Genomic DNA, 131,926 nt, shown 5'->3' with positions numbered 1-131,926 from the left:
TCAACCCGTCGTCATAAGCAGATTTGGAAGCCTTTCGCTTTACGAATCGTCAAGTCGTGGCTCCGTTCAGTCTGTGGGTAGTAGCGGCCGCTTGTCTCGTCTGCTGGTGATTTTCAGCCCCGTCGTGTGGGAGTTAGTCAGTCGGCGGTTTTAGACGGTTGCCAGGTAAAAGGTCCCAAAGTTACCAGGCGGACCAGAATGGTTTGGGAAGGCCTTGGTGCGGTGTGCTCCGGGGGCCGTGGTTTTCACTGCAACAGAGTCGGTCCGGGTGAACGCATTCGGTCCCCGAGGACTTCCGGCGTTTCTCTCGTTGGGGTTGTGTGGAATCGAATTAATAGCTACACTACACTAATCTTTCGCAGACGGGTTGGAAACGAAGGAAGAAAATAATGTAATGTTGCAAAACCCACAAGGTTTAGTGATAAAAACAAAGACCTCTTAAGCTGGGTGACAGCAGCAGGCTGGTTTGGTAACGTTTTAATGGCGCGAAAACTTTAGCCAAAACAAAGAATTTAGAAGAGATGTTGCAAAACTTAAAATAAAATCAAAATACAATTCTGAAAATCGAGTAAGGACCTGCCTATTACAACCTGGTGAAAGGCTCTTCATAAACACTAGGCTGATGAGGAGGAGTTTGGCATGTCTCTCCTGCTCAAAATGGCAGTGGAGGCGGAGTTTTCTGTTACCCCTTTCCTTTACTGGCTGTTGATAATTCCTAACTAGTGAAGGTAATTTCACTACGCAAAGTCACATATCTTCACACGTCACTATGTTCAAACCGATTAATGATTTCAAAACAAACTCTTGTGGCAATGTTTACATTCAATGAAATAAAATAAAATGAAAACAAATGATTCAAACATCGTCTTTCAAAACCCTTCTCTTAGTAACATAACATACGTTACAAATTAACTATTATTACTACTAAAATCATCATCTTTAATCTGAATATATCACACAATAGGCATTATAATCTGATGATCGCTGTTTCCCCTGTTGGCCACTAAATAGCAACATGAGAAATGTATTCATTTTAAATTAGGTTGTGTATCTTCGCCAATTTACATCATACAGAGATGGGAGTTGGATCCTCCATCGAAACATCTGCAGAAATAATGTGACTTCAATTACTGATGAATTTGACATTGGTTCATATTGATTCAGGCTTAACACAAAGGAGAAATCTCAGATGAAAGCTATTTAGGTGAGTCTTGCACTTTACGGCCTGGTCTAGAAGACCTGGGGTTCTCCATGGGGGTTTGGACTACACAAAATAATACTCGGTGAAAAGAGAGAGGGAAAGAGAGGAGGGAGTTGCTTCAATCTGGGCCTGAGATAATTAAAAGAGCCATTTGGCTCCTCTAATGCCTTTCCTCATTCGGTCTACTGGGGTGAATGTCCACGTCCGTGTCTGGGAAGCGTCCCAATTGGCATTTCCATTGTTTGTGAATGCAGATAAGAGTTAGTAGCTCCTGTGATCTCATCAAGGTTCGTACCACCTGCTGTAAATCTCTGAGAAGAGCGTTGATGCAGACATTCCGGCTGTGAATACATTTCCCACTTTTGATGTCTGATGTATCTAAGTTGTGTAATGTACATTAAGTTGCAAAGGTGCATGTCAAATATTGACATGAGGGCTGTTCTAGTTGACCAAAAGATGGTCACGATCATTAAGTGTCTTAATTTCAGTTCTTGAAGAAGTACTAGAACATGGTTGTTGTTTTTGCTGTGAACTGAAAAAAATACTGTTCTCGAATGAAACACATCGATCCCGCTCATAATATTGATAAAATCTGCATGACAGATGCTAAGTGTAGCTGAGCATCCCTTACTGGTTGGAATCAGAACACAGCGTACACAGAGGATGCCAACATAAAGAAGTACTTTTAGTGGTTCTCTACCTTGCAAAATAAAAACCACATTCACTATCACTATCTCTTTTTGGGTGAATTGTTAGTATTGTATGAATGAGAGTTTTCAACTCTCATTCATGGGATATGGTAATGTACAGCTGAGTCAACTACTTGCTGTTGTACCGGAAAAAGATTTGCTCTCCCATTTTCCATGACATACCAGAGGGTGAAATTACTCTTTAAAAAAACATGGGCTTCTAAAAAGATGTTCATGGTATGTGTCATAGCTACATTATAAAATTGTTATCTGTGAAGTCTGTACAGTGTGCTTAGTGAACAAACAAAACTGAGATGCATTGACCAAAAAAGGAACCTCAGTGTTACAGTGCTACATACATTTGGAAGCATTTTTTCCACAATGACCCTTCTGAACATTATTTGTTGAGAAAGATGTCTTGAAAGAAAGCATGATTGACAGCATGATACATGATTTGAAGACCTCAGAATCACATCCTCTTCAGAGGCCTCCGTGAAGCCCTGACATCACAACACCTCTGGAGTAAGTTTTCTTTCTTCTGTGTCCTTAGTCAGTTTGCACAGCTTCTTCCTGCAACACCTGGAGGAAAGAACAGGACTTTTCATACCTCAGGTACAAAAGCTCTCAAGTTAATAATTTGAGCTGTTGTTGCAGTTGGTGATAAAGATAGGTGATGGAGTAACTTTCAAGCATCAACATTGTAAATATTTAATAGGATGGAATCAGTCAATGCAAGAAAACAAAGTGTGAATTAATGCCCTCTGTCAGTCAATATGGAAAATATAAACATTTACAAATACATTTTAAAACACCTTCCTTATTCAGAATAAACCTTCTTATGCCTGTTTTATTCTCTTGTATGAAGACCAGGGGAGCCCATTATGTCGATCGCGATCTACCGGTAGATCGCAGAGCGGGTAGATTGAGCAACATTCAAAAAATATATATATATTTTTTAACCGATCTGACCAAAATATTGAATGAGTTTAATATAGAGCTGCAAGGAAAAGACAAAACCATGGTCAACATGATCAGTTCAGTTAATGCTTTCAAACAAAAAATGCAACTTCTCTCCTCAAAGCTGCAGCGCAATGATTTGGGGAACTTTCAAAACATTGCATCAGAACAGGAGACCCACGGTAAGACTTTACTTAACTCGAGCCAATCCCTTAATTTATGTGCGACCCATTTAGGGAAGATATTGAGGTTGATTCACCCGCATCAAAAATTGCAACACTTTCACCTGAACTCTCCTGCAATGAAGGATGAGATGTTGACACTACAGGCCTGAAGTCCAGGGCTCATGGACAGTTTTGGAACTTAGTCACAGAGGAAAGGTACCTTAACGGGAGGAATGTGCTACCTCCTTGACTGCATTATTCGGCTCTACTTATTTATGCGAGTCAGCCTTTTCCCATGTGAAGATTATAAAGTCCAAATACCGTTCCACCATGATGGATGATCATTGGGGATCCTGCTTGAGGCTGGCTACCAGCAGCTACTGTCTCAACTATGCAACCCTGGCTGACTTCATTCAGCGCAAGTCATCAGAGTAAGGTAGTGACCATACATGTATTTTATTGTATTGTGCCGTAAGGGTTCATGCAGTGATGCAAGGTACACCAATATATTGTATATATAAGGTATACTCAGTGTATATGTATATATGTATATGTATATGTATATATATAAATATACATGTGTGTATATATATATATGTGTGTGTGTGTGTGTGTATATATATATATATATATATATATATGTGTGTGTGTGTGTGTGTGTGTGTATATGTATGTATATATATATATATATATGTGTGTGTGTGTGTGTGTGTGTATATAAATAAATATATTTCGCTTTTTTTAATGCAGATAGATCATTTTGACCTGGTCTTTTTAAAAGTAGCTCGCAAGCTGAAAAAGTGTGGGAACCCTGATGTAGACTATAGCAAAGTTTCGAAAACTGTTTGGCCAACATGATCAGCTAAACGACCCACGTTGCGAGAAATCACCAATATTTACACGCAATTGAGAGGTGTAAAACAGTATCCTTACACAATGCAATAAAAATATCAATTACATTTTAATTGAAAATAGTTTTTTATAAAAAAGTATTTAAAGTATTTAATTCAAAACTATATTTATTAAGTTATCCTGATAATATTCCATAATATGTAATTATAATATCCATGTTAGGTAATTATAATATACATAGAGTATATATGAGATTGATATAAGACATTATATATTTGTATTAATTATATATATATATGATATTATATATATATGTGTTTTTTTTACATTGACACACACTAATATTGAAATGACGTCGCCAACACACTTATATTGTAAATTAATTCAATATTTCATGTTAATATTTTTTGCCATTTGCCTCAATTACCACAATTTCCTCACCAAATCCCATAGTACAGGCCTGGCCAACCCGCGGCTCGCGAGCCTCATGCGGCTCTTTGGCTGGTTTCATGCGGCTCTTAAGGGGCTTTCACATGACAGCGTCAAAAACTCAGAAAAAAAAAAGCGCAGCCATTCATTCCCTATTATGATTATAAAATCGCTATGATGTATCACTCGTTTTCCACCGCCGATCACTTCATTTACTCAAAGCGAACAGCAGCAGGAGTCATGTCCCATTAACGCCTGTTTTATTAGTCCTAATGCCGCGTTTAAACCAAAAGCGCCGGGGCGGCGCGCCTCCATACAAAGTCAACGTATAGACGCGTTCCAGTCGCCTGGAACGCGTCTAACGCGGCATTAGGACTAATAAAACACCAAATAAGATTCGAAAAGCTTTGGAAGTTTATTTTCAACACTATTGACATGGTTAGTAGTCAACATATAAGATGGATCGGCCGGTGAATTGCGTTGCGTATCGGACATCTCCGATGGAGAACTGTGAAGGCTGGAGGGGGTGTGTGTGTGTGTGTGTGTGTGTGTGTGTGTGTGTGTGTGTGTGTGTGTGTGTGTGTGTGTGTGTGTGTGTGTGTGTGTGTGTGTGTGTGTGTGTGTGTGTGTGTGTGTGTGTCGCGACTCGCGAGCTGCAGGAGGAGGACCGACTGAAAGCTGCTTTAAGGAAAGGGACCATTGAGTTCTGGAAAAGTGTGCCATTGGAAAAATACCCCAATGTCAAACGGGCTGCGCTTAAGATACTGTCAATGTTTGGGTCAACATACGTCTGCGAGTCTGTGTTTTCTACCCAAAAACATGTGAAACCAAAGCATCGATCTGTTCTGACTGACACCCATGTGAAAGAATTGCTTCGAGTGGCAACAACGGAATACAAGCCAGATTTGAAGAGGATTGTTCAAGACAAGGAATGCCAGAAGTCCCACTAAGCAACATGCATAGTAAGAGGAAAACGCTATTGTTAATTATTATATTTTTGTTTGTGGACTGAGAGGTATACCGCGGAAACGCAGTACTTTCATTTAGGAGTCCTGGCTCAATGGTAGCGGCTTTGAACTCGAGCTCCGATAGCGGGTTCGATCCTCGTAACCACACATTTTCAAAAATGTGGCCAGGGCTCCGGAACACCTAGTCCCAGGTATATGTGGATGGCCAAAGCATCGGATCGTGTATGGTAGGCAAGAGCCAAAACCGATTCTTAAAGGTTAGGGTTTAAGGGACACTATTGAATAAATTGACCCAACATGAAAAAAATACATCCTTATCATTAAACCCGAAGTCCAATTCCCCCCTCTATGAATAAATAAACAACAGTACTTTTTGAACTGAGAGTTTGTGTGTGTGAGACAGTGCACACAATGTTAATTGTTGAAAATAACTGGCCTGTGGTCTTAGTACTCCATCCATCCATCTATCTTCAACCGATTATCCTTAGTCGGGTCGCGGGGGCTAGGAGTCAATTTCTGTCATTATCATGTTATGTGACATTTACAATGAATCTGGCTGAGCAGAGGTCTGTGTGTGTGTGTGTGTGTGTGAGGAAGGGATGGGGTGATGTTCATGTGTGCCCATGTGTATGATGTGGCTCTTAGCAGTAACACAGTAAAAAAAGTGGCTCTTAGTCTCTGACTGGTTGGCCACCCCTGCCATAGTACATAAGTGTAAAAAGACTGGGATCACACTTAAAGACCGGTCGTTTCTCGTGTTGTTGTTCTTGAGGTCGTTTGACCAGGTACTTTGATTCAGCTGTTCAGTGCAATTAAACCCGGCTCTCCAGGCGTTGTGACAGAGAAAGTTCAGCCTCACCCTGGAAACCTCTGCATGTGAGAAATGGTGTCTGGCAGAGGCATTCCATAGCTCTCAGGAAGCAGGAGGCTAATCAGCCCCGACAGGGTGGTAATAGTCCCGATCAAGATGTAGGGGAGCATTACCGAGTAGCTTCCTGTAGAGGAGAGACACTAGAATCTGATGCAACGAGAACAAAAAAAACCCCGGAAAAAGCCAGTTGCATAGCCGTTTAGATGGCTGTTCTGTAGATCATCAAACCTAGCTATTCCACTTAGAGCAAGGATGCACCACAAGACTTTAAAAAGACATTTGTCATGTACACACAGTAGGATTTAACAGGATCACAGGGGATCACATACTGTAGGAGCGAAGACTTAAAACTTCAGGTAATATAAAACTATCCTGATATTCTCAAAGCTTTTTTGACCTCCTCAAATCAAACAACTGCCGATGACGAAAATCCTAGTCAAAGTCTTTTGGTGTATGCTTGTCATTACATGCACAAATTTTATGATAGACTTCAATGATACATTATTAACAGTAATTTGAGAGCTTATGTGATTTATAAAAATAGTTTCAAAATACAAACTCCATTTCATTTAACGTTAAATTATATTTATTTATATAATTATTATTATTATTGTCAATAATAATAATACACAGTATTAGTCACTGAGGTTGTACTTAGTGTGTTCAAAGTTGTACTTAAGATGTGCTGAAATACGTTTAAAAATAGGTTTTTTTTGACAACCATAATACCACACTTTTACAAAGTATAGAAAATGTAGCTTAAGTTAGATTGATATTTAAATAAACTTGTGTATATATATATATATATATATATATATACCTATACTACACTTACAGCATATAAAGTAAGTACCAAAACAATATACTTCAAGTAGACTCAAGAAAAAGTACAAATTGATAAAGATATACTTTTAACATTAATGAAAAATAATATTATCATTATTATTATTATTATTATTATTATTATTATTATTATTATATCATCTAGCTAGTTGACAGGTGTTCCTCACTCAGGTAGATGAAGTATGGGGCGGAAATACTGCCCACCCTGGCGGCCATGGAGCAGGCTCCCAAGGCTGTGTTCCTCAGCACCGTGGGGTACAGTTCTGCTGAGTAGGCGTAGACGATGGAGAACGCCGCCGTCACCCCAAACTTCCCCACCATCTCCAGGGCAATGGCCACGGAGGTCATGTCTAGTAATAATACAAGAAATTATTTTAAGTGATTGATAAAACGCAATGCACCATGGTCAGAAATGTATGAAGAAATTCCAGTTAGTTTTGATATATACTATGATAAACATTATAATATAATACTGAAATATAATATATAATGGACAATGCATAAACAAAAGGAGTATATGCAAAGGAATGTTTCAAGAAATGACTTAACAGTGTAGTGCCTCAGATAGCGCAAACTCTGGATATTATAATGTAATGTTACACTTTATAAAATGCCAAAACAAACAATAGAATGCAGTAAAATGTTGCTGAAAGAATACAAAAATTGCATTCCTGGTATTCTGTCAGTTATGATTCTGATATTTCATCTGTAATAGCGATGGGATGGACTTACCCCCATTTCACACCAAGAATGTCACGTCAGCGCCGCGTTGACGCTTCAGTTACACTGCCGTGTTAATCAATGTTTCAATTCACAGCTGGGGTCAAGGAGCTGGAATGTCATTCCCCATAGAGGTCCATTCAAAAGATGTACGGTATTTAGTGAAAATATTTACATCAGCTGTCACATCAGCATGGATAATATGCATGCATGCATATTATCCATGCTGATGTGACAGTCCTAACGTGGATTCCTGAGTGGTGAACACGAGGGGGGATGGCCTCCTTGCTGCTTGCTGAGTCACTATGTATGGGCTCTAGTCACTGACTTTGTAGTCCAGAAATCTGTCAATTTATTTATAAGGTACTGTTAAGCTATTAATACGTATTTACAAATGAACAAGAATATACCCAAATGCATGTTTTTCTGAATTTAATAATTGAACCACAAATAATTGAAAAAAACACTTTACAATTACAATTACATTACATTACATTACAATAACAGCTCAATAAATATAATGTACATATATGCATTGTGAAAATCACCGTGCATCCTCAACGCTGGCGCTCGTGGCTTCTCCTTCAGAGCCGACGGAGAAGAAGAATCAGCACCACCTTCCTCCTGCCGATGCTAAAAAACGCAATGTATTTTTGCATTATTACTGTACTCATTCCAGCAATAAAACACGTTTTATTCAAGCCAGAACCTGGCATGTGAAATATAAAAAAATGAAAGCTAAACTTACAAACTAAGCCAAATGCGTTAATAAACACACAGACTCTAAATGTGAATTAAATGAAAAGTAAAAGTCAAGATTCACTTACCCATTGAAAGTTTCATAACATGTAACTTGAACGATAAAAAGTCACGAGAGTACTGATCCTTTGGCTCTGCGTATCACGTCGGTGATGGAGTCGGTGTGAATTGACGAATCAAAGCGCCCCGTGATGCGCCACTAACGTGGCGCTCTTGGTGTGAAATGGGCGTCAGACTCACAGTCAAAATTATTCTCAATACATTTTCGTGAAAACATTCAGAACTTTTACTTGCAATGGTCAGACCTGGTGGTATGTACTGTATGAAGAGCAGCACCACTCCACCCAGAAAGAATGTGGAAGAGAGACAGAAGCGGCGGGGCAGGCAGCGAAACATTAGCCAGGCCGTTGTGTATGCTGGCATCTCGATGGCAGCGGACAGGAAGCAGTTAAAGAAGACGCTTCCATGAAGGTTGGAGGTGTTCAGGGACAGGGCAAAGTAGCTGATGTTCAGGATGGTCCTGGGGAGTCAGAATCAGAATCAGTCCTCAAAATCAGAATCAGAATCTCATTTAATGGACAAACATAAGAATGTGTTAAACCCTACTCTCGTCTGCGAAAGACAAAATGAACCGTGCTTGGGAGAAGAGGGGTTGGAGGTTTGGTTTTTAACCGTTTTGATTGGGTGATGTTGTGAATCTAATTGGATGTTATAAATGTTTGAAATCTGTAAAAATAAAAAAAAGTATAGATACAGATAGACAGACTAGATTGACTAGGTTGACTAGGTTTGCTTAAAATTGAAATTATGGTCCAACTGGTTATAAAGAGCAGTAAAATGTTGAAAAAATACCTTAAAGCTTTATTCTGGACTCATCGAACTCATCAAAACAGACAGTGTTCAGACTGAAAACAACGTTTGGCATCAGGCTCCAAGTGGCATACTGTGCAGTTATGCACCATCCTGACCTTAGTGGTGGGACTCTGTCCGTCTGACAGATCCTTGTTTGTTAGTTAAATGGCCTGGAAGAGGCTGGAAAATATTCATGTGGCTTTTGGAATGGAAAAGTGTGGGTGTGTGTGTGTCTGCGTGTGTGTGCGCGTGCGTGTGTGTGAACTCACCAGACCAGCCACAGTGTGAGGGAGAGCCCGCGGATGTTTCTGGTTCGAAGCAGATCGCAAATGCTTTGATTCGGTCTCTTCGTGGACTTGAGGTCGACCTACACGCAGTGGAACACTTGTCACAACAAACAAGCGACTAAACTTAGTGAGCGCACACAGAGCCAGAACAGGTTCGCTGTTTTTTGACCCCTCAGTCCTCATCAAAATATTGGTTCCCATCATTTATGACTGTTCATAGCAACAACCTCGCTGAACACATTACTGTTGAGAAACGTACCACTCTGCTGCAGCTTCAGTGTACTTCAATGTAGTTCAGTGGGGTGAAGTTTAGTGTAAATACCGTATCCTCAAAACATGTGAGCTCAGGTCATACACAATTAGGGGAATAGTCCAACCAAATCCATTGGCTTGACAAATGAGCACACACATGCACTGTATGATTGTATGAATGTTTTTGAGGGAAAGTATTGATATTTGATTTGAAATGTAGTGGAGCAAAAGACGAAAGTCTCTTAAATTGTGTATAGTATACTGTATATAAGAGAGAGAGCAAGAGAAAGACGGCTACAGCTAAGTCATGAGCAGCTCTAGAAATTAATGACAAGTCCCAAATCCCTCAGACATTCCTCCTCATGGGGTTCCTAGCAGGAGTTTACGCCAGCAAGGTCAGACTGAACCTTGGCTCGGTCCCGCTGTCGCTGTCCGGACCAGTGTGCATTCAGATGTAAAGGCTTCCACCCCGCAGTGAACCCTGGGAGGTCCTGCTTCCTCTTTGTTCTGACTTTGTCACGCTGTGTATTATACATCGAGACTAAAGCATAAAATCTGCACCCACTTTTGACTCGAGTGTCGCAAATCGGAATCTGGCTGATCCAGTGGGGGGGTGGAACTAGGCCTGTCACGATAACTACTTTGGTGGACGATATACTGTCCCAGAAATAATTGAGATGAACGTTATTATTGTCATTTTAAGACCATTATTTGCCACTGATATAATGATAATATAATAGCATAATAATGCAAGTACACCCTTTCAAATAGCAATGAACTTTTAATATTTAAGAATATTCAGAAATTGTAATGTTATAAACCTATTAAAATAACTTAAATAAATAAAACATAAATTAAATGAAAGCGCAAAACCAAAACAATAAAACACATTATCTTCACCTGGTTCACTGTCGCTGTGTGCGCACGTGTGTGTGTGTGTGTGTGTGTGTGTGTGTGTGTGTGTGTGTGTGTGTGTGTGTGTGTGTGTGTGTGTGTGTGTGTGTGTATGGGAGCTGCCTGAGCCCCGCCACAGCGAGAGCAAAACGTGTCTCAGCCCAGTTTTTTAGTCGGCTCAGTTACTTTTATTTGTAAAATGGTTTCCACAACGCAAATAATACATTATCTATTTGTGGCTTTAGAAATGCATTTATGTCAGATTTTCTTTTAACCTAGATACATATTTGTAGATTGTAGTATTTTTTTTATCTTTCCACATTTGTATATGTATTTATTGCATTAGATGTATTTGTGAATTGTGACACATAATTCCTTCCATAAGGTGTTTTTATTAACTTTGAACACTTCGGCTACATAACATCATTTAGCTGGCACTTTTGTTCAAAGCCATCTCCAAATATATTTTTCCATAAGTTCAAATAAGTAGAGTAATTATGGATATAAAAAGCAGAGACATTTTAAGAGCATCAGAAAGCAGCAAAATGTTTTTATCGTCAATTCCCATGTAACTGGAAGGCAGCATCCGTAGGGGTAACAGTGGCAGAGAGTCCTGAGAGATAAAACTCAGCCAGGGACTATGATCGTGGTCACTGTGAAAACTCCAAAAGACAAGGAGGAGATCGCAATTTCGGAGCATTCTCACCGAGGTACTGTTTAGGTTTTGTCACGTTGATACTTGGAATAGCAGCATCGCTCCCCGGCACTGTGAAAAAACACTAGGCGCTGCCCCCAAGTCTTATAATTGTAGGGAAAACCCTGCTGTTTATTCTGGTATCATGTTGGCTTAAATGTTGGTGACATTCTTATGTAAACAAACACGCATGAAAACACAACGAGCAATTATCAAGATCAGAAATATATATGGTACGATAAGTCGACATAGTAATTATCGCGACCGGCCTAGGGGGAAATTGCAGCAGACTTTAAAGTCACACCCTATTACTTATTTTAAATGACTCATTGTCAGTGGGAAATTGATGTTTACCTTTCGAAACATTAAAAGGAAGAAGCACAGAAAAGTCCATTTAAATTTTCCCCAAGATTAAAATCCATCCGAATTCAAACCAACTGAACCAAATGAACGAAGAGTCAGAATATCATACACAATACATTGTCGTAACTCTTTTCACTGTCGAATCTCAAAAAAGAGTTGAACCTTTCATCACTACGAATAGTCGTCAGTTTCAGAATGAAACTTGTTCTGCTGGAGCTTCAATTCTGACTGGAACTGACGAATTAGATGAATTAGTGCAGCCTTGCACTTTTGATCTTGCAACACAAGAGCTAATTTCAATTCTTTCTTTTTTTATGTGGAATCTGAAACATTCTCGCGGCACACCTGGACAACACTGAAAAACACAGCTCCAATTCATCTGTTCACAGCTTTGAATGTGAAACTAGTACAGTACTGGTCCTGTACTGTATGAAACTAGACCGAGTAGGACATGAAGCTGAAAATCATGTCTGGGCTTTTGACGGTGCCGCATGGAGCTATCTCACCTGTGACGCAGTAAAGATGACCCGCGGAGCCTCCACCTTGTTCTTCCTGGCAGCTTGTCTCAGTATGGCCTCCGCCTCCTCCACTCTGCCCTGAGAGAGGAGCCACCGAGGAGACTCAGGGATGAACCTGGTGGAGACCAGAGATAGGGCAACGGGTTCATGTTGATGCAGCTGAAGGCAGAAAACATCAGATGGTAAACCACGACGCGCCTCAGGAAAAAGTATTTGAACATTTTGCCATTTTTAACAAACTCCAATAGAGAGAACTAGGAGGTATCTGCACACCTGTCTAGCCTTTCAGCAGGTCCTGTGGATTAAAAAAAGGAAAAAAAGAAGAAAAAAGGAACAAAATGGAAGAACTCCACACGACACTGCTTCAAAAACGCCATGTTAGCATTTGGGTCCCGATGGGGCCTTTGTCAGAACCTATGTTCTGATGTCAAACTAACCAAACAAATGAACTAAACAAACTATAAAAACCTCCCACTCCACTCCCTCATTGACACACACACACAGCCAAACATAAAGATATACAGTAAACTACACACACACACACACACACACACACACACACACACACACAATCAGACCAGAGAACCTCGTGCACACCTACCACCAGAAGGGCAAAAATAAGACGCAGGGTGCGGTGAGGAAGAGCAGCAGCATCCTCCAGTCTCTGATGAAGTAGGCGGCCAGCGGCAGGAGCATGAAGCCCAAGCCAAAGAACACACAGATGCCAATGGTGGAGAACACGGTCCGCACAGGTGGGATGAATGTCTCCATTCCTTAAAAAAATGAGAACCAATACGGGGGGAGTCTCAAAACAGTGCGTGTTAAATGGCCATCAGTCACAGACGGCATTGGCTCAGAGTGGACGAACCCCATGCATAGGATAAATCAGGGAGTTAACGGGCGAGATATTGGCTTTATTGGCTCCAAATATGCAAATAAAACTTACCGAGCACAAACGCAGCCATGTAATTTGAGATATTACCCATCCCCACGATAAAGAACATGGTGCAGAACACGGGCCAGGAAGGAGAAAATATCTGGAGGAAGGAGAACACCGTCTGCACGGCCAGGGTGGCGAACAGCACAATCTTCCTTCCGAACCTGATAAACACAAGGAAACAAAAATAACAAAAACATGCGAAGAAGACAGTATGTTATTTTGTCTTGCGTGTCTATAACATGTATTACCATAACTGCTATGCCATAAATTGTGTGACTTTCATTTTGAAATTCCACTTTGGAATATTCTGAAACCTTCGCTGTCCTGAGGTGGTTTGGAAATGTGGAGTTTCCCTTTAAATCCACTCTATATATGGAAATATATTCATTATATGATGATTTAAGATTTTTGATTATTTATAATTTTTTGGGAAATGCATGGGTGGTGAGGTTAGGGGCTTTCTGGGAGTTTTTCCTTGCCCGGATGGGTTTACTTGATGACGGTGTCGATTTCTATGTGAAATGTGGGCTTGTGACGCTGTTTGAGACTGTACTGTGATTAAGGGGTAAATAAAGTGATCGAAGGTGATATACTATCAATCTTAAGTTAGATTTGCCTATGGAAACATGGTTCTCTTCTTTAAAACCAGAGGGTTTTTTTCACATGTTTTTAAACTTTTTAGAATTCATTTTACATTCCATGTCTGACGTTCCTAATAACCTTCCAGTGTTGATTCCAGGTTTACTCTCTGTATTTTACTCTGCTTTTACTTTGGAGAGAAACTTTGTTATCATAATGCATGTTAGATATGCGCATGACAAAATTCGGAGAAAGTACCGAGAAGAACCAAGCACTGGGTAAAGAAAATGTGACTTTGCTTCCCTTGCTTAAAAGATGGAAAAAGCGTTTTCTGATCCTGAAGATCCTAAAGACCCACATTTCTGATGTTATTTTACTTTGTACTTTGCATTTGGAAATTTAGTACATCCCAGTTTTAGGTGCATTGTTACTTAAATTGTATATTAATGTTTTAATTTGAGGGAATGCACTCACCGGTCTGCAAGCTGTCCTGAAATTAGGGATCCTGCTAGAATCCCCAAGAAAAAGAATGAGGAGGTCAGCGGGTTCTTCCATTTATCATCACACACCAGGTCCCACTGAAAGCACACAGAACACATGCCCACTTGTGTAACTGGTGATTCCTATGTCAGACTGCAAGATCATTGGATTGGGATCATTGGGCCAACCTACACCCTAATTTTGAAGGTTTTTTTTAGGTTTCCTCATCTTAAAGTGTGCATCTTTAAAATCAGTGAAAAATCACTTAGAGTATAAATACCATGATTACCATTTTTTCACTTGTAAAAGTGAATGTGTAGTGGGTTGAGATAAGAAATTATAGGCAAAAGTTGTCGTAAATGTATCAAATGGAAATATTTAGTGGTGAATAAATCTTATGGTTATTTTGAATAATATTGTAATTGCTATGTGTGTTCAGTTGTAATGGTGATAAACATGCTTTTCCCCTGGATGGGTCTGTTGGGGAATGTGGAGGGATTCGATTGGGTGGGTCTTGAGGGATCCTGTAGGGCAGGGGTGCCCAACACGTTGATCGCAATCGACCAGTAGATCGCAAAGATAGTGCGGGTAGATCGCGCGCCATTCAAAAACTTTTTCTATTCTATGTCCAGTAATTCCACAGATGGGGCGATATAAGTGGGAAATAAACCCGACCATCGCCAACAGAATGTCCTCTAGTGAAGGTGTTGTGCTAGCACTGTGTCTAGCGCTAGTGAGGTTCCCAACCATCGGCCCACGGACCAGGTCGGGCCGCAGGGCATTTCCCACGGTGCTGTTAGAACGCGGGCAGGTATTTTTTCAGGGGTGATCTGCAATCTGCTCTGCAGAGGAGCAGCAGGAGAAAACGGAGTAAATTAATTACATCTAGAGTTTTTGTTTGGAGAAAATATTGCTCTGAACGGAGCTGCAGAACCGTGCGTAACTGTTTCTCACAATTTTTGTGATCCGGATTTTTTGGACGGGCCTTTATTATGACTCAAGATTTCAATTTGTCACATACATATGTATACATACTTTCATACATATATGCGGTGAAATTTCATAATTTCTTGATGACGTAGATCAGTAATACTTGGCATGTAACCTCCCCTAACACTATATAAAGACCAGGTCGGAATTGGAACATCAGTGGTGAAATAAGCTAACAGCCCAGAGTTTGGGATAAAACGCTGTTTTGAGAATAAACACCTGGAGTAAAATGCGTCATCAGGGAGATTGTGAACTCACAATCTCGGCAGGAACAAAATATAACCCTCCCGTTGGTTTGACCGCACAAAGTTTGGTAACGTTAGCGTTAGCTGCATGCTAGCAGGCCGCGGAGCCACAACCTGGCCTGTTTAAGTCCGACATATTTAAATCCCTCCGGTCATAATGTCTGGTGAAAATAATTCCCTCCAAGCACTATCTTAATAAGTGCTAAGCAATAAAATGATAACGACAATTATAACGATATTTTTTTCCTCAATGTTGAAATAAAATAGTCTTGATCATTTCAATAAAGTCTTCCGCAGATCTGTTGATAGGCAGGTGGCAACGGAAAGCCAATCAGTTTGGACGATCTCAAGCTGACCTTTCACCTCTAGCCAATTATGTTTGTCAATATAGAAAGAAGCCCCGACCTCTCCCTCGTGTGTATTGCGTTTGTGAACGCACCAGCAGCAGATACAGAGTGGCGGCAGTGTCCAGAATGAGCAACTTGGGGGAGAAGTAGCAAGATGATGTATCGTTGACAACAGGGACACATACCTCCATAGTTTGGCTTTTTTGGGGGGGATATTTAAGTTCCCACACGAAGCAGATAGTAAATATTCATTGTGTAAAATATGTCGAGGGGATGTGCCGACGAAGACGGACAACACCACAAACTTTGTTATTTATTTAGATTTAGGCCGACTTGCCATATTTTGTTTTTGATTTAATCTCCATTTTATTGAAGTGAAATGTTAATTAAAGCAGCTGTACTCGTTACTTCTTGTTCACTTCTTACTCACATTACGACTGGCCTACATGTAACTTTTGTTTGTTTACAAATTGTTTTTATTCAGTTCCTTCATCATTATCCTTCATCACCCCAACCTGCTGTACCCAGCTTGGCCCCTTTGTCTTGCCAATCGGTACAAGTCCTTTTCTCCTTCCTTACTGTCCAACCTCTCATACAACTCGTCGTTTGTCTTTTCCTTTGCCACTTCCTTTGCCTTGCGCTGCTTCAGCCTGTAGTCCTGTCTACTTTCTTCATCTCTCTGACTATTCCCTTTCTTCTTCGCCAACCTCTTCTGCTCTGATCCACCACCCTCTGTCCTTCCACATTCCTCTCCTTGACACCATACCCACCCATCACCTTCTCGTCACCTATGTCTCTGATCCCTATCGCCAACATGCCCTTTGAGATCTGCTCCAACGACCACTCTCTTTTCCTTGGGGACGCTCTCCACCACTGCATCCAACTCTCTAAAAAAATTCTTCTTTCTCTTCCATCTCACAGCCATCTTGGGCAGCATATGCACTGACCACATTCATTGTCACCCCACCAATTTCCAGCTTCATGCTCATCACTCTGTCCGACACTCTCGTCACCTCCAAAACACTCTTGACATATTCTTCCTTCAAGACTATCCCTACCCCATTTCTCCTGCCATCCACTCCATGGTGGAACAGTTTGTACCCGGCTCAGATACTCCTGGCCTTACTCCCCTTCCACCTGGTCTCTTGTACACATAGTACATCTACCTTCCTTCTCTCCATCATGTCAGCCAGCTCTATCTCTTTACCCTTCATAGTGCCAACGTTCAAAGTTCCTACTCTCAACTGTACTCAACTCAAGGATGACTAAGTTAAGGTTTAAAAAAAGAAATGAATTACCGAATTAATAATAGCTAATTAATGAATATAGCTAATTGATGGCAGTTAACGCTAACATGGTGTTGTTGCCGTTGGCAGCACAGGTGCAGATGACTGACAGGAGAGAGCGCAAGCGTGTGTCCGTGCATGTGCGTGTGTGAGAGAAAAACAGAGAAGCAGACAAGTTTGGTGCTGTTAAGGAAATGGAATGTGAGGTTTTGAGAATAAGATTGAACAAGTTGTGTATGTACAAATACAATTAATTATTTAGCTTTTATTCATAATTGGTTTAGTAAAATGTTAAATGCATAAAAATAGTTTTAAATCTTTTTTTTTTTTTTTAGGAATAACAATATCTATAGAGAAATTTAAAGGCAAGGTTATTCTGATGAATGTATCGTTTAAAGGGGACCTATTGTGCTTTTCCTTATTATCTGTCATATATATAATGTTACAATGTTGGATGTGCATATTAGACGTGGCCAACGTTTCAATAAGGTAAACTAATGACAAAGTAATTGCTATGAACAAAACGCTCAGGCTTTCCAAAGGTTTTTTTCTACTCTCTGTACGAGCTGATGTCGGCTCATCATAGATTCCTTTATATGGTCATCTGCCCCATCGCATTCGCTGTGCATTTCTACAAACAAAACCAATAAACATAGTGTCTTTTTTTATTGTAGATGTATTTATGTATTTATTTTATTTTCGAATGTTTAGATGATCCAAAAAAATCCCAGCGTGCGCGAGTCCTGACGCCTCACGGTGCGGTGTCTGTGTCTCCCACAAGCTGGAAGCACAGCAACAAAAGTCTGAACGAACCTTTAAACGAGGCCTTGTAGATCTAATATGAGTGAAGATTCAGCAACTGGATTGCTTATTTCTCACCTAAAAAATTTTCAGACACAGATTTTGATGGACTGCTAAGGTGAAATCAGTGAAAATGACAGAGTAACTACAACTTAACCCCGAAGCCATGCTCAAACACCATTGGCTCACAGACCTCAGGGCCTCTGGAGGGGGGCTGCTCCCACAAAAAAACAGCCCATTGTGGAACAAGTGGATTATAGAGGTATGTTAGAATGGCTAGAATGCATAATATGGTATTTTCAGCAAAAAACTTCAAAAACATGTTTTAACCAAAGCACCACATAAGACATCTCCAAAGAATATTTAAAAAAGCAAAGTAAGCAAAATGTATTTGTCATATCTGGTACTGATATAACATATTAAGTTGACCCAATGACAACATTTTTTGGGGTGTCGAAGTCATTTACACAAATATAGACTTCAAGATCAAGTCCATGTTTTTTATTTTTTTTGCTTTGGCCTGCCTTTGGCATATATAAATATGAATCCCAATTTTCTTAAAGTAAAGTAACAAGACTGTGTTAGAAATGTAGTAGACTAAAAGTATAGATATTTGCTTTGAAATGTAGGGGAGCAAAAGTCCCCAGAAATAAGTAAGTATGCCTTTAGAAGTATCTGTTACTTCAAAATTTTACATAGGTAGAGTAACAAAGTACTTGTGGGCCCACTTTGGTACTGCCAACACTGTAAGAAATATCAATTTTTCTTTTTTTACACATTTAAGAAATAATTTATTACACATTTAAGAAAACTTTTTTTAAAGGACCAGTGCGTAAAATGAAGTGGCATCTAGCAGAACCGACTTGGCATGAATTGAATTGCATATTCGTGAGTACGTTTTAATAACTGTTCAATGAAAATACGAATCGTGTTTTTCACTCCCCGAAAATGAGCCCTTTATATCTACATAGGGAGCGGGTCTCCTTCTATGGAGGCCACCATGTTGCAGCGCCATGTTTCTACAGTAGGCCAGCACCTCTGGAACGTTACCGGGTCGTCTATCCGGCCTTGGCCTTCGGACTCTGCAAACGGATAATATGGTATGTAACCTGCTAACGCTTTCTGGCTATCAGACTAAACTCCTAAAGTAAAATTGCTTCTTGGAGGGAGGGATGAGGGGAGGTGGGGGTATTCTGTCTGTTGCATCCGCCACCTCACCACTAGATGACGCCAATTCTACACACTGCACCTTTATGTTGATTTATGGACATCACAAGAAGGAACATACAAATGACAAATAGAACCAATGATTTGCAGTTGGATTAAACTTTTTTTTTTAAATTTTTATTATTAAAAATAAATGACGTTTGTTTTTAATTACCTAATGAAATGCATTATAGGCGACCCGATCCACAGTTATTAACAACAATAAGCACACTCCATCCCCCCCATACACACCTCCGACACTATGGTGGAGATGTAGGTGCTGTGGTCGTACTCCCAGCCGTCCAAACAGCCCTCTGTCTGCACCTGGGACAGGTTCACGTCCACCCCAGGGACCAAGCCTCGGTCCGAGAAACTTTTCATGGCCTCCAGGGAGTACCTGGAGCACTCGCTGGGAACCAGGACAACCGGGTCACCCCCGCCCCCGCCCCGCTGGAGCAGCAGCGGGATGCTGAGGTTCCGCCACGCCGCGCTCAGGTTCGCCTCGGCCGGGACGAGGCAGCGGTGCGGCGGCGTGTCCCCCAGGAACACTATGGACAGTCCGGAGAAGCCGTTGGGGACGGTGGTGAGACAGAGTAGCAGGAACACGGTCCTCTGGAAGGGCCCCCAGTGTCCCAGAAAGGACACCGACTCCTCGTAGTCCGCCATGTTCAAAACACTAGTCGTAGCACCGCCACCACCGACCACGAAGAAGTTCCGCTACACCCGTTAATTTAACGGACAAACCCGGCGGTGGGAGCTCGGTGCGCGCCCCCGACGGGAGCTGGGGACCGGGAGCGCGCAGCCAGCAGTCACAGCAGTCAGATCATTTGTTCTCTCACACACACACACACACACACACACACACACACACACACACACACACACACACACACACACACACACACACACATACACACACACACACACACACACACACACACACACACACACACACATACACACACACACACACACACACACACACACACACACACACACACACACACAACTTGTGCAATAATCTACAACACTGGTGTTATACTGGTGTGAGTTGGAAACATATATGACATTTATTTTTAACCTATAGACCATAACAATAATTTATCATGTGCATAGTATCTCAGTTGTTTGTTTAGCACTTTGTGTTTACCACTTCTGCCATTATACTCCAGCCAAATTCAACAATGTTTTGACCTATGATTGGTATGTGTGCACATATATCACTTCAATTAATCAACATAATTAGACCTTATAACTTCCAGAATACTATATTTTTACATTATCTTTGGTATAAAAACCTTAAACAATGTAATACTACATTTTCCACATTTTTCTTCATAGTGTTGATTAAGGAATAACTATCTCAGCCCTTACAAAAATTCACTATGGTTTACTACGGTTTACTATGGTTTTTATATTGTATCTTTTTAGGCTCATTGTTAATCTACTGTATGTCTATATGCCCATATTTTTATATCGGTTGTTAATATTCAGAATTGAACATTAAAAAATCTGGTGAAAATGGATTCCTTAACCTTATCGGATGTTGGAAAACAGTGTTTTGATAGTAATGTATGGTTAATGCCTTAGATTATATATCCTGTATTCACAATGTAAAATCTACACACAAAGACACACGCACACAAGCATACATGCACACACTCACACACACACACACACACACACACACACACACACACACACACACACACACACACATTATGTATATATATTTAAATGAGATTGATACTGTAAATAGTTAATGAGGCAAGGCAACATCTGCATCCACTGATCACATTATTTAGTGATGAGTAGGCCTTCAACATTTCAACCACACAATGGGAACATTGACATTAGTGCCATTTGCACCATCGTGTGACAATCCTCTCATTGGTTTTTTTTCTTTAATGGCAGTACACATCACAGAGTACAAAGAAAGTAATTGACATTATCAGAACGTTCTATGGCTGTGTCTTGTATGTCATTTAAAAAAAACATACATGTTATATTGTTATCATGCAGTATATACAGAAGATGCTCATTCGAAAATGTAAACACCATCACATTTTTTTCCCCCATATGTTTTTAGGTTTATTGTATGTATTGTATGTATGTTTAATGCCAAGCTTTTCATATTTTTCCAAATTTCTGATTACTTTATTGCCTCTTGTTTTGATGTGTGCTCCTGTAACACTGCAATGTATTCATGAATCTATCTATCAATCTATCTATCTATCTATCTATCTATCTATCTATCTATCTATCTATCTATCTATCTATCTATCTATCTATCTATCTATCTATCTATCTATCTATCTATCTATCTATCTATCTTTTTATAAATAGAGATTTAGTCTGTGTTCAGTGACGAACGAATATTCAAAAGTGCTTGTTGATCATACTGTGTGAGCAACAGTGCAGCATGTAAAAAAATGTGGAGATTGGACAATGAGGGTCAAAGTGTAATATCCGATGTGATGGTCATCCTGAATACATTGAAATTTCTACTTCAGATGACAAAAATGTTCTGTTTTTTATCTTTCATGGATAAGGCATCATGCATCTGTTAAAAACAGGCCTTGACAACTTCATTCAACAATAACATCATAATAAGAATTGAATCTATCTATCTATCTATCTATCTATCTGTGAGGAAAAAGCTTTGTCCTCCTTAAATGCTCTGTTTTAATTTTAGTTTTCAGTTTTGTATTGTAATGACTTGCTTGCCAGTAACATCATCAATTGGACAATCACAAATGTATTAAATACATTCAATGCATTGTGCCTCCTGTGTACTTTCACATGAACGTGAAACGGCCTCTGAAGTGCCCTGGAGTGTGGATCGACCGCCTAAGAATTGAAAAGTCCAAAATCTAGTCTTAATGCCACTAAGCCACTTTCAGAGTACAGGCACGTGCAATTCTTGGCAGTATTTGGAAGTAAGGAATGTTGCCGAGACAAAACAAGCTGCAGGAATAAATAAAACTACTACTGGGGGTGGGGGATCCTGGGGTGGAGGTGATGGTTGAGCAATTTTTAAAGCATTTGATTTCCTTGTCATCAACTCCTGGAAGCTTTGATCAGAACAATGAATGGAGGGTTTCTCTCTTTACTCATTTCTGATTAATGGCTCCTCTCTCTCTCGCTCTCTCTCTCTCTCTCTCTCTCTCTCTCTCTCTCTCTCTCTCTCTCTCTCTCTCTCTCTCTCTCTCTCTCTCTCTCTCTCTCTCTCTCTCTCTCGCCCCCCATGAACGCGATGATCTTAAGCAGGTCTTAAGCTCTCTGAAGCGGTTCTGAAACAGTTCTTTCCGGGGTGGGACTCTCGACAGCGGTGCAGCTGTGCCCTGGGGATCGGCAGGGGGCTTGATACGGGTTCGTCTTTCAGCTGGAGTGGGACACACACACACACAACCTTACAGAAGGCCCCACTCTGGTTACCCCAAGGAAGGCATAACTACAAGTCCCTCCACTGCATATGCTGGAAACACTCAGCGCAGCACACACCAAATCCGATACCTTGGAAGGTGTCTGCCACCTCCAACAAGAGCTGTACTGTATATCTAGAGAATGGGAGACTACGACGAGGACACCGCTTTTTTGGGACAGAGTGGCCCGTACTTCTGGACGACATTCTTCCTGCTAAGCACCGTTTACGTGTCCATGGGCTTCACTGGGCTCTACATTGTCTTCGTCGGGGCGGTCCCGCAGCACCACTGTCTGATTCCACAGGTGAACCTGAGCGAGGAGTGGAGCCGGGCCATCATCCCCATGGAGGTGCTGGACGGCAGAGAGCAGCTGAGCAGGTGTAGCAGGTACAGGCTGGACGTGGTGAGAAACCTGTCCGCCCTGGGATACGCTCCAGGCAGGGACGTCAACCTCACCCAGGTGGGACGGGAGGGCTGCCTGGACGGATGGAGCTACAGCCAGGAAACCTACCAGTCCACCATCGTCACTGAGGTCAGTGTGGGAGTGGGCAGTGGGAGTGTGTATGACGCGGGATTATCGGGGTCGAATACACATACTGTACGCTTAGAAGTAATATTTGCTGTGTGTGTGTGTGTGTGTGTGTGTGGGACAGGGAAAGCAAAAGACAGACTAGAGACAGAGATGAAGGGAGGGAGACAGAGGGACAAAGAGAGAGAGAGAGTGAGATGGAGGGAGGGAGGCAGAGATAGGAACAGAGTGAGAGACAGAAGGACAACAAGAGAGAGAGAGATGGAGGGAGGGAGACAGAGGGACAAAGAGAGAGAGGGAGAGTTAGATGGAGGGAGGGAGAGAGAGACAGAGAGAGAGAGACAGGAACAGAGCGAGAGACAGAAGGACAACAAGAGAGAGAGAGAGAGATGGAGGGAGGGGGAGAGAGGGACAGAGAGACAGAAGGAGAGAAATATTTTAGACATTGCATCTGTACTAAATTATGCATGTGTGTCTGTGTGTGTGTGTGTGTGTGTGTGTGTGTGTGTGTGTGTGTGTGTGTGTGTGTGTGTGTGTGTGTGTGTGTGTGTGTGTGTGTGTGTGTGTGTGTGTGTGTGTGTGTGTGTGTGTGTGCATGTGCGTGTGTCTGTGTGTGTGTGTGTGTTTTGATCATGTATAGTATGTACTGTCACTCATTTACTTGATCCTTTTCTATTTTGAGATACAAATAAAGACATATCGGTATTTATATATACAATGTGTACTGTATATATACTGTGTATCGTTTGATAAGTTATCTCTTGTCATCTTTATGCATATATTAACAATGACATCCTCCTTTTCCTCCAGTGGGACCTGGTTTGTGACAATGGGTGGAAGGTCCCGTTTGCATCTTCAACCCTCTTTGTGGGCTACCTGATCGGCTCTCTGGTCTCGGGCCAGCTTTCCGACAGGTATCTCAACATTTATAAAGTACAGTATTTACGTATATTCAGCTGAATTTGAACCTTGGAGTTTGTTTTAGAAAAGGTTAAACTCGTAAAATATTGAATCAGTAAATACAGAAAAAAGTATGTATATCTAGGGAGTTCGAATGATCTTTGATGATGAAGGGCTCCATCTACTGTTAAATGATTGCTCTTGTAGATCAGGAGACGCAGGGATTCATCCTAAAAAGTTTGAAGATGAAATAAAAAATACAAAAATATGTATTTTATATGATGCCTTCTAGCTTTTCACTGGACACATTTTAAAGAAAGATTTAAAGATTATCCACCTGGCTTGACATTTTTTTCTAGTCAGATAAGAGATACTATGGGGTATTATAAAAAACAGTATTCTCCAACTTTTTTGTACAAAATAAGATGTAAAGTAAACAGCAAACATGAAACATACTGTATACAGCAACATAGCAAAATGTATATATATATACACACTGTATATAATGCTCATGCTCCTTGTTTCTAATTGGGGGTATGCAATGTAATGCAATAATGCATGGCGAAGTGTCCTGATATAAGAAAACAACGGATGAGTTAATTCCACCCTTTTAGATTCTGATAACGAGTTTTCCGTTCAGGACCTTGCTCGGATCACACTCCCGCATGTATCTTGTAACACTTGCTTTTTCTTTTTCTTTTTCCAATGTAGGTTTGGGAGAAAAATTGTGCTTTTTGTCTCCCTGGGGACCCAGTTCATCTTTGTTTTCCTCCAGTCCTTCTCTCGTTCTTGGATAATGTTCTGCTTCACCTTTATGTTTATTGGAGCCTCCCAGATAGCCTTGTATATATCTGCATTTGTACTTGGTAAGATTATGATCATTTATATTATAAATTATGGAATGCATTTGATATAATGTTACGTGATGTAATGATATTATGGTATATTATATTATACTACTATTTTATTGCTCTATTATCATATCATTATACTATGTTATACTACCATATATTATACCTTTGTCAATATAATACCACCCTACATTATAAATCACTATCAAAAGTATATGCTTTACTTTACTATATTTACTATACTTTATCCTCTAACTGTAGATAGCATAGTGCATCTCCATGTTAACTCTGAGGATAGATGTGGATGTATATTATTTTCATAATATACAAATTTCATCTCCATCTAACTTCTTATTCCTTTTTTGCCCTGTTTTTCGCTGCTGTGACCATGTGGATTAAGTGTTATCTAATCGTATCTTATCTTACCCCGTGCCATAAACTATAAACCTACCTCAGTTTTCCCACCAACCAATGATATGATATGATAAATATGAGTTCCTAACATTGGTTTGTCTCATGTCAACAGGAACTGAGGTGCTGAGCAAGTCGATGCGTGTGATCTTCACAACGCTCGGGGCCTTCCTCTTCTACTGCATCGGCTACATGATCCTGCCCTGGATCGCCTTCGCCATCCGGGAGTGGAGGACCCTGCTGGCCGTCATCTCCTCCTTCATCATGGTCTACATCCCGCTGTGGTGGTACGTGCCTTCTCTACCTCATTGATTCAATCCCTCCAAGACGAATGAACTGTTACTTAAAGCGATCATATAGAGCTCAGCTCAAAAGCTGGCAAATTTTGACATTATTCATTATTGCTAATTTAATGTTTTATAATGTTTGATGGGGTGTGTCAAGCATAACAGAAAGATAGGGATATTGTTTTTTTAATCCATTCTCTGAGAATAAAACATGTTATTGATTGTTATTTACTGCTAATTATTAGCTTATTAATTTAACCCAGAGTACATTTTTTTGTATGGCGGGCATTTTAGAATAAATTGGACCACACTGTCATGTAAAAAAAATAAAAGGCTTTTATGCATAATTTTTATATTATTTTATCACCATTTGCAGTAACACGTGCTTGTCTCCACCAGGTTCATCCCTGAGTCTCCTCGGTGGCTCCTCTCTCAGGGCAGAGTGGAGGAGGCAGAGGCCATACTGAGACAAGCTGCCAGGAAGAACAAGGTGGAGGCTCCGCTGGTCATCTTTAACGAGGCTGGGGTGAGTGGGGCTCATATATATATACGATTATTAGTTGATGCTCTACACATCTTTTGTAAATTCTGGATATTCAAACCATGGTGTTATGTTCTACATTTTTGTTCCAATAAAATCATTGAAGCAAACAGTGAATAACATTAACCTCTTGAGATAAATCCCATTGAAAACAGTACTAAAATAAATAAATAAATAAATAAATATCTATATATATATATATATATATATATATATATATATATATATATAAATATAAATATAAATATAATATAATATAATATATTATAATATAAGATAGAATATAAATAATCTTTGGTGAACATGTTATGACAAATACGGTATTCACAATAATATCCAGGGTTCCAGCCCGCAGGACAGGGATTTTTATTATTATTTATCTCCTAGGCATTTTGTCGGCTTAAAGTGCCTGGCGCACAGCAACCACCGAACCCGCGGACATGAATGAAGCATCGTTGTATTTGAGGCAGTCCAGACATTTTCTGGTTCAAGTTTGATCCACATCAATCGATATTTGAAGCAAGAATTAGTGTAAAAACGTTTCTCTCAACGACCCAAAGCCAACGTACCGGAAGTAGCCGAATGAGTTGGCAGAGCGGGGCGCTTTGTGACATCATCATCCAATTTGTATATGAAGAAGAATCGTTAATTGTCACACAGAACACCACACTACAACACATGCTTGCACACACACACGCACGCACACACGCACACACGCTTTTGGATGGTGGCCGGTGAAATGAGGCCTCTGCATTTAACCCATCCTGGCTTGTCCTTCCTCCGGGGGCACAGCCAGGAGCAGTGGGCAGCATTCGTGGACGCGTTCGGGGACCTGGTGATGAGTGTCCATCGCTGGTCAGATGATGATGTGTGCATGTTTTTGGGGGGGGGGTTCGGGACTGACGTTAAGTGGAGGAAACCCATGTGAGCACGGGGAGAACACGCAAACTCCACACAGAAAGGCTCCTATTGGGAGACAACCCACCCGGAGCACAGTGCCAACAGCGGCCCCAGGCGGGAATCAAACCCAGGACCTTCTTGCTGTGAGGCAACAGTGCAATGCACTGCACCACTGTGCCACAAAACGATAACGCACGGCAGAAGTGGGAAAGATGTCGTGGTGGGGTTTCACCTGGGCTTCCAGAGCTGCTATGCGGCTGTTGCCCGAGCCGGGGGGATCGAGACCGCTGCTAACATATATGCAGGGCATGGCTCTGGGGGGGCTTTGGCATGGTGTAAGGTGCACAGTGCGCTGCGATCTCTAGACTCCATTAATGTGTATTGGTTGCTTCGCACGGGATCTGCGCCGGGTCGAGACAAGAGACAGCAGGAACTGATGCTGCCTTCCATGTGAAGTCTGGAAATTTATTTGATCTGATGCTGTGTTCCATGGGAATTCGGCTTGATAGGAAGTAATGCTGCGTTTCATGGGAACTCGGAAAACCGTAGCCGTGACTAACGTGACTAACCTAGACCCTGTGCATTTCTACCTGCAGCTATATTTCTTGTCTTGTTTTCATTGGAGTTTAGTTGGAAGCTGGGCAGCCGCTAAAGAAATACACTATTCTTGATGTACTGAAATCCAGAAAATTAAGATGCATCACCCTATTGAGTCTGCTTTTATGGTAAGTCACCTTTTTTTTTTTTTTTTTAAACAGAGCCATTATTTTTGCCGGGATCTTGTGATAAAAGAACAAAAAAAATCCTAGGCATTAATGAACAAATTATATTAAAATATGTAAAATTGTCACAGGTTAATTGTGAAAATTATGTTTTCTCATGATCCCGCTTAATGTATTTTTTATTGTTTTTATTTTTCATTATTCCAGGATGTCCATCAATATTGGGTATTTTGGAATATCTCTGAATACATCCAACCTGAGTGGAAACCCATTCATGAATTGCTTTTTGATGGCCTGCAGCGAGGTCCCTGCACATATTGTGTCAACTTTGCTTCTAAAAAAATGCCCCAGAAGAATTCTTCTCTCATCTTTCCTCGTAACTGGTGGAGGATTTCTTCTGCTGATCCAATTCATACCTGAGAGTAAGATTCCCTTTGTGTTGTCTAAAATGTTTATGGAAAAGGTTGGCTATTTTTTCAACCTAGGCCTTATTTAAATGTTGGCTCCCATTGTTTATAGTTGTTCAGAGCACAACCTTGCTTGACCATTGAGAAACATACCACTCTGCTGCAGCATGTTTTGAATAGCCCTGATTTCATGGCGGAAAAGTCCTGGATACCTGTAACGTTCTACAGATTGAATTGACGGTCAGCTTCTCACTGACCGAAACTAACGCAGAGCTTTTCCTCCGCAGCCCTGCATTACGTCACTCTGGCTATGGTGATGATCGGGAAGTTTGGCTTCACCATGGCATTTGGCGTCGTTTACATCTACACAGCTGAGATTTACCCCACAGTGCTCAGGAATGTGGGCATTGGAATGTGCTCCTCGGCCGCACGCATCGGCAGCATTACAGCCCCTTACGTGATATATTTAGGTAAGTAAAGATCCTGATATCCCAAGCCCTAATTTAATGGACTTGTTTTTATTCACACTGGTTTCCATCATCATAATATCTCAATGTCTCGCCTTTAACTCAGGATATTTTCCGATTTTGTGATCGCAGGTACTTTAAATAAGTTTCTTCCCTACATCCTCATGGGAAGCATCACCGTGGGCTCCTCTGTGGTTAACCTCTTCCTCCCCGAGACGCTCAACAAACACCTCCCGGAAACAGTGGAGGAGATGCAGGAATGTCAAGGGTGAGTCCATCACAAAGCACATTTTAACGGACTCATTGCACTTTTAGCCGCAATAACAGAATTAACCAAATATTTTAGAAATGTTAGTTGATATTTGGTTGTATAGGCTTTTAGATCAGAGATCCATCTTATCTGCAAAAAAGGTAATATTTTTAACATTTGACTCATTTGGGAGGAAGATACTTCACTTTATGTGAACTTAAGTTTGGAAGTCAGATAAGGCTTTATTAATCCCTATGGGAAAACTCAGGTCACAGCAGCATACAACAACACAAGTACGCAGCTAAGTACACATAAATAAATAAGTGTTTATGTGTACTGTTACTGAATAGAATTTAGCCATTGCCCAAATGCTTATTTTCCATTAATTCTGTGATGTTTTCCTTTCAACAGGCTGTGCACAGGGAAGCAAAACCGGCACAATATCTTGGAAAAGAAGGGAGACACAACTCAGCTGTACTATACAGAGTGAAAATGCTCACACACACACACACACACACACACACACACACACACACACACACACACACACACACACACACACACATGCGCACACACACGCGCACAAACACGCGCACACACAGGCGCACACACACACGCGCACACACACGCACACACTTTGTCCCTCTGTCTCCCTCCCTCCATCTCTCTCTCTCTTGTTGCCCTTCTGGCTCTCATTCTGTTCCTGTCCCTCTCCCTCCCTCCATCTCACTCTCTCTCTCTCTTTGTCCCTCTGTCTCCCTCCCTTCATCTCTGTTTCTAGTCTGTCTCTTGCTTTCTCTGCCCCCTCCATCTCTCTCTCTCTCTTTCTCACACACACACACACACACACACACACACACACACACACACACACACACACTGCTGAGCAAACCTGACCCTATTTCACCTCAACTCCAAGGAGACAGAGAAAAGTTCTGATCGGGCAAAACTGTAATCTGGATTCCGGTGCAATAAATGAAAGATTACAGAATAAAACTGTTTTGCGTGTGAAGGTGTCGGACTGATTGCTCATCTGTATCATGTGTTTTGAAGTTTTGGACGTGTTTTGTATTCCAGACACTGCTAAAAATTGTGCCTGTGAGATGAGATCTCCTTCCTGTTCTTGATGTGAGCAGCATGACAATACGACATGGGACACCTTGTGTGGATGTTAGTACATTGTAAGTAATGTTGACTTGAAGCTCATGTCACGTTTGTTAAATAAAACAAATTATTTTATGTAAACACAACGTGTCTTTATTACATTCCATCAACAACCGGCTATCGTAGACTGTAAATTTTATTAATCGGCAGTTTTAAGGGGCGATGCATGTTTATCACTTCCATCCTCCATATCTTCCATAAAAAAAATCTACTCATGATGGCGTATATAAGATAACCTATTGCAAACCCTCCTCTGTCAGCAAGTTAATTTATCTTAAACTCAACAATCCATTGACGTCTTCTTCTGTTTATCATCTAAATTTCAACTGATAATATGTAAAGATTTAATTTGTTACTTTTAATGAAAAGGACTGAGTACAGATTTAGTTTGTTTGGAGGCCTGAAGCCTGGTTTATGATACACGTCAAGGTCTCTTTCAGAGCTACGCAGTCATGGGTGACCGTAAGTCAGAGATTGGTTGAACTGTCCAACTTTCTGTCGGGAGGAGGGTTCGAAACAGAAAAGAAAATGGAGCGGATAGAAGTGGATTTATATTTGCATAGCCATATTTTGGCCTTCTAAAGTTATTTAAATAATGTTTGGGGGTTTTCTGTACATTGTGGTTCACTTAATGTGACACTGCCCCCAAGTGGACCCATAACATACAAAAATAAAATAAAAATATAATAAAATAAAAAATAATAATATTAATTATAAATAAAAAAATTATACACAGAATCGTACAAGTATAAAAGCAAACAGCCAAGCCAAGGTTTACGAACAACACCCGCGCATATTCGCTCTTCTCTGTGCAGACAGAGAAGCGGAATCCAGCCTTTAAAAAACATGAATGGCATAATGGCCATTTATCATTTAAAAAAAAGGCGAAGATCGTGTCCTCGGTCACCGTAGCATATCCCACCGAGAGATGGTCTGACAGTTGACTGATGATTTTAGATTTTTTGAAATCAAAATATTAGCTACCCAACCATACCATTTCAGACGTGATCTTAGATCTGGCGCTCCCACGGGCCACCTGCATGACTGGAGTGAGGTGCGTTTAATGCCAAGGTCACACTGCTTTCGTGACAGAAACTTACTGAGAGTCTGAGTGTCAGGCTCTTGTAGAGCTGCCTTGAGTTCATTCTTTGCACCACCAAAGTTAGTGCCTTGGTCACGCTGGATTTGAAGGACTGCTGCTTAAAAAGCAATGAAGCATCGCAGGACGTTGATGAAGGCGTCAGTGGACATATCCTCGAGCATCTCCATATGGATGGACCGTGAGCAAAAACAGGTAAAGAGCAGGCCATATCTTTATGCTGTTTCCTTCCTACAAAAGGACTGAAGCAGTCCATACTGCAGTAGGTGAAGGGTGGGGTGGGCCCTTATTCTACAGGTCATTCTTTGTCCCTCTTGAGGTCTCTTGAGTCTACGACAAGTCACACACTGGCGGTTTGTGGTGAAGCATTTTCCCTGATGCTTTGTCTCTTTATGGTTGTGAGTTATTATCAACTTCTTTACATAATGCTCTTTGGGGTGACGATCGGGTGCTTGAATGAGTCAGCAAGGGACAAATGGCAGTCTTCCTCCCATCTTGAGGATACCGTCTGTGTCTAGAAAAACATCAAGGTGGTGCAGTTTGTTGCAACGTGGTAGTCGACTTCCTTTGTTTAACAGCTTGATTTCTTTCACATCCGCTTGACGCAGATATTGGATTATGACACATTCAGCACTTTCCTGTTCACTGACTGTAGAAAGAGCATGTGATTGGATTTTTAGTCCATCGCATCCTTGGCGGCTTGGGACCATGATGAGAACTTGGACAGGTGTTTGGCAAGACTCATTGGTTCTGTGGTCTTTGTTTGCAGTGTTTGATTTCTGGATCTCCTATGGATAGATCCGGTACTACATCCTTTGGTGCCGGTATTTCCTTTTCCCAGAGGTACATGGGATCAGTGAACCAGTTGGATGTAAGCAGGTCATTTACAGATTTTTTCCTAGGCTGTGCCATCCACTATATTGTCATCTTCGGGGACATAAAGCCATTGCTGGGGCTTGTGCTATAGCGGATCTTTTGGTGCTATGGGGGATCTTCTAGTCCTGGTTGGCAACAAAGTTGTTAAAGCACTGTGCATTGATATTAATGTAGACTAAGTCTACCTTTGAGTCTGTCCGGAAGTACTCTTTCCCATCAGCATAACCAAGCTCTCCTCTGAACCTTTTGCTGAGTGGCCTGTAACCACTGCTGTGGTTAATTCAAGCCTTGGTATTGTAGACAATTTTGTGGGAGAAACACAGGCCGTACCTAACACTAGACAACAGTGAATCTCTCCTCTTTGGTTCCTGACTCTCACATAAGAGCATTGACTCGTGTTGATGCAACTGTGTTTCTAAAAAAAATGGCAGGTATGTAACATCAAGCTATGTTTATCTTCTCTAGGTTGGCAAATTTGTGTCACCAGCTCTGACCCTTAATTAAATAAATGGTAAGAAAGAGTTATAATGGTTGAAAACTACTTTAAGCGTCTGCTAAATGACTAAATTAAGACACAAACCGCATGCTGATATTAGTGTATTACAATAAATAATTACAACAGGTAGAAATACATGATAAACACAAAAAATGTTCAACACGGCTATCGCTTCTCAAGGGCTAAACCATAATTGGGTTATTTACAGACTCAGATTTGTCTACTTGGGATATTCTCAGATGCCTCTCTCTTATCAGATCTATATCCAGTGCCAGTATCAGTAACAGTTAAAAGAAACACCTTGAAAATGATTAACTCTCAATTCAGGTCTGCCCAAATCCATTTACAATGTCCATGAAACTCTGCAGTGTCCTTAAGCCTGGTTAATAGTCACCTAGTCTTGTTTAGTGTACATGCCACAAACAACGTCATTGCGGCGCTCGAGACCTCAGCGCACAGGGATTTTGTGCGCACCTCCCAATTTTTGGAACGCTGCGCTGTGCACTTCAGGTAATTCAAGATGGACATGTCCGAAGGAAGATTATGCAAAGAGGTCCACAGGTACAATCTGTACGATCCATCCATGCGTGACCACAAAAATATTCAGATGGCATTGAATTCATGGAAGGAGATAGCACTGCCTCTGTCCAAATATTTGGACTATTTAAATACCTCAGGACTTCTTTGTAATGTTTACACCGACAATTTACACTGACTATATATTAAAAAATCCTGCACTGAATAGATACTGTATACAGATAACACTTTCCATTTTAATTTTACTTCTCTTTTCTAGTTATTGAGATCCTTCCCTCAGGATTTCTTTGTAATGTTTACAGCAGTTCTTTTAGGTTCCCCTGGTGGTTTGTGCACAGCGCCCCTGTCTTTCAGTAGAATATCCCCATGGGATGTACACGGAAATGCGCAACTACTGTATGCTCTTGCTCTTTGGTGTTATGTCTTTCTATCACCTCCTCTCATGCCTGACGCTGATCAGTGCATTATTTTCTCTAGGGTGAAGCCTTGACCCGGACTTCTGAACGACTATGAAATTGAGGAACTATGATGACATCCCTCATTCCTGGGACCTGGGGACCCTTTCAGTGCCATGTTTTCTTAGCCCGAGTGCTACTTTCCACCGGGAGCTACAGTGTCAGCGATCTGTGGCAAAATCAATCATACCATACCCGGTGTAGCCAAGCGCAGATCCTGCTCCAGACTGGCCAGGGTAAAGGAATATTCAGACAGTAGTGCCATTCCTAACATGGACCTCAATGTCAACGAGATTCCTCTGGTGGTCTGTGAGGATGGCATCACAGAGATCTACAGCTCCACAAGGTCCCCAAGGTAAGAACCGTGTCTCGATTTGGAGGTGGATTCAAACGCGGAACCTTTGTAGAAATTAAAGAAAATTACTTTATCTTACTTTACAAATTTGACACTATATCACACTTGTCCTCGATGATCTACAGAAGCCCTGAAGGGTGATGTGAGAAAAAAAATTAAAAATTCTTGGGTTCTGCCAGATTGGGGCGCTGGCACTTCATAATGAATGGGAAAGAAGTACTCCTTTTAAATACCCTGACTCCAGTAAATATGAAAGGACCACATTGGCATTTGTAATTGAGTAGAAGTGTATATGTATACAATAAATGTACACAAAGTGTCAAAGTTAAAAGTACTCCTCATATCCAGTGCCCTGTTTTTTATGTTTTAAATGTTTTTGTCTTTCACTGCACTATACTGTACAGCCACAAGACCCAGTACATGAAAACCACTGAAAAGTGAAGTGAATAACATTGCTCATCTCGTTACAATGGCAATTGTCAAGGGGTAGATATATTAGGCAGCAAGTGAACAGTCAGTTCTTGAGGTTGATGTGTTGGAAGCAGGAAAAATTAGCAAGCGTAAGGATCTGAGTGACTTTGACAAGCATCAAATTGTGATGGCTAGAGGACTGGGTCAGAGTATCTCCAAAACGGCTGGTCTTGTCGGTTGTTACCAGTATGTATTGGTTAGTACCTACGAAAAGTGGTCCCAGGAAGGACAGGGTCATGGGCGCCCAAGGCTCACTGATGCATGTGTGGAGCGAAGGCTAGCCCATTTGGTACAATCCCACAGAAGCACAAATTGCTGAAAAAGTTAATGCTGGCAGGCGGCAGTTTGGCTTCCTTTCCCGCAGCCACCCAGCTGCCCCGAGTTGGCCGAAATAGCGCCCGCGTGGCGCTGATTGGTCCGACTTGGGGCAGGGAGCTTTCTTAATGTTTTCTGTCTTGCAGAGGGGATCAGCGCACAGGCTCATCAGCTGACCAGGAGCCAGATCGGAAACGCAATTTCTCCTGCACCCTAACTAATTATTCTTTATCATTACTCCTGTTGGCCAGCGAGCCTTTTTGTTCCCTTTTATAATAATATTAAACTCTCGCACTGAACAGGGACACAGGATGGGCGTTGTGCCGAGTGAACCACTGCTGGCACGGCTGGCCCCCTGGCCAGCTGCCGCTAACCGGGAACCAGCCAAAGGACCAGATCCACTTCCGACCCCAGGACCCACACTGGATTTGCCAGGTCCCCAGCCCATCCCGATGTCCTGGAGGGGAACGTCTGGAGTCCCGCTGCGTCCGACCCCAGGACCCGCGCTGAAGACCCCCCTTTTCTTTCCCGCACGGTATCTCTCCTGGCCTGGGGGATGGTGGATGCTGGGACGCTGTCTCCCCTTCCCATGCTGTTTCCTCTCCGTCCCCCATCAGCTCCCAGGGCGGTGCTGGCACGGGAAGGCTGGGAGCTGCGCAAATGTCTGGGCAGGGGTGCGGGCACTGCGGGCTGCCCGGCCTCAGATAGCTGATTTTGGGCATGGATTGGCCAAGGATTGACACGTTGATGAGAGAGCCTTGGGGAGTGCGGTCATGGTCAGTAGGGAGATGTGAGTGTTGCGTGGCGCGCGGTGATGTGGAGAGATCATTGTCCCCAATCTTCCCCTTGACCCTCCTTATCGACGATTTTCCACTGGAGCAGTCGGGGGACGATACCCTACGTGGGGCCTTTGAGGGGGTAGTCAAAATTGATGGAATGTTGATGCCCCCAGACGCTGCACTCACTCACCCGTAATTTCAAGGATTAGGGACAGGTTATATCGAGTGGACCATGACACTTCGATGGCCGGGCACCGAGGTCACAATAAAACATGACGGCGGATAATGGCCTGCTTTTATTGGCAGGGCATTTGGGCAGATGTTGGTTAATGGTGCGCTGCGTGTCCTGAGTGCCTGTTAGTCAACCTTCCGACTCAGTATGGACCTCATCGGTTCGTTAGACCGCAGTGCTAGTGGGAAGCATTTTGTGTTAGTCCTAGTGGATTAAGCAACCCGGTACCCAGAGACGGTGCCATTGCGCAGTATTATGGTCAAAAAAGTGGCACTTTTTCAGATCATCTCCCGAGTCTATATTCCGAAGAAAATCCTGACCGACCAGGGTACTTCCTTCATGTCACATACACTTCAGGAACTTTACGAGTTTCTGGGTATCCGCTCAGTTTGAACCAGTGTTTACCATCCCCAGACCGACGGTCTGGTGGAGTGCTTTAATAAAACGCTGAAAAACATGATTTGGAAGTTCATTCACGACGATAGCCGTAATTGGGGCAAGTTGTTGGACTCCCTGTTGTTTAGGGAGCGGGAGGTTCCCAGGCCTCAATGGGACTTTTTCCCTTTGAGCTCCTCTTTGGCAGGAGACCCTGGGGGGTGCTAGAATTAATTAAAGAAAACTGGAAGGAAGGTCCTAGCACCAGTAAGAATGAGACACAGTATGTTATGGACCCGAGAGCAAAGTTAAACACACAGATTCGGCCATTATAATTGGAGAATTTGCTGCGGACTCAGGAACGTCAGTGCCTCTTATAAGTCAGGGGCGCTTGGCTCGGACAATTTGCACCGGCAGACAAGTTGTTTATAAACTCTATTTAATAAACTCTCCTCCCATCAGACAGAGAAGAATCTACTTAGAACAAAACACAAATTCTATGAGCATGGAGACAGAGCAGGTAGATTACTGGCACATCAACTCTGACAAACATCCAGTAACTCCCAAATTACAGAGATAAATACTGACCCCTACACAACCACATGCGACCCTGGACTTATTAACAATCAATTTTAGAAATACTACTCAGACTTATATCTTTCTGACATCGAAACAAATAGATGTTCAATACAATGTTTCTTAGATGCACTACATATCCCCACTCTCAATTCAAACGCCCGGATAATTCACTTACCGCCAGTGAGATACAAGCCGCTATTCACTCCATGCAGAGCAGAAAGGCCACGGGACCAGATAGGTTTCCGAATGAGTATTACAAGGCATTTTCTTCTAAACTAATACCCATTCTTAAAGCAATGTATGACAAAACACTGGAAAGTGGTAGTCTACTGCCAACCCTCATGCACGCAACTATATCGGTATTGTTAAAAAAGGATAAAAACCCACTTACTTCAAAATACCGCCAAGAATTGCACGTGCCTGTACTCTGAATTTGGCTTAGTGGCATTAAGACTAAATTTTGGACTCATTCAATTCTTAAGCAGTCGATCCACACACCAGTGGATTTCAGAGGCGTTTCACGTTTTTGTGAAAATACACAGGAGGCACAAATGCATTGAATGTTTTTAATACATTTGTCCAATTGATGATGTTACTGGCAAGCAAGTCATTACAATAGAAAACTGAAAACTGAAATTAAAATAGAGCATTTAAGGAGGACAAAGCTTTTTCCTCACAGATAGATAGACAGACAGACAGACAGACAGACCAGTTACCTGGAAATAAAATACGAGCCGCAACTCAAATTGAATACAATAAGAAATAACAAATCTATATAAATAATAAGTTATGTCGACAAATCAGCCGATAAATCATCTTTAAAATACATTTGTTGTAAGAAAATATTGCAATTTGAGGATAAAATCTCAGTCCTCCGTTAATATGTACGTGCCAAATTTTTCTGATTATGATGTTATTGTTTAATAAAGTTGTCAAGGCCTGTTTTTAACAGATCCAGGATGCCTTATCCATGAAAGATAAGAAATAGAACATTTTGGTCACCTGAAGTAGAAATGTCAATGTATTGCGTGGATCTCACCGTCTATTTAGGATGACCATCACATCGGAAATTACACTTTGACCCTCCTTGTCCAATCTCCACATTTTTGTACATGCTGCACTGTTGCTCACACAGTATGATCAACAAGCACTTTTGAAAATTCGTTCGTCACTGAACACAGACCAAATCTCAACTTACTGGAGTACGTGCTGCGATTCCTTTGTCCTGCCACCACTGTGTTTACCAACTCGCCGATGGAGGAGAAAGAAAAGAGACAAATAGGCCGGGATCCTATGCAGATCTTGGATAATATACTGTAATCTGCTGTTACCGAGCATTTTACTCACAAATGTTCAATCCCTGGACAATAAAAGACCGAACTACAGCTGAATTTACTTCCAGCTGGACATTGCGAACTGCTGCGTGCTGGTGTTTACTGATACCAGGTTGAAAGGACCATAGTCAAACCAAAATATACATAAGCAGATGAGGAAGGAACAACCTCCAGCGCTGGGAGACCGTGGACTTGACACTCCCTTCCCGTCCAAGCCATTCCTGTCCTGCCTCGCCGAGCCTAGCTGCCTGTTCCCCCATCTGGAACCTGGATCCCTCCTTCATCGTCCACGCCATCCCTTCCAAGTCTTGCCTCGTCCTGTCCAGGTGTCCTGCCTTCCAGGACCCATTGACCCTACCCTGCCGGGTCTCACCCTTTGTTACGGCAGTGACTCTTAATAAAACTCCTTTGTTTTACCCCATCTGCCAGCTGTCTCTGTGTCGTGTGTTTAAGTCCCCCCTAGCAGGCGGGGAATCAGGTGGGGAATCAGGACTAGGACCAAACAGGGAATCAGAACCAGGAACAGGCAGGAAATCAGGAACAGGCCAGGAATCAGGACCAGGCTGGGGATCAGGACCAGGAACAAGCAGGGATTCGAGCCAGGAACAAGCAGGGAATCAGGACCCAGGAGCAGGCAAAGAATCAGGACCAGGAGCAGGAAAAGAATCAGGACCAGGAGCAGGCAGGGAATTGGGACCCTCTGGATCATAGACAGGACCAAGAGTTCAAGAGATACACGCGAGAACACACGCAACGATCTGACAGGGACAGAGTGAATGGGGACTAGGTTCTACAAAACAAGTGGCAAGGAAGGTGAAGGAGAGAGAGGGAGAGACAGATAGAACACCAAAGGGCAGGGCAGAATTCTGACGGTGCCTGTCCTACCTCGTCAGAGAGCTGTGCAATGTTATCCACAAAGACCAGAATATACCAGCCCAGAACAAAAGGTAGCTAAAGAATGGAAGTCTAGTCACCACCGTTAGAATTCAGAACAAAACTACAACAGCAGTTGGAAGACTGCACCCTAGAGATATGGGTAACAGCGATTCTGAAACACACAAGCTTCATCATAATTTTGGATGTCTCTACCTCAATAAAGCAGGTATCAGGAATTACAAAATGGATGGTGGCAGTTCATAGTACAAAAGGCTATTCTGCAATAGCTGATGGACAAGAAAGACATTGTCAGATAACCCAAGCGACTCAATTTACTATATTAACCACCACAACAGCATGCATGGTAACTGTGTTCCCTGGTAACCCAGGGGCAAGAATGGAAAACTAAAGAACAAGCCCTGGCACTAAAACTGTCCAATAGTCAGATAATGTTGGAATCAGAACCAACTAACGAGTTCCAACATCGAAAGCTATCTCAACAGCAACTGGACTATCACCCCTTGAAGCCAGACAATCCCCAGATATCTAAAGACATGGAAAACTGTCTTATGGCAGCCATAATCAGACTAATGTCAAGCCAGCAACGGAACAATATTTGCAAAATAAAAGGATTACTCTATTGTACCGACAGCACTGGGTATAGTGACAATCATATATCAATACAGTCTGACACGGGAAGATGGGAGTTCCAGACAACAATCCAAAAAGAAGAATGTGTTCCCGCAGAGAAGGGATATTAAGGCTACTCACTAGACTTACATATTGGTTGTTACCAACGTGAATGTATGTTTGACTAACCGGATCAATCACGGATGTCTTATGAACAAGCACAGTCACTGTTGCTAAAAGCCTTAAACTTTCCCAGAGGACCACCTCCTAAATCTAAAACCTGTCAAATAAACTTACCATGAGACAATGTTATAAGTGACCAAATAATAGAACAGAGTCCTCTAAAGCTAGCTAAGTGTGCCCTGGCAGCAGGAGTGGTGTTGGCCAACACTAATAGATTGCCTACAGGAAAAAACATTACCCGCCGCAGTAAGTCCGCACCCCATCAGAGAACAATGTAGCAGGGGTACCCATTAAAAAAAAGGCTGAAAAGGAGAGGAGTCATAAAAAATGACTGGGGAATCTTTCAGTGCAGTCTTACCATAGAAAAACAAGGAAACAACTGGATAACCAAAGTGATGATCCGACACCAGCAGTCCAAAGAAAGAGATCTTAAGATAGGTTGCGAGTTAACTAGGGAAATATCAGGAATGTCTGGATCCTACCAAAAAGAGTCCGTCTACGAAAGCGTACAGGCTATCCTCAACCAGTGACATGACCTAGCAAAATAGACAAGCTTTAGACTGGTTACTGGCTGAGAATGGCGGAGTATGCGGTAGGAGACATGTTGTTCCTTTATTCCCAACAGCATCTCCCCGGAAGGAACATACCCTAAAGCCAAAGTGATTGATCACTTTATTGTCCTTGTTGGGAAATGTGATAAATGTGGTAAGTCAGGTGTGGCGGACCAAGGAGCGTGGTCAAGCCGTGGCTGCAGATGGCAGCATGGAGCCCGCAGATGGCAGCATGGCGCCCGCGTGGCGCTTATTGGCCCGCCTTGGGGAAGGGTGTCACGATCCTTCCCTGCCTTGATTCCCTGTCTATCTGTCTCTGTCTCCCTCTGTCCCTCCATGGCTCCCTCTGTGTCTGGTGTCACTTAATTTTCCTGTCACTGCACACCTGTCTAGTCGGTAATCTCACCACCTGTCTCCACCTTCCTCGTGACCACCACAGTACGAACCGACCAGCCATGATCCCAGCAAACCCGGTTGTTATGGCATTTATGTCATTCCTCACCAGGGGGCCAATCTTTAGCCCCGCCGGCTAGTTGTAGGCCTTCCTGGTCGCCAGCAGGCTTCCCGGCCTGGACATCCCCTCCAGGCACCCTGGGCTGCTCACCCCCCGCCCTTACTCCCGGATATCAAATGCAGGGTAGTGACCTTGGAGCCGGGCCTTGGCCGAGCCCCCAGGCCTATCTGCCTGGTTCCTTCCTGCCTCCGAGGATCCCGAGCAGTCCCCTCCCCACTCTCCGCCGTCCAGCACTCCCCAGTCTCTGCGGGCCGGCGCTCCCCAGTTGCTGGCCACCTCCCCCGAGGTCCAGCTGGTTCCCACCTCCGAGCCACCAGCCGCCTCCCTCGAGGTCCAGCCCTTTCCCGCCTCCGCCACAGGCCTGCACGACGCCACCGCCGGCCCAAGATTCCAGTTCCATGGCCGTCCGCCTGAGGTCTGCCTACACTGTTTTTGCCCACCTCCGGGCCCCTATCCTGCTCATCCTTCTGGGACGTCTAGGAGCCGTCCCTTGAGCGTGGTACTATCACAATCCTTCCATGCCTTGATTCCCTGTCTATCTGTCTCTGCCTTCCTCTGTCCATCTCTGGCTCCCTCTGTCTGTGTAACATTGGGAAATGTGATAAATGTGGTAAGTCAGGTGTGGCGGACCAAGGAGCGTGGTCAAGCCGCGGCTGCAGATGGCAGCATGGAGCCCGCAGATGGCAGCATGGCGCCCGCGTGGCGCTTATTGGCCCGCCTTGGGGAAGGGTGTCACGATCCTTCCCTGCCTTGATTCCCTGTCTATCTGTCTCTGTCTCCCTCTGTCCCTCCATGGCTCCCTCTGTGTCTGGTGTCACTTAATTTCCCTGTCACTGCACACCTGTCCCCAGTCAATAATCTCACCACCTGCCTCCACCTTCCTCGTGACCACCACTTAACAGAGGGAGCTTTCTTTATGTTTGTCCATCTTGCAGTGGGGGATCGGTGTACAGGTCTCTAGAGCCAGCCTGGAGTCCAGTCGTAGCACCAGCGGCATGAGAGTCGGAATGAAAACATTGACGAAAACATTGATACTTATTTTTTATCATTTTGGCCAGCGAGCTTTTGGCTGGGCTCCAGGAGCCGGAGCCCCCACGACAGGGGGGCTAGGCTTAGTCAATTTGCACCAGGAGACAAGATGTTAGTGTTGCTCCCTATGTCCAGCTCTAAATTGCTCGCAAAGTGGCAAGTGTCTTTTGTGGTCACACAACAATTTGGCGAGGTCTATTATGAGGTTGAACAGTCTGACAGGCAGGGGGCCACACAGATTTATCACCTGAACCTCTTGAAGGAATGGAGGGAGGGTGTGTCCGTGGCTCTGATCACGTCCTGGCCGATCATACCACGGCCCTGTTAAGTGACCATCTCTCTCTGTCCCAGAAGACGGATGTCGCGGCACTTCAGCATCACTTCTCTGATGTTTTCTCCTCCCTGCCAGGATGATGTCCTCATACACCACCATGTGGAGATGACCCTGGGGGGAAGTTGCGCTATCGGCCGTAAAGCTTGCCCGAGCATAAACGCAAGATCATGTAGGTGGACATAGAGGCCACGCTGGACATCAGATTGATAGTCTAGTCCCATTGTGCTGGTGTGTAAGCTCGATGGGTCGTCCGGTTATGCGTGGACTCCCGAAGGGTGAACACGCTGTCAAAGTTTGACGCCTACCCGATGACCTGGGTCAATGAACTTCTCGACTGGTTAGCTACGGCTTGTTTTTTCACGACACTGGATTGACCAATTTCCAAGCATGTTGACAATCCACCACCAGAAAGACTCCGTCTCCCTGCCTAAACCCCTCCATGTGGGCAGAGACTGCCATATCAGGTAAAAGACAATAAAAACAGGGCAGACTATATCCAAAAGAAAAAATGCACACATAAAACTCCACCTAGACCTTAAAAACACACACTATGATCACCAAGGACAATTTTGATGGAGCTGGGTAAAATAAAAAAGACATTTGATAATTCAAATGAAATGTCATACCTTCCAAAGTGTGCTTGAGAAAGACACAGTACTTCTACCTGTTTATAGGGTACACCACAATTGGACCTAACTCAGTCAACTAAATCACCCCAAACAATTTGATTTTGTAACAAAATCAAATAAATTATTGTTATTTTTTCATCATTATTATTATTTAATTATTATTGACATCATAAGAAACAAAGAGAGACAGTGTGTGTGTGTGTGTGTGTGTGAGAGAGAGAGAGAGAGAGAGAGAGATTGCAGCCCTCGGGGTTAGATTGGCTAAAACCTGGACTGCTGTATCATCAATGACCGCTAAATGTCGCCAGAACACAACATGTAACCCAGATCATACATGCCCCTGCTCACCTTGCTCACCGCTAGATGTCATAAAACTTTATCACACGTTGATAAAAGAATTGTAAAGTTCCTACATTTGGACCTTGCATCAAGACCTAATCTTTCTAAAGCTTACAGTGAATTATTTTACAAAGTAAAAGTTTTGTTTTTAATTTGATTGTGTAAATGAGTCCTCCACCTCTTAACAGGAATGATTTAGCGGTGTATGAAGGAAGGGTCTGAAATGGGGCCGGTGACGCCTGCTTTGTTCCAGCCTGTCAGACTGCTTTACATAACTTACATGAAAGAACCGTGCCATCCAGGGCCATACGCCTGAATGACACTGTTCAAAATAACAGCAAAATATCTACTCAGATCAGGGCTACATTCCTGGCACCGGGCGTGGCCTTTATAAAAAAGTAGACATAAAGAAACAACAAAAACACTTCTGAAATACTATGTATATGTGGCAGCAAGAGTTGTACTGTATTCTGGATTTCTCTATCAGATACAGTAAACAGATAGAAGGACAGACAGATAGATAGATAGATAGATAGAAAGATGGACAGACAGACGGATAGATGATGGATGGATGGATAGATGGATAACCTCATGATAAACAACAAATAGAATCCAAATGAATTAAACCAATTAAAAAGCAATCAAGTAAATCTAACAAAAAAACAAGAAGCAAGAGAAAAATATACAACAAACCTTGGAATTAACAATAAACAATACAAATAGACCTAATAGTGAACCAGAAAAAAATAGTACTAAATAATAAATTTATTTAAACGAAATAATCAATAATAAATATTTGGCAAATATACAACAAACATAATGTAAACTAATAAACAAAATAAATAAACAAACCTAAAAACTCATTAGCATAGAAAGTATACATGTTATAGGTCACACAATAAACACCGCAGACATTTCCTGTCAGATTATCATTGGATATGTGCACAAAAAAACAGCTAATAAGAGAACTAAAAATGTTCTCTTATTAGAAGATGTTTCACCACAGTTAAAACCTCACTTCCTATTTTTTTTTGCTAAAAAATATATATTAAAACTACTACTAATAGGTACTTCTAGTACTGCTACTAACTACCAATACTACTATTACTACTACTACTACTACTAGTTCTACTACTACTACTTATAATAATAATAATTATTATTATTATTATTATTATTACAAGGCCTGGACTATTAAAACAGCTCCTCTGCAGACTGATTGCAAACACTGTTGTATCCATCAAACCACAAAACAGGTGGTTCAGCCAGTTTAATACATTTTACAACACTATCTTTATTTCACACATTCACCAATTTACTGTAACCTCACTTCGTGGAAGCCCAAACAAAGTGAATTTTGTTAATGGAGCACTAACACGATACCAGGGGCACCAATTAGTCATCAGACCTCATTTGAAACCTGAGGAATTCAGTGATTCATCTGGATCCCACCTGGATTGACCCGCGACATTTCTGTTGTCATGCCAGCTTTGTAGGCAAGGGCTCACTGCCAACACGCGGCATCATTACTATCATAAACACGATGAAGAAACCAGCCTGCTCTTTCCAATAAGTCACATGGTGCTTCCCTCCAATCTGCTGTCAACAGTGTCAACTGTTATTTTGTACACCCGCAGACCAAACCAGTGGTTCCCAACCTGGGGAGCTAGACCCCGCCAGGGTTTTGCCATGGGGATGGCCTTCATGGGCGATTTGAGTCACATATAGGTGGGAAAAAAAGTGTTATGAATACAAATTCGAACAAAATCCATGGCTATGTATCAATTCAGACGGAAATAATAAATATATCATGTTGAATCAAGTTGGATTTGGGTGGCTTTGAAGAAAAAATAAAAAAGGTTGGAACCCCTCCTGGACTAAACTACCAAAACCATAAATATATATTTTATTGATATTTCAATGCATGAAATTAGCCTTTTATTTAGTCCGGTGTTTTGGTAAAATAACGCTCGGTGTGTGTGTCCCTCTGCCATTATTTGTGTGTGTATGTGTGTGTGTGTGTGTGCGTGTGTGTGTGTGTGTGTGTGTGCGTGTGTGTGTGTGTGTGTGTAGGTGTTTTTCTGGGCAAACAATGAACCCATAGGGATACAATCGGTGTGCTCCAAACCTGAAAATCCACGTGTGTCGTTTTTCTTGTTTTGCATGGCTTGTGTTCCTCTGGAGCTTTTTATAATTTAATTACTTTTATTATGGCACACTTTTATTTTGGTTGATATGAAACCATGATTGAAGGGAATAATACAACAAGTTTTATGTTACGTGACTTGGAAGCCAAACCCTTGAAAAATGTTCACCACCATATAATATTAGCATTAATATTAGTATAGATAGGGTGTACTTGTACTTATAAATATATTATATAGTTATATAGTTATACTTTACATATACAGCATCTTATGTAGTTCACTATTTTTAAAGATTAAGGGAAGTAACGCAGCATACTCACGGATTCCATACCAAGTAAACAAGGCCCGTTTTAAGTGTTATGAACCTGATTAAGCAACCCATTCAAATAAGGTCAAGTAAGGTCAAGTAAGGGCAATTAATTCAACCTCAAATGGTAAGAAATGCGCACACACACACACACGCACACACACTATGGCCATCTGAATATATATATATTTACAGTATGTGTGTGTGTGTGTTGTGTGTGTGTGTGTGTGTGTGTGTGGCGGATCAAGGGGCGTGGTCAGGCACTGGCCGCAGAAGTCTGGACGGTTCCCTTTCCCAAGCTGCCTCGAGTCGGACGGTATCATCGCCCGCGCGGCGCTTGTTGGTCCGACTCGGGGCAGCTTTCTTTCTTTATTATTATCATCATTAATATTATTTATACTTCTGGCCAGCGAGCCTTTTTGTTCCTCTGTCCAATGAAAACTCTCGCCATGTTGCACCACGGAAGCAGGAGTCCGTCTCCCTCCCTAAACACCTACCAGTGGGCAGAGTCTCGGGTGTGGCAGGGCGCCGAGTGAAGGGCGCCCCGGCGCCGATCCGCTGGCGGCGGAAGCACCCCGCGAACTTGGAAGAGTAGCTGGACTTTCTCCGCTGAAACCCTGGCGGGGTCTAGCTCCCCAGGTTGGGAACCACTGGTTTGGTCTGTGGGTATACAAAATAACAGTTGACACGGTTGACAGCAGGTTGCAGGGAAGCACCACGTGATTTATGGGAACGCGCAGGCTGGTTTCTTCATTGTGTTTATGGTAGCAATGATGCTGCGTGTTGGCAGCGAGCCCTTGCCTAACGCAGCAGGCATGACAACCGAAATGTCGCAGGTCAATCCAGGTGAGATCCAGATGAGTCACTGAATTCCTCAGGTTTCAAATGAGGTCTGATGACTAATTGGTGCCCCTGGTCATATAATTCACTTTGTTTCGGCTTCCACGAAGTGAGGTTACAGTAAATTGGTGAATGTGTGAACTAAATATAGTGTTGTAAAATGTATTAAACTGGCTGAACCACCTGTTTTGTGGTTTGATGGATACAACAGTGTTTGCAATCAATCAAGTGTGGGCAGAGAAGTTGATTTAATAGTCCAGGCCTTATAATAATAATAATAATTTATCATTTTATCATATTATTATTATTATTATTATTATTATTATTAATAATAATAATAATATTATTATGAATATTATTATTATAAGTAGTAGTAGTAGTAGTAGAAGTAGTAGCAGTACTAGTAGTACCTACTTGTAGTAGTTTTAATGTATATAATGAATGGATTTGTATGTGAGGAGGAGGAGTTTGTAAGAGATGCGGAACGTGACCGGGAGCGAGTGCAGGTGGATGAGTTGTGGGGGTGATGTGCTGCCAGGGCTTGGTGTGAGTGAGAACCCCGGCAGCCGAGTTCTGCACATACTGGAGCCTGTCCAGGGCTTTGCTGGAAACACCGGACAGGTGGAAATTGAGACCATGGTGATGAATGATCTGGCCAAGGGGGAGCAGGTAGATGATGAAGCATGTTGGGCCAAGCACAGAGCCTTGAGGGACTCCATGGTTGACTGGGGCATGGGGGGAGGAGGAGGAGCCGTTGAGGTTGAACAGTCTGACAGGCAGGGGCGACACAGATTTATCACTTAAACCTCTCAAAAGAATGGAGGGAGGCAGCATCGTGGCTGAGTTGAATGAGTTGGGGCCGGAGGTTCAAAAAGCGGCTGATCAGACCGCAGCCCTGTTAAGTGACCATCTCTCTCCATCCCAGAGGGCGGACGTGGCTGCACTTCAGCGTCGCTTCTCTGAGGTTTTCTCCTCCCTGCCAGGCCTCACGTCACTTAAACACCACCATGTGGAGAGGACCCTGGGGGTGAAGGTGCACTCTCGGCTGTATCGCCTGCCCAAACACAAACGCAAGATCATGTAGGCGGAATTAGAGGCCATGCTGGACATGGCCGTAATAATTAATAGAGGAGTAAGTAATAGAGGAGTCCACGAGTGACTGGTCCCATCGTACTGGTGGGTAAACCCGATGAGTCGGTCCGATTCTGCATAGACTACCAAAGGGTGTCCCGAGTCAATGAACTTCTCGACCAGTTAGGTGCGGGTCGTTTTTTCACGACACTGGATTTAACCAAGGGCTACTGGCAGATTCCCCTGTCTCAGGAGTCCAAGGAAAAATTGGCGTCCTCCACTCCGTTCGGCTTGTACCACTTTCGCAGACTTCTGTTCCGGTTGTTCAGTGCCCCAGCCACCTATCAGAGACTCATGGACCACGTCCCCATGAAGCATACGCCGCGGCCTACCTAGATGACGTAATCATTCACAGCTACACCTGGGAGCAGCATATGCAGCATGTGGGCGCAGTGCTTGAGTCCCTGAAGCAGGCTGGGCTCACCGCCGACCCAAAGAAATGTGCCTTGGGACGGAGGGAGGTACAGTATCTGGGGTACCACTTGGGTGAAGGACTGAGCTTGATAAAACGCAACACGCCAAGACCCAAGACCGAGAAGGAGGAGAGGCAGCTCTTGGGGCTGAGAGGCTAAGATAGGAGGTTTGTCCCCGACTTTTCAGAGCTAACCAGCCCCTTGTCCGACTTAAATCGAAAGGGTGCTCCAGATCTGGTCCAGTGGTCAGAGAAGTGCTATTAGGCGTTTGCAAGGGTAAAGTCAGCTCTCATCCCTTATTCTCATATTATCATTAAATATCGCTTCTATCAGAAGCTTCAGTTGTAGCCGTAGCTGTAGATATTAGACAGTGATTATTAATTCACCAAAAAGGCTAGCTCTTTTGTAGGCTTCCAAAACCTGTCAAATTTTACATTTTTTTAAATTTTATTTTCATTTTGTTTACTTATTTAACAGGCTAAATTTCTGCAAAATTTGTGTGATTTGAAGGAAGGTAAACAACATGTACTGTATGTTGTTCAGCTCAAGCTAAAGAGCTTTCCAACTCTAGGCATCTGGAGCACCCTTTCGAGTTAAGTCGGACAAGGGGCTGGTTAGCTTTGAAAAGTTGGGGACAAACCTCCTATAGTAGCCGGCCAGCCCCGAGAACTGTCTCACACAACTTGCATTATAATTTCAATAAGTTTTACACTTTAAAGCTTTGTGGGCGAAAAGTCCCCTACCCCCAGATGTATTTTAAATAAAATATTTAATATTTATTAGTCTGCCTTTTTTTTTTCCATCAGCCGAGATTCGTCAGTCGACATTCTGTTAATATTCTGTATGTTTGTTTCTATATACAAGATAGTCTGATTATTGCTGATAAGTTTTATGTACATCCCTCCAACAACTTGGCCAATGTCAAAGGTCACTCAGCCGCACTGGAGGTCCAAAGGTGGGGTGCCTGTGCTGTTAAAACATCAGTTTCGCAAAAATATTGGGCACAAAATAACACAATGACACGCAAAGGAATTTTGTTTTACTTTTTATTTAATTAAAAAAATAGAAAACATTTTTATAGTGCACCTTTTTACAAAAAATCAAAATAAGGCAAGAGATTAAGAGCTTTTACCAAATGTTTTTTTTGCACAACTATTCATGAGTGAAGTGTTAGGGTTAAATGTAAAATTGTTTTTTGCCTTTCCCCGGTAACTTACTGTAACATGAATTATTAATATTGATATCATATCATTATTATTAATAATATATTAATATTAATTATGATTAACTGACTAGGATGCATAATGACACAACTGAAACGGCAAAATTAGCTTGGATAATAACCAAAACAAAAAAGCAATGTAATGCCCAGTAAAAGCAGAGATACTTGCATTGATTCAAGTCCTTGTTACAACAAAATATGTCCAAAGTCTTCCAATGAGACCAATGGGAGTGGATAGTGGAGTCAACAAACCAAAGCAACATCCAGTATCCCTCAAACTACCTTAGCTTCTGTCTCTCTCTCTACTTCAGGGAAGGAATAGGGGTTGAGGCAAAAGATCGGAACGCAGAGGCGGGAAGAAAGTTTGAGCCAAGGGTCAGTGATGGTTGTCACCAGAACAACCACAGCAAACGCTCAAAGGCTGCTGCTAAGATGAGGCGTTGGGCGAGTCTATGTACAAAGTGTCCTTTAAGCTTCAGAGCTGGCAGGTGATGTGTTGGTACAGGTTTGTGCAGGTGCTGCTCTGGGAGCCGTCTGTTTGGGTTCGAAGCCCTGCGTCCAGATCCATGTAGAGTCGCACGTTTAGTTCCTCTCCTGAAATGAATCAATTACCAACCAATTAATGAATTTGATTTTAACAAAAACGATTTACAATCCCTTTAATTCTACTTAGGCAACAGGAACAAAACAGCAGTTGCAGAGTCAGTGTAACTGTGGACTGACTATCTGCCATCATGACACTTATCTTATCCGAGATCTTTCTCTCAACTGACACAACTGAATCAGATTCAAGTGCTGGATGTGCTCCACCCAGGTGAGGCTGAAGATGACCACATCATCAAGGTAAGCTGCAATGGAGTCCTCACAGCCTTGGAGGACTCCATCTGACTCCAAAGGTGTCACCAAAGTCCAAAGGTGAACTGGATGGGTCTCCCTGGTTTGCAGAACGAGGAGGTCTGCATGACTCTTCCAGTGTCACTTGTCAGTAGGTCTAGGGTGGTGATGTACCTGGCAGCGCCAACCTCCAAAAAGATTTTGACACAATGACAACAGGACCGCACCACCCTGATATAGACAGCAAACACACCAAGCACCAACATGGTTTCCACTTCCTGTCTCAGCTTCTCCACCAGACGATGTGGAAGCCGGTAGGGTTAGGATCAGGAACCCTTCCTTCAGGACTATAATGCTGGACAGTAGGCATCTTTGGAGGATTGGGAGCAACCTGAAGGACATGCTCTGCCTCTTCTGATGCCAGATGAGCAAGAACCAGGGTGGGCCATTTTGGTCAGGTTCTCCAAACATGTCTCCACCTCTTCCTCCATGCCCTTCTTTCCAGTGATTGGCTATGGGCAACCAGCCCATGCAAAAAGGTTGACAGTGGCCAAAAAGTTGTTGCAACTGGGCAACCCTTAATTTCGAGCACTGATCAGCCATGAATCAGAACAGTGTCGAAATGCCTCTACCTTTATGAGGAGCATAAAGGCTCTGTAGCCACACACAAGCCCTGCAGCTGCAAAAGCCCAAAGCACTGCAACCACAGAAGAACCCTGAAACTGCAGAAAAGTTCTGTGCCTGAAAAACTACAACCACATTCACATTCCCAGACACACAAAGCAATAACACCTTTCAGTTGTTTGTGAATATTTCTACACTATTTTCGCTAAACCTCTGTACTTCTCTGTGCATTCTCTCCAATCAGCTCAGAGGATTTGCAAAGAACCATTCCCATCTGACAAATCATCTTACAGAATTTACCTGCAGACAAGTCACTCCACTGGCTCCCTGGGCTGGAGTTTGAGTAACAGTCTGTGCATGATTCATTGCTCAGCAACCCCATGCCTTCTGAACTGCTTTGCATCCGGAGTGTGTCTAGCTCCTGTTGCTGGCAAATCTGAAAGAGCAACACTGGAGTAAGTGTCGTTGTAATTTACTGGGGATTTCTTTTCACTTGTATAATAATCATTCTGACTTCTGAAGAACACACATGGATGAAGCAGAATCAGAGACATGGGTTTTCCTGATAATAAAAAATAACATGTAAGTATTAGATGCTCAGACCTGCCAACCTTGGGAAAATATTTTGAGTACCACAATAGTGTAACAGAGTCTCCGTGGCATTTGAGTTACTGCAGCTAAATGACTCCCTCAGTTATTCACACCGTATACACTGTAGTCGTCTTGTAACGAGGCCAATCAAATTTTAGGCAAGCTACTATGGCTGACTATATACAGTAATTTATCTGATGAGGATATACCCCTTGAAATGCATCATCTCGTAAAGTTACTAGAGATGCACCGATTTCAATTTTCTTGGCCGATTCCTATTTCAGATTTTTTTTAAGTCTGACCTGCTGATTCCGATTTCTGGTCTGCTGTACGTCGATAACAAATAAACCCTGTGATCTGATCCCGCTCACGTTATTGGACAGCTGCACATACAGACCACTGCTGCAATTTTCAGTTCCCACAATAGTGAGGTTGCTGTCACTGAGTTCCAATAAAATAGAACATGGGACTGTCACCAAGTTTCAGAATAATACAACCTGTAACTCTCACTGAGTTTTAGTAGGACACAACATATAACTAACATGGAAATGTCCAGTTCAAATTTCAAATGAAAGTCTCTTTCACTTTAAGTGCAAATATACATTTATTTTATATTTATATGGTACTTTACAAATTAATTGCAATCATTAAAAAAAATAAACAAATAAAATAAATGGCCGACTGTTCTCGCTCTCGTTCACTGGAAGTCCTCCTTCACTCACCGTGCCTTAAACCAAGTGAATCAAATCGGACGACTCGTTTTACTGAGTGACTTGTCAAGAACTAAGTCTCAAAAAATAGTCTTTTCATCACGAGTGGAGCTCCGATGTGACAGCGGTAGAAACGCAGTTTGCACAACGTTAGAATATTGTCAGGGGATAAATAAATAAATGATCTAATCTTTGTTTACCTTGAAGTACAGCCAAAATTGTATTTCTTTTGCTCGCTTTTTTGAGCTTCAACTATGTTACATTACGTTGTATCGGTTTGAGTATTGGAGCATTTTTACAAGTACGGCACATGAGCACAGTATAGGTGTATAAATTTGACCGGCACAGAATCTGAATATATATATATATATAGACACTGATCAGCCGGTGAGAACCGACCAATTCCAGTCACTGGCCGCTCAATCTGTGCCTCCCCTGTTTTACATGTTAACATTACAGTCATTACTAATGTTACATTACTAAGAAATGCGTAGTTGGTACACAAAATGCGTGCAGATTTGGAAGGTCTGGATGCTGTTCAAAGCCCAACCTACCTTAAAAAAGTCTTCTGAGTCGTCGTATCCTGGAAAAGGAGAGAGAGGGAAGGGTGGAGGACATTTATCAGTCAAGACACTATCATAGGCGCTTACATGATAGAGCTTTTAAAGTTCAGTACAGTTTTATGCAGAGCGTGAACCATGGAATGAAACAGGAAGACACCTTCTATCTATCGGGGGGGTTATGCATTTATGTCTGTGGATGTGTGGTATGCTACTGTAACCAGCAATGAATATCGATTTTCTAGTGATGTTGCAACATACAGTATGTTATTTTATTTTGTTGTGTCAAATGGTCATGTAGCCTGTAACCTGACTACCTGGTTTACTGTAAAGTCTTGCCAGGTCTAAGTCTCTTCTTCCACTCTTCTCAGGAAGCAGGCTCCCTACAGTTTGACTTTTTTTAAGGCCACCACACGTGTGAGCTGCTTGATGTTTTTCAATGGCACTCCCTACTGCAATATATTCAACATTCAACAGTCACTGCCACACATTTTGACAAATTGGCACTTTAAGGTTCTACATTTCAAGCTCTCGATCTAAATGGCATCGACAAACAAGGACAAATGATCGAGCCTGCATGTCCAGTCATGGTAAAATGTAACCAATTTCTTCACTACTTTCACTTTTCCTCTCCATTATTGAGGATAGCTAGTAGGTGTTGTGTTGGTTGGTGAGTGTCCGCTTTGTTTACAGCTGGTTGCCATGGTGCTGCTAATACAATATGATCAATTACAAACCACACATTTCTTGTTTCGAGAATAACCTAGAATATTTTCAGTGCACAGTGAACACAGTGAGGATATTAGCATCGTGTTCACTGAGTTAATAAAGGATCATTGTCTAGTTATATTGGGTGCACCTAAACGAATAAATGAAATGCACCTAAACGAACCTGCAAATGCTAAAAATGTGTTGTTAGCAGGTGTGTGACAGTCGTGTTCATACCTGGGCTGTGCTCAGGTGAGACTTCAAATCTTCTGTAGAGGTCATTAGTGCTGTCAGGCCCGATCTCAACCGATGCCGACCAGTCAGGAACCTGGGACGGACTCATATACATGAAGTCTGACAGGAAGACAAACAACAGCATACCATTCATCTTCAGTTTGTTTTTTAACAAGAACATTCAGAAGTGATGCTGGGATTTGGTTTGTTTTCTTTAAATTGGTACTATATCCCAAAATCAGGCCACCAGGCCACCAGGCGGGCCACAAGGGTATTGCATCTGGGGCGCTAAATCATGGGCAAAACACATCGATTTTATTGAAAAAACTGATAAAAAATTATGAATTACAAAAACCTTTATAAATGTAAAAATAATAATCATTTAATTGTATTTTTTCTTTGGAATCTTCAAAAATGCATCATCACTGATAGATAGGAACTTATGTTTTTTGTCAAACGAAGCTCTGAAGCCATGTAAACTGTGCCGTCACCTCGAGACAAAACACCAACAGGTCATGTCCAAGCTGCTTTAATCTTTCAGTGATAAACTCAAGGAGTATTAGGGCAAGGAGAAAGTCATCGAAACGTCATGTATGGGCACCGAGAATGCAAATCCCGATCTGACCAACAGAGCCGTGTCAATTCTGATGCCTTTCCCGACGACATATCTCTGTGGGACTGGCTTTTCGGCGCTTGTGGCATTGAAGACGAAATACAGGAATTAACTGAATGTTGAGCCAGATCTTTGCCGGAGACTGTCGTCCCTTAAGCCAGACACCAAGCGTTTGGTGTCTGCCATGCAACATCATCCTTCTCATGAGGTGAGTTCATATTAACGTGCTCCTGTTATTATTAGTTTTATCAGCGCTGGCGTGAGACATGAGTCTCACTGTATGTATGAGAATGCATATGATTTTTAAAATATACATCCTCTGAGAACGCACTGTATCGCTTCTGTATTACTTCTGGTAGGATGTGGGCCGCCAACACTTTTGAGATTTTCAAGTGGGCCGCGAGTCCAAAAAGGTTGGGAACCACTGCTGTAGAATGAATCGCACATACAATAAATGTGTTATGCCTTTGTATGAGTGAATATTCAATGGTTTATCAGAACTCCCAATATGTGCAGACAGATCTAGTAACAGGATGAATACTTATACTATATAATATTGTATATTTGTTAATACTGTGGTCTGTATTTTTGTTTACCATACCATGCTGATTTTATGACATTTTACATGGAAATCATATTCTGTGTTAACAAAACTAAACAATTTCAAATATTTGAATCTCGCCCTTACATTGATGCCATTGTAATATATGGGGTAGAAGCATGACTTCTTTGTTTAATGCCAGTAAAGACAACAAAAACAAACAAGTATAGAGTTACCTCTATACCGAGTCGGATCTTTCTTACCGTGCTGCTCTGTGCTGTCCACCGTGTTCTCCTGTGTAGAGCCGTTGTCTTCTTTAATCTGTGTTTGCTGCTCGTGTGCAGGAGACGGCGTGCCCTTCCAGTCCATGTCCTCTGACCTTTTCTCTGCCTTTATGGGCTGTCAGCAAAATTAAATAGAATAAAATAAAATAGGTTGATATTGTCCGCTAGGGGGGCTGTTGCCTCGGCCTTCATCACATTCATCGTGAATGGCAAACAAGGGAAGGAATCACACAAAATAGCCAGTATAACCTGTTTGGTGACTTTGTTGTGCTGGTAGGCAAAAGAGACCTACACACAAGTCAGCATATGCATATGCAAATAGCAGTCCAACATTTACAACATTGACATTTCACTGCATATGTGTATGAAAGTATGTATATGTATGTGATGAACAAACCTCTTGAATCTTGAACAATAAGTCATGAAATCAAAGAATTAAAGTAGTAATTGCACAAGTGATAATGAAACATACCTTGTTCCTTCGCTTTCTGTCCTTTGCTTTGCTCCGATTTTCTGTACAGTGAATAAAAAAAATAGCATTTAGATACGCCATCAGGGGTCAATATAGGAGTATCTCAGACCGAGAGCTATTTGACTGTACACAATATGATTACAACCATTCTCTTCACCAAACGTAAAATTCCTGACGGAATGTCCTCAACCATCTCACCTTTGGTTTTGGCGGGAGGGTGCAGCATCCTGTAGACGCGTACTGCCTGGTGGCCTTTGTTGACGCTCTTGTCTTTGACCTCTTCCACGTCTGGGAGTGAGTTCAACGCATTGCGGAAGTTAGCTTTCCACGTCTTGGGGTCTGGCGTAGTCTCGCCCTGTTTGTATTTTCCTACAGAATGCGCAGAATCGCGTTAGAACACTGAAGCTTTTTTTAATCGTTTTATATGTAAATCTCCATGTATGTGGTCCACTCACCTGTGTGGACGGCCCACTGTTTAAATAGACAGGCGTCCCTGTCCACCTCCCAGCCATGTCGTGCGGCGTGCTTCCAGGGAATAGAGAACATCTTCTTCTCCTGATACATGGGACATATAAGAGTACTGGGTCAGACCAAAACGTGCACCATATACAAAGATTTTAAAAAAGGCTATATTCAATTGTTTCAAAGGATAAGCATTTTAAACAAACAAAAAAAATCTGTCCATGGAATGACCACTCCAAACCTCTCGTGTCTCATTGAAATAGACATGGAACAGAATAACAGTAGTATGACTCTCTAAGGAAGGTATTTTGAGTTTATTCTTTTTAAGGACAGTGGACAGGTTTATGCACATTACTGCCCCTGGATAAAGGTAAAGATAAATCTAGGCTGTAATTGTTGCAGAGCCAGAGATTACAGTAATATGACAGAATATCGCCCTGACGCAAGTGACATTGCGATGTTGAGCCTTGGGAAGTTAAAGAACAGGTTGGCCATTTTCTTAAATGTTTGTCCCATTGCACTGCATTTTAGCACAGTGAGCACAGCATAGCAGCACCTGCAGCTGAGTGGAAATTTTCTCAGTAGTAAAGCTTTCAGCGAGGTTGTTGTCATGAACAGATAATTTTGTGATGGGAAGCCAACATTTTAAGAGGCCTGGGTGGAAAAGTGGCAAACATATCCTTTAACATTAGAAATGGGTTATATTCATATTATTAAACGTTTAATTTAAGTTGCCATATTTTTTTTCACCATACCACCTCATGTAAGTCGCTTTGGACAAAAGCGTCAGCCAAAAATAAATGTAAATGTAAATTCAGGAAGAGTGACATAAACAACCTTGTTTTCAATATTTTTGTGTTTGTCCAAATTCCTGCCTTGCTTTCTAATGCCATTAAACACGCTAACCATGTGTGAAGTTTGTCTAAAAAAGCTTGTTGAAAGAGTTGAAATTAATTTTTCCATCCGTTCATCTGACAGAGAAAATGTTTGCGTAGACTAATGTAATAAAGTGAAATAATCCTGCAATAACTGTAGCCCGAGTGCCACGGCCAATGGGCAGGTCAAATGCATTCGCTTGGAGAAAGAAATGTGCCGTAGAAAAAGGCTCTCACTTTGTCCAGCCATACAAAGCCGGAGACGGCGTTGGATTCGATCATGTTCTCCAGCCAAGGCCTCATCCTCATCCTCATCCTTGGACCTGGCATGGTTGTCTATAGACACAAAATTAAGAGGAAAGGTGGATATAACCCAGACTCAATTTATCCAACTCTATATTTAGTGCCATAAGGCCAGGGCAGAAGGATGTTAATACGGGAGGCAATGCTGCTAATAATGCACGGCAAACAATGGTCTTTGGAATGAACTGGGAGTTGCAATAAACCCAGTTAATCATTTTGTAGGAGTAAAAGCCAAGAGTGAACCCTGAACAGAGGTTGGAGTAAAACTGTGAGACATTCAGTTTTAGTGCCGTATAACAATTTATGGACACTTGAATGTTCCTGCTTTGTAAATGCTTTTGTGTGTGACCAGTGACCAGGGGCGGATCTGATGATTTTGGGGCCCGTTTCAAAGTGCTACCATGGAGGCCCCCCACCACCCCACCTCACGCTATTAGAAAACGCATAAAGTCTGTTACACACCGGAAGCGGGAGATGACGAAAGGCGGACGGAACATTTTTGCGAATGAAATACTTAACGCAAGCATGTTGAATGTTAAATGTGCTGCGGAAGCAGGGATGGCAGATGTCAAGCGGCCTCTAGCCCATTTTTTCTGGGTCGCGCAAAGCGCAGTGTCAAAAACACACAGCCAGACATTCAATAACCACATATTAAAAGTGTTGAGGTGTTATGTTGCCTATTCATCTGATCAGTAATTTTGATAAACAAACGTGATTTATTGAAAATGATCCAATGTTTCTGCCGCTCTGTGCATGAAAGCGCGTGAAAACGCACATCTGGTATCAACACCAAAGGGCAGGAAAATGCGAAGCGCGCGGAGTAACTTTATTCTTCCAGCGTGCGAGCCAGCTGCAAATACACAAATAAATCCAAAAATGTATTCATTCAGTCATTCTATGTTTATATTTGTCTGTATTTTTTTAATATCTTATTTTACTTTTAATTCTGTTTGATTTTACTGGTAAAATGTAATTTGTTTTATATTTTCAGACTTAGAAATGCACCAATCCTCACCATGACAAATGCTATGCAAATGCCCTTTGCGGAATAATAAACTCGTTCACATTCTGATTGTGATGAAATCGGTCCGGTTGCGGCGCGGCGGAGTAAAGTGTGTGCTCGTTATTGATCGGAGTATTATTTATTCTTTAAGAATTGGAGCACTGTTGAGAGGCGGGCGGACGTTAATTCGTCTGCGTCGTTAATCCTCGGTGGAGAAAGTGCCTCACCTTGGATTAACAACATTTTGAATCATTAGATTATTTTAAGATTATAACATTGATTTGCCGTTACCCAGTGTGTTTTGACTCAGGACTGGTGCAGAACTTATTTGAATCATAAAAAAATAAAATAAAACATCGTTTGGGGGCCGTCGCGGGGCCCCCTGGTGGTTGGGAGCCTGTACATTTGAAAAGGGTGAAACATAGGTCAGTCCGCCCCCGCCAGTGACAGGTTCCCAAAATTCGGTCCAGGGCCCCCTAGGGGTCTCGAAGGAAAGGGGACAGCAGCAAGATAAAAATAAAGAAATCCAAATTTGATTTCTTTATTTTTATTTTTTATCTTTTTTTCCCACCACGAAATATTCATGCTCAGCCTCAGTTATACAGCTGATTGTTCTTCTCCTTTTAGCTTTGCACTTGGTGGCTGCCACAAAATAGTTTGGGAACCCCTTATCTAAAGTGATCTACAGTGATCTAAAAGAGTGTTTCTCAACGTGGGGCTCGGGGACACCTTCAGGGGCTTCTTCCACAGGGACTGATAGCAAAAATAAATGAATAGTTAAACTTTACTACTACTGCATTTACAAGACGGTACGCGCCATTAGTGGCTGTACAATAATGGCTGCTCCGATACCAGTTTCACTGTTATCTCCCAAACTATAGTATAGACAGACATGGAACAATAAACACCTCCGATTGGGGTCCCGGTAACAGAAATCTTATCAAATTGCGTATCAAACTGAAACGTTTCTTTGATATTAAAAACGTTTGAAGAATCATGGATCTAAGTGACTGAAGTGGAACAGCGTCACATAATTCCGTGGGTCACACACTTCGGCACAACATAGCAAACGCAGGCGCCTTGATGGCTGACTGTTTACAGTCAGGCTGTTTTCGGCTGTCTACGTGCATGACGTAAAACTTTGCAACGATGACGATAGAAATAATATAATGATAATGATAACAACAACAAAAACAACAATAATAATAACAATAATAATAACAAAAACAATAATAGTAATTAGAATGGTGAAAATGATGATGATGATGATGATGATGATGATAATGCTGATGATGACGCTATCTGTAGTTGACATAACTTTGCAATTTGAAGAAATAAAGTAATAAAATAGGCACTTACAGTTGCAATAGCTAGAAAGTCCCTTACGGTTGCAATCTCGGACTATGCTGATATGTAAAATGTGAATAAGATGTCTTCCCTGCGCTCCAGCCCCGCTGCGCCAGTGGGCAGTGGCTGACATGAGGAACTAGTGTAGCTCAGGGTTTCGGGTTTCGCTGTGAACGGCTCGTTCATGGCGAACACATGTTTTGAAATGATTCGGCCGTCTGGCGTCACTCCGTGAGAAAAGCGTGGGGGGAGCGAGGGAAAGCGCGGCAACAACTTCCGAGGATCACAGTCCAGTCCAAGCCACGCAGTCAGACCAATGCGTTCGACGTAGGTCGTATACAAGTCGAGTGTTTTGCACGTTCCGCTCCGTTATTTTCTTTCGCAGAAGTCACTGATTTTTGTGACACGCACTCTGCGTTTCTCTTCAAAAAATAAATACCTCCGAGAGAGTTCGGCAAAATGACATCTCTGGGCGATTACGGTTTTCCATTCTTCCGCCCAAACGACACATTTCGAGAGAATGAAACAACTCCTCTGACCGCCGCCTTCTCGCCCACCGCTCACCGGCTCGCTGACGTCCCGTGAACGGGGAATTTCAAGCGACTCGTTCCGACCGCGTGAGTCGCCGGGGGCCGGCTCTCAAAAAGAGGCCGAGGCTCCCACCGCCGAGCAGCGCCCCAGGCCCGTGAGCGGAGCGTCTCCGCGCCTGCGCAGCGCGGCGCCGACCGGAGGCGCGCGGCGCTGCGGCGGGTCTTCTGATTTCCGAGAAATCACGCGGCTGCCGAGCGCCGCGGCCCGGGCGGAAGTCACGGCCAAGATCGAAACTAGCAGATCCCTGCTCCCCTTTCACAATGCTGCGTGTTCGCCTCTACGAATCCTCCAGAGGGGGGGAAACTAGCAGATCCCTGCTCCCCTTTCACAATGCTGCGTGTTCGCCTCTACGAATCCTCCAGAGGGGGGGAAACTAGCAGATCCCTGCTCCCCTTTCACAATGCTGCGTGTTCGCGTCTACAAATCCTCCAGAGGGGGGGAAACTAGCAGATCCCTGCTCCCCTTTCACAATGCTGCGTGTTCGCCTCTACGAATCCTCCAGAGGGGGGAAACTAGCAGATCCCTGCTCCCCTTTCACAATGCTGCGTGTTCGCCTCTACGAATCCTCCAGAGGGGGGGAAACTAGCAGATCCCTGCTCCCCTTTCACAATGCTGCGTGTTCGCCTCTACGAATCCTCCAGGGGAAGAAACGCAAAACATAACACGCGCGGTGTTGTGTTCTATTGTAGTATTGAAAACATCAACTATTCATTGTGTTCACCTGAATCAAATCCAATCGAAATGTCTGTACGCGGCATATGCAGTATGTGATCATATATATCTCTGTTATAAATATACACGCACGCGTATATTTATACACATACATGTACTTTGAGTTTTCAGAGGAAAGGTGCTGTTCATATCCAGCGTCCTGACATAACAGGGCCTAGAATACTTTGGAGGGTGAAGTAGTGCTGCTGTATCTTCCCCCCCCCCCCCCTCTTCTGCAGACCGGTGTGCATGCAGATCCTAACTACAAGTTACAGCAAGAGTACAGGTGGTTTTCATAGTAATTAAAAAAAAAAAAGGATATGGACCTAATGAATCATCGATCAGTAATCCTAAAGCAGTGGTCTGATATTCCTCGCATTTTTTTTTTTTTTCCCCTCATCTCCTATATTCCTGGCTTGTTGAACATCAGCTTGAGACGAACCCTTCGCTGAGAAACTCAGCTATTTACGGGAAATGTTGTAGTAAATTAGACCGTCAGTAGGGGCAGAGTTGTGTTCAGAATGAATGCGGGTTTATTATAATTATTATCATTATTATTATTCAATATACGGTATATAATATAGTCCACATGCAACTTTTGGAATTCATGAATAACACAACAACCATAACAACCATCTTTGATGATTATTTTATTGTAGTTATTTTACAAAAATAAATAAAAATCACTTTACAATATTTACACAACCAACCACAGTATGTACAGAGATCCGTGAGGTCTCTTCGGAGTGTATGTTCAAAGTGTCCTTTAAGCCTCAAGACTAAAAATATTCACAAAATATATTCACAAAATATATTCACAAAATATATTCACAAAACGGGAGAGTGAGTAGTTTGCTCAGCAGGACATTTTCGTAAAACTTCCCATATGCAATATTTACATATACATAACAAAAAACAACCCACACACAGTTCATTAATACGAAAAGAGATAGCGAATATGGGGACACCCATGGCTATGGGGCTACGGTGGCAAGGTGCTTGCACTGCTGCCTCATATCAAGACGGTACTGGGCTCAATTCCCACCCGGGGCAGTGTGTGCTGATTAGGGACTTTTCTGTGTCAAGTTGGCATGTGCTCACATGGGTCTACTCCATATAACATCAGTAAGGACCCCACCAAAAACATGACATGATCATTGGCAGACATTTAGAATTTGTCCCCAGGCGTTTCACTGTATGCTGCCCACTGTGTGACAATAAAGAATCGTCTCACAATGTTAACATTGTTTTACATACATAATTTATTTACAAGCCCAGCTCAGCCAAAAAGGAGACTTCTTGCCGTGCAGTTCAATTCTAAACTTGATGTGAATAACCTTGCGTTGAGATCTGTGTAGAGCGGCAATTCTAGTTCCTCCCCTGAAATGAACAAATGAAAAAGTATATATTAAGCCAATAAAAATACAAAAAAAAAAAAAAAAAACAAGCACGCATTGCATGCTTGTTTTTTTTTTTGTAATTTCTATTCATTGGAGTTGTCCATGACAAGACACCATCCATTGGTCAGTTTTATAATCAGTAAATATAATTGGCACACGTGAAATAATGCAGAGTTGCTAAAATAGTTAACACTACTCCAAAACAATGCTGCTACAATGGATGCAAGAAGTAGAAATATCGGTTCAGAGATTCAATTATGACATTGAGGCTGTTTATTTTTCTAGATTTTTTTCAAATTATCATTCATTCACATTTTAAAAATATAGTCACTTTGTCCCGTTTTACATGTAAATTCTGCGATTGACGCACTTGGGACTGTGAGCTGCACTTCAAGCACTTTAAGCTCCTCCTATCTCTTGCAGCTGATTTGTTGTTGTTTTTTGTTTTTTTTCATTCTATAAATATTAATTCTACTCGGCCAAATTTACCTGAAGAGGATTCGCTCCACTGGCTCCCGGGGCTGGACTTGGAGTAACCATCGGTGCACAATCCGTTGCTGAAAAAGCCCTCCCCTGTTGAACTGCTCTGAAACCACTGTGTGTCCTGCTCTAACTGCTGACAAATCTGAAAGAGACACAATAATAATAATAATACTTATTATTATTTTTATTATTCATGGTATTCATTTTTCCTGATAATGAAAATCATATCTATGTAGCAGATGTGTGTTCAAAGCTCGACCTACATTAATAATGTCCTCTGTGTCTCCATAATCTGGAAATCCAAAGGAAGAAGGAGAGGAGATGATCAGTACACACCATAAGTGCTTTAAAAGTGCAGTACAGGCTGAAAACTGAAACAAGCGTTTGAAAAAATTACAAAATGTTTGATGGTTCCTAATAAATGTTTCCTGACAACTCCCTATGTACTGATGGGTTTTAACCACAAGTCGTTACTTGCCTACATTCTCCAATGCTTTTTTCATAACTCTATTCCCTTCTATTTTGTACCCCCACTTTGTATTATGTTTTGAGTATTATTTTATTTATATTATTTTATTCACTTACTGCATTACGTTTTAGGAATCACTTCGTTTTAGTTAGTTAGCGAGGTAGGAATTAGGTTAGCTATTATGTTCGGTTTCAAATTTATTGTGCATAATCTCCGGGCGTGTTGCAAAGACATTTCACAGCATATATGTATGAAAGTATGTCTATGTATGTGACAAATAAACCTCTTGAATCCTACTTTACTGCGCTGTCATAGTTTCTTACCGGTGTTGTGATCAGGTGACACTTCAAATTTTCTGGAGAACTCGTTTGTGCCGTGGAACCCCAGCTCCACTGTTGTCAACCACTCAGGGACCTCGCACGGCCCCAGAGAGTCTGCCAGGAAGACACACAACAGCATAGCTTTCATGAGGACATTTGCAAAAAAGGGGTTGCTGATTGGGGTCATTGTTTCACCAGTTTGATGTAGTTTGAAGCCTAGCTTATTTTTCTTCTTACCGTGCTGCTGTGTGCTGTCCACCGTGTTCTCCTGTGTAGAGTTGCTCTCTTCTTCACTCTGTGTTTGCTGCTCATGCGCAGGAGACGGCGTGTCCTTCCAGTGCATGTCCTCTGACCCTTTCTCTGCGTTTAGGGGCTGTAGGTATAATGAAACGGAATAAAAATACAACAACTTGCACCTGTGACAGTGGCAAAATCCATTTGCTGTCGCTCATAAAATAAGTTTTCACATGACACGTGATGAAAATGATACATACCTTGTTCCTTTGCTTTCCGAGCTTTGCTTTGCTCCGCTTAACTGTAGAGTGAATTAAAAAACAGAATTTTAACACGCCATCAGAGGTCAGTAGAGGAGTATCTCCGACTAAAATCGATTGGACCTGACACAAAAACGATTACAACCATGACCACATGGTTGTAACATGACTACAACCACAACCTTTGCCAAATGTATGAATTTACCTTTGGTTTTGGCGGGAAGGTGCAGCATCCTGTAGACGCGTACTGCCTGGTGGCCTTTGTTGACGCTCTTGTGTTTGACCTCTTCCACGTCGGGGAGTGAGTTCATGGCACAGCGGAAGTTAGCTTTCCACGTTTTGGGGTCTGGCGTAGTCTCGCCCTGTTTGTATTTTCCTACAGAATGCGCAGAATCGCCTTAGAACACTGAAGCTTTTTTAAATCGTTTTATATGTAAATCTCCATGTATGTGGTCCACTCACCTGTGTGGACGGCCCACTGTTTAAATAGACAGGCGTCCTTGTCCACCTCCCAGCCATGTCGTGCGGCGTGCTTCCAGGGAATAGAGAACATCTTCTTCTCCTGATACACGGGACATATAAGAGTACTGGGTCAGACCAAAACATGCACCATATATGAAGATTTTTTTTTTTTAAAGAACAGTTATACTAAGGAAACTGCAATATTAGCTTCAATCCAATCGAGAAGAGACTCTTCATAAGACATAGCGTACAAAACATTTACAAATCAATATTGAATATGTATTTTGTAGGAGCAATATCGCTGCTGGACAGACGTTGTTTGACGATTCCCAGCCATAATATCTTATGGAACTCGTTTTTGTCTCACCTTGTCCACCCACACGAGGCCAGGGATGGCGTTGGAATTAATCAAGTCCTCCAGCCAGGGCCTCATCCTCGTCCTTGACACCGGCATGGTTGTCTCCCTACACAATTTTGTAAGAAAAGGGAGGAGGGGAAAATGGTTTTAACGTTAAAAGAATGTGGAGTGGATGTCGGAGCAGCCGACTCGGGCTCGGCCTCTTCTCAATATTTATCGCTGTGAGTTAAGTCCACGGGCAGAAAGAAGGAAGTTGGATTTACAGTGTAAAGCGATAAGAGGGGAGAGGTCAAATTACACCCACGCTGAAATGTCTCTCCCGACTTTATTACAGGCGGGAGAGAAATGTTTGATAGATTAAGTTAAAAAAAAAAAAAAATACAAGCTTAAAATATAAGCCAGAGTGGGCTTATATTGGGAATAGTGGGAATCATTCGGAATGTATCGCACATGTATTATATTACCGTTAAAGTGTGAATTCATAACGTCGTCTGTGCTGCTGTAGGTGGTTTACATGGCACACCCCCGCATGCAAGATGCCTTGTTGCCAGAACGGCAGACCCCGCAACCAACAATGGCAACAGCACATGCATGGCGCAAATGCTGTTACTTATTAAGTGCTAAAAAATATATATATATAAAATATGGGATTTTTTTCAATAAAATAATCTTAGGGACAATCTCAAATCGCCGTTTGCAGCTGACACGCCCCTTTCCAACAGGCAACATCCTCGTGAACGCGCGCTTGTGCTGTTGCCTGCTGATGGTGAATTGATTCGTTGTAAAAGTTTAAAATGTGTCGTACCCGCAAAACAAAACACAGACTGCTGTACCAACTACATGTACAGCATCACACTTTGGGACGGTCTTCAAAAATCGTCTTAAAATCGACTTTTACCACCTTGTCTACAATTCTGATTGACTTTTTTCTTCGGTGTTTTTGCATTTTTGTAGGTGTTTAAGTTTCTTATTTGTGTGCCTTCGGCGTGGGAATCTCTTCCGCAACTATGTATTCGCACGTCATATTTCGAAATCAAATATGAAATAAGAAACTCAACTTACCGTTGCAAAGTCCCAATATCCTATTGAGTGTGAGTTAAAAGGAGGAACATTCCTTGTCCGCCTCCGTCTCTGTCAGCTCTGCTTGACACTGACAGGGAAGCCGCCTTTAAAGCGCGCTGCTGGGATTTCCCCTCCAGCCTCTGGAGGGGGGCCGGCTCCGCCCAAGCGCACACCGACAGGAGGAGAAGCGTTCGGATTTCCCAGAAGTCACGCACTTTAAGCGATGCCAAATAACAGAAAAAGGAAAGATATCAACGTTGCCACTTACTTGTCCTACATACATAGACGGATGGACTGGCAACCAATATAGCAACTTTTTTTTCCACACGCACACAACCACACACACTACCCTATATAATACATACATACATTTATGCATTTTATAAATTTTATATATATATATATTAAGTGTGTATAAAATGCAATGTTTAAAAACATTGCAGTAAAAACAAAACGTAAAACCTATAAAACAGATTAAAAAAAGCCATTCAAATAACAAAGTCATACACATAGCAAAGTGGAGAAGAAACTTTTAAATGTTTTTTTTTTTTTTTTTTTTTAAGTCAATGAGAAGAGACGTCAAAGGGTATTTATTTAAGTCAAAGACAATAAACATTTTAAAGGGTTTTGTTTGTTTTTTGTTTTTGTTTTTGTTTTGTTTTTTAGGTATTTTCGGCATGATCAAAATGTTGCAAGACGCAGGCCAGGCCCCGTTGCTGCTGAGAAGCGGAGCCTTTACAAGAAATGGTGCAGTAAATATAGACACCAACAGGGGGCGCGCTCACCAGGAGTTTGGGGAGCAGGACGCAGCCTCGGTTATGCAACACCGAAGCCCCTGTCCTACTACTACATCAATAATAATGTTTTTATTGAATGTACATTCGAGATTGATAACGATTTTGAAAGTCGTCATTATATCATAATACTCAGACTACATACAAACTTGGTTGAACTTTCATCACTCAATTGTCCCTTGAACAAAAACTGTACATTAAAGTGTACAATTATTCATTAATTGAAAATTTAGATTATATTGCTATTATATATATATACATATATATATATAAAATCTAAAATTTCAATATATATATCTTCATGTAGCAGTATATAATTTATGACAGCCACTCACTACTCTCCTTTGGGAATTGGAAATCCCCACATGGAGGGAGAGTCAAAAAACTCCTGCGGAATTTACATGGGGAGTAAATCTGAGGGACTTCCCAAATTCCCCATTAGGCCAGAATCTTCAACCTTGGCAACAAAACACCTTTCTGAGGAAATCTCGTCTTCGTAGTTTCAGGCCTCGTGGCTGCCTCCACTGTCAGTGTGTGGTATCTCCATCTATGGAGTGGATTGCAAAGAACAACAGAGCTTTTTCGACATGTTAACGATACAATAGGATATATTATATGTAAAGAAATACGTATGCACATAATGTAGAAGAATTTCTTCTGCATTGTCGGTGAGGTTAATCTGCCCGCTACAAGAAAACAAAAACTGAGAATAATAAAGATATTTTTCCTGCAAAAATAAGGAGAAAGATTCATGACTGCTCCAAAGCAGCTTTATAACAAAGAGAGGTTGTTATTCTTCATCTCCATACAAGGTAAACAGGACGAAATGTGATCGAGTTCTTCAATGTTAGAATTGACATTGTAGAGAAAGAACAGTCTCTTTATATAAACTCTGGGTGGGTGCTCCTGGAAACACAGAGGCAATGTTTTAAACCCCCTCAACAGGAAGAGGCTATTGTCCCTAGTCAAATATTTGATTATATGCATTTTTCTCTCACAATAATTAAAAATGTGTTTCATATACAATATAACACATAATAATAAAAAAAAACCACGAAAAACTAAAATAAACAGGAAAAGCTTAGGACAAGCTTGTCTTTACTGTCACAAACACACCACAACACATGCATTACGTGCAGCTACGGCCGACACACGTGCGCAGACACACCCTAACACACACACACACACACACACACACACACACACACACACACACACACACACACACACACACACACACACATGCAGATGGAGGCCGTGAAATGTCTTCCTCGCATTCATCCCATCAAGGCTTGTCCTTCCTCCAGGGGGCAGGCCAGGCGTGGGCATGTTTTTAGTGGGGGTTCTTATGATGTTATATGGAGGAAACCCCATGTGAGCACAGGGAGAACATGCAAACTCCACACAGAAAGGCCCCTAATCAGAAGATACCCTCCGGAGCGCGGTGCAGCAGCGCCCCAAGTGGGAATCGAACCCAGGACATTCTTGCTGTGAGGCAGCAGTGCAATGTACGTGTGATATAATATGTAAACAAAGATTTTAAAGGAAAAACACATCCTGAGATTAATATTTCTTTTGCAAGTGTCTTCAGCAGGTTTAGTTGGCGACTTTGAAGGGAAACTTCCCTCCACCCCTGTGCCCACCCAATGCCATGGTACCGACATGAATCTATCTATCTATCTATCTATCTATCTATCTATCTATCTATCTATCTATCTATCTATCTATCTATCTATCTATCTATCTATCTATCTATCTATCTATCTATCTATCTATCTATCTATCTATCTATATATATATATACATATATATTTTCTTTTTATTTTATGAAATATTTTTCACAAAAGTCCACATTTAAGAAATGTAGTCATTTTATCAGGCTGTTCTAGTGTACAGATGGGTACGTTTTTACTTTTCGGTTCCAGTTTACATCTAATGGCTCTGAAACTCTCTCAAACTTGTGGCACAAGTTTGAGAGCCGAGGCCTGTTTGGAACAATCATAGCTAGATACATTTTCCTTTCTTTCTGCTTGTAGTGCTCCAAGTAGAGCAACACTCGATACTCTAGCTATTGCTTACTGTAACTAACGTCTGGTGTTTGCTTTCTTTTCTATTTCTTATCTATTTTTTCTATTTTGTATTCTATTTACTATATGAGGAGATACTGTATATTTCCACTTCCCTTTACCGCTCGGTGTATCGGTATATGAATTCCTAGAGCACAGCTAGAGTCTAGAGGACGCAGTGGCAAAGTTTGAGGCTTTTGAACAAGGCAAGCTGCTTGTCTGCCCAATCCCCAGCAGGCCATCTGCTTTGACAGCTCACAGACACAGGATCAAGTGAAAGCGTCCATCATTGTTGCCACTTGAGCATCGTACCGGTCCAAATGGGGGGTTTGAGCCTAAGCGGATAGAATGTAAGGGGTGGAGACAGAGGAGGGGTGGCAGAAGGTGAGAGAGAGAGATGGACAAAAACTACAGATACAAAGAGAGGAATTTACACAATGTCTTGCCATCTCTGAGGGTAGCAGGGACAAAATGCGAAAACATACAATAAACCTTCAACAGTTAACAATAAACAATACAAATATAGCTATATAGGCCACACCGAATGACAATAATAACAAGGTAAAAAGAAACAAAAAAACAAATATAAACATACTTAAAAAAATAAATGAGAAAAATGCTAGATACATTTTCCATTGACAATAAACCGAAAAAATATTAGTTATGCGGCAGTTCCACCTACTACACGCCACCAAAGTTGTGTTTTCAGGGCCCTCCCACACAGACACAGGCAAAGATGTTGCAAACACCAGTTTATTGTGGAGAGCGGCACGATGTAACAAGCTGGGAGCAGCAACAGGTGTACAGCCACCCTGATCCCGGGTCCAGTTAACTAGACCGAAGACAGGTGTGGGTGCTTAAACCACACAACCCCCACACCACAAGTTAAAAGTTAAAATAAGTAAACCCAACAATGAACCAGAAAAGGTACATAAAGATAAACAATAAACAGTGATGCAGTTTTTCTCGGTTGATTGAGCACATTTGTCCCAGCAGATTTCACTTTTTCAAATCAATTCCCAATGTCCTTCCTTTTGTTCTCTGCCACATCATGTCTTGCATTACGCTGAGCTTTCCCGCAATACTACCTGTTTCCTGTACCTTCTGTCAAAAGCTCTGCCTGTTTCCCCGGACCTTGATTCTCTGCCTGTTCCCATGCCGGATAAGTGTACCTGACTGATCTCCTGGTTTTGACCCTTGTCTGTTTTTTGGAATAGACCTTGTGGACTTGGCCGTATTGTTTTTGAGTGGTCCTTGTGGGTTCACATCTGTTCTGAGTCAGTGAGCGTAACATAAAAAAGCAGAACAAACTATACGCACCACATTAAGTCCATTGGTTCTTGTCGATCAGGCCACATGTCTTCGTCAACGTCACATTGGATGTCCTCCCTCATGATGCAGAGAGGCAGGAATCTCTGAACCCCTCTTCCTCTTTGACCCCATCTTCCTCCATGGGCCCCTCTCGCTCTCCTTTGTCCTTGCCCTCTGCCTCTTGGTCCATTCTTGAAAATGGACACTCAGAGGTGAGCTCCTTTTTATATGAATAGGGGCTGATTGAACAATTGTGAAAAAACCCAAGAGAGTAGGTTGTATCAGCTGTGACCAAATGTGGTCATTTAGTTTGACATGACTTACTCAACTGAATTTTGTGTCTTCTGTAGAGACTTGTGTTTACTGTTTTGCAAAACTGTTGCATTGTGTGTGAAAGCAATGAGAAATAACCCTCTATTTTATTATAAAGAATACTGTTGGGCTCATCCAATTATGATGGAGATCAAGAGGACAAGTGTCATAGCAATCGACAAACTAATACCAGTGGGGAAACTGATCTGCATTCAACCTACGACAGACTCCAGTTGCAGAGCCAGTGCCTTGCTCAAGTTCAACGGCTAGAGCGTGTACCTACTGTAATAACCTGCGTGTCTTTTGGTGTGGGGAGAAAGCCATGTGGAAACAGGGATAACTTGCAAACTTCACACCAAAAGGTCCCCGTTGGGTCCAAACCCTAGCTCCATGTTACAGTACCGGACATGAAGACAGGGAGCGCAGCAGCACTGTGGAGTAGATGGCTCTGCAGCCGGTGGCAGATGGGAACTTCTTACCTTGACCCAGGAGGGCGGTCACATGGCAATGACACTACGTGTAAGGCAATTAACCCGCGGTGGAAGAAGTACTCATGCCTTTCACAGAAACTAAAAGTACAAATACCTTGACATAAACCATAAAGTATATAAGTACCTGCTCTTAAATGTACTTAAAAGTATTAGAAGTAACAATGCTTATCATATCCAGATCACTAATATAACAGAAACAGATATTTGTTTTGAAATGTCGTGGAGTAAAAGACTCCCAAAAGTGAATATGCTTAAGTATAGATACTTAAAAAATATATACTTAAGTACAGTAATTAAGTGCTTGTACTTTGTTACTTTCTACCAGAAATTATCAGAAATTATTACCATTTCAGTAAGTGCAGCCCTCAGTGCACATTCAGTGACTAGATTCAACCACAACAGAACGAACCCTTTTTTTTTTTTATTGTATTGTTGGTAAATACAGTGTCACTCGTAAATAGTTAAATACAATTACGAAAAAAATACTTGCAGGAGAAAAAAAAGTAGCAGTTATTCATTGTAAAACTGTAATTAATTGCTGTATTTGAGTCAAAACATGGACTTCCCACCCCTGTAACCATACAGAGTGCGGCCTTTTTTTGATACCACACCAGAGGGATGGTGACAGAGAGAGAGACTTACTGTATATATATTTTATATTATCATTATATCATGTGTGTGTGTGGGTGTGTGTATGTTTATATATATATATATATATATAAGAGAGAGATCCCATGGAAAAAAAATCAAATATATATTATCATATACTGTATTTGCTCTATACAGACATTTAGATTGGATTCAATTGAGGTTAACAAAATAAATAGTTTGTTATTTCATTTATCACGTATCTATATATTTAACAGCATTGTTTTCATTTTTCTGTTTTTTCTTTTAGGTTAGCTTTACTTATCTTTATACAGTTATGGTGTGGGGGGTGGTGTGGTTGAAGCAGCCACACCTGTCTTTGGTCTAGGTGATTGGGCCCAGGATCAGGTACAACCAGGTAACAGGTAAAACCCCCATCCCCACACCACAACAGTATATACATATATATATATATATTATTATTTTTTTTTTCTTAACAGCCATGTTTAAAATGTTCTATCTGGATTTCAGATAACCTTCAGTCATTTTGTACATATATATATACCGGCGACGTAAACGTGAGAGCGGGAGGACGAGATCCTCAAGGTTAAGTTAGTTCAGTGGGCGGGGCTGATTTGAATCACGTGACCAGGGCGCAGGGTTACTGCGTGTCATCCAGTGAAACGTGGTGCGATGCGGAGCGACCAAACAGAGCAACCGTGAGGTGACCTCACTGGCTGCTGAATAAAGATGAGCAAATACACCACCACCCGACAATAAATATATTTATAATATAATGTTCTTGCTTAATACAACAAAATATGAGCTTTCAAACAGGCTAAAGGTTTAAAACCAGCACGTTATCAACTTGCACAACTGTGGCTGTATTGTAATATCTCCCCTTGCACCCAAACAACAATTACATAATTACATATTACAATTACAATTACATAATCAATATCGCATAAAAGCAGAAAGATCAATTAAAAGCAAAACGGACCGACATGGAGGCTAGAAAAATGTCACCTCAGCACCTTCGGCTCGTCCACTGAAGTCCTCCCACGTAATAACCTTGCCCGGGTCGCATCCCAAAGCCGCCGCCTCGTTCCGCAGGGGGGCTTGGGGAGGTGGATTCGGAGGTGGAGGTGGAGGTGGAGGTGGGGGGGGAGACGCACCCGGAGGGGTTTCCAGCCATAGGACAGAGAGAGAGAGAGAGGGAGAGAGAGAGCGGGGTTGGGGGGGGATCCTCCTTTTCTTTCTCCTTCACCTAAACTGTAAAGTGGTTGGACGCCCGTCTCTCTCCCACGGCGGCTCGTCTCAGATAAATCCTCGGAGGAGCCATCGCTGCTGCAGTCTCCATCCTGCGGTGCGGTGTTTTCTGTCATTTGGGCTTTTTTCTTTCTTTCCTTTTTTCTCTCCCCCGCCCCCCCCCCCCCCCCCTCCCCCCCGCTAGCACATAGCACCGTGCGCTGCGGCAGACTGGGCTCAATGAGCAGCGAGACATGCTCGCCTTCGTCCTGGTCTCTGGCTCGCTCTGGATCATATTAGGTGAGTTGTCCTTCATTTTCTTTCTCTCTCTCTCTCTCTCTCCCCATCGCATTTTTGCACGTTCAGTGAGTGGACAAGGAGGGACACGGGTGTTCAGACCTGTGTCGAACTGCTGAACGCCATTCATCACCATTTATTTGCTCTTATTTATCACCAACTATAGCTCCCATATGTACATGAGCTGTTCAGGGGAACCGAGTGAATCTCAGTGTGTGTGTTGCTGCCGGTATTTGTTTTTGTTTTTTTTGCTGTTTTCTTTCATTTCTAGCCAACACGTGCACACCGAATGAACTGAACGATGCTTTTAGTATTTGTGCAGCGAAACACCGTTCAACATGCATGTTCCTGAATTTGGGATGAATAAAGGCTTGTCTTGTCCTATCTTATCTCTTATCTCCCACATCGGGGTGTTTGCAGGAGTGGGGGCCATGTATTGATAGCATGTCGCTCATAAAACACTGTGGCTGCTCGCTTATTTGGCATTTGGCACATTTTCTTTGAGATGGGGAGCAAACAATTCATTATTTCTCACCGCGTCGGGGTTAAATGCAACTAGCAAAATGAAATGAAATGAAATAAAAGCCCACGCTTCCCACCGGACCGGGGTAAGGCGCCCATTCAGCTTAGGGCCGGGTGACATTGTATCGGAACCCGGATAATCACCTCCATAGCTAGCACACAATATCCCAGTTCTCCTGGGGGCATGTATTAATAATTGGGGGCATTAATTGATAGCAAACGTGTGTTGTTTTTCCATTTAAAATGTGTGTTGCTGTTTTCGTGTCAAGGCTGATAGCAGGGTCAAGTAATAACGGGAATCGTTCGTGCGAGAAGGAATGGAGGATGGAGGGGGCGGGGACTGGAAATGACGTGTGCGGTGTCGGGGCTGCATCTGATTGGCTTACGCAGGCCAGTGCGGGCAGCCGATTGGCTGGAGCCGTCTAGGAGGGCGGGGCTTATTGGCTGGAGCTGTCCAGCTGAGAAGGGTGCTGAACGTTTGCGGCCTACCGGCAAACCGACTCCCCGTTCCATCTTTTTACATTTCTTTCTCAATTCAAGAGGTTGACAACAACATTGCTTTTATTTTAGAAGCTGTTAGGCTGTATAGTTTTAGATGGGAGCAGAGTGAACTGATTGGGCTTCGGTAAATACAGGAAAGGCAAAAAGGAGAAGCTTCTTTGAAGGAGAGATGTGACGGGTGGAGAAAGTCATCGCACCCCGGCACATGCCACTCTCCAGCATTAATAATTAATTTCATCCACCATGTAGTGTGTCTCACAAAGGGATGGAAACCGAAACTCCCTCCTATCTGGGTGACACGGCTCCCACCTGAAGCTAGCAGGCGGTTTTTTGGACATAGTAGAGAGCTCACCTTGCAAGGCCCAGTGGATTTATAATGAATGACACAGTGAAGAAGCCCCCTCTATCAATCAATCAATCAATCAATCAATCAATCAATCTATCTATCTATCTATCTATCTATCTATCTATCTATCTATCTATCTATCTATCTATCTATCTATCTATCTGTCTGTCTGTCTGTCTGTCTGTCTGTCTGTCTGTCTGTCTGTCTGTCTGTCTGTCTGTCTGTCTGTCTGTCTGTCTGTCTGTCTGTCTGTCTGTCTGTCTGTCTGTCTGTCTGTCTGTCTGTCTGTCTGTCCATCTGTCCATCTGATAATTTCCTACTCCAGTGACAATTATTGAAAATCAACAAGATTCATCAGAAACAATTGTTTTAGAATAATCATAACCTTCTTTAGAGAGTAATATTTTTGGGGAAGAAAAATTACACCCAGCTAAATGGCATACTTTGGAAATTGATACTGATTATTGTACATTAGTGTTTTACTGTAGGCTACCGAGAGTAGAAAGTAACTTCTTTTGATGACCTACTGTACTCAAGTACAATTTTGAGGTATTTATCTACATAACTTGACATGGACTTGTCAAATATTACATCCGCTACACATCTTAGCTTACTTTAACTGCACTACATGTATCTCTAAATCACAGCCTACCTCTTTAAATTCTACGGAGTTACTAGAGTTACCACAAGCAATCACTCAGTGGAAAATGATTTAAAAAAATCTGGAATATTGGTTAAGTTGATGACAACAATAAGAATAAACCATTTAGAAACCAAACCTTGACCATCAACACTTTAAACCAAAATAACTTCAAGCTTTAAGTATGTAATGTTTCTTCACACTGAAATATGAGGTCCTGCTGTGTTGAAAAAGCACTGCTACTCTTGATATATAGCAGTGTCGAACTGAGTATATTAACGTTTATTACATTTGTATTTAAATACTTTGAAGTCAGTTGAATTTGGAATATTTCTCCAGGTGTTCATACTTCTACATGGTATAGGATATGAGTACTTCCACCATTGTTAGCTGCATAACCATATCACATTATTTGATCTTGTCTTCATTGTGAGCCGTTTGCTGTCCATCCCATGCTTTCAGTCTCTGTCATTGTATTGTGTGCGCCACCGTGTCTCTATAACGTTGTCGCCAATTCCTCCACATTAATTTCCATCAATTAAAACAAACGATGGCTGGTTGCTGCAATCTGCAATCTCCCAAAGAGACAGGTTTACACTGTTTATTTTTCTACTTGCAATCTCTGTCTGTGTCAATGAATCTATATAGGAGCCTCGTGGTTTGGACTCGCATGAAAGCCGACCACCCCCACCTCAGGGTTTTTCCAGCATGGTGCTGAGTAGCTCTAAGCTGTTTCAGCTTGCACTGCATTCTCCTTCCTGTACTGTGGCATATCGGGCTGTATCGACGCAATGTAAAGTGCTGAATAAGGGATTCTGGCCACCTCTGATGCCAGCCACATGCTCAAGTGGTTTCCTTTGACAGTTTCTTTGAAGAAATTAACAATTGGCGACCCTTAAACCTCAATGATTTTTAGGATTATCCATGCATTACAATGAATCTTTACAATGAATCCAGTGGACAAGAGATTGGTACCATCATTTCACTTTGACAGCCAAATTAAAGTGGAAGGAGCCTATCCTGTAACATTTGCACATTCATTTGGATACATTTGAATGTTCTTTGATAGCAATTGTGAAATCGAATACCTTTATATTTTTGTACATGTTCACACCTTCAGTACAGCATGTGTGTGCTGTGTATGTCCTGGTTAGTGGTTAGTGATTAATGCCACTTTGTGAACACCTGTCTCTCTCTTCTTTTCATTTTCTGGAGGGTAAGGTGAACATAATGTATGTGTGTAGAGAGAGAGGGAGATGTGGAAAGTGGGGGTGAGAGGAGAGTGTCTGCTGAGCCAGTAGTGGTGTGATATGGTGCCTGGCAAGGCTCAAACTAGGCCAAACCGCCAGACTCTACATTATTTCCTCCACCTGCTTTTCTCAGCGTGTAATTCAACTGATGGCAGGAAGGAGGAAGGTGATCAGCGATTTGCACACGGTAACGTGATCTCTACCTGAGGGCCCCACACACACACACCATGACACAGTCAGTGTTGGGCCGCCACCGCCGTGTAAGTGCCCAATAGCGATCGATAATGTTAGTATCGTGATAGTAGTGTGCTTTCTTTCTGCTGCATAGTTCACACGCTGCAGTTCTTACAGCTAACACCCCCCCCCCCTCTCAGTGCGGTTTCAACTTCTCCTGCTCTCATTTAGTTATCCTTTAGATTCCGTCAGCATGCAGAGCCATTCTGCTGTGCTGCTTTCTGTATATTCATACACACCTTTTCATGTGTTATCTCGCTCTTTCTACTGCACTTCCGGTTTCAGTGCTATGCATTCTTTCACATGGTCTGGGTCAGAATGGTACATTGCACTTGTGATCAGACGGGGCGGAGCGAGTGATGGTGCAGGAAGTGGTGGTTTGACTCCTCGAAGGGAGTCTCAGCGAGGGGCAGAGAGGGCTGGGGGAGTTAGAAGAAGCAGGTGGAAAGAGGCCAGTGTAAGTGAGAGAGAGAGAGAGAGAGAGAGAGAGAGAGAGAGTCAGTGCTGCACAAGCAAAATTAAGACCGATCGTCGAAACAGAATGAAACAACGACGTAAACTGAAAAGACAGGACAGAAAAGGACGGGGGATAAAAGAAAGAGAGAGTGAGAGGGAGAGAGAGAGCTCTGTGGGATGTTTTTAAATAGTGAATGGAAGTGGGGGGAGGTTGGAAGAGGAGGAGGGGAGGGCGTGGGGGAGACGGGGGAGGGTTACTGCTGGTCAACTGTCTCTGCGCTAATAGGCTGTAATCTCCTCGGGCTGAAAACTAATCGCTGGTGACGGCCTGCAGATGGGGAGATGGGGCGTGGCTACGAGGTTGGTGGGCGGGGCGGGTGGGGTGAGGTGTGGGGTGGGGTTGGGGGAGGGGGGTGTGTGGGGTTGGGCGTTTCCTCTGCTTAAGCCTCTGGTGTCACAGGAAGTCGCAAAGACTCAGAAACTGAAAAGGACCTGATTGGTTGGAGCATCTGTCTGTCTGTCTGTCTGTCTGTCTGTCTGTCTGTCTGTCTGTCTGTCTGTTTATCTATCTATCCACCTATATATTTATTAATCTGTGTCTGTCTGTCCGTCCGTCGGTCCGTCTTTCTGTGGCCATCTTTTTTTCTCTCAGCATTAGGGATATGAGTGTGCAGGAACTAGCCCAGTGCTTTCATTGGTGAAACTGTTTCTCAGAACTTTGTCCTGTATATGTACATGTTTACACATTTGTGGTTGAAGATCTGACGTTCCTGAAGATCATTTACCACTCAACCACAGTTCATTAACACAACCTCCATTTTGTAAAAAGTAGACAACGTTCGGTTCACTTTGAGAACAGTTTGGCCATCAAGGTACGTCAAATCAAGTCCCCCTAAACGTTGTCGCATATTTAGGAGAGTAAGTGTTTGTTTTTCACCCACTGCTGTTAAAACACAGCAGTGTCACAAAACAATAAGTGCAAACACGGTTTTGTGACACATCTGGCACACCTTCAATGTCATCTTCCATGACTTGACTGTGCACATCTGTGTGTTTTTACATTCCACAGAACACAAACACACAAGTATGGCTTCGGAATGTTCTACATTAGAACATTATTTTTTAATAGAGTAGTGTAAAAGATTAGATAGTCAACTTTACATCCGCATTACCATATAAAATATGTAACATCATCTCCATGTTTTCATGTAACAACAAAAAAGTCGCAGGTTTAATAAAAGCATGGCAAATCTCTCTCGGTTATCAGCCATTTCTTCCAATGTGAATGCGGCATAATTGTCCCTATTGCACAAACTTAATGCAGAGGTCTATGAGTTCAAAATGTGATCAAGGTTCTTGGCATTCCGTTGTCCTGCTGTTCCTGCCGAGCTGTCTCACACCAGCTGTAGCAACACGTCTAGCAGGAGGCCGGGGGGGCTGACCTAGAGACTTTTCTGAATGTGTGTGTGTGTGTGTGTGTGTCTGTGTGTGTGCGTGCGTGCGTGCGTGCGTGCGTGCATGCCTGTGTGTGTGTGCACACATTTGTGTGCTTGTATTGCCTTAGAAATTCCTTAATATTCTAGGTTACTATAGGATCCAACATTTAGGTACCATCATCTTGCTATCCCTGGACATTTCTTGAGCTGATACAATTCCAGAGGATGGAAATTCTGTTTTCTGTTTTGTTGTCAGCATTTGGAATCTGACATTTAATTGCACCCTTTGTTTTGGATGGAGATCAGGTGTTTTTCCCAAGAAATATTCCAAATCCTGACAATAAAACAGGTGCTTGGACTTGGTTGGAACACTAGTTATGCCTACTTCTTGGGGGACTAGGATTATTTCTTGTCTCGGAATAACTACCTTGGAATAATATACTATTACCATTATACCATTATATAACTTAGGGGAAAAAATCTAACAATTCAGACACAAGTGTCAAGATAAAAAAAAACCAATCAGCATCATTCTTTTTTAGAGGACACATCCAGCCAATGTCATGCCCTACTTTACACCTTAAACTTTCCCCAAACAGAAAATGGGGGTCTAGCTTGAAATTTTAAACCAGAGATGAATGCAGATTCTCAGCAACACCACTGGTCCCAACAATGGACACAAAGTGTTAAACTGAACAATAAATAGACACAAGTGAGTTGTAATGGTGTTATCTCGGCGATAACCACTGCTGGAGATTTCTCCTCTGTGTTCTGTGGAAGCCTATGAGTCACTGGTTGTGGACTACAGTATTTTAAGGCTGGTTAACGGGTAATGGCCTCCAAATGATTCCTCTCAGTATCACCAGAGATACCCTTCTCCACTAGAGCACTACCTCCATTGTGGACAGTTGTCAGGAAACCAGGTATGTACATTATTTTCAGCTGTCAAAACTTAGTTTAGTACAACACCACCTTAGTCTGTATGTTTGGCATTCCTTTAACGTGAACTCAGGTGTGTTAATATTGTGCTTTTAACATGTTAGATTAATAAAACCAACACAAAACCATCCACATGAGAAGATTAATTGTTTTTTTAAATGTAAGGCTATTGTGGCCCTTGCACGTGAACACACACAGACACACACCAGGCTCTATACTTTTAAATCAGTACAAACTCTGCAGTGCGTACTGTTCTGCGGGTTCTGTTGTGTCTCCAATACATTGTGTATTAGTAGAGAAGGTCCAGTACAATGCCAAGCCTAAAGTTGCACAAGTGTCCTTCACACATCGTCAACAATGCGGAGCTTCTCTTTTTCCTCTCTCTTAATTCTACCATGTATAGCTTCTTTTAATAGAGCTGTGACTGCGAATGTTACGTTCCAGACAACAAAATATAATAACTTCAAAATATGTGGTTGTATTGCCCGTAGAGGAATTGATAATAATAGTTTATCCCCTTGATGGCAACATGTCTACACTCGCATAGTAGCATAGAAATGTAAAATAATATTGCAAAAGAAAGGGGCTATCCCTTATGTTCCGTGTGTGTGGGTTTATACTGTATGTGTTTGTATAATAATGTATTTTGTATTAAAGCCTCATTATCCAGTCCCTAATCTGTTTCCTTGGAATGGATCGCTCTGTCAGTGGGTCATGGAGCAGCTCTAATTTTAGTCCTGGCAAAGTTCATGCTGCCTTTACGTCTGTCTTTGTAGCTTAAATACTATTATATGCAAAACATACACAAGAGGTGATGTTAATGGTCTTCCCTTATCTCTTCCCTCTCAAATAGTGTTTGTACTTATATGAACAAAACATTTGTGGAAAAGTCCATTCGAGATATGATAATCACAAAGAAAGTCATAAACCAATCCAAGTAGAAAACCAATCCAGACCAAGATTAAACTAAATACGCATTCACATTGTTGATTCATGTGTGGATCCGTTTGGTGTTTGTATTTGTGTTTTGTGACACACGTATCACATCATAGGGGGGGAACGGATCATGGAGCGGATCCTGGAGCGGATCCTGGAGCGGATCCTGGAGCAAAGTGGACTCCTCAGTGCCTCAGTGCCAACATGATGTCAGAGTTCTGACATCATGTTGGCCGTATTTCTGTCAACCTAAATGCATCATCAGCCTTTAGGTTTTCTTCTCCATTTTATTTTTGAGATGCCAGCACATAGTTTAGAATTAAGTTCCTAATACTTTGTCTGCGTAATCACCGGGTGTCATGACATTTCACTGCATACATATATGTATGAGCGTATGTATATGTATGTGACAAATAATCTCTTAAACTTGAACTTGAACTTGCTGTAATGAGAGTCCACTCCGGGATCCACTCCGTGTATCCGCTCCACCTCCCCCGCGATGTGATATGCGCGTCACAAAACACACAAATGCAGACGTTGGTAACAATGGTACATTAATAACGTAAGAGCACTGAAATGCAACATTTCAATTGGATGCGAGCAGGCATTCAAAGTAAGTGATAGCGAGATTTACATCGCATGTAAATAATGCTATGTTTATTTACAAAATCCTTTATGCAACACAAGTAATGCATTGTTGGTTTGTGGATGAAGGAATACATTTTGTAATTCACGTTATTCATCTTTTCCTATTTGTATACTTGCGTGCACACGTGTGTGTGGCAGTGATCGGTGACCTGATGAGGAAAGGATAACATAAAAAAAATGTGTGTCCGTGGTGTGGGGATGGTGTGGTAAGCAGTTACACCTGCCCTAGATCTAGGTGATTGGGATCAGGATGTTGGTTGGTCTAACAAGCAAAAGGGTAAAACCCCCATTCCCACACTCACTCAGGACAGGAGCCATGTCATGACATGTTCTATCTGCTCCTGGGTTAATTCCAGCTAGCCTACTCTCTACAATAAACTGTGTTTACACCCCCCCGTCGTCTGTCTCTGTGCCAAAAGGCCCTGAAAACGCCCCTTCTATGGCGTGTGGTGGCAGTGTCACAAAAGAGGTAACTTCGAAGTAACACACAGAATGTCAGACATAATTCAATAATAGCGCAGGGAAGTATTTTCTTGCAGTTGCGAAAAGAGGAACAATCCCGCAGAGAAAGGAGGAGTCCATATCTTGGGTAAATTAAGTCTTGAGCGATTTTTTATAAGAATGTGTTCTTGATGATTATACATCTCTTGAGTTGCTACATGTGTTTTGCTGTGTGTGTTGGGGGTGCGTGATATCGTTTTGTGCATAAGAGTCTGTTGAAACCTTCGGCTTGTGTGCTTGTGACTAAGGAATTGAGGAAATAAACAGCTCCCATGACTTGTTTGGTTGTTTATGGCGAGTCTTGTCTGTCCGTCATTTCTTTTTAATGTTGCAGTTTAAAAATATATTTTTTAATGTAAATGAAAGTGACCCTAAACAGAATAGAACATTTAAAACAATTCTGTGAAAAAACAAACAAAAGTGTGTGTGTGTATGTATGTGTATATATATATATATATATATATATATATATATATATATATATACACATACATACATAAAACTATACATATAAGTATATATTTATATATATTTACTATACATATAAGTATATATTTACTTATATATATTTATATATATAAGTATATATAGAAATTAATTTCAAGTAATATATATGTAATATATAATTATATATGTAATATATAAGTATAAGTGGATATATATACATTATATACATACGTATTTAAGTGTATATATAAAAATGTAAGTGGATATATAAAAATATAAGTGTATATATATATATATATAAGTATATAAGTATAAATATGTATATAAGTATAAATATGTATGTATATATATATATATATATATATATATATATATATATATATATATATATATATATATATATATAAAACTATCTATAACTATATATATATATATATATATATATTGATAACCTCATAATGTAAGACTTTTAATGACATGACTTTCAGACATTTTAATGGCATAGTTAAACAAATGTAAGGACAACTTGGCAAGAAAAAATAACAACCAAATATGAATACATTGTTATATACTCGATCAGAGTCCAGGTTACTTCCATCAATGATTCAGTCCTGTTTATGCGGCACTTTCCACAATGAAAGATGAAAATGCTGGTTCAAGTCATGCACTCAAGACACTCTTTGTAACTCAGTCTCAGAGCCCTAAAGCCCGGCCCGCTGCTGCACAGAGCTGAGTGGTCGCCTGCTTTTAATATTACAGGTGGTGTGTGTCCAAATTGCACCAAATCTCTCCACTGCACGTCCTTGGGTCCCCAGCAATACGCCCTCCAAGTGTGAAGTAGATCGGATGAACGGTTGTTGAGATAATCAAAGGAAATACATACAGACAAGAGATTCCTTCCTTTATAGTTTGTTTATTGTTATTATTATTGTTTTTGTTAGAATCTTTTATTTTTTTTCCTTGGCATTTCGCCGGCTGAAAGTGCCTGCCGCACAGCAACCGCCAAAAACCACGGACACGAATGCAGCGCCATTGAATTTGGGGCAGTCCAGACATTTTCTGGGCCAAGTTTGATCTACATAGATTTATATTTGGAGCAGGAATTATGGGGGAAAACTTTTTTCTGAATGGATGTGAAGCCGACGTACTGGAAGTAGCCAAACGAAGGGACCTGGGTTGGCGAAGCAGAGCGAGACAGGCTGGGGTGGCGGAGTGGAGCGCCTTGTGACATCATCCAATTTGTTATATATGAGCAGGGTGTGGCTCTCGGGGGCTTTCGCATGGGTCTATGTGGTACGTGGTGTGTATTGGTTAATTAGCACATGATCCAGTCGAGACGAAAGACGGCAGGAGCTGATGCTGCAGGAAACTTGGAAAACTAATTTGTGACTAATGCGACTGACCTGGACCCCGTGCATTCCTGCCTGCAGCTGTAATTTGGCTTGTTGGGAAGTGATGCTTCATTTCACTGGAGCTCGGAAAGCTAATTGTTGACTTATACTCCTTTCCCACTGCACCAAAAACCCTGTAACGCCCGGTAACATCCCGCATTTGTCACCAGTGGGAAAGGAAAAACCCGGGTCTCAGTACCAGGCCAAATGACCCTGCAATAGACACAGGTTTTAATCGGCTCCACCTCCTGTTCTGTTGTGAACAGGACACCAGGGTCGACACGCTAATTTTGTCCCCTTTACCTGCGCGATGCGTGTTGAAATTCCAGACGCTGCCGCATAGACAGGAATATCCGATTCAGAATCCTAAATGAAAATCAGAAGTTATTGACTTTTTTCCACATGGGGGACCATGAAGTGTTGTGAGTGTTGGGGTCGCACAGTGTGGAGCACAGTGGAGAACCCCCGCGCTCCCCGCCGGGCTTCGAATCGCTCCAGCACTGGGTGCGCACACTGCAGATCTGCTCCATGCTGCTTCTACTGTAGTGTTGGGTTGTTTATAAACGATCCGATTCTTTTGAATGGCTCAAAATACTTTTTTCCAAGTTTTACAGTTTTATGTCGTTGTTCATTTAAGTTGCTGTCTCTACTGTTTTGTTCACACTGGAACCATGACACGGCCCTTTTCTGATGCGTTCGTGAGGTCTGACATGATGCACCAGAAAAAAACTGCATTTCTCTTGGCAATGGGAAAGGAGTCAACCCGTAAATTTTGGTGTGCGAACGGTATAATGTGACTAATCTTGACCCTATGCATTCCTGTCTAACAGCCTCCATGGAATTAATAAATAGAAAGAACTTTTACATCAATCCATTTATTTCCATTTATAGATTCATAACATTTTTTTTAAGCCATTAAACTTACTTTAAGCGTGATATTCCAAAAACGTGCACAGTAGAGTCGACTAGTCACTTTGTCTACGCAACTTCCGGTTTGCTGTACTGTAATCCATGTGAATGCAGCACAACCTATTCTAGTGCTCTGTTTGTAGTGTGTGAGAAAATCTGTGTGAAAGTGGGAAACCAATCTTAGCAAGAACTGGTAATAAAAACTGGTAATAATAATGTGGTAATGGTTCTAATAATAGATTTCAATTATTGCATACATCATTCTTTCCATCCCTTAATAAGATATTGCTAGTAGCCTTATTTCAAAATGCATAATGGTTTGATGGAGGAAATGGACATTTTAGAAATTAAGCTCTTGCAAAAATATATTTTATTAATATGGCTTCTGACCTGGGAAAGGTTGAGTACGACTGGTGTAGACAGAGGACTGGAGCCGATGCTGCGTTTGCTGGAAACTCGAAAATCTGTAATTTTTGCTGTTTTTCACGAAACCCAGAGAACTATAATTGGTCACAGAAGGTGTTTTCGCACCACAGGCCACATAAGAACTTTTGGAGGAACTCTTTCTTTTGTGACCGCACTGCATGATCTAGCAACTATCGTAATTGTTAAAACACTGTTCTTGAGGGACATCAGTGATGTAAGTGTATGGTGATTGGTCCAGACGTAAGCCACTGTGATGGTCGAACACATAAGCCGATGAAGCATCGGTAACTGACAGACTTAATTTTTTTTAAATGTTAACAATAACTTGACAAAAAAAAGATGGTTTATTTAAAGTTAAAATGTCTTCATTTTTTACACAGCGTTTTCAAAACATTAAATCTACGTTAAAAACAGCGTCTCTTCGCCCCGACCTCGACGTGGACATGGCAGACTTGGAGAGACACTCCATCACGACAGGGTTTCCTCAGTGCGGCACCTCGGAAACCTGTAATACGTACCTAACATGACTAAACCGGACCCCGTGTTTTGCTGCCTGCAGCTATATTATTCTGAGTCCTTGACACCCTCTGAAGCTGTTGTGTTCCTCGCCTCCCTGCAGAGCTGAGTTCCACCCTGATGGAGAAGATGCAGGCCCAGGAGCTGATGAGCGGCCTGCGGCTCCCTGATCTGGACGAGCTGGGACTCTTCTTCCGATCCCTGCCCACGTCCACGCTGGTGGGGATCGGAGCACTGACTGCTGTGCTGGCCTACTGGTTGTCCACCCGGCCGCGGGCCATCAAGCCGCCCTGTGACCTGTTGCACCAGTCCCAGGAGGTGCCGGTGAGCATGGAACGCAGTCTCAGCACAGCTTGACCTAGCGAATGCATTTATGGACACACACACCTTGCCAGGTGTGCCGGGAAAACTTAAAAAATTACACTTGAAATAAAGAATGGAAACCAGCTCTTGTGTTGCAAGATCAAAATTGAAAGGCTGCACTAATAAGTCAGTTCCAGACAGAATAGCAGCTTTGTGTTCATCAGAACAAGCTGAAGTTTCACATTGAAACTAAGAACTATTAGTGTTGATGTAGGATTAGACTTCTTTCTGATTCTGCAATTTAAGTCACCCAGCAAAGAAAGAGTAATCAAATTTTCCAAATCTTTGTTTGTTTGATTCAGATGGTGTAATGAACAGTGCAAAGTCAGAAGAGTCAGTTCTGCTCTGAGTTGTAAATGAAATCTCTCACGAGAATTGTTTAATTCTGTCAAAACTATTTTGATGGAATGCAAGGTCTAAATCAGTGACATTTGTTCAGTCCCCAGACCTTGGCAGGGTTCATTATGGGGATGGGTATCACTACGGGGATGGTAGCTCAGGCGGTAGAGCTGGTGGTCTAGTGATCTAAAGGTTGCTGGTTTGATCCCAGGCTCCTCCTGCTAGCATGCTGTAGTGTCCTTGAGCAAGACACTTAGCTCCTGATGGCTGCGTCCGTCGGTGTTTGAATAATTGTAAGTCGCTTTGGATAAAAGCGTCTGCTAAATGTAATGTAGTTAAACACCTTCAAAGTCCTTAAAGGATTTAATGTTGATGCTCCGACTAAATGCTCGGTAAAAATGTAAACCACCACAACCATGGTAAACATGTACACCACATTGTAGACAACATGTATTATACACACACTGAGGGGTGAATTCATAAATGAAAGAAATAATGTGGCTGCTTATATTACCATGAATTGTGTATTAAATGCGCCTGCTATCTATCTATTGATATGCCGAAGCAAATGCTCATAACGTTTTGCTGTTGAGTGCAATTTGCCCTTGTTTGTTCACAATTTAGTATTAATTAATTAAGTATTAATTGTGGCTTTGCACCAAGAACACCAGCAGGACAATGGCAGAGAGGGAGAAAAATCGGTGTCAATGTCACCGGCATGGCATGCACAGGACTTTTTTTGTTATTAGGAAACATAGGAAAATAAATCCAAAATAAAACGCCCAATTGCGCAAAGTAGAGGGAGAGAGTGCTCCACTCTCCACGCTCCGCTCTGATTGTTCCAGGGCCTTCCCCCGAATGCAAATTTCAGAGTTTATTCTCAAAACACGGGTATTTCATGTTTTTACGTGGCCCTAATACTCTGTATATAATAACCTTATTTTTCATTCATTTTTATATAACTCCATTAGAAAAAACAAGGTTTGAGCGGAGCTGTCCATGGTCCTCACTCTTTAGGCAACTGCAGCATCAGTGTCGGACGGACCACTTGATCTTTTCCTTATAACTTTTAGTTGTTTTTACCATATCTTCTGAATTTAATAGGAATTATGGAACCATTTTTGTCAATGTTTGTAATGCTTTTTTTGTACAAGAAATTAAAAGTTTCAAGTTTTCAAGTTGTTTTGGGTGTGCATTTTGAAAACCACCACCGACTGGCAACCAACTTTGCGTGGCAGCGCATTTAACGGTGTATTTCACAGTTTGCTGCGCTTTGAGAACTTGACTCTTTTCCTGTTATTTGCGGCGGTTTAACAGTCGCAAAAGCCTCACAATCCTTTTGTGAATTTGACCCTGTGTGTCGAACTCAGTGCGAGGACGGCGGTCGCAGGTCTATGATGGGGGACAGCTCCAAACTCTTGACCCATTACCATGACGACGCCAGGACCATGTACGAGGTGTTCCAGCGAGGCCTGCACATATCTGGTGAGTAACACACACATAGAGAACAACTACATACACACTCACTCAAGCATAGACACACATAGTATTCCATTACATAGACACACAGACAAACACAAACACATACACACAGACACTCAACCCTCTTTAGGTTGATGTGGTCCTGTGACCAAACCATGGTGATGGCACACGTTGCTACCTGCCCCCTTTAAACAGCCTGTCCAAGGCAGGAATTTTGCACCTTTATTCCGCCTGGTTCTGTGTAAAAGGTATGACGATAGAATGGGGGTCATTGTTGATCTGCCCCTGAGCCAGCAGCAGAGGTAGTCACACAGCCAAAATGGGGCCGAAATGCCGTCTGTGTAAAAGGCAGAGCCGGCATGCCAGGACGGGTTTGACATTTTTATTCTTTTTTCATTAACTCTTTTTGTTCCCATATTTATTACTATTCGCCTCAGCATTTTTTGGGGTAAAAGTGTTCCGGGATGCCTCCTGATTTCTGGCGGTTCAAGTTTTATCCATATTGATCTAGATTCTGAGCAGGAATTAATGAGAAACCAATGAAAATTGACTGGAAGAAGTTTCATTTCGGCGGATTTAAATGTATGTTTAGTACAACACAGACAATTCTGTTATATAATTATAGAACCCAGAATCGCTATCGTGGCCTGCGTGAGCACATCGTGTCGATTCCGCACATTTTAGTATTTGGCTTTTGCAACACCAGGTGTCATGACATTTCACCGCATATATGTTTGACCGTATGTATATGTATGTGACAAATAATATCTTGAACTTGAACTTGGTCGTTTTGTTGCAGGGAAAAGAAAACTCCATTCAGGAGCTGTGCCTAGTCAAAATTAATCTTAAAACCTATTAGGGCTGCAGATATGACACCATTCAGATTTGTATGCTTTATAGTTTTTAATATTCAAATATATTCACATTTTGAACAATCGATCAATCGAAGAAGAAATTAGTTTGACTAGCAGAGTACACCTCACAACAGATTTATGAAAAATACAGTCCATACAAATACACAGAAAAAAATACAAAAAAGAGACAAAAAGATGGCTACAAAAATATATAAAACTAACTGCAATCTGGTAATTGTATTGACAATTAAGAAAAAGTAAAATAACGAAAGAAACTTTGCTGATATTGACAAGTAAAACAGAATTAAAACGTTGGAAATTAGTTGCCAGAAGCCTGCGGTATCACTGGATGCTGATGGGCTGTAACTCGTGTTTGACAGTCTGATCGTTCTGTTCTTGTTTTCTTGTTGTGTCTGACAGGTGAGGGCCCGTGTCTGGGCTCCCGGCTCCCCAACCAGCCTTACAAGTGGCTGTCCTACAAAGAGGTGAGTCAACCATTTATGGATTACACATTATAACTTATTTCCTTTCCTTTCTACTGAATGCGAAGGAGCAGCATGACAAGATGCCCTTCAAGTTCAAAGTGAACCAAGTTCCAACAAACCAATCTTGGAAAGATTCTTAAATTTTAAAAAGAGAAAAGATTCTAAAAAAATAAGAAAAGACAAAACAAATATGTAAATATAGCTTTTGCTGCTCTTTTCAAATGAAATATAAAGGCTGTTTTCTAGCGCCCTTTCATTCAGTGGGAATGGAAAGGCAAGTTTTCACAGAAAAAAGAAAGTAAGGGGTAAGATCCTACTGTCTAATGCATTTTCAGATTCAGTGTAAAGCCAGCTGTAGGAACCTGGAGCACCTGGGTGAAAAACCCAAACCAAACCTGGGAAATCATTCAAACTGCACATAGACAAGGACCAGGTCTCCAGGGATATTGTGCTACTGCCCAAAATGAATTTTTCATTTGTTTTTAATGGTCTCCTCCTTGCTGTTGGCTGAGCAGCTTCTCCCTCTTCCTGTGGTTCCCATGTGGTAGGTCACGTCCCGGGCAGAGCATCTGGGTTCTGGCCTCCTCCATCAGGGATGCCACCCCAACCCGGACCAGTTCATCGGGGTGTTTGCGCAGAACCGGCCTGAGGTCGGTGCTCTCCATCATATCTCAGATCTGCCCTCCCTGTCTGTTGCTCACTTCTTTTACGCTTTAACTTTTATTTGTGTTGTTCTTAGTTTTTCCACCGTCTGTTTTACTCTGTTTTTCTCTTTTAGTCAATTCTCTCTCTCTCTCTCTCTCTCTCTCTCTCTCTCTCTCTCTCTCTCTCTCTCTCGCTCATTCTCTCTCTCAATTCAACTCAAATTTGCTTTATTGGGCATTACAAGCATTCTTACATTGCTACAGCATAACAAGCAATGTATGTAACACTTAACAATTATAATATTACAGAACATATAGGAAAATACATGAAGAAATTAGTAATGAAATAATAAAAATAATAATGAATAAATAATTAATAATAATTTAATTAATTAATTAATTAATTAATTAATTCAAGAATAAATAATAACAATAGTAATGGGGGCGTGCAAATATTTGCACCGGGGCCTATCACCATCATGTTACACTACCGCACACATACACACACACGGTCATACTCTCACAATACCGTCAAGCTAATCTCATGTCAAGTCAACTTCACTCACAGAGGATTTAACTCATCTTCTCTCGTGTGTGTGTGTGTGTGTGTGTGTGTGTGTGCGTGCGTGCGTGCGTGCGTGCGTGCGTGCGTGTGTGTGTGTGTGTGATGACTGCGGTGCAGTGGATCATCTCTGAACTGGCCTGCTACACCTACTCCATGGTGGTGGTCCCGCTCTACGATACACTGGGCCCCGACGCCATAAGATACATCATTAACACTGGTAAGTACACACACAGACAGACAGGCAGGCAGACAAGACAGACAAACGGAAGAGGTGCTAATAAGCTTAGTGTAGAGCTGGCATACTGTTATCCTATTTACCTCATAGAGGCCTTCACACTCGTAAGTACGTTGCAGCCAAATGCTCTAAGTGTAGTTTAGTATCAAGAATCATATCATATTGACATTAACAGTCATAATTATACTAATACTTATAATAATAATAATAATAATATAATAATAATGAGAAAAATACTACAACGACTATTTCTACTACTACTACTAATACTACTACTACTACTAATAATAATAATACTAATGATAATAATACTAATACTTATAATAATGCAACACAATAATTATAATAATAATAATAATAATTATTATTATTATAACTATAATAATAATTATAATAATAATTATAATAAATATAGCTGCAGGCAGCAGTAAATATTTGTGTTAGGTACGTATTACAGTTATTTGCGTTATGTGAAATACATCACAATTTACTAAACTAAAAAACATCAAACATTGTGGACTTACGTTGGGTAGTTACGTCTATAGTTTCTTTTACAATATTGTGCATGACCTTTAGAGTGACCTGGACATATAAACGTAACGTAATTACATTCATGGAATTTCATGTATGCAACTTTCATGGCATTACGTATGAAGCATTTCCATGAAGCATTACGACGATAGGTCAGTTATTGACATTGTCAGTAAGGTACATTTCCATGAAATACAAAAACAATTGTTGTATTTCTATAAGTAATTACCATTTCACGGATTCTAGTTTTACAATGCCTGGTTGGATTTTGAATGCATCACTCGGCTGCACATTTCAATGCTTTTTAGTGAACGCTGTGACGAACCCCGTGGATTACTGTTTATTGTATTTTTCATTCATTTTTCATGCGCTAAAGTAATGTGGATCACAGATTTGTATATAAATATACATATATATATAAATATATATTAAATATAGATATTTATGGATTCACACGTAAAAAATATTTATAAATATACACGTTAATCGATAGTTTGGTAATGTCGAACAAGTAAAAAATGACTTGGTCCACTCCGCACCCTGGCCACACTCCAACTGGACATTCTCAATTGGAATCTGTACATTCATAGTAAATGATATGATGACATCATAAAGCGTCAAACTGTAAATCTCATCTAGTTGAATTTCGAACGACACGTGTGGCGCTCAATATTTTGTTTGGTTTTTCGCTAATATCTGCTCCGTATGTGGATCGATTTGGATGAAATATCAACCATTAGGTCTTTGTGACAACGCGCTTCAAACCGTGTTCGTGTGTTATGCAGAATCAGAATCAGAATCAGAATCAGAATCAGAATCAGAAATTGGTTTTCCAGAGTTTCCTTTTTTTCCTCTTACAATAACAATAAGGGGCTGCCGTACAATTGTGGGCTGGACCACTCAATATAGCTGCAGGCAACAATAAACAGGGTTCAGTTTAGTTGTGTTTGGTACGTATGGCCTGATTTTGTCGATTTTTGTTGGGAATGACAAATCGGTGTCTTAACTCTGTGTAGTGTAAAATTTAATTCACCTCACCTAATGTTGCCGCTGCGCGGTTGCAGACAGATAAATGTTGTAAAAATCCATCCAATGAGTAATATCGGCAAGTGCCGTGGTCCGTCATCTTTGTTTACACTTGCTCCCATGCGCAAGTAACGTAAAGCACCGTGTCATAAAATACTGGTGTAAAGCAATTCTAGCAGAACATGGCTCGGCGAAATTGTCACAAAGTGCCCAAGTCCTGAAACTAATCACAACGCGCCAACGTTCTTCTACTTCCGGTAAAATTGCAACTTTTTTTCACAAATTTCTGCTCCAAATGTACATCGATACTGATCAAACTCGAACAAGAAGACGTCTGAAACGTCCCGGTTATAACAAAACCTTAACCATATCCGTGCACACTGTGGTTGGCATTTTTTAGATACTTTTAGGGTGTTAGACCCCTAATAATAATAATAAGAAGAAGAAGAAGAAGAAGAAGAAGAATATTAACCTTAATAATAACCTTTATTTATTTCATACCTTTCATACACAACATGCAACTCAATGTGCAGCGTTTCCCATACATTGATTTATTTTTGGCGGCCCGCCACAATATCAGCATTGACCGTCACATATTGATTTTCTATTTTTTTACTATTTAAAATGGGTAAAATCTTATTTCAATGTATCATTGATTGGCTAAGCCCCTCCTTGCCGCGCTCTCTCTCTCTCACACAAACACATCGACCCCCGCGCTTCGGCTCGCATGTGAACCGGGGATTAATTGCAAAATGTAATCATCATAGTGATACAAAGTTTTACTGCCGCTGTTACTCTTTAAAGTAATAATTCCAAAATCTTGATGCGGAGTTTTAGATGTGTTTTATTTTACTCAATTTCTTTCTTGAACGAAACTAAAAGAGCACCGTGCGGCTGACGGGGACAGCTACACCACAAATAGAATCTAATTCGGTGGAAAACACTGAAGTCCTTCGATTAACGTCAATAGAAGGCAATCAAATATTAAGGAACACAAATGTATGTAATATGTACACTATGTATTAAAAAATAAATGAATAATTAAAAAATAATAATTGATCCAGGTTTTTTGGTTGAAACCAAATTTCGGAGTAACATCTAGTTAAGTTAGATCATAATGCAATGTTACCACACAATTCCTGTATTTTGCAGGCGAGATGGAGAGATCATTTGCGGTGGTTGCATCCAGCGTCACCTCGACCACATAAATATTTAAACTGTTTAAACGCCCTGTCCCATCTCCTTTATTGATACATGCAACCACACTGACCTCAAACACTTATGACTGAGAGGAATTTTGAGATGCCAGCAGCAATGACACAAAACACGTACAATGTAGAATTCGATTCACATCCCTGAGTGGTTAGAATAGAGTTTCCCGACATTCTTTTTCCCACGGAAACACTTTCTACAATGAAACCATCCCACGGCACTACACCGCTATCCCAGGAACAACTAAAGACGTCACAATCACCTAGAGCTGTGCTTATTATAAGTAATTCCAGAAAAGAATGGGTGAGCGAGTGAAACTTGGACTTACAAACTGAAAATAAACTGACAAGGCATAAATGAATAAAAAAAGAAGTCGGACTCGCATGGAGGTGGAGGGTAGACTCAGGAATTATTTTTAACTTTAATAATCCTTCGCTACAGACAGGGACCGTTGTATTTAACCCTCACCTAGCAGTCTTCTTTTTGTCACAAAGGCTCGAGTTTAATGACGGTCCCTAAAATGTTTGTATATTATAACCTATATAATATAGCTCCCTGTTTTCTTTCCACTTTTTTTGCTATTTGATTTGAATTATGTAAGCTTTCTTTGGTTGTTGGTTTAAGAAAAATTAAAAAATGGGCTCACAGGTTATATACTGTATAGTCAGCTGTATAAGTACTACTATCTTGACTTTTGCTGATTTTGAGAAAGTAAGATGAGATAAAAGAAAATATATATATATATAATTACTTATAAATATAATATATTTATCAACAGAAGTGGATATCTTAATAATAATAATAATAATAATAATAATAATCACAATAACAATATTATTATTATTATTATTAATAATCATAATAATAATAATAATAATAATAATAATAATAAAACATAAAATGTGTTTTTTTTCTCTGCAAAGCATTAAGTAAATCGATGAATTTCATATTGAAACACCAACCCACACCTGGGCATTTTGATTCTCTTTCTGCATTTTTTTATTTTATTTTTTTTTCCCCTTTTATTCTTTTGATTGCTATTCACACGAGGGTGTGTGTGTTCTTGTGTGCGTGTGTGTGTGCTCTCCCCAAGCGGAAATTTCCACGGTGATCTGTGACAAGGCCGATAAGGCCCAGGTGCTGCTGGGAAACGTGGAGCGTAAGGAGACGACCGGCCTCCGCAGAATCATCCTCATGGACGCCTTTGATGCAGCCCTGCTGGAGCGAGCGCAAGACTGCGGCGTGCACGTGCAGGCCATGGCCGAGGTGGAGGTAGGAGAGACTACTTTAAAATGTCTTAAAAGAAACTTAGTGATGAAATAATAGTTTTAAATGATCATCCAACAGCCACCGGAGAGCAGGATCCCAACAGCTTGGTTCAGTCTGACTTTCCCTTTCCTCAACACTCAGCCCTGTTAGTCTGGAGCTCTTGACCAGAACAGTAGAAATTAATATCTTAAGACACTGGTATGCACTGCGGGGTGCCTCGGAAAATATTAAATGAGTTAAATCTAATAAAAACTGACACCAGAGCCCAAACACTGGCACTGAAAGCCCAAATTCTTGCGTCCCCTTTCTGATTTGACCTGATATAGCACTGATATAGATATAGAAGGGTTATTATCAAATTCAGGGGCCTGGAGTTCATACTCATTTCAAAGTTATGACAGTTGACACCATAATAACTCTCCTCTGCACAATGTTCATCATCATTCAAAAAATGATAATAATCATAATAAAGTGAAATAATACTAATAATTGTCTACAGAGTGATTTTCATGTAGTACAGATAATGAAATAAAAGTGGAAGTAGTCATAGGGGGTTATTAAAGACATTGGTTAAGTTCATTCTCTTGCTTAATTAATGGGCTGCACATGCTGCATGAATCATTTCTCTAAAAAAAAAAGATTAATATTGTGTGTTGAACAAACACTAGTGGCACATGTTATGTAGTCATTTCGATGTGTATATTGGTGTGTGTGTGTGTGTGTGTGTGTGTGTGTGTGTGTGTGTGTGTCTGTGTGTGTGTGCGTGTGTGTGTTCAGCTAACAATACGTTGTTTGGGTTCATTGCAGGCTCTGGGCAGGGAGAACTACAGGAGGCCAATAGTAAGTACAGTACTCTAAAGTAAAGTATTAACCCTTTCATACACAGCATGCAACACCCAAGTGTGATACAATTCTAGAAGGACATCAAGTTCTGATAATAAAATAGCAAACAAGCAAAATGCATTTAACAAGAAATATGCCAATATTACACTCAATGTCACTTTTGGGATCGTCAATTTAGACCCCAACGATCATTCCTCGTCAAAGGATTTTCAAATCATTGTATCATTGTCATTGTCATTGTCATTGTGACTCCTTGAAATCAAATTGTTGGAATGAAATTTTAGTCTTGAAGTACTCCAAGCAACTCAAATAACTCCCAATATAATCTTCCTCCCAATATAATATAGTTGAGGGCCTTTTTCTATCGATGGAGCCTCACAAATCATCTAGTACTAGTACATATAGTACCGTAATAATATAATCAGCACATAGTAATAATTAATATTATTATTTATAACGTATATATCCTTAACAACTGTATATATATTTATTTATTATTATATATATATTTTTTTAACCTATTTTATTTTATTATTATTATCCCCTTTTTTAGTACTGTTAAGCTTAAATTTTTTTCATGCTAATGGTCTGAACTGAAGTGCACCAAACCTCACCAGAAGAAATCACTCATATGTGTAACTGTAACACTCATATTTTTTGTACCAGAAAATAAAACCGATATCGATAGTACATCCAGTATATAGTATAAATGAAATGTATTTATTATTTTCACAGGCACCCTCGCCAGAAGACTTGTCAATCGTTTGCTTCACCAGCGGCACCACAGGTACATTGTTCCCTCTGAACACATTGTAAAGGGAATAACGCCCCGACAGATGCACAGCACAAGCACAGCTCCAAAATTGTTACGCTAATGAGAGCATGTGGCCCAGACGCTGCCAAAATGTGTTTATCCGACTCTCACCTGGGATCAAAGCCGCTCCTGCCTGCGTCACTCCGCCACACATCCGGCGGTGCGGGGGGGAAAACATCAGTTTCATGCTTTGTGCACTCCCAAGAATTCTCTCAGTTGGAAGTGAATTGACCCCAAAACAGACCCTTTTTTGCTTGTGTGGAGAGAGGCCAGTGTGGTAACTCGGTTGCTGTTTGCATGGCACCAGTGCTCTGGGTCAGTTGCAAGCTTTAAAAGGTCACCACTTATGCTACATTTCAACAAGTCCCTGAAGTTTTTTGCTGAAAATACCACTAAGATTATGCACTCTAGCCATTATATTATGCCTCTATTCCCCCCTGTTTCAGTCATTTTCTTAAAGGGCTGTTTCAATTTCTGTAGCTTTAAATCCAAATGAGCTTCTGCTCCCCACGCCCCGCTCCGGCTGCATGCCGGACGGAGGCCGGAGGTGAAATGGCCTCCGTTATTCTTGTGAATCTCTATAAAATCAGCAGCACTCTGGGGACATCACGACACCTTCTCTCATCTTATTATCCCGTTAATTAAGAGTGTTGATAAGATGGAGTTCATCCATCCATGGAGTTCAACGTTATTGTGGACCCTGCAGCAAGTAACGCCAGTAACTGCCCAGAAAGTTACATCTTATACATATTACCTCACTATCAACGTTAGCTAGGGCTGATTGGAAAAAGAAACACCGCTGCGCAATTATTTTGTAAATACTTACATTTCCCTCATCTGCAGTTTTGTCACAGTTTGGGACGTTGCCATCCAAAATGAACTTCATCCACTCAGCTCTAATGACAGAGCACTTCCCATGCTTACTGCAGAGCTCAGCTTCCACATGATGCTAGTGGGCCGATCCGGCGCATGCCGAAAAAAAATGACGCGCCTTTGCAACAGTAGTTGTCAAGGCGTGGGTTGAGTTACTCAGATGGTGGGCGGTATTATTCTAATGAGCCCCCACTGACGTAGGAGTTGGAGGCAAATCGGAACGGCTGCTTTCTGAAACAGGGAGCTCACAAAAAATCTGACTGGGTTGTTGGTGGTAACCTTTAAGATTGTCTTTAGTTCATCTTCTAACATTTTTAAGAAAAGAAAAATAGGCGTTTCGGGACCAAACCATTCTGGGGACTCCCTGAGGGGAAGAAGGAACTGGGGAGGTCCCCCGAAAACCAAATAACTTCAATATACCGAACCTACCAGCAGTAGGAACGCTGAAGTGACGTCGACCAATGGGGTTTCAGCATTGGATTTAGTCTACAAACTTTTAACTGAGTTCACCTGATCAGTCCACTAAAATCAGTTTTTTAAACTAATTTGAGGCGAGAATTAAACAATCCAGTTGCTTAATCTTCACTCTTATACTATCTGCCTCATATCAAGCCTCATTTAAAAGTTTGTTCCGACTTTCGGAAGGTACGGGCTTGCATAGGGACACTGCAGGGGCATTGTTTTTGTTTCACTCAATTGACGTTGTAAAATAAAATAAAATAAATGAAATAAATACATCTACAATAAAAATACAATATTATACTGTTTTTTTATTGTTATTTTTTAATGAACGCCCAGAGCAATGCAACTACCAGGAAGCACTGTCCTCAGTGCACCGGGGGTGAGGGAGAAGGGGGGGAGAAGCAGCGCACAGCGAGGCGTCAACAGCCCCAGGAACATCCGTCCATTCAAATGTTTGGCCAATAAATTGTGTCTAATAAAGACGGGAGGCAGTGGCTTATGTGTTCGATCAATCACCGTGCACTTGCGTTACTGACAGTTCCTCTTGTGCCGGTTAGTCTCTGTCCTGGAGTAGGAGCTAAAAAAGTTCCTCAAAACTGAATTTTCAGAACTATGATCGATCCTAGTTGCTGCCATGCGGACACAACAGAAAGGGACGGTTCCTCCAAAAGTTCCTAAATCTATGGAAAAGTTCCTGCAGTGCGAAAATGTGTTGTTATGTTACAACTCTACATCCTACGTTATTAGGGCCACTGTCACTTTTGTTTCAAAGCGAGGGGGTACTGCACCCCCATAGTCACCCCCAAATACTGTAAATCTAGATATGAAATGCACAAATCTAACCAAAAATACAGTAATAGTGAATAGACTGCATTTTGATACTGTATAGCGCTGTTCTGTATCAGGTTGTTACCCGTGTGACCAGAGATGGACAGATTACACCTGGTTTACCCCGACTCTTTGCAGGGGCTTTGTCAGAATAATGACGTAGGAATACTGTCGGAATTTGATCAGAATAATCATTATAAAGCAATACAAATCACACTGCACACTATATATGCAAGTTTAATATTGGAAATACATTTCTTCTTGGAACCCCCCCCCCCCCCCCGCTTTGGGAAGAAAAAAAACCTCATAGTGGCCCCAATACGCCACTGTGACACACTTCTGTTTCTGTAAATTTGTTGTCATTTAACCTATGTTTGACTGTCACACCAGTGTTTACGTTCCCATGCAGTTACATTAATTGACATCACGTTTGTGACCTTACAGAAACATACTGTGTAGATGGCCACCTGCTGGCCGGTCGAGACATTGCCTCATTCTTAACAATACTGTCTTTTGTGTGTATCTCTATACATATATATTTGTTTATTTGTTTGTTTGTTTTTATTTATTGATAAAAAAAAAGTATTTGTACCTTTATTTATGTCATTATTATTTTGTATTGACTCATAGATTTCTTTCCCACTAACAAGTGGTTTTCTTTTAGACAAAGCAGAGTTGTATTCATCTGGGTGAACAGTTTTCTGTTTATGTCATTCAGTGGGCAGCTGTGGAGGGTCTCACTGACAGTTTAATGGTGTTTTTCCCTCTCCCCCCTCTCTCTGACCCCCCCCCTCTCTTTCTCTCTCTCTCTCTCCCTTCTTTCTGCAGGAAATCCAAAGGGAGTGATGTTAACACATGGAAATGTGGTGGCTGACTTCTCCGGCTTCCTCAAAGTCACAGATGTAAGACACCCCGCTATCGAAGGAAATACCCTTAAAACATTTTTTTACAAATGTAACAATAAAGAAATCTTAAATCTTTACAATGAGAGAGTGGCTCACATTCGGCCTCGGCTTTGTCACAATTTCATAAAGAGTTCCTTTTTACAGAGCTCTGAAAACCACACATCTGGCACTCGGAGCTTCCTCTTGCTGCCTTTTGTTTTTACTGTGCAACAGTTTGCACACGGCAGTGTGTGTGTGTGTGTGTGTGTGTGTGTGTGTGTGTGTGTGTGTGTGTGTGGTACAGAACATGTCTTTTTCATCCTGTCTTCACCTATTCTCTCACTTGCCCTCTCTCTCTCTCTCTCTCTCTCGCTCTCTCTCTCTTCTCTCTCTCTCCCAGAAAGTAATTTTCCCTAACAAAGACGATTGCCTCATCTCCTTCCTGCCGCTGGCTCACATGTTTGAGAGACTCATTGAGGTAAAGGGAGGTTAGCCCAGGGGAATTTATATTACTGTTTTAAATGTGTGTTTGTGTGTGCTTGTGCTTGTGACATAAGAACTGGAACCTGCCCCTGCATGCATTGGGGGCCATTGCTATTTTTAGCCCTGGAGATGAGACTGCAGATGAAACTTTACTTTACCAGAATATGCAATTGGCGTCCAAACTCTGGTACGCTCCATTGACCTTGTGGCGATAGGATCAGGTTGGACCGGTCTCCATTTTCTGTACTTGTTTCCCTGGGAACTGCCGATTGCTAACATGCGCAAACGCGCACGCACGCACAAACGCACGAACGTAAGCACGCACCCACAGGAAACCACCTTTCTTCCCCAGCGCCACATGCCGGGCGCAGTCACCAGAGCATGTGACAAAACATTCTCTCTCTATCTCTCACACTCACACACACACACACACACACACACACACACACACACTCACACTACTCCCCGCACCAAAAACAAGATGTTTGGATTGTTTTAACTTGCCGGTTGCCACAATTCCAGTTGCCAGTGCTTCCAGTGAAAGACACCAGCGGTGGGAAGTAACTACGCATCTGTATTGCTGAAGACAATTCAGTTTTTGCTTCTTTTCTTATAACATAGTTTGTCTCACTTTTTCCACAACAAATGAAGACATCAAATCAGGATTATATTATTTGTAAAATACTATGACACCACATAAATTGTAGTGAGGATCTGCATGAGAAATAAAGGCACAGCAGCACTTTATGATGTATTATACGCTTGTTTACTTATATCAGGACACTGAATTAGATATGTACTTTTACCTTTAATACTTCCAGTAGATTTAAGAGCACGTTCTCATATATGTTTTACTGAAATAGAAATGTCAACGTGGCGCTTTCCTCTTAACTAGAATACATTTTGTATTGGGTATTTGTACTTTTTTTTACTTCAGAAAAAGATCCTGAATACTTCTTCCGCCACGGCAAGAAACAGACTAGTGACTCTCGCTGTGCCTATTGTGAGGGATTTGAGGCGCGTCTATTGGCGGAAAGTGGGGAAAAAAAAGAAAGGAAAAAGAAAACAAAAAAATAAAAAGCGCTTACCCGGCCGTGTCCTCAGATGACTCCACACACAGGAAACACGTGAGAATCAGAATCAGCATTGGTGTATTTCTGCCAGTTAGATTTACATACTGTATCTGAGGTCTTTCTTCTGCTGAGGTTTAGTGCAAACAATTTCAGACCAAGGGATCTGTGCTGCCTGGGCACGCTCCATGAAACATACCTTTAAGGAAAGAAAAAAAAGGGAATTTAAGATAAGATGACCCGTTAATTCAGGAAGTACAATTTACTGTAACAACAATATTACTTATGTGACAATAATCATGATTTTATTGTATTTTTTTTGCTCATTTTGTGCTGCTATCACAGTTTGAACTTAATAAAGAAAAAACACCATGGACTAGAAAAATGGTTCACATTAAAATAATCAGTTGATTATATAATAATTACGACAGCACACAAAGTGACCAAATAGCAATTGTGTGCTTATGCTGTAGGGGTGTTATGTGTTATATTGGAAATCAGCATTTACTGTGTGTGTGTGTGTGTGTGTGTGTGTGTGTGTGTGTGTGTGTGTGTGTGTGTGTGTGTGTGTGTGTGTGTGTGTGCGCACGCAGTCTGTAGTGTACTGCCATGGAGGGCGTATCGGCTTCTACCAGGGCGACATCCGCCTCCTGCCAGACGACATGAAGGCCCTGCGGCCGACCATCTTCCCTGTTGTGCCGCGGCTGCTCAACCGGATGTATGACAAGGTGGGGCCTTGACAACACAAACGACCAAGTCTAAATTCTGCCACAAAGCAGGAAATGTGAGTGCATCCGGAGGTGTTGAAACCTGCAAGAGCAGCAGCGCCCCACTGTGGTCGCAGGGTGGTTTTCATTGTGTTGAAGGAATCTTTATCTTTAATCTTTAATCTTTAATTGTCACACAGCACACCACACTACAACACATGCACGCACACACACACACACATGCACCATGCTTTGGATCGTGGCCGGTGAAATGAGGCCTCTGCGTTTAACCCATCCTGGCACAGGATGGGTTAAACGCCTCCTCCCGGGGCACAGCCAGGAGCAGTGGGCAGCGTTCGTGGACGCGCCCGGGGACCTGGTGATGAGTGTCCATCGCTGGTCAGACGATGATGGGTGCATGTTTTTGGTGGGGGTCCTTACTGATGTTAGATGGAGGAAACCCCATGTGAGCACGGGGAGAACATGCAAAATCCACACAGAAAGGCTCCTATTTGGGAGATGAGCGCCCCAGGCGGGAATCAAACCCAGGACCTTAAGATAATTTTTACGTAATCCTAGAGGGAAATTGAGGAATTACAGCAGCAAACGACAGTGCCGCAACAAAAGGTAAAATTAAAGATTAAAATTAGATAAGAAATAATACATATGTTCACTATCCACACAAAGTTAACATGAAGTAGCTCTATGCTCACCACTGCTCTTACGGCCTATTATTCCGAAACTCCAATAGTCTGAAATAAATAAGGTTAGAGATGGTTAAGATTCGGTATAATGTTAGAGATAGTTAAGTTTAGGTACAAGGTTAGAGATGGTTAATGTGGCAGTTTCGCCTACCATGGGCCACTCAAGTGGCATGTTCAGGGACCTCCGTCACAGAGACACAGAAGACGGGGTTGCAGAAAACACGTATATTGTGGAGAGGGGCTTGGTAGAACAAGCCCCGGTGCACATGGACACAGCTCATGACAGGGCTCCTCTCTTGACTGCGTGTGGGGATGGCGGTTTTGACCTGTTGCTCATTAGACCAACCAACGAGGAACAGGTACACAGCCACTCTGATCCGGGGTCCCTTATTACCTCGATCCACGTCAGGTGTGCTGCTCAAACCACACCATCCCCGCACCACGGTTAAGTTTAGGTATAAAGTTAGAGATGGTTAAGTTTAGGTATAAAGTTAGAGATGGTTAAGTTTAGGTATAAGGTTAGAGATGGTTACGTTTAGGTATAAAGTTAGAGATGGTTACGTTTAGGTATAGAGTTAGAGATGGTTAAGTTTAGGTATAAGGTTAGAGATGGTTACGTTTAGGTATAATGTTAGAGATGGTTAAGTTTAGGTATAATGTTAGAGATGGTTAAGTTTAGGTATAATGTTAGAGATGGTTAAGTTTAGGTATAATGTTAGAGATGGTTAAGTTTAGGTATAAGGTTAGAGATGGTTTAGTTTAGGTATAATGTTAGAGATGGTTTAGTTCAGGTATACTGTTAGAGATGGTTACGTTTAGGTATAATGTTAGAGATGGTTACGTTTAGGTACAAGGTGAGAGATGGTTAAGTTCAGGTTTAATGTTAGAGATGGTAAAGTTTAGGTTTAATGTTAAGTTAAGGTATGAGGTTAGAGATGGTTTAGTGTAGATACAAGATTAGATATGTTAACTTTAGGTACAAGGTTAGAGGTGGTTAAGATTAGGTATAAGATTTGAAAAGCTTCATTTTAGGTATACGGTTAGAGATGGTTAAGTTTAGGTATAAGGTCAGAGATCTTTCAATTTAGGTTTCAGTTTAGAGGTTGTTAAGTTTAGGTATAAGGTTAGAGAAGTTTATATATAAATATACACTGTTTATGTATATATATATATATATATATATATATATATATATATATATACACACACACACACACACACACACACACACACACACACACACACACACACCTGGGCCTGTGTTTAAATGTCTGTTCTATATATATAGATATATATTGTTTGTATTATATTATGTAATGTATATTGTTATTGGTTATTGTTTTTTTTTTAGGTTTATTGCATATTACCAATTCTATTTTAGTCTGTCTGTCTTCCCTCACTCTTTCTGCATGTTCCCCTCCTCCCTCCGCAGATCTTCAGCCAGGCGAACACCCCCCTTAAGCGCTGGCTGCTCAACTTCGCCGCCAAAAGAAAAGGCGCGGAGGTCAGCAGCGGGGTCATCCGCAGCGACAGCGTCTGGGACAAAGTGTTTTTCAGTAAGATCCAGGTACGCACTGTTTCACTCAGTCCAGCACCCACGCTGTGCATCTACTTAATAGTGATAGGAATAAGCAGAGACCTTGATGTTGTCATAATGATACCTACAGTAGCTGGTTCAGATCATTCGGTTATCTATTGCAATCCTTTTAAGCCTGAGTTACACTGAATTCGAAAACGCATCAGACAGTGAGATCCTCCCCCCCAGGGGCTCTCAAATGAACTGTGTCTGGGGTTCCCATCAGAAAATGCAGTATTTCAGGCAAAATGTGATTGTACAGCTTGTACAGCAAGTACCATTTTCCATAAATTCGTTTAAAACTTAATTTATAGGGTTTGCAAAGTGCACACAAATAATAAAATACACACAATTCATTAAGATAAAGAAATTGATTGAAAGTGAGTATGAAGACATCTAGTGTTAAGGTTCATAACATCGTTATTTTATTTTTGTGACTTACATGTATTTACATCATAAGAATTTTTAAAAAATTACAGATTTTTAGACCTTTAACTATAATAAACTAATGAACACTGTCACTGATTCCATCTTTCCCCCTGTGATCCACATGGAGTGAAAAGCTCTGCTATACTTTATATTAAAATCGCATAGGTTTTACGACTAACTCTGACCTCTGGAATCCCTCCCTGATAGCTGTATAGCTGAAGATGATTTTAATCAATGCAAAATTACTTTTATAGACATGTTTGCGATGAGTAAAAAATACAGAAAAGGTTTACTTTTTATAGATTTTTATTTCCATCCTGACTACTGTTACAATTTAAAATGCATATTATGCATCTGTGTATGAATGTATGTATATTTGACAGGCCAGCCTTGGAGGGAGGCTCAGAATGATTATCACTGGTGCAGCCCCGGCCTCCCCTTCTGTTCTGGGATTTCTCAGAGCGGCCTTGGGCTGTCAGGTGAGGAAGACAAAGATGTACACGCACACACATTAAAAATGATATGTACAGTCTGTTCAGATATATATATATATTATACTGTGCACACACACAGACACACACACACACACACACACACACTCGGTCTGCACTTTATTAGGTACACTTGTACAATCCAGTACACCAGTTTTGCTATGAATTATACTTTTATGAAGTTTATAATTGAGAAGTGTTTATAATGTTTTGGTCCCTTTCTATGCAAATGAGCCTCATTGAAAATCTGATTGCATAATCCCTGCTGCATGTTAAACGTACCACGTTTCCCAAATCCCAATGTTTAACTTGACAGGTATATATGCTCTGATCAGATAATTGTGCAGTTACCACCAGCTCTCTGCAGAAGGTAATAGAATCACTCTAACTGCGTGTGGCTATTAGCAACAGTGTTTTTAAAATAGAGGCTATTTTAACAAGGCTCATTTCCATAGAAAGGGGCCAATTTGGCACAGAATGTATGAATAATACCTAATTTAAATATGCATAAATAGCACTATTTGCGTAAATAGTAAATAAATATATAAGGGAATATTCGCGTAAATAGAGCTATTTGCCCGGCAGTGCAGTTAGCGTTGCATTTCACCTTTTGCAGTGCTTGCCGTTGCGCCACTGAGTGTATATATACAGTATAGATTAGATTAGATTAGATTAGATTCAACTTTATTGTCACTAGAAGAGTACAGTGTAGTACAGAGCCAATGAAATGCAGTTGACGTCTAACCAGAAGTGCAAAAGAAGCATTTAAATACCAAAGTGCTATTTGAGTACAGTGTTTCTGTGCAGTTATGTAGGCAAAAGAGATGTATTATGTACAACATTGTAGGGTTATAAATACAGGTTTGTCATAGGGGGATTATGTACAGAGAGTATAAATAGACATTTTATATCAATACTATATACATACATGTAGTATATCTATGTATATTGTGCAGGTTTTGGTCAGGTTATGGAATATAAAAAAAAGTTTAAAAAGTTGTGCAGTTTTTTTTTGTTTGTTTTTGTTTGTTTGTTTTTTGTTAGGTGATAGCAGCGCAAGGGCAATTGATGAAATATATACAGTATATACTGTATGTCAGGCTGCGTGCAGGTTAACGCATCCTAAAATATCTTGAATTAAGTTTTACATTTTACATTTAAACATTTTACATTTACATTTAAATACACAATGTCTTCATTGAAACATATTTTTAAAAAGATGCATCCATATATTTTATTTGTGTGTGTGTGTGTGTGTGTGTGTGTGTGTGTGTGTGTGTGTGTGTGTGTGTGTGTGTGTGTGTGTGTGTGTGTGTGTGTGTGTGTGTGTGTGTGTGTGTGTGTGTGTGTGTGTGTGTGTGTGTGTGTGTGAAGGTGTATGAGGCTTATGGTCAGACGGAGTGCACAGCTGGCTGCACCTTCACCACACCCGGAGACTGGACCTCAGGTACAGTAAAAGTGAATGCAACCCCAGACAAACAAACACCAGGTGACTCTAAACAAAGAGACTCTAAACGCTGTCCGACTTCACCTGACAAGTTATAACCCAACTGCGTCCAAAGGGCTGAATGATGCAGCCGGGCCATAACAGGTAGAAATAAAGGACATGTTTGGTTTATATATATGGTGTATTATATATTTATTAGCAGCTGTTGTGTCTCCCACAAGGGATGAAACGTCCGCCCCTTTTTTTTTTGGAGACTCCTCTGGAAATGACCATGATGTGTCAGTAGACTTTTTTCTTGCGCTCTTTAGAAATATATATACCAGCCTAATTGCATAAGTTGGACTCTCTGAAAATGTTTTCGTCCAATGATCTGTTCAATTTGCCAAACCATCTATCTGGAATATCCCTCTAGCTTACAACAAACACACTGAATGTGTGCTTCTATCTTTTCCACAAAAGTCAGCAGTTACATAGCAAATGAAGAAAAACCCATGGTTTTCTTCTGCAGAAAAAAAGGGAAGTGCATATTTTCTGCAAAACCACAGATTTCATATAGACTGTGGAAAGATGGGCCGGGGAAGGAGGAAGAGGGCGTGTCTATGTGGGGCGTGGACGTGGGGGCTCTCAGGTGGGAATGTGTGCGTGAGCACCTCGATTCGGTACATTTTAGTATTTTTAGTATTTTTAGAGCTTATTGTGTGTAATCACCGGGTGTGATGACATTTCACTGCATATATGTATGACCGTATGTACGTATATGTATGTGACAAATAAACCTCTTGAATCTTGAATCTCTTAAGAATACACGTAAGGTGAGACAGAAGGTGTGACTGATTCTTTGAATGAGGGAGCATGCCAAAGAAAAGTGCTGAGAGGAAGAAAAAATAAATGGAGAGAGTGGGGTGGAAAGAGATGCCAGTTAATTATCAAACTGCTTGCTTTATTCTCCAAACACGTACATGCTGCATTAACCCAGGCTGAACAAGGGCACTGCAAGTGGGCCCCCAAAAATCCTTCACCCCTGTACCATAAACCACTGCGTCAAGACGTGACAGCCTGAACCTACAATTAACCATATCTTCTTCTCTTTCTTCATATACACATGGAATTATGTTTCGTTATCTACAACATAATAGTATTCCTACTGATGGCTGAGTTTTTGCAGTGTGTCAATAAAAATAGGTTTTTATGGCCAGAGGGTTAGGGTTAGGGTTAGGGTTAGGGTTAGGGTTAGGGTTAGGGTTAGGTTAGGGTTAGGGTTAGGGTTAGGGTTAGGGTTAGGTTAGGGTTAGGGTTAGGGTTAGGGTTAGGGTTAGGGTTAGGGTTAGGTTAGGTTAGGGCCAGAGTGCGGTCTTATCGGTGCCACTACTAGCACCTATAACCTGCAGTTCACCTTCCTACATGTTGTCAAGCATTGGTTCAAAAAACACATCAGAAAGTCTTAACCACAAAGTTTCTCTGCACATTAACCTCCACTCACTCACTCACAACACTTTACATACAGTCATTTGGCTCTATAAGAGCATTTTGGCTCAATAAGATATTTTTTTACTGCTTACTATTGGCTGCACGCTGTGGATTTCCCCCTGCTTCTTGAAGGCGTGTTGCATCAGACTGTCTGTTGGTGTTTATTTCGGTACATTTCCAAATGATAATGAAGGCCTGATGACTGGAGTCCCAGCCCTCTGGCTGCTCTGGACTTTTTTGTACCTTTTTTTTCTGCGTGCTTTGCCATTCACTGCCTGCCTTTTCAGATAAAGCTAAAGTGTGGTTATGCTTCTCACAAAGCACATGCTGATTCTGATGATACACATGGGCGGAAGTTCCCAACAATCACAATCTGTGTGTGTGTGTGTGTGTATATATATATATATATATATATATGTGTGTGTGTGTGTGTGTGTGTGTGTGTGTGTGTGTGTGTGTGTGTGTGTGTGTGTGTGTACCGGTACACTACTGATACAGGTGTGTATACGTGTATGTATGTGTGTTTGTATTATGTGTATATATACGTATATATGTTGGGAGAGGCCATACTGCACATTGGAACAATTCAGACTCATAGTCAACATATGTGCTGCTCTTCCCATTTTGTTTCTGAGAAACCAAAAGACTCAAAAGTCACAAACTTTTCCTGTGTCACCGAATGCTGAAATGCTCATACGCAGACAAGTAATAGTCTTACACCGCCCTCTAATGCTCACTTCCAGCTGCTAAAATATTGAGTATAGATATATATACAGTATAACGTGTATATAATTTGCTAATGTGTGTTTTATAAAGTCTAATAAATACAAGAAGATTTAAAAAAATAAGATAAAACACATTGAGTATTTAAGTTTCTCATTTGGTTGAAATGCATGCAGGTCATGTTGGGGCCCCGTTGCCGTGCAATCTCATCAAGTTGGTGGACGTGGCCGAGAAGAACTACTTTGCTTCCAAGGGGGAAGGAGAGGTGAGACACGCGCGCACACACACACACACACACACACACACACACACACACACACACACACACACACACACACACACACACACACACACACACTTATGCACATTCATTAATGCCATATTTTCACTGTTGTTATAACTGTATGTTAATAGTTACATTCATAAAATATATATATTTTTTTGTCCAGGTGTGTGTGAAAGGACCCAATGTGTTTAAAGGCTACCTCAAAGACCCGGAGCGCACGGCCGAGACACTCGACTCCGACGCCTGGCTCCACACCGGGGACATTGGCAAATGGCTGCCTGTACGTGCCTCGATGTTCCTGAATATTAAGACATTTTATGTGTAAAAAAAATAAAAGACAACAAAAAACGTTTGTTATTTTTTGAAAATGGACATTGCCTGTTTATTTTGTTTTTGCAGCCTTTGGCCCTTATGTCCCTCTCTTCTGTTTGCTCCCCCTCTCCTCTTCCCTCCTTCCTGCAGAATGGCACTCTGAAGATCATCGACAGGAAGAAGCACATCTTCAAGCTGGCGCAGGGCGAGTACATCTCCCCCGAGAAGATCGAGAACATCTACATCAGGAGCGAACCGGTGGCTCAGCTCTACGTGCATGGAGATAGCCTGCAGGTGACACACACACACACACACACGCACACACACACACACACACACACACAAACACGCCAGACCAGTAGGGGGCGATAATATGTCTTAATACTTGGTGTCAAACACCACAGGCCAACATGAGGAGCATACATATCGAGCTGCTTCATGATGTATTAGATGTTTAAACTTTTAATGGAGACACTATTGCGTGTACATTGAACCGCGGCCAGTTCCTAAAACCTCAGTGTGTGCGCACACACAATTTCAATTATTTTCAAATCCCATTCGGTGTTGCCGGTGCAACAGAACCGTCAGGATGTTGCATAGCACTGACACAATCGCCCCCCCCCCCCCCCCCCAAGGACATTTTGATTAAACACCTCAAATCAAAATATCAATTATCCAACAGTTATTTACATTTTTTAATTTATTTGAGACTGATAATTCGTTAAACAGGCAAGTGTAGAGCAGTGGCGTAGTAAATGGAGACTCTGCATTACGCATTTATGTTCAGCTGTGGGTGCCCGTTTACTGTGTCTCCAAACATAAAAACAGTGTGTTTTTATTATTTTTGGATGTATTTATTTTACTCCTTTTCCAATTTGAACTAATCAAAAAAGTGTGTCTTGTGTCAAGCTCTGCTGAGCCATTGATTAACCCCCTGCCCCACCCCCGCTGACATACAGATGCATGGATTATTTACTTTTCCGCATGGATAATTGTGATCAGATGCAAAACAAACCCAAATTGCATTCAGCAGCAAAACTTTATGGGCGTGTTTGTGCTGTCATATCAGTAGCACAATATTTTTTGTGAATCGGACGCAATTGATGCTGCAATCATGGTGCTATTAGCGGCCGCAATCCCATTTCTTTGTGAATTCGCCCCCTATTGGGGAGTAGAGTAGTTGTCTCCTTTCAGAGTCTTAGCTCTCCACATTTAGCTCCTAAAACATGAATTGGATTAGTAACCCATGAGAGCCAGTCTGTCAATCCTGTTAAAATCTTACTGGGATCCTGTCGTGCTGGAAATCCTGAAATATAGAAACATAAGCCTTCCTTTCTTCCTGTCTTTCTTTCTTTCTCTTTACATTTTAATGTCACCCTCATTATTTTTAACAGACTCGAAAAATAGCTGTATTTGGGTCCATAGTGGTGTATTGAATTTCCCTCTTTACTTGCATCTGTTTGTCTGTCTGTTTGTGAAGAACATATTTCAAACATCAATGAATGGATTTGACCAAAGTTGTGTTTTTACCGCTTTGTCATAAAAAAGAAATTATTATATTGTAATTGGAATTATGATCTGTATCTTTTTTGTACAGCCTGCCAATGGATATAAGACCATATAACATTTTGCAGTGTACTGAGTTAATTGTGCTCAATTTGGTGCTTTCTAGTTTACCTTACAGTTCTGTATGTAATGTACATGTTCAATTTCCAAATGTAATATCCTTAAAGCCATAATGTCCTCGTGCCTCTGAAATAACCTTCCATGTCTCTGTTTGCCCTCCAGTCCTGTTTGGTGGGTATCGTGGTTCCAGACCCAGAGGTCATGCCGAGCTGGGCCAAGAAGAAGGGCATTTTAGGCAGCTTTAAGGACCTGTGTAAAAATACGGTAGGGCTCGCAGGGATTTAAGACAAAATAAGCTAGTACTTGGAATTGGAATTGTTGGAACGGCCAAATATTCATTTAAATTCTCCTAAAACAATTCTGACTATCGAATGACTTCTGAATGTGCAGGTTCTGAAGAAGGCGATCCTGGAGGACTTGGTGCGTCTGGGCAAGGCCAGTGGCCTCCACTCCTTCGAACAGGTGAGCAACCACAAGCACTATGTCTATAGCTTTGTAAGCATTATTTGACTGGGCAATGAATCCATCAATCTTTCTCCCTCTCCCAGGTGAAAAACATCTACATCTACAGCGAGATGTTCTCCATCCAGAACGGCCTCCTCACGCCCACCATGAAGGCCAAACGACCCGAGCTCAAGGAGTTCTTCAAGGAGAAGATCGAGAACCTCTACAACAGCATCTCCATGTGAAGGCCAGCGGGGGACAGACATGTCAGTGCTAAGGCAACCCCCCCAACCTTGAGATGCTTTTTTTTTTTTTTTTCCCCAGAAGGTCAAGCTCAAACCCGGTCTGCGACCTGCAATGTCCAACCAAAAACAAAGCCCCACAAAACAAATGTCCTGTCCTCAGCAGCAGTTTCTCATACATTAGTACATTTTGACATTCTCAAACCATTCACTTCCTTTCTCCACTCTTCTTCTTCTCCTTCTCCTACTTCTTCTTCTCCTTCTTCTTCCCTTCTTTGGTTTAAACCCGTCCAACAACTGCTGAACCCAACAGCAAATGCCCCCAACATCTTAGTTGTACCTTAGCTGGAGGAGATCTGGAATAGCCAAATGTCTCCGTGGGGGATCGCCGTTAACGTTCCTCCTTGTCTCTTTGGATGACGCCACCGCTCGATGGAAAGTAAACAGACTCATAATTCCAGCCGAGACAAAAAAAAACAATGATAAAAGGAGTAACTGGCGCGCTTCTGTACTCCTCCCCCTCCATCAGCAATGTGAAGGTCAGAATGTTATGTAAAGTAGGAGCGTTACAGTGAATCTCCTCCACTGCCCGTGTTATGATATTCCCACACTCCTGCTCCCTCATGACATTCTGTGCTACAACCAAAATAAATTCTCATTCATTCATTTTTTTTATTCATTCATCAATCCAATCACTCATTGAGGGATGTGGCCAGTTGAGGTCTCAATCGTCCCATGTTTTCACAGCTCATTGACACGATTGGCTTTATTTAAAATATATACAATATACATTATTTTTTCTTTTTGCGCTGAAGATTTTATCAGGTCAACGAAAAATAAATGAAGAGATAACGCAAATCCGGGACTCAGGGCAAAGCATGCAATTTGCCCTGCAATGCTGGGACCATGACCATGTGACTTGAGAAACAAAACAACAAAAAATGGACTTCTGTGTGGGCATTAATAGCAGATTGTATTAAACGGTCCACACCCACTGCTGCTAGTGCAAGGCTTTTTAATGTAGTCCAGGCCTACCAGCTCTGTTCATTGGAAGAGACTCGAACAACAATGGACTTTCACACAAAATAAAATGATTTGGGGTTTACACATAGAAGTAATGTATTGGCTTTTTTTGAGTTGATTACCGTCCCAAAGCATAAACAATGTGGATGTACATAAACAAGGACAGCTAGATGTTAGCGTATTTATTTAAGCAAGGGGTTCGAATGGAATTTTCTTTCCTTTTTTTTTTTTGCGTGTGTAGTGAGATAAATCGTACTATTTATTTATCCTTTCTGCTGTAAAATGGAATCAGTACCATATCCTTGTAATGATTGAGTGATCACAGTGATATGGGAGATGATGGGGGCGGGGGGGGTAATAAAAATTCTGTAATGATTTTAATTTATTGTTTGTCTTTTTTTGTAAATATGAATAAATCAATTAGTTAATAAAGAAATAATATATGTATGAATATATTTACATGTATACACAAATATATGTATATATATATATATACAAACCCCAATTCCAAAGAAGTTGGGACGTTGTGTAAAACGTAAACAAAAACAATACAATGGCTTGCAAATCCTTTTCAACCTATATTCAATTGAATACACTGCAAAGACAAGCTATTTAATGTTCAAACTGATAAACTGTTGTTTTTTTTTGCAAGTATTCGCTCATTTTGAATTTGATTCCTGCAACACGTTCCAAAAAAGCTGGGACAGGGACAACAAAAGACTGGGAAAGGTCAGAAATGCTCAAAAAACACCTGTTTGGAACATTCCACAGGTGAACAGGTTAATTGGAAACAGGTGAGTGTCATGATTGGGTATAAAAGGAGCTTCCCCGAAAGGCTCAGTCGTTCACAAGCAAAGATGGGGCAAGGTTCACCACCTTGTGAACAACTGTGTGTGCGCGCGCGCAAATAGGGTAACAGTTTAAGAACAACGTTTCTCAATGTATAATTGCAAGGAATTTAGGGATTTCATCATCTACAGTCCGTAATATCATCAAAAGATTCATAATGTCTGAAGAAATCTCTGCACCTAAGCGGCAAGGTCCAAAACCAACACTGAATGCCTGTGACCTTCGATTCCTTCCTCAGGCGGCACTGCATTAAAAATCGACATCATTCTGTAAAGGATATTACCACGTGGGCTCAGGAACACTTCAGAAAACCATTGTCAGAGTAACAGTTCGTCACTACATCTACAAGTGCAAGTTGCCATATATCAACACCCAGAAACGCTGCCGGCTTCTCTGGGCCCGAGCTCATCTGAGATGTACTGATGCAAAGTGGAAAAAGTGTGCTGTGGTCTGACGAGTCCACATTTCAAATAGTTTTTGGAAATCATGGATGTGGTGTCCTCCGGGGCCAAAAAGGAAAAGGACCGTCCAGATTGTTGTCAGCGCAAAATTCAAAAGCCTGTGCAATTCAAGCATAAAGTGTGATGGTATGGGGGTGTGTTAGTGCCCGTAGCATGGGTAGCTTGCACATCTGTGAAGGCAGTATTAATGCTGAAAGGTACATACAGGTTTTGGAGCAACATATGCTGCCATCCAAGCAATGTCTTTTCCAGGGACGTCCCTGCTTATTTCAGCAAGACAATGCCAAGCCACGTTCTGCATGTGTTACGACAGCGTGGCTTCATAGTAAAAGTACTAGACTGGCCTGCCTGTCTCCCATTGAAAATATGTGGAGCATTATGAAGCACAAAATACGACAACGGAGACCCCGGACTGTTGAACAACTGAAGTCATACATCAAGCAAGAAGGGGAAAAAAATTCCACCTACAAAGCTTCAACAATTAGTGTCCTCATTTCCAAAACGCTTATTGAGTGTTAAAAGGAAAGGTGATGTAACACAGTGGTAAACATGCCCCTGTCCCAGCTTTTTTGGAACGTGTTGCAGGCATCAAATTCAAAATGAGTGAATATTTGCAAAAAAACAAAGTTTATCAGTTTGAACATTAAATATCTTGTCTTTGTAGTGTATTCAATTGAATATAGGTTGAAAAGGATTTGCAAATCATTGTATTCTGTTTTTATTTACATTTTACACAATGTCCCAACTTCATTGGAATTGGGGTGTGTATGTGTGTGTACGTGTGTGTGTGTGTATGTATATATATATATATATATATATATATATATATATATATATGAGATTGCTGCTGGGGTCACAGATGGTGTTGAACATTTAACAACAGTGGACGACACGTCATGAACACGAGACAGTGCATGATTCTGGTCATTTAGATTCGCTTTAATTATCCTTTTAATACAACTCTCACAGAAAAATATTTTTCAAACTGTGCCTTAAATTCCATAGTTACGTTATGACAGTTGACTGTCGTTTGGGCTCTTTACGAGTGACTCAGTAAAAAAAGATTTGTTCAATTTTTCCAACTCTTCGTTCTTTTGATTCAAGTTGGTGTAACTTGCACGTGCGTGACTTTCGTCCCAGGGATCCTCGTTAAATAACTTCACTAACTGATCTACATTGAAATGAACGGCGTAAATCTTTTCAAGCGAACCCCGGAGAAGGTCGCGAAAGAACAATTCTTCCGTGGAGTCGTTTAAAAAGAAGAGTCGCTCTTTCGGGACTCGGGAACTGCAGCCTGAACTGATTTCCAATCTCCAACGAAAAGACCCGAGAGCCCCGAGTCACGCACGCCCCGCAGCCTCAACTAGCGGCAACGGCGGACTTATCAGTTGCTTTGTCGTAATGGAACACCTGAAAGGCCAAGTCCAATCCAGGTGTAGACCTGTGGGGAGAAAGATACACCACTGAAGACCGGACTGGTCAGACACAAAATCAGTAAGGAGTCAATGTTTAATACAAAATAATTGGTATTAACATCAAACTGACAGTTTTGATATCAAGCATAATAGCCCCACTCCCTGAATCTGAGGCGTAGGGTTAGGGTTAGTTGTTGTATGTATTATTTCCTTGTTTATTTTTTTAGCTTTGATTTGTTGGGGTTTGTTTGTACAACTTCAGGTTTCTATTCATTGTTTATCATTCGGTTGTTCTATTTAGCCTCCCCCACTGTCCTTTGTTTCATTTTAGGTTTATTGTTTACTGTTAAGGCCCTGATACGCGGAGCAACTTTTACATCAACATCGACGTCAACCAGCGACATGATGAGACACAGGGCAACAGGACAACTGTCGAATGGAATTTCAGCCAGTCAGAATATAGAAACACAGAAAAAAAAATTTAGTGCCATTCTTTCGCTAAAGTTAGGTCTTTTTTTTTATTGCAAGTGCATTTCAAATCAAACACAGATCAAAATTATAATTAAAGTGGACCCACTATGCAGAAGTAACTTTTTCAGCAGGAACAGCTGGGTCTCTGATGGGTCTACTAACCCACAAACATGTGAAATAATAATTTGTGAATTAATAATTGGAAGCACGGCAACTCATGTTGGAGCAAACATTTGGACCAGTCCATGCAGATCTAATATGAGCTAAGATTAAGCAAATGAATTGCTTATTTCCCGCATCAATTTTGTTCAGAAACAGATTTTGGTGGACTGATACAAACTATAACAGAATCCGGAGTAAAGCTCAAGCCCCATTGGCTCACAGAATCCGGAACTTGTGCTCAAACCCCATTGGCTCATGGAACTAGGGTGGCACCTCAGGAGGGTGGCACACAAAAAATGGCCGGTTTGAAACAGATTGGTATAGAGGAATGTTAAAATGGCTAAAATGCATAAATTGAGTTATATTTTTTGCAAGAAAACGTGTTCAGGAGACCTCAGAGACCTCTATTAACTTGGGGAAAAGGAGCAGAATAGGTCCCCTTTAATTTGAACACATCAGAATTATCAAAAGTGCATGAATAAAATAATAAATAAAAATATTATAGGGATTCATCTTAACTCCTCTTCAGCTACTGAGTGTGGAGTTTCTATCATTTTTTGTTCACATTTTTTTACTTTATCATCGGTATATTACTTAGGTATTCATCTAATTGAAGGAACGAGCGTGTGGTGAGGAATGTTCTGTCTAAGCCGGTCTACTTGAATAAAGTTTAGGGAGGGATCATTCTCACAAGCTCAATAAAACCTAATAAATATCTGTTCACTGAATACTTGACCAAAAATAAACTTTATCAAATGTGTTTTAGTACACATCCAACTATTTAAGCTCTCCTATAAGGTCTCCGCTCTATCAGCTATAGCAGCTGAGCGTGCCTGACTCCACCTGCAGGTGGATCACAGACTTCCTGTCTGACAAGAAGCAACACGTGAGTCTGGGGCAACACATCTCTGACTCCCGGACCATCAGCACCTGTTCCCCTGAAGACTGTGTTCTTTCTCCTCTGCTCTTCTCCCTGTACACCAACAGATGCACCTCCAGCTACCAGTCTGTCAAGCTCCTGAAATTTGCGGACGACACCACCCTCATTGGGCTCATCTCTGGTGGGAATGAGTCCACCTACAGGTGGGAGCTTGACCATCTGATGAGTTGGTGCACCCAGAACAACCTGGAGCTCAACGCTGTAAAGACAGTGGAGATGGTTGTGGACTTCAGGAAGAATGCAGCCCCACTCACCCCCATCACCCTGTGTGACTCCCCAGTCTGTGGAGTCCTGCCGCTTCCTGGGAACCATCATCTCCCCGGACCTCAAGTGGGAACTGAACATCAGCTCCATCGTCAAGAAAGCCCAGCAGAGGCAGGCTTCCTGTAGCAGCTGAGGAAGTTCAACATGCGAGAGATGATGATGGTGCACTTCTATACCTCCATCATTGAGTCCGTTCTCACCTCCTCCATCACCATTTGGTATGCTGCTGCAACCACAAAGGACAAGGGCAGACTGCAGCGTGTCATTCGCGCTGCTGAGAAGGTGATTGGCTGTGATCTGCCATCTCTCCAGGACCTGCACGCCTCCAGGACCCTGAGGCGTGCAGGTAAGATTGTGGCTGACCCCTCCCACCCCGGACACAAACTCTTTCGAACTCGTCCCTCTGGCAGCAGGCTGCCGTCCAACAACGCCAAAACCTCTCACCCACAAGAACAGTTTCTTTCCGTCTGCAGCTGGCTTCATCAACAAGCCCCCCCCCCCTACGCCTTAAACTGAATGGATATGTCAATGCATCAACTCTGTCGCTGTTGATCTGGTATTTACTGAGATTTAATGGTTGACTTTTCTTAATAGGAAACTGAAATGTCAACAGTGATGGTGTTGGATGATATTGATGAAAAAGTTGCTACATGTATCAGGGCGTTTGAGGTTTATTTTACTTTTTATTTGAGGTTCAGATGACCCCTGCCTACAGACGTTCAGGGGCTTTGGGATGTTTTGAGAGGCTGCCCAGTGCCCGACAGGAGCCATGGAGAGCCTGGAGCAAAGTTCATGCCTCATCTCCAGCCCGGAGGGAAGCAGCTCTACCTCCATCGCCTCCCCCGAGGTCTTTCACAAAGCGAAGGATTGCGGTGTGTATGTGGTGTTGGGCACCACGCACAAGAGAAGAATGCTTTCCTGTTCTATTGTATCATACTTGTGTCTCGTGTCATATCCTGCCCCAGATCCCCTGAATGTATTGTCTAAGGAGGAGCTGTTGGGTAACCAGGGGTCTCCAGGGGGTTTTTGCATGAAGAACTCTACCTTACTGGATGTGAGTGTAGGAGGAGAGACCGCTGACGCTGACTTGAGTAAAATAATAGATTTATTACAAAAAACAGCTTCAGACCAGACTTGCCTAGGACATCCAGGAGAGAACCGAGCCAGATGGATTCTCTGTCGAATGAGACTCGGGCAGGCTCTTTTATGCTTGCCCAAAGACAACATTTACCATTTGGTTCCCCTACATAGGTCACAGGTCACATTTCACCTCTCTTATCACCAGGACCCCTGGCACCATCTCTTAGTAATTATCTTATATGATGGGGCTGTCTTGGGATGCCACACATTCCAAGACACCTCATATTTCCCCCCTTCGAGACTACACAAAGTCTCGACAAAGAGAAGAGTCCTTGAAGTTACGACGTTAATCGGCCTAATAGAACTCACCTACTAACAAACAAACTTATAATGTTATACCCTTCTGAACATGCTGAGTCGTAGCAATACAATACATTTGTGGAGTGTGAGAGCGAAAAACCCATCTGGCAGCTTCCTTTCTTAGTTCTTTCAACAAACAATCAAGACAGGAATATTCTCTCACGTTTCCTCTGCCCCAGGCAACCACCTATTGCACTCCAAACCAATTAACCACAAAGAAGAAGGGTTTAGAAAACTGTACAGGATGTTACATATAAATGCATACATTCAGGATCTCAGAAATAAATCAAAAATTTTGTCCAAAGTCAGGCTTGTCGACCCATCGGACCTTCCAATGAACCTGTCCCTGCCTATCATCAATGTCCCTCAAAACCCGCAAAAAAATAAAACACCTGAGGTCCCAATATATCCATTTCACCCTGTTACAGAAAACTTCAAAGAAAACAATACTAAATCAAAGCAATATGTCTTGCTAAAAATATCTACTGTAGAATACAGACTTTTCATCAATAATACAGGCTACATTGTAATAAACAAACTCCAATATTATTAAAACCTGCATAACACATATCTACAGTATGTATTGGACTGTTGCTTTTTAACACCATCAACTTTTAATGATATTTCACTCGACACTCCTGATCATGATGTCCTCATTCAGGGTCCGCCGTCCATTTTCATCCTCCATTTTTGAATGTCCATGTTTAAGTGTTCAAGTCCATTAGGCTGTTAGGATCTCTGGACACAGCCAACCTCATACTGGTCCTGGAAGAAAAATTCACCAGCCAGTATCTTGCACACACATCAAATACAGTATAATAATTTCACTTTTGCATTACGCTTTAACATTATTCTAATATATGATTAACATTTTCCTTTTCCCCCCTTTGTCCATGCATTTTCTCAGTCAAAAATAGTATTGAGTATATGACGGAATCAGATATTCAGAATAGATATTTCTCTACTAGTGTTAGGTCCTAACTACACACCTCTACCCAATTCAGACCTGTATGCTGACCAATTTTAACAATGCGATTTTTCAGCACACCATTCAATTTTTCACAAACACCTTGGCTTTGCGGATGATGAACAGCTCCTAGACATTGTTTAATTCCCAATTTTTGCTGAATTAATTTTACTGCTTTATCCACAAACTCTTTCCCAGTATCTGAAAATATGTGATCTGGAAGTCCCCACCTGCTAATGAACTCACGACACAAAAACTTGGCTTGGCAACTGACTGAGCATCTTTATGCTTTGTCGGACATGCTGCCCCCGTGAAAATCTATCCACGACGACTAATATGTATCTTTTACTTCTACTGGTCTTATCATGTCAACAAAATCCACAACCAACTCCCGCATGGGACCTGTTGGAGTTGGAATGTGACTGGGTAGACTCATCACACTCCTCCGAACATTGTTTTTAAGACCGATTGTACATCTGCCTATGACATAATCAATTTGCTCAAGCAAGTACGGTGACCATACTTTTTCGTGATTTTTCTTATTACCTCCCCCCTTATAACACGGACAAACCCATGTGCTCCCTGAATCATCAAACCTAGTAGGTTGGGGGTGGTGCTACCATCAGTCCTTCATGATTTCTCCACATGCTTCTGCTCAAATCCTTCAGCCACCATTTAAGTCATATGTGGCACACTTTTCTCAATTTCACGCTCTTTATCAAGATAATCATCAGTGTTTATCTTCATAGCTGCTCCTTACTTCCTCATTCCACCACCAAGAATCCTCTCCTTTCGGCCGCTCCCTTTAGGGGGCGCCGCAGTGCATTATATATCTACAATTCTTTCTGTTCTGCTCATCTATAAACCTTCTATTTGGCCTTCTTATCCTCATTCTTCTTATCCACCAACTGTATTTGGCTGAGTTTTCCGAGAGCCTCCTGGTCTTGTTCCTTCTGGTCATGCTCCTTTTTCCGATATAGCTCCACTTGATGTGCTATGTGATCCGTATAAACACCTTTGGTCATGCTTCCAAGGCCAACCACTTCTGCCAATTTGCTCCTCACTTGAAGAGGCAGCCCCTTCTGTATTTTGGCTCAGAGAATTGATTTCTCCATTTGATTCAAATCTGGATCATTTCCTGTGATATTTCTCCACACTTGATGAACCCTTGACACATAAGCTCTTGGGTTTTCTTGTGGGCCCAATGACTTAACAAAGATGTTGTTCGGGTGTACGTTTGTTGGAAATGCATCTCTCAATGCTATCCACATCCGACCTCTGCTTGCAGCAAACAATTCTGGGTCATACACTGCAGTTGCCACATATCTGTTAAGGCCTGCCGCCTGCAGGATCTCCTCCATCGCTGGGACTCCAATAAGGCTAGCCAGAAGTCTCTTAATATCTCCCATGGCAGGCTGTGTTCCCACCAAAACCGCATCTAGCTTTGAGATCCACGGATGTGCTCCATCTTGAAGAGTGGGTAACTTTTCAAGTATGTTAGACATGTCTGTATTCTGCCAAGGCTTGTACTCTAAATTTGGTCCTTGAATTATCACTGGACACATTTTGTTGGGTCTCTTTCCTTTTCTTAGCCATAGTCCATACCTCAAAGTGTCTGGCTTTTGAGGCTTTTTCTTCTGTAATTTCTTCTCCGTTATTTGCAATTTGTGTAATTGGTTTTCCAATATTTGTTGAACTTCTGGACAGGTGGTGTCACTTATGTCCTCGAGGCATCTGTCTATACTCCTCTCAATCTCTCTTAGAACCATACGTCTGTCGGAGCCATTTTCGTCACTGGTCAGTCTCCTTTTTACTCCGCTTTAGCCAACATCCATTTGACTGCGGGGTCGTATCCTCCAATAGCTTCGTCCGAGTCACTCACACTCTCTTCTCCTATTTCCAGGCTTCTAACTTGTCCGATTTCCAGACGGTTCCATCTCTTGGTATTTTTGGAGCTTGGATACATCTTGATAGTTGTTTTAGCCTTGCCCATCTCTATAATTTGCACATCCTCATCTTTGAAGAGATAGTTGCCCTCCGTTGTCATCACTGGGAGCTGGGGATAAACATCAGTGAACTTCACCTCCTTCTCATAAGGTGGGGGCTTCTTCACACATGCTGTATGTGAGAAGGGTGCGGTAATCTTCTCCATAAATTTTTCTGCTTCCTTTACATTTTTCTTTATTTCTTGTCTACTTTGTTCTCTTTTTTCATTTGCAGCTTCGAACCATGTCTGTCCCTCCTTTACGGACAGCTGCAGAATGCTAAGTTCTGTTTGTCTTTTCTCCGTGCGTCTCTTTCCTCTTTTTCCTTTATTTTGATTTGCTTTATATGTGGACACAAGCACCTGCATTTTTTTTAATCACATCTGGGTTAAGAGTTCCTTCAGCTGGCCATGGTTGTTCAATGTCAGGCCAGTGCTTGCTCCATTTTCCTGATATTTTTGCAATATCTTCAATAAGAGGATTATTCTTTTCGCATTACATCAATAGGAGTGATAACTTTTGTAATATTTGTATCCATTTATTTTATTGTAAATCAAATTTATTTATTTAAAAATTATTTATAAAGCACCATGTAATCACACTCAACCAAAAACAACGGAATTTACCAACCCCAAAGGAGACCAATAGCTTACCACTTATGAAAGCAACCTCACTTGTTCATGATCTGATACATCTGATCATACTCCTTTATCTTCAATTATCAAAATGTCCATCAATGTTCGCTCTCAAAACAGCCTCAATCAAGGTGAACCATACTCAGATAATGAAACCAATATTCACAGCACTCACCCGTATTTAAATCAAATCAGTTTTTCCGCATGTGATCAATCAAATCAATAATACTCCATTAATTAGGCGAATGCCTTGATTAGTCAGTCCGTTGCCAAGTCTCTTACTAACTAATTGCAAATGCAATATAAGAAAAAGAACTACTGTAATCCTATATGTGAGAACAAGCAATCATGTAGGTTATAACTAGACTACACATATAGGTAAATGCAGGTGTCTATTGAAAGATTTGTGGATAAACCGTACTGGCTTTATTCAGGGAATTCAGAATTTCTTATGCACTGTCATCCGCAAGCTCATGGTGTCTGTGAAGAACTGCCAGATGTCTTGTCATCCGCCCCTTGGATGATCCAATTCAGACACATTCCATCTTCTCTGTTTTTCCCCCAGCTCTCACTCAGCAAAGTAAAAGAGAGGAAGATAAAACAAAAAAGAACAACACAAGAGTTTAGTGTCTTAAGACCACTCTAAATTCTTATACATACTATAATACACTTCAATGAGACATACTGTATATAATCAGCTTTTTATTTCTCGCGCATTTAAAATAAAGCAATGTTTACTTTTATTTATACAACACATTTAAATCTAAAGAGTATATTAGTCAATCTAATATCACCTCTAATTCATTATTTTAATTTAATTTTATTTTATTTCTATTTATTTTATTTCAATATTAATTAATTTATTTATTTTCTTCTATCCTACTTCTTCTCCACCCCTCTTGTCAGCGGGAGTCGACCAAGTTCCACTCTGTATGAAGCACCACCCCTGCTCCGCCTCTTAAATTTAGTCACCTTCCAGTTTGCTCTGGTCGTCAGTGAGCGAACATCCTGTTTTAGCTCCCCTAGGCCACGCACAGTCATAAATCAAAGCTGGTTCCTTTCACTCAGCAGCCAAAACACAAAAGCTCTTCTCTTGCATCAAAAACCCAACTTTTCCTTCTATTTCACCAAGACTATCTGCTTCTTTAACCAACAGGACTCACAACAAGCACTGTCACACACTCCAAGCACAAAGAGAAAAAACTCACACCAACCAAACAATCCACAAATCCTACCCATAATTCAGAGCAGAAGATTTTCTTTTCTTTTCTGAATGTGTACATGCATGTGTAGGCAGACTGTTTCTGGTGATTCTAGTCCTTCTCTCAAGAAGGCTCATTTTGTTATCAAATATATAAAGTCCTGTGAAGGTTCATATCCTTTATCAACTGTATACAACGTCCTTGAAAGAAAAAGGCTCATATATATTTATCAAATGTCCTTTGAAGAAAAGGCTCATATATATTTATCAAACGTCCTTTAAGAAAGGTTCATAATCTTTATTATCAGCTTTACAAAGTCCATAAACAGGCTCATATATATTTATCACTAAAGGGGCAAGAAATGTTTCTTTTGATGTATTATTTAACTGCTCACCACATATGTATACCTATTTAATAACCCATGTATTCTATATATCATTTATACATCTACACGAACAATACACAAATGTCTTCACACCTCTTTAGCCGGCACACTCACACACACACACAGGCACACTCACACACCAAAAGGAAAAAGACATATCTGTCCAGCAGTACCTCAGATTCTCCAAAAACTTCAACAGCGCTTAACTTTATACTTTAACGAGTCTTTCAGCATGCATCTTCAATATGCACTCATTCTTTCAGGCTGGTTTGGCCCTGCTTTTCCCCATTTTTTCTCAAACTTTATTTTTCATCCTTTAAGCCTTTAACTTGTAACCCTTTTTGCTTCACTTTTCATCTTTTTCATCTTACTTTGGTCTTTTAACTTTTATCTCTTTTTCACTTTTCATCCTTTTTCATCTTACTTTAGTCTTTTAACTTTTATCTCCTTTTCACTTTTCATCTTTTTCATCTGCCTTCATATAATTTTATTTTGAGTCAATTCCCCTGGCCAGGGTTATTTCCTCCTTGTTTTTCCTACCTAGATTTGACTATATTATATTTTCATTCGACCAACTTTCACGCAGCATTTAATGTACACATGTCTTACTTTTTAAGGAGATATGGGCCCTGTCTCCATTAATCTTGCATGGTTATTTAAATAACTTTTGGCTACTAGTTCTGCCATTCTACAATTACTTTTTACTTCTACTTTTTCCACATCTTTTAAGCCTTTATCTTTTACTTTTAACTTCATCTTTTATTTCTCTCGTCTCTATTCTCTATTTCAACTTAATTCTCTTTTTCTTCATTTGTTATTCTCTTATTGCCCTTATTTAAGTCTTTTACAACTTAATAAACCCCAATTTAGATGGAAACTCACTTCACACATCAACACATCATCTCCATCTCCGCATAATTTGCTCTTGTCAGTGCTGCCTCAAAACACTACCGCTTCAAGAACCACACACAGCTCATTTTGTGAGAAAACACTCACCCTGAGAGTGGTTATTCGCTGGAGCAGGCAGCATTGGCAGATGAGGCCCAGCAGATCCTAGTTTGTGATGCCACTTTGTAGTTTCTTGATGAATATGATGTGTTGATGAAGAAGGAGAGACCGCTGACGCTGACTTGAGTAAAATAATAGATTTATTACAAAAGAACAGCATCAGACCAGACTTGCCTAGGACGTCCAGGAGAGAACCGAGCCGGATGGATTCTCTGTCGAATGAGACTTGGGCAGGCTCTTTTATGCTTGCCCAAAGACAACATGTACCATTTGGTTCTCCTACATAGGTCACAGGTCACTATTTACCTCCCTTATCACCAGGACCCCTGGCACCGTCTCTTAGTAATTATCGCATACGATAGGGCTGTCTTGGGACACCACACATTCTAAGACACCTCATGAGCCTTGCTGAAGACATTGACACGCTGCCGCCTACAGAATAAAGATATGTCTGGAAGGACCCTGTATAAGTCACTGCTCACCACATGGTAGTGAGTTTAGATGGATGGATGGATAAATAGATAGAGAGATGGTTGTACAATAAACGGTAAACACGGCGCCAATAAGTGTATACAACAAAACTAAAACCAATTGTCTGTAAACATACAAACACCGCTGAATTAAAACTGCAATTATAGGATGATTACAAAAGTGGATATTTGACTATTATGTTTGAGGTTTACAATTTTGTTTTATATTTTGCATTAATATCAGAACCATTGGGCCTTGAAAAATCAATTAAACACAGCGTTTTAGACTAAATCCAAAATGCATGTTCTTTCCTTGTCAGTAGGAGATTTGGGTGGTGTGTACGCTTGCAGAGGGAAGTGTTGCCATGCATTTTACACTTGAGGTCATTCTACATTATAATGACATTTTAAGGATGGTTTCCTATTCCGTTGTGTCATGCTTATCTCCTGTCATGTCCTGCCCCAGAACCCCTGAATGTAGTCTCTCAGGAGGAGCTGCTGGCCATTGACCATTCTACATTTTTGAATGATCCTATTGCTGGTATTATAGCTTCAAATCCTGCTGCTATTTCACTACATGCTTTATATCCGTTGGGTATGTCACAGAAATTCAAAGGGTCGCTTTAATCTGCAGTTTGGAGTCTGCAGTTTGGAGCTTGGAGTCAGGAGTGGAGTGGAGGGGTGTTGTTCCTGCTCTTGCAGCTGTGTCACGGTGAGGCCGAAAACACTGATAGCTGCGGCAAGACTTCAAGATTGCGTTGTCTGTGGGAATTAACACTGTGTGCAGAAAATAAAGATATGTGACTGAGGTTATATGTGGTTGTGTTCTGCGTTATGTGTGTGCATGTTTATGTGATTACATAGATTTAGATATATTGTTACATTATGTTGTTACATTCCACCCTTTTAATCACATAAAGAGATCATAATAAAAAAATCATTGTAAAACATAAATACTAAAACATGAAATGTAAAACATCAAAATAGAATGCTGAAAATGAAAACCACAAGAAATGCAGAAAATGTACAACTTAATAAATGCTATAAATGTTAAACATAATAAATGCAGAAAATGTAACACACTATACTATAAAACATCAGTGGTGATAATTCACGAAGTTTCAAAACCATGTAAAACACAAGCAAATGGTAAAATAGCAAATTACACGTGGGAGTCATCATCAGAGGTGTCGCAATAATAAAACACCATTGTTAAACAGCAAACAAACATTTTATATATATATATATAATTGTGCAAGTTCTCCCACTTAAAAAGATGAGAGAGGCCTGTAATTTTCATCATAGGTACACTTCGACTATGAGAGACAGAATGTGGGGAAAGAATTTTATTTAAGAGGCTCCTCTGTCCTCCACTCATTACCTGTATTAATGGCACCTGTTTGAACTCGTTATCAGTATAAAAGACACCTGTCCACAACCTCAAACAGTCACACTCACAAACTCCACTATGGCCAAGACCAAAGAGCTGTCAAAGGACACCAGAAACAAAATTGTAGACCTGCACCGATCTGGGGCTCCATGCAAGATCTCACCCCGTGGGGTCAAAATGATCACAAGAACGGTGAACAAACATCCCCAACCACACGGGGGGACCTAGTGAATGACCTGCAGAGAGCTGGGACCAAAGTAACAAAGGCTACCATCAGTAACACACTATGCCGCCAGGGACTCAAATCCTGCAGTGCCAGACGTGTCCCCCTGCTTAAGCCAGTACATGTCCAGGCCCGTCTGAAGTTTGCTAGAGAGCATTTGGATGATCCAGAAGAGGATTGGGAGAATGTCATATGGTCAGATGAAACCAAAATAGAACTTTTTGGTAAAAACTCAACTTGTCGTGTTTGGAGGAGAAAGAAAGCTGAGTTGCATCCAAAGAACACCATACCTACTGTGAAGCATGGGGGTGGAAACATCATGCTTTGGGGCTGTTTTTCTGCAAAGGGACCTGGATGACTGATCTGTGTTTAGAAAAGAATGATTGGGGCCATGTATCGTGAGATTTTGAGTGAAAACCTCCTTCCATCAGCAAGGGCATTGAAGATGAAACGTGGCTGGGTCTTTCAGCATGACAATGATCCCAAACACACCGCCCGGGCAACGAAGGAGTGGCTTCGTAAGAAGCATTTCAAGGTCCTGGAGTGGCCTAGCCAGTCTCCAGATCTCAACCCCATAGAAAATCTTTGGAGGGAGTTGAAAGTCCGTGTTGCCCAGCGACAGCCCCAAAACATCACTGCTCTCGAGGAGATCTGCATGGAGGAATGGGCCAAAATACTAGCAACAGTGTGTGAAAACCTTGTGAAGACTTACAGAAAACGTTTGACCACTGTCATTGCAAACAAAGGGTATATAACAAAGTATTGAGATTAACTTTCGTCATTGACCAAATACTTATTTTCCACCATAATTTGCAAATAAATTCTTTAAAAATCAGACAATGTGATTTTCTGGATTTTTTTTCTCATTCTGTCTCTCATAGTTGAAGTATACCTATGATGAAAATAACAGGCCTCTCTCATCTTTTTAAGTGGGAGAACTTGCACAATTGGTGGCTGACTAAATGCTTTTTTGCCCCACTGTATATATATATTTATATGAGAAAACCAGGAAAACATCAACACTACAAATTCACAAAGATTCAAGGTAGCACATCATGTCTGGTTTTAAACTCGGGTGTCCTGTAAGGAAGAGGTGTCAGGATCATCGTCAGGGCCTGCTTCAGGGGGAGACCAAGAGTCCGGAGGGGGCTCAGGGTCATCAAGGGGGACGGCAACAAAGTTCTAACGACTTGGGTGGTCACACAGTGCAGTAATGGTATTATGCAAAACAAACAAGTGCATAATAAAGCGAGGACGGCGGCTAAAGCGGTGGCACCAAGAGTGAGCCAGTGGCGCCAATTCACAACGAACCACCAGAACCAACTCTGAGCGTCGTTGACTTCCTCCTTAAGAGTGACATCGCCTAATTGGTAAGCCTATGTAAATCTTGGTCGGCGTTGTTGTCGGGGATGAAAGTACAACAAGCTGTTCTGACAAAAACACAGATCCCGCCTTGTGCTGCTGTAAGCTGGTCCGGCACCGTTTTGCAGGGACAATAGGTGGAGCGCTCAAAGTTCTTGTGTCGTGGCGTTGGTAATGAGGAGAGTTTCGTTCATAAAGGTCGTAAATTGATAATGTAAAGTTTCGATGCGAAGCATAGTTTTACCAACCCCGGTTGAAGAGAAGAGCGAGAGTAGGACCTTTTCGCCCCCATTCTATAATTTGTGATTATATGGGATGTTGGAGCCCCAAACGGAGTCATGAGGATGGAAGGTGGGCAGTGCGCGTTTAGTGCGAGTGGCGGGGACGTCAGCAATGCTGTTGAAAGCAGAGCCGATAATGGGGGTTTCCTCCATCTAACATCAGTAAGGACCCCCACCAAAAACATGCACACATTACCATCGTCTGACCAGCGATGGACACCTGGTCCCCTGCGCGTCGACAAATGCTGCCCACTGCTCCTGGCTGACCCCCCGGAGGAAGGACAAGCCAGCGAGCCAATGTAGACATCTAAGAACAGGTGTGATGTGTTACATTTTTCATTTTATTTTATAAATTTATTATTTTTATTATTTTAATTTTTTATTTTTTATATTTTTGTCCCAGTGCAGCAGCATTTTGGACTAACTGTAGCTGCTGCACAGCTGATTTTGGGAGGCCGGTGAATAGGCCATTACATAGTCCTATCTACTCGTGATGAATGCATGGATTCATTTTTCTGCCTTTGACAGGAACCTTTTTAATTTTGAAATGTTTTCTTTTAGATGGTAGAAGGCTGATTTTGTGATGGGATTGATACGGCCCATCAAAATTTAGATCGCCGTCTATTACACCCAGATTTCTGGCTTAACTGAGAACTGAGCTGAGCTGCAATTTGTGACAACATTTTTTTGTCTCTGAGCCTTTGCACCAAAGATGAGTAGTAGTGTAGTGTCATTATTTTCTAATATTACTACAGCCGATGACGGTACATGTTTTAGCAGACAAAGCAGGTTTAACGGGTGTTTCGGTGGTGGATATTAGTGAGTGTGAGGCTCCCGAATTGATGAGAAATGAAAAACTAAAGAACTCTACAACGGCATTCTAATACATGGACGTGTGTATTTCGTCATTACTTTTATAATCGGTGTAATTGAGTGTGTGTGGGTGCGATTCACAATATTCACATTTGTCTGTGTATGTGTATGTGTATGTGTCACCTGATCAGGGTGTGCAGAGCCATGGCTTGGGTCGTTCCCTGGGGTCCCCTCTTTCCAGCGTCAACTCTGACAGTGTCCAGATTTCCCTGTTTGACCCCAGTTGCCCTGTGGTCGTCTCGATCGATGTTGGAGAAGAAATCAGGGAAGGCTTGTCGAACGCTGTGATGACCTGATCGACGAATTGGCGCCACTGTAGATTGTCTGCATGGCTAACGTCGAGGTGTATGGGACGTAAGTTCAGTCTGTCATCAGGTATCAGGTTGGACACAGAGTGAAAATGTATGCCACGTCTTGACGAGGGCTCTTTGCATCTCAGGTCCGAGGATGGTAACTCCAACACCATCCGTGAATTGTCTTTTTTTCAACTGGGTCTCTTTTTGGTTGCAAGTCCATGGTGGTTCCTTTCTTGCCATCTTTAGGCGGGTTTGGTGGAGGTGGTGGTAGCCGTATCTGCGGGGCGCCAGCTCCTTGCGGGGCATTGTCATCGTCGCACTCCAGGTTGACCACTGGTATTTCTGTGTTGATGATGTCAGCCTCATCATGAATGACGAGGTTGGGTGGATTTCGAGGTTGACGCCGTACCGGAGGATGGGAGTCCAGGTCCAGATCCAGGGGAGTTCCGGCCGGTAACATAAGATACAAAGAAACACATTGCTTAGCATTATACGATAGTGCTGATGGTTTCTTCTTTCCCTGTCTCTTTCCCTGATCCTCTCTGTCCCTTTTCCTCTCCCTGCTTTTTATTCTTTTTCTTTTCTCTATTATTAACTTCCTTGACCCATTCTCTAAAAGCCCACCAATCGGCCTTGTGCTTCCTCTTGTCTTATTGTCTCTGTCTTGTAATCTATATTAAAATAATACACGTTTTATTTTCCTCGCCAAAGGAGGAGCACACACGCGCACACTATCCAGCTTGAGCACGCACACAGAGACGAGGAAAGCGCGAAGCATGGGCAAGATTCACAGCTCAGAAAACGACAATCTGGGCAGAGCGCCAAAGTCGTTAATCAAACTCAAGCATATACTCCCCAAACACTTCCTAGAGGCAGTAATTGCATGACTGAAAAGAAAAATAAATAAATAAATACAATAATAATGATAATATTAAAGGGGATATAGATATATACATCTATAAGTAAATACATTAGAAGGTAAATAAATAAAATAGATAAAATACGTTTTAGAAAAACGGAGCAACAATCCGAGATTCGACAGCCACTGTCATATCGAAAGGATTTGCTTGAAAGGGCCGCAGCAGACGGATTCCAAATCCACGGCCGGGCATCAGGAGGGAGACGAGGCAGGAGGGTCGGAATATACACGTGTCGGAGGGAATACATTAAAAAAAAAAGGAATCATTGAGTCCAAAAAAACTATAGGACAATAATTGTTTTAATTAAACCGCAGTTCAAAGCTTAACGCATAATTTATGTGAATTTTTAGAAGTTAGGGTTGATTACATGCTGTAGCCTCTATCTTGCTTCAAAGCAAATGCACTTCTCATGTCATTTTGAAGTGGTGCACCGATCCTACTCCAACTTCTCTTCCTCCCATTTATGGAGATTCACATGACTGCTTGGCAGCAATAGCCAGTGTGGCTTCGCCCCACCCAGATCTAACTACTGAAGCCCTTGAAAAGTTAAACTATGATGATTTAGACTCATGAGTACAATTATTAGGAGGACTTTCGTGTTGTCTGTCTGTCATCTGTTTTTGTGTAATACAATGTTTTGTCTATTATATATAACCGGTTGTGTTTGTCCAGGTTGTGTTTGTGTTTGTCTATCTCGTGTTTGTGTTTCTATCTGTCATAAACTGTCTTTTGTTTCATTTTGATTCCATGAATGTGTACGGGTGAATGTGATACGGAGTGGTGTAACTGATTGGGATAAAAAGAATATCCGTTAATGTTTTGACATCATAACCCTTCCATTCTATCTCCCTATTTGCGTTATTTATGTTAAATAAATAACCCATCTCTATAGGAAAATGTTGGAACCAACGCAGCTGACAAAGCCTCCATACATCATTTTGCTCTTGTCTAATGATGGTTGCCCTCCCCCCCAGATGAGGACACAGGATTCCTCACTTATCTTGTTTTTTCTCTACTTACAGGCATTCCGCTCTGTAATATTGTTATATTTTTGCTCCCTATACTCATCACAGTTGCTGTGTTATGATTTGTTTCTTACACTTACTACATTTTGTTTATGCATTCTTATGCTCACTTAAATTGTTGTATTTTATAGTAGTTTTGTATGGTCACATACAGTAGTTTGATTATACGCTCACTTACAGGCACAATTATGTACCGCTTGCCCACATTATATCCTACATGTTCATTGTTACCATCTACCGATCCTTATGTTATCCAACATGTTCATTTATAAATCTCTTGTTAATCCTCATTATTTTCATTAGAATGGGACTGTAGAAGTCACAAAGGGGGGAATGTTGTGGTTTAATTAGTAACCTTTTATGATTAAATCTAGTCACCCCACATGAAAACCCTCTATATGTTATACAAAAATTGATGCAAGAACAACCCAACTTAATACCAAATTTAATATGAAACTATCCTTTAAAAATTTGGGAAATAGTACACTCTGTAAACCACCAGATGGAGCCACGGAGGACACCACCTCCAGGTCATGTAGGGACAAGCCCTAAATCTGAACAGTCAGCATATATCAGTCTTTTTGTTTTTTTACATTGGCAGTCGATAGAAAACTACAGATGAACGCCATATTCAAAAGAAGGAGGGTTGAAGCTATGGAGGCTGTGATTGGCTAGCTGAGAAGCAACATCAGAGAACAGCTAAACAAAGAAATAAGACTACAATTGGCTCAAGATATATTTCTGATTATTTCTTGACATAAAAAGAGGCGAGATATGTAAACGAGCAAACACCTCATCACGACTTTAAAGATATGAGAACAATGGGATAAGTCAGTTCGGGTTTCGCGAACCAAACTCCGAGTTTTTGTTGCGGTGTCTGTACTTATCTGATAAAAACTTTTACACATCAGCTTCTGTTTGTTCAAGTGATTTTTTTCCAAGTTTTGAAGGCCGCAGGAAGACAAGAACACCTCGCTGAGACCGAGTTTTTCAAACCTCATGCTGAGCTTTTTTAATGAGCCTGAGATGCAGGCTCTCCTACACAGGCCTTGGCTGTAAATCTTCTCAACGACAATAATTCACAGATTTTGGCTTAAATCTTTTTCAACCATAATAACCTACAGGTCTCGACCTGAATCTTTCTGACTACAATAAAATCACACTTTTCGGCCCAGATTTTTCTAGCCACAACAATTGCCTTAGTTGTTCCCACCGTTTTTTTTCTTGTTCATGGTTAGGTTTCATCTCCTCTTCACAGTCTTTTCAACTATGTCTAGTGTTAGTTATATATAATTCATCGTGACGATTTCTAGTACACATAAAGTCGTTCTCTACCTTTATCTGTTTTCTGGTGTACC

The 131,926-nt window shown here is 41.5% G+C and overlaps 5 protein-coding genes across 9 annotated transcripts; 2 read left to right on the top strand and 3 right to left on the bottom strand.

Moving 5' to 3' along the window:
* Window positions 1-6,115: 6,115 nt before the first annotated feature.
* On the bottom strand, window positions 6,116-19,853 carry slc22a21 (solute carrier family 22 member 21; the record flags this gene model as incomplete). The annotated part of the gene is made up of 9 exons (XM_080014200.1): window positions 6,116-6,255; window positions 7,142-7,324; window positions 8,759-8,973; window positions 9,575-9,672; window positions 12,302-12,428; window positions 12,915-13,086; window positions 13,260-13,414; window positions 14,307-14,410; window positions 19,440-19,853. The coding sequence occupies 9 exons, from the start codon at window positions 19,851-19,853 to the stop codon at window positions 6,116-6,118; spliced, it is 1,608 nt and encodes a 535-aa protein (XP_079870326.1).
* A 2,901-nt stretch (window positions 19,854-22,754) lies between these two features.
* slc22a5 (solute carrier family 22 member 5) lies at window positions 22,755-28,899 on the top strand (the record flags this gene model as incomplete). The annotated part of the gene is made up of 9 exons (XM_080013688.1): window positions 22,755-23,144; window positions 23,952-24,055; window positions 24,753-24,907; window positions 25,419-25,590; window positions 25,990-26,116; window positions 27,662-27,756; window positions 27,961-28,175; window positions 28,448-28,630; window positions 28,760-28,899. 9 exons carry the CDS (start codon window positions 22,755-22,757, stop codon window positions 28,897-28,899), a joined length of 1,581 nt encoding a protein of 526 aa, XP_079869814.1.
* A 20,054-nt stretch (window positions 28,900-48,953) lies between these two features.
* Window positions 48,954-59,393, bottom strand: LOC307240278 (interferon regulatory factor 1-like). 3 transcript variants are annotated; one of them, XM_080014009.1, is made up of 10 exons: window positions 59,263-59,393; window positions 56,835-56,933; window positions 55,716-55,815; window positions 55,459-55,629; window positions 55,261-55,301; window positions 54,768-54,903; window positions 53,354-53,470; window positions 52,403-52,431; window positions 50,848-50,983; window positions 48,954-49,683 (listed from the first exon to the last, which is right to left on the bottom strand). In XM_080014009.1, the coding sequence occupies exons 2-10, from the start codon at window positions 56,925-56,927 to the stop codon at window positions 49,565-49,567; spliced, it is 942 nt and encodes a 313-aa protein (XP_079870135.1). In that variant the 5' UTR covers window positions 56,928-56,933; window positions 59,263-59,393; the 3' UTR covers window positions 48,954-49,564. The 3 variants fall into 3 exon arrangements, with proteins under 3 accessions (XP_079870135.1, XP_079870136.1, XP_079870137.1); XM_080014010.1 differs by having other exon boundaries at window positions 59,290-59,342; XM_080014011.1 differs by lacking the exon at window positions 50,848-50,983.
* Window positions 59,394-61,202: 1,809 nt separating this feature from the next.
* LOC307240264 (interferon regulatory factor 1-like) lies at window positions 61,203-65,672 on the bottom strand. Its single transcript, XM_080013991.1, has 10 exons — window positions 65,601-65,672; window positions 64,548-64,644; window positions 64,181-64,280; window positions 63,924-64,094; window positions 63,719-63,759; window positions 63,462-63,597; window positions 63,228-63,338; window positions 62,699-62,727; window positions 62,442-62,577; window positions 61,203-61,932 (listed from the first exon to the last, which is right to left on the bottom strand). The coding sequence occupies exons 2-10, from the start codon at window positions 64,632-64,634 to the stop codon at window positions 61,832-61,834; spliced, it is 912 nt and encodes a 303-aa protein (XP_079870117.1). The 5' UTR covers window positions 64,635-64,644; window positions 65,601-65,672; the 3' UTR covers window positions 61,203-61,831.
* A 6,992-nt stretch (window positions 65,673-72,664) lies between these two features.
* acsl6 (acyl-CoA synthetase long chain family member 6) lies at window positions 72,665-110,524 on the top strand (the record flags this gene model as incomplete). 3 transcript variants are annotated; one of them, XM_080013345.1, is made up of 21 exons in its annotated part: window positions 72,665-72,710; window positions 84,909-85,123; window positions 86,878-86,992; window positions 88,264-88,328; window positions 88,877-88,978; window positions 89,655-89,754; window positions 93,635-93,813; window positions 94,618-94,650; window positions 95,389-95,440; window positions 98,459-98,532; window positions 98,915-98,992; window positions 100,661-100,795; window positions 102,911-103,045; window positions 103,867-103,962; window positions 105,349-105,421; window positions 107,788-107,876; window positions 108,061-108,177; window positions 108,360-108,503; window positions 109,998-110,099; window positions 110,226-110,297; window positions 110,384-110,524. In XM_080013345.1, the coding sequence occupies 21 exons, from the start codon at window positions 72,665-72,667 to the stop codon at window positions 110,522-110,524; spliced, it is 2,163 nt and encodes a 720-aa protein (XP_079869471.1). The 3 variants fall into 3 exon arrangements, with proteins under 3 accessions (XP_079869471.1, XP_079869470.1, XP_079869469.1); XM_080013344.1 differs by having other exon boundaries at window positions 84,909-85,129; window positions 86,881-86,992; XM_080013343.1 differs by having other exon boundaries at window positions 84,909-85,129.
* Between the last annotated feature and the right edge of the window lie 21,402 nt (window positions 110,525-131,926).

The sequence above is a fragment of the Zeus faber genome (genome assembly GCF_960531495.2).
Source record: "Zeus faber genome assembly, chromosome: 14".
Classification (NCBI taxonomy): Eukaryota; Metazoa; Chordata; class Actinopteri; order Zeiformes; family Zeidae; genus Zeus; species Zeus faber.
This window is presented reverse-complemented; position numbering and strand designations above follow the sequence as displayed.

What these genes read in the sequence shown, in the direction of transcription:
- LOC307240278 (XM_080014009.1), bottom strand. Translation starts at nt 56,927, where the DNA reads ATGCCAGGTCCAAGGATGAGGATGAGGATGAGGCCTTGGCTGGAGAAC. An exon ending in ACAGAAAGCGAAGGAACAAG is followed by an intron (nt 54,904 to 55,260) that starts GTATGTTTCATT and finishes TTTTGCTGACAG; the next exon opens with CCCATAAAGGCAGAGAAAAG. An exon ending in CTCACCTGAGCACAGCCCAG is followed by an intron (nt 52,432 to 53,353) that starts GTATGAACACGA and finishes CTCCTTTTCCAG; the next exon opens with GATACGACGACTCAGAAGAC.
- LOC307240264 (XM_080013991.1), bottom strand. Translation starts at nt 64,634, where the DNA reads ATGCCGGTGTCAAGGACGAGGATGAGGCCCTGGCTGGAGGACTTGATT. An exon ending in GGACAGCACACAGCAGCACG is followed by an intron (nt 63,339 to 63,461) that starts GTAAGAAGAAAA and finishes TCTTCCTGGCAG; the next exon opens with ACTCTCTGGGGCCGTGCGAG. An exon ending in GTGGAGCGAATCCTCTTCAG is followed by an intron (nt 61,933 to 62,441) that starts GTAAATTTGGCC and finishes TGTTCATTTCAG; the next exon opens with GGGAGGAACTAGAATTGCCG.